Below are 141381 nucleotides of genomic sequence, written 5' to 3'. Positions count from 1 at the left end.
TCAAGAGAGGGACGCTCAACCAACTGAGCCACCAAGGTGCCCCATGAACCTCTACTGCTCTGACGAAGCTCTCTGTGCTGGGACGGCAAAGCTGAATTCTAGCAAACTGTATCCCTTGGCCTGTCCTCCCCCTGTCCTCCAGGATACCCTTGACCCCACATCCCGGTCTGCTCCGCCTTCCCTGGCCAGCCTCCCCTTTTGCCTGAATCGCCCGACTTAGTCCAGCACCCAAAACTTTGCTGAGGAAGTGAGTCAAAGGATCAGGCTGGGTGATCATCCGAGCTGACGCTGTTTTTTTGTGGGGAATTTTCTTGCCCAAGAACACGTGGCAACTTGGTGACACAGCCGGGTCAAGAGCTCAAATCTTCTGACTCTCATTCTGGTGCCTTTCTCTGTGACCACCATTTGTGACCGTCCCCTGCTTGCCCTCTGTGGGTCTGGCTCTGCCCCATCCATCAAACCTTCTGCCTCCTCTAGGGAGCCTCCCTGATTGCTACCCAGGAAGCCTTCTCCCCCTCCCACAGCTTGCTGATAGGAACTAAGAGAGTGAACATTTTCTGTGTGCTAGGTACAATCCTAAAAACCACAGAATAAGCCCATTATCCCATTTTACAGAAAAGGAGCCTGAGACTTTGAGACATGAAGTGAATTCCCCAAGGGAACCAATAGCTGGCAGTGGGAGCCCCAGTCCAGGCCACTGGCTTTAGAGCCCTTGTCCTTGGCCGTCTCTCCTCTGTTCTACCTCTTCCTGGGACAGTAAGTCTTTTTTTTTTTTTTTTTTTTTTTTTGTTTATTTATTTATTTAGAGAGAACGTGTGAGCAGGGGAGGGACAGAGAGAGAGAGGGAGAGAGAGAATCCCGAGCAGCCTCCACACTGTCAGCACAGAGCCTAGCTTGGGGCTCGAACTCACAAACCATGAGATCATGACCTGAGCTGAAATCAAGAGTCAAACGCTTGACTGAGCCACCCAGGCGTGCCCCTAGGATGGTAAGTCTTGACTGCAAAGTCCTTCTAGGCAGGTGGGCACAGCAGAAAGGGCACTGGACTTAGGGTCTAAGTCAACTGACTTCAGGTTCCAGCTCTGGGGCCACTGCCCAGCTGTGGCAGTTTGGGGAGCTCCACCCAGCCCTCTGAAAACCGGCATCGCCCTGTCTGTCCTGCCCCCTCCACAGGCCCGTGTGAATACCAGTGGGTGGGGGAAGGTCAGACTGATGGAAGAGTTTGTTCCCCAAATGTGAGATACCCCTGAACTCCCAATGGCACTCCACACACAGCTCTGCACAGAAAAGGGGCTCAATCCATAGAGGTGGGGGAGGGGGTTCTGTTTGCTGAGGGACCTTTTTAAAGACTGAATAGAAGGGAAAGAGGGCCTGTTCTTCCCCCAGAGTGGGGTGGGGAGAGGGCCTATCCTGCGAGTCAGGAGAACCGGGCCCCCCATCTGGCCCTAAAGAGTACGTGGCCTTGACCTCTCTTTTCTCTGGCTTCCAGTGAGGAAGGGTCTGGGTTGTGGTTCTGCTCCCACATACTGTGTTCCAGGTTCTGAGCCCAGCCCTTTGAATGGGCCCATCCCTCCCACTTGTAGGAGGCTGGTCTTGAACACTGGGGCTTGGGCTCTGCCCTCTGGAGGGATTTTTCTGTGTGGTTTGGGAAGGACAAAGAACGCCTTTTGTCAATAGGGCAGAAATTATACGGTGGGTATTCCTGGCAGGCACATGGGAGCGTGATTCTAGCCCTAGGTCTGGTGTGGGCACCCCCGAGCCATGGAAATGTGCTTCTAATTACAGTGTGCATGTGGCCGGCTGGACCCAAGCATTTTACAGGGTCGTAGTGCAAAGAACACTAACCAGTTTCTCCCGTGGGGGTTGGTCAGGGCCACACTGGGAGATCAGTCCGGGAGAGGACGGTGAGAGACACAAGGTGGTGATGTGAGGTGGGGTGATGTGATGTGGAGGACAGGAGGGGAGGGAGCCACCTCGGGGAGAGCCCTGCTGTGGGAGGCAGGTGACTTCTCAGCTGCATGAACTTGGGCAGGTCCCTTAGCCTTGCAGCTTCTCAGCCTCATCTTCAGAACTAAGACGATGGTCTCTTTCTTGCAGGGATATTGTGAAGGCCATAGATGATGTGTGTAAAAGTGTTTGGCATAGAGCCTTTACATGGGAGGTGTAAAGAAAGAAAACCTTTGTGCCTTGGGGGTAAGAATCAAAGCTTGGACTTCTGTGAAGTTTATAATTTTGAAAATTATTTTTCATGCCATGAAGAAATATATATGATCATTGTCAAATTATTAGTATATAGATGGTCCCCAACTTACCATGGTTGGACTTAGGGTTTTTCGACTTTATAATGGCATGAGAGGGGTACACGGTCAGTAGAAACTGTACTTCGAATTATGAATTTGGATCTTTTCCCGGGCTAGCGATGTGTGGTGCGATCCTTTCTGGTGACACCGGGCAGGGGCAGGGGCCCGCAGCTCCCAGGCAGCCACGCCATCATGAGGGTAAACCACCAGTGCATTTACAACCATCCCATACTCGGACATCCATTCTAGACCTTTCACTTTCAGGACAGGATTCAACAAGTTACATGAGGTACTCAGCACCTTCTTGTAAAATAGGCTTTGTGTTAGAGGATTCCGCCCAAGTATATAGGCTAATGTAAGTGTTCTGAGCAAGTGTAAGGCAGGCTAGGCTGAGCTCTGATGTCCGATAAGTTAGGTATATTGAATGCATTTTCAACTTATTATATATATTATATATATATATATACACATTATATATATATGTTATATATATACATTATATATATATACACATTATATATATATGTTATATATATACATTATATATATATTAACATATATATATAATGTATATATATATATATATATATATATAAGTACGACTCTTTTTAAAACGTTTTTAAAATGTTTATTTATTTATTTTGAGAGACAGCACAAACAGGAGAGGAGCAGAGAGAGGGAGAGAGTGAGAATCCCAAGCATGCTCTGCAATGCCAGCACAGAGCCCCATGTGGGGCTCGAACCCACAAACTGCGAGAACATGACCTGAGCCAAAACCAAGAGTCGGCTGGTTAACCAACTGAGCCACTCAGGTGCTCCTCGACTTGGGATATTTTTTACCTCACGATGAATTTATCAGGCGTTTATTATATATATGTATATTATATTTATATGTAAATATAATATGTATAATATATATAATTATATATTGATTTTTATATATTGATTGATTTATATATATTGATTGATTATTATATATTGATTTATATATATTGATTTATAATTATATTATATATATATATAATAAACTCCATCACAAATGAGGAAGATCTGTTCGAGGTAAGGAAAAAAAAGCCATTGGTAATCTCTTCACCAATTATCATGTATTATTTTATTTATTATTAATTATTAAGTGTCAATGATGGGATTTAGGGCATAGGAGGTGGGCTGATGGCCTAATATTCAGAGTGCCTCAAATTATTCTGCTTAGGCTGAATGCCCAAAGGAGGGCAGCCTTGGGGGGTGACTGACCCTTGGTTTGGTAGGAAAGGAGGCACCTGGGTGGCTCAGTCATTGAGCGTCTGACTTTTTTGCGTGTGTCCGATTCTTGATTTTGGCTCAAGCCATGATCTCACAGTTCATGAGATCGAGCCTCATATTGGGCTCTGTACTGACAGTGCAGAGCCTGCTTGGAATTCTCTCTCCCTCTCTCTCTGCCTCTCCTGGGCTCTCTCTCCAAAATAAATAAATAGATTTTTAAAAAACATTTAAAAAATATAAAGGAAAGTATAAGGATGAAACTACCCAGAGGCGGCTGTGGTTAACTCTAGGGAGCATCCTTCCATCGTGTCTCTGGGTGGACAGATGTGGGCATCCAAATGATGGATGTCACGTGAACAGTGTGTCACCGGCCTAATTCAGCCTCGCAAAGCCACCCATAGAAAGGTCAAGTGGAGACAGCATCGCTGCATCAGGGGACCATTGCGGGGGTCAACAGTGGGGTGCTGCTCTTGTGTTCCTAACGCGTCTCCTCCCCATCCTGCTACCCCGTCTGTTGTGTTCCCGTCAACGTGCGCAGGGAGGGAAGGAGCGGCAGGAAGCCTCACAGCTGAGACAGTGATGGCAGGTGTCACGTATCCTGGACCCTTCTGGGAGGCAGTGCAACCCAGTGGTGGTTAAGGAGAGTCAATGCTGGTGCCAGGCTGCCTGGGGTCAAGTCCCCACTCTGCCACTTGCTAGCTCCCTCGCCTTGGGTGTGTTACTTGATCTCCCTGTGCCTCAGTTTCCCCATCTGCAAGCCAGGGGATAGTAATAGAACCTCCCTCCCAGACTTGCCTGAAGTTTAAATGAGTTAATTCAAATAAAGCACTGACCGATCCCGGCACGAGGTGAGTCCTTCGTAAATGCTGGTTGTTACTGATGCCATCGTTATTATTCAGCGGCCACAATGCTCAGTCTGTGGAGCCAGAGGTCAGCTCCACGGGAGCCAAACCGGCCTGCCCCTCTGTCCTTGAAACTTGCCCTCTTTGGATCCGGTTCACCGGAAGCACCTACCCTTGAGCAAGATCTTGAGAAGCGGTGATCACATTGGGTATTTGGGAATACGGTATCGTCTGTCAAGTCTTGGGCCCATATCAGCCCGCTGTTGTCTTTGGCTACTGCTGGCTTTCCACCCACCCGTCCCCCAGGCCAGAAGTAGAGCCCGAGGAACCGTTGTGCTTGTAGTGGTTGTTTTTATAAAAACAGGCCGTGTGGAGTCCTCTCAGCTGCCCTGCCATCGTACAAGGAGGAAACCCAAGGCCCAGAGAAGTAAATACCATCCCCGCCTGTTAAGTGGCAAGCTGTGCCTCCAAGTGCAGACCACGAGATCTTTTCCGGACACTGGGCAGCGATCAGCCCGAGACCAGCGCCCGTGTCTACAGGACAGCCTCACTGCTGCTGGGACTCTCCTGGGTGTCCCTTAGCATAGTTCTGTGCTCACTTCATGCTTGTTCTTCAAGGACCATAGGGACACATCCTCCACCCTCTTGTTATGCAGAGGAGGAAGCTGAGGCCCGGAGAGCTTCCTGGGGTGCTCTGGGCCACACGGGGCGCCAGGACGTGGGGCCCGGAGCCCAAGCCTCCTGGTGCCTGGGCCCACGCTGTGCCCACTCCTCTTCCACCAGTCCTCCCAGTCGGTGCCCTTGCTGAGGCCTCCACGAAGCAGCCAGGAGCCAGAGGGGAGTGTGTGGGACCAAAAGAGGGCAAAGGAGGATGGCACGCAGGGCCAGGCCTGAGGCATAGGGCACAGAACAGGATGTGGCTCAGGCCCAGACCGCTTTCCAGGAGGGAGTCCCTCCATCGGTCCGTTCACCTTAGGATGGAGGGGTGGAGAGGTAAAGGCCAGCCTTGTTCCTCCTGCATTTGAGGAACTGCTTGTTCTTGTGCAGTTGGGGAAACTGAGGCAGAGAGCTTCAGGGCAAGATAGTGATTCATTTGGGTGCAGAAGAGTCCAAACCAAAGGCTTCTGCTCTCAGCCCTTGACTTCCAAAGCTCTGGTGCAGGTACCCTAAGTCCGTGAGGGCACCCCCAGACCCAAGAGATCTAGAGACAGGGGAGAAGCCCACTCTGCCTCACATTTGCAAGATGACCCAAACAGATCGTAGCCCTTCTCTGGGCCTCATTTCCTCCTGCACAAGGCATTGAAGGCAGTCACTGGCCTCCCTCATCCCCTGAGGACTGCTATAATGGATCTGATGTTTCTTGGAAAATTACAGAGCGAAGGGCATGTGTGAGGTTCATGAAGAGAACTTAGAAACAGTAGAAGGCTAGACTTGGGGGGCATGTTACAGTCGCCCCAGGAGAGAGGCTATTAGGGGAGGTGTCCAAACTCTGTATGTGTTTAACATGACTCCATTTTTCATATTTGCTTATGATTAGTCTTTTTATGGCTCTCAAAACAGACTATACCTCAAGTGTAAGGAAACAGAAGCAGAAAAAAAAGGAAGGAAGGAAGGAAGGAAGGAAGGAAGGAAGGAAGGAAGGAAGGGAGGAAGGGAGGAAAGAAGGAAGGAAAGATGGAAGGAAGGGAGGGAGGGAGGGAGGGAGGGAGGAAGGACGGAAGGAAGGAAGGAAGGAAGGAAGGAAGGAAGGGACTCCACGGTGTCAACTTCCAGGGAAGCCACTGTTAATATTTTGGCTGAGCTCCTTTTTTTTTTTATGCCTGTGTATTAAAATATCTTTATGTATATGTACATTGAAGAGTATAGGATAATAGTCTACATATTGTTACATTTTTTCACTTACCAATATTTCAGTAACATTTCACCTTGTCAACAAATGCCTAGCTACAGCACCGTACAGCTGTGGACATTCGTGGCTGGGTAACTGCGGTTTGGTGAGCCAGCCACTACGGGCCCAAGTGGTTTAAGTGACAGACCCTGTAACATCCCAAGGTTCCTCCCTCCAGGCCTCTGCCCTGGGGTGGGGGTGGGGGGTGAGACTGGGAGTGGAGGAGGTGGAGGTGGCCTTCCAGAGGGGAGGTCTGTCCCCGGGGGGCTCTGGCAGGGAGGGGACTAGGGCAGTGGCTTGGGAGGGAGAAGGGTCACGTTCCCAGGAGCCAGGCACAGATCTGCCCGCACCCACGCCCGCCTCTGCCTGCTTGTGGGGCCTCCTGTAGAGCCGGGATGGCTTCCCCAAAATAGACTTTACTACTTTTGCTTAGCTAGCAAGTGCGGCCCCTCCAGCCAGCGCCGCCCCAGTGTGGGCAGGGCAGCAGCGGGGCACGGAGGCACATGTGGCCCAGGGCTTGCTTCCTTCCCTGCTCCGCCCTCCAGACCCTGGCTCCCCGGGAGGCGACTCTGTTCCATGGCACTGGGGCCAGAGGCTGTTCTTTTGGACCCATGGAGGGCTTTGCAAAGGCGAGGGACAGGGGGAGCTCGGACTGGACTCGAAGGTCATCTGATCTCACCTGTCCTATGGCAGGTGCAGACACTGAGGTCCAAGGCCCCCACAGCAAGTGATGGACGTGCCGGGCTGCCTGGCCAGTCTGGGCTTGGTCCATGGCAGCTCATGTGCAGTAAAGCGTTGCTGACGAGATCACGGTCCTTGGAGCCAGTGTCTCTGGGATTGAATCCTGGCACCTCCACGCACACTCCTGTTGTCAGATGAGTGACAACGGGCAAGTCACTTAACTCCTCTGTGCCCGTTTCCCCTTTCCTAAAGTGGTTCTAAGAATTGTCACAGGGGCACCGGGTGGCTCAGTCGGTTAAGTGTCCGACGCTCGGTTTCGGTTTGGGTCATGATGTCACAACTCACGGGTTCGAGCCCCGCGTCAGGCTCTGTGCCGACAGTGGGGAGCCTGCTTGGGATTCTCTCTCTCCCCCTCTCTCTGCCCCTCCCTTGCTTGCACCGTCTCTGCTTCTCACAGAACAAATAGAGAAAACTTAAAACAAGAATTGTCACATACATCATAGGATTGCTGTGAGGCTTAAGTAGGTTAATACAGGCACAGTGTTTTTGAACAGGGCCCCCACGTGGTAAGTGCTCAGTAACGCTAGCTGTTTTCTGGCTGGCGCTCAGAAAACAGTGTAAGCCGACTTGAGTCCCCCTCGCTGCCCTCACTGGGGTCTTCAATCCCAAAGTTTTCTGAGCTGGCAGAACACAGACATGAGGCCTCAGCTGAGGGGCTGAAGATGGTCCTCTTTGTACCGTCTGCACTCTGGATTCCGGGAGCCTGGAGTCAATGGATCTTTTTCTTTGTTGTGTCATCTGGGATAATCACCCACCCTCCCTTGAAAACCAGGAATTGGACTTCAGGGTGGTTCTAGCTCCTTCCAGTGCCAAAGAGGAGGATTCTGGGTTGGAGCCCCAAACGGGGCTGCTTGGCAGATGGGGACTTGGTGGGTGCTATGGGCTCAATTGTGTCCCTCCAGAATGTATAGGTTGAAGCCCTAACCCTCAGTACCTCAGGATGTGACTGGATTTGGAGATAAGGTCTTTAAAGGGGTTCTTAGGGGGACACCTGGGGGGCTCAGTCGGTTAAGCATCTGACTTTGGCTCAGGTCATGATGTCACGGTTCGTGAGTTCAAGCCCCACATAGGACTCTATGCTGACAGTTCAGAGCCTGGAACCTGCTTTGGATTCTGTCTCTCTCTCTCTCTCTCTCTCTCTCTCAAGAATAAATAGACCTTTTTTAAAAATAAAGAGGTACTTAGGTTAAAATGAGGGCATTAGGGTGGGCCCTAATCCAATATGACTGGTGTCCTTATGAGGAGAGGAGATCAGGACAGACTCACATGGAGGGAAAACTAGGTGAAGACAGAGGAAAGGGCCATCTGCACGCCCAGGAGAGAAGCCTCAGAAGCAACCAACCCTACTGGCCCCTTGGTTCTGGACTCCTAGACTCCAGAATTGTGAGAACATATATTTCTGTTTTTTAAGTCACTTAGTCTGTGGTTCTTTGTTATGGGAGCCTCGTAAACTAACAGGTTAGAGGTTGTCTTGTCCCATAAGGACTGTCTTTGGTTTACCAGGCTGCCAGAACCCGTTGAGGACAAAGAACCGGTGTGGCCTGATGCTTCCAGAAGAGGAAAGAGTCCTTCATCATTGGGCCTGTGGACCCTGGGGTCTCTAGGATGATAAAAATTAGCCCTACAACATACCCGGCCCCGGCCATTCCTGTCCCCCTTAGTCATCGATACAGATTGAGGTAGGGATTCTTCGTCATGTTTTTCAAAGGCAGAAACAAGGCTCAGAAAGTCACCTGGCCAAGGATTCCATCAAGCCTTGGTCTGCCTGGCCCTCACCTGTGCTCTTTCCCTCATACCCTGGTGCCCTCCAAGAAGAAGGCCTCCCAGAGTGCCCCGGTGGGCCTGGGTCCTGTTGCCGTGTAGCAGAGGGAGCCGTGGCACTCCAGCATCCTGGGGCTAAGGGGAATCCGAGGCTCTGGGCAGGAGCGCCCTCCCCCAGCCTTCTTCAGCTCTTTTTCTGTTGTTTCTCTGCTCAGCCGGGCCCTGTTATCTTCCGCTGAGTCTGACGCCTAGTTCTTCCTGTTTAAAATTCAGACTCTAGACTTTTCCTTTGGAGGCAGTTATGTGTTTGTTTTGTGTTTTGGATCCTCCACCCCCAAGGCCCCCACCACAGCCCCTGTCTCTGGCATTTAGGCCCCTCAGGCTCAGCACTAACCCTGTGTTTAGTACCTCAGTGCCCCCGTGAGTGAGGGGCCCGCTGCCCCATGCCCTGCCTGGGGGCACTTTAGTAGCAGGAGAGCAGGGACGAGTCCATCGCTTCGTCCCTGATGTAATGTCCAGGCTCTATTAGCCCTGCCCTGCTGCCTCCTTGTCACCCCCGGCCCCTCCCCTCCCCCAGCCCAAGCTGAGGGTCTCTAGGCTCCCGGGAGCACTCTGCTTTGAGCCCAGAACACTCCAGGAAGGAGATACAGCCATAGAGCAAGAAAAAACGGTTTGGGATGAGTCCTCTGGTGAGCTCTACTCTTGAGAGTGGAGACGGGGCTCTAGAGAACCTAGCTAGGGCTCCCTGCATGGGAGAGCGCTAGACCCGACGCCAGGAGACCTGGGCTCCCAGCTTGGTTTTCCACCCTGTGCTGTGTGAGCTTGGGCACATCACACCCGTCTCTAGGCCTCCGCTCTGTCACCGGAGGGTGGCTGAGGAGTTGAGCCAGCCGCCTCCTGAGCGCCTTCTAGCCTGAGGAGCTGTCGTTTAAAATGACCTAAAGGTCTTTCACGAGATGCTCTTGGGGACTCCAGGTAGGGTGACTGTGGGAAGACACAGGGGGACAGAGCAGGCAGGGGCGAGGTGGGGAGTTGCACGTGGCTTCTGAGAGGCAGACCTAGCCTCCCTTCCCTCTGGCCCTCCATGCTTCCCGCCCCCATAACGAACACCGGGAAGGCCGCAGGCTTGAAGGGAGACTTTGGCAAAGTTCTTAAGCCTTTCTGAGCCTCAGCGTGCCCCGCCATCAGATGGAGGTAACATCCATCTTACAGGGCTGCTGACGGCGCCTCACGACAGGAGGTGCTGAGCGCATGTGGTTCTGGTCGTCATTGTCTCCTGGTGGGAGAACTTCTGTGAGGGCTCCTCACTTGCTAAAGGGCAGGTGTTGGGTCTGGCCCATCTTTGGGCACCGCTGGCCCAGGGAACGTTGATTGAGAAGGGGCGGACGCCTCAGTGGGACACAGTGTCGGGCACCTCTGGACCCCCGCCTCATAGCCTCATGGCTCACCTTTGTACCCCAGCTCTTGTCAAGGCAGCTAGCTCTGCACGGGTGTAGAGTGATGGCCCCTTGCCTCACCACCCGGCTCATGCTTACGTCCTGCCCCAGGCGATCAGAACCAGTGGGTTATGTCCCCTTCCAACCTGCAGGGGACCGACTCTGAGCCCATTCTATGCAGTTCCTCCGAGGGTCCCAGCGGGATGGACTCCCAGTTGCCCACAGCGGTGACCAGCCCACTCACACCCCTCAGACTGGCTCTCCTTCCTCCCCTATTTCACTCATCCCAGCCCCTCACTTCTGACTTTGGGGGGCATCCGAAGTGGAGGGTCCCCAGGGATTGCGGTCAGTGTGTGAGCTGCATCCTTGTGACTGAACCCCTCCAGGCTGAGCCCATGGAGAGGCTGGAGGCTCAAGATGGAGCCCAACCCTGTGGACAGCTTCTGCCTAGATTCTCCCTGCTCCTCTCTCAGGCCCGGTGAGTTGGGGATGCTTTGCCCTGTCTTGTGGATGGAACACCTGGACAGAAGTGGTAGACCTGGGCACTGAACGGTCACCTGCCGATTCCCAGTCCACACAGGTGCCATTTGTCCCACGGGGGCCCCAGGGAAGGGCCAGACCCCAACCAGGCTTCCCCCCCCCCCCCCCCCCCCCCCCGCTCCCGTAGGTTTTAGAATGTCTCTGCTGGTTACTGATACTAGAAAAATAGTCTAACTGTTTTTCCCCATCCCTTGGCCCTTCCCCTTTGAGCCCTCAGGGAAGGCCCCATAGTTCGGGGACAGGGGCCCCAGAGGCCCCCCCACCTCCCCCAACTTCCATCAGGCTCCTCAGGCTTTGCAGACTTGGTGAGGTATGGGGTGGGCGAGAGCTGGAGTTTGGGGCCGGAGAACGAGGTCCTAGCCTGGCTGTGCCAGTGACTTGCTGGGAGCCTTTGGCCCAGAGGGTCCAAGACACCGCTTGTACAATGAGGGTAATCGAGAGGAGGCTCCACTGAGACGGAGGGCTGGTGTGCTGGGGCCTGTCCCGGCTGGCCTGGTCCCAGTCCCCACCCCAGCCAGCTTGGGCATTAGGACAGGCAGGCACCGTGATCACGGGCAGCCGGCTCCCAGCCTCCTGCCGCCAGCTCCCCAGGCCGCCGTCTGCACGTCCTGCCCTGCCCAGCCCGCCAGGGTGGCTGAGGGCTTGGAGCCGATGGAATCAGCGTGCCCTTCCCTCCTTTGTCTGCTGGTGCTTCCTTCCCTTCTCAGCGTGCTTTCTTTTTTCTGGTTTATCAGGCCCTGGGGAAAGCGAGAGGGCCAGCCAGACTCCCAGCCGAGCACCCCTGGGAGGCCGCCAGCCGGGAGCAGACGTCTGCATCTCTGGGGCCAGAGGCTTAGCATCCCCTCCCTCCACCTGACCCCGGCAGCTCCAGCCTGGCGACAGGGTTCTTCTCTCCCAGCATGGGGGAGGCCACCCAGTGTCCCCGGGACCCAAAGCCTCCTTTCAGAGGCTCGAAGCCTAGGGGACGCTTACGATACACCGAGGCCCTTTTCCTCACTTTGGGAGAAGAGAAACTGAGGCCCAGAAGCGGGAATTGCCTGGAAGGGTTGGACTCTCAGCTTAGGGCTCCTGCCCTAACAGCATGCAGCTGCCCGTTGTCTCCCTCAAGGTGACTGGCAAGTCAAGGGATCTGTGTTCTGAAAGTCCCTCTTATGCACCCTAGCCCCGTCACCCACCAGCCGGGCAAGTTAACCCCGTGCCTCAGTTTCCAAGTCTGAACGATGGGGACATTGGTGCCTGCCTCACAAGCTGGGTGGAAGGCTAGAGGAGATGATGTGCATGGCTGTCCACGCTGGAGAAAGCATTCTCGGGGTGGGGGGGGGCAATATTGCCTCCCCTCTCCTCCACAGGAGGCAAAAATTGGTTCTGAGAGGAGGTAGGAGAAAATCTAGAAGGTTTTCAATCATGGATAAACATATGGTGCTTAAACAGGTATACAGTATAGCTGGGGTATTAGAATGTCGTAGTGCGGGGGCGCCTGGGTGGCGCAGTCGGTTAAGCGTCCGACTTCAGCCAGGTCACGATCTCGCGGTCCGTGAGTTCGAGCCCCGCGTCAGGCTCTGGGCTGATGGCTCAGAGCCTGGAGCCTGTTTCCGATTCTGTGTCTCCCTCTCTCCCTGCCCCTCCCCCGTTCATGCTCTGTCTCTCTCTGTCCCAAAAATAAATAAAAACGTTGAAAAGAAGAAAAAAAAAATTAAAAAAAAAAAAAAGAATGTCGTAGTGCGGAGCGATTAAAAAAAAGTGTCTCTAAAGTCTCTTTGGCGGAGGGGATGAGAGACGGGTTGAAAATCACTGCCGTTGAGTTAGAGCTCAGTTCATCTGTCTGCACAGCCTTCTCTCTGCTCTGGCTGGTCCCACCCAGCACAACCTTTACAGTAAGATCAGGAACCAGGTTACGCTCATCTTTTCAAAAACTCATTGGGGCGCCTGGGTGGCTCCGTCGGTTAAGCGTCCAACTTCGGCTCAGGTCATGATCTCACAGTTTGTGAGTTTGAGCCCCGCGTCGGGCTCTGCGTTGACAGCTCAGAGCCTGGAGCCTGCTTCGGATTCTGTGTCTCCCTCTCTCTCTGCTCCTCCCCCACTCATGCTCTGTCTCTCTCTCTCCTTCAAAAATAAATAAAAACATTAAAAAAAATTTTAAAAACTCATGAGAGTGGGCAGGGGGACATTGAAAAACTCACCCATTTGTTCATTCATCCATTTGACATTTGCCCAAGGTCACAAACCTACTGTGCAAGGTGGGCGAAGACAGCCCTGGTCCCAGCTCTCTAATAAATAGCCAGGACAGATGGTGGAGAAAGGTGATAAATCTGTACTGGAGATGAGACCAAAGCCCTGTGGGCAGGCTTGGTGTGCTGGCAAGTTTGTCCAGCTCAGAGAAGAGGGGACATTTGGGATGGGCTTTGATGGATGGGTAGGAGTTTCTCAGGTGGAAAAGAGCAGAAGGAAGTGCCGGGTAGGGGAAAGAGCCTGAGCAAAGATACAAAGGCATGCTTGGGGGTCATGAGTGGGACAGGAGGTGGGGGTGGGCATGGGGAACCACTGCACCTAGTTAGACTTCAGGGGGCAGGCTTGTTCATAAATCCTCTTTGGTCCTCTTTCTCCCATATTATTTAACATCCTTTTTATATACAGCAAATGTGTGTCCTTTGTAGAAAGGTTGGAAAGCCTTGAGGGATGAGCGGAAGCTCCCATCTTTTGGAGGCAAGTTTTGTAGGAGTCTCTGTCTTTTTATTTTATTTTATTTTTTTAGGTTTATTTTTATTTATTTTTGAGAGAGAGATAGAGAGCAAGCGGGGGAGGAACAGAGAAAGTGGGAGACAGAATCCCAAGCAGGCTCTGTGCTGACAGCACGGAGCCCAATGTGGGGCTCGAACTCACAAACCATGACATCGTGACCTGAGTCGAAGTCAAGAGTGGGACACTTAAGCGACTGAGCCACCCAGTTGCCCCAGGAGTTTCTGTCTTTTTTCTATGTGTCTTTTCACTATCTCTGATGAACCTGCTTTTTAGGGGGAGGGAAGGATACACACACATATCCTCTGCCTCTCTCTGCCCAGCACTAGTGCTTTACATGCATTAATCAATTTCCTGCCGCACCCTGTGGGAAGAGTGGCCTTTCCCTCCTTTCCACAGTGGGGAAACTGGGGCCCAGAGCAACTCGAGGTCACACAGCTGGTGAATGGTAGGACCTGCATCAGAACTTAGGCCTGGCAGTCCTCTGAGCCTCTCATCACCACACCAGGGTCCATAGATGGCCTCGGGGGCTCCAGGAACTGCCGAAGCTGTGCATGGAATCTAGACAGGTGGAGAGTTCTTCTGGGGGCAGGTTCAAGTCTTTATGAGACTCCCAGATGGCTCCCTGTCCCAGACCAGAACCGCTGTGGGTTTCGCCCCCAGAGCTTAGGGCCCTTCTCACGAGAATCAAAGACACACGGGTCCTTTGGGGTTACTGGGTGGGCACCACTGTGGGATGGGAGAGGGAACTCAGAGCAGAGAGAGAACTAGGTCCTGTGGGGTCTCTTTTTTGGCCTTAGTTCCTATGCCTGGCTTGGTCCACCCTCAGAAAGTTCTTCCTCACATCTACCCTAGTGCTCTTCTGCAGAAGCTAAAGCAGACTTAATGCTGCCGTTTGTGCTACCTAAAAGTAGGAATACCTCCAGGGAGTAGAAAAAGCCCCAAGTTCCTGCGTGCTTATACTAGCAGAGATAAATAACCAAATAAAGGTGGGCAATAAATACACACCCACATCTGCAACACCCCCCACCCGACTCCTTTAGACGGCTGAGCCTGGTGACTCACGTCGTCTGTAGCAAAGTTTTCAGGTCCGTCTGCCAACTGCACGTGGGTTCTGCCCAGGCCCCCATCTCCCCATCTGTAACACGACGAGGGGGGACAGCTTGATCTACTGGCTTTTCCAGTACTCACTCCGTGATTTCAATGATCGGTCACCAGTCACAGCCTTTGTTCGTGCTGTACTCTCTGCCAGGGATGTCTTACTTCTCTTTTCTGTCTGACCTGCTCCTACCCACTCTTCAAGGCCTGCTTCAAAGGCCACTGCCTCTGGGAAGTCTTCCCTAATTTTGCAAACAGGAAGTGGCTCTTGCTTTATTCTGGGTCTCACCTCACAGGGCTTGTAGCTTGACAGGACCTCTGGGAATTATGTCATTGCCAGCCCGGGAACAACCTGAAAGCTGAGGCTGTTTTGTTCAGTCTGATTCCCCAGCACCAGAGCACAATGCCTGACGTGTAGACAATGCTCTATGAGTTTATTGAATGAATGAACCAGTGAATGGGTTGAGTGAGTGCGTCAACGAGGGGATGAATCTCTATGCACCTCCTGCCCCAGCCCCTAAGGTCAGTGGCCTGGAAAACCTCCTTACGGCCTATGTCTCAGCATTTTGGTGTCATTGGCCTACAGTTGGTATTTCATGTGGCTCAGCTGGGAAAGCTGGGTAAAGTGCATGTACCCGTTTATTTGTCTTGGCTGGCCTGCCATGGTGGACAAGGCCACCTTAGTCTGGAGGGGCTCACAGGGGCCCTGGGGAAGTGGAGGGGAAAGGCTTGCGATGGTCTAGAGATTCTGTCGGCACCCAGCTGCCCAGGTCACCAGGCCCTCGGGCCAGCCTCCTGGCCATCTGGCACACCTCCAGGGGTCAGGGTGCAGAAATGGTTTGGCTGGTTCTGGAGCCCACCAGGCCTGGTCAACAGCCAGAAATGACTCCTGAGAGCAACTGCTGCAAGTCTGGGCCAGGAATAGTCAGGGAAACTGAGGCCTGAAGGCAAGAAGTTTGCTGCCCCAGAACCCATCGTCAATGTGCTATATCACCAATGTGCTAGAATCATAGAAACTGAGTGGGGTGGAAACCAACGGTTACTTGGTCCAATTCTATGAATTCTTCTTCTCTACATTTTTCTTGAAAGATGGGGGATGGTGTCTGAAAGGCCACACCCCATTTGGTAAATGTCACCAGAACTGCCTTTTGTCTTGTGGCTGTTGCATGTCAGACATGAGGCTACGTGCTCCACTTCTAGAATAGTGTCCATTTATAAAGGAGAGAACTGGCTCAGAGAAGTTAAGCAAGCTGCCGAAGGTCACACAGCTGCTAAGTGATATAGGCAAGACTGAGCTCAGGTCTCAGCAGATACTTGGGCTTGCACTCCTGACCCCCTGGTAGTAATGCCCCTTTGTCAGTTGTGGGGGACTGTAGATGGATTAGATTGCTTGGTTTTTGTTTATCTGTATTCTCTCATTTTTCGCCAATGACCATGGAATACTTACTTGTATTATAAAATCAGCTAAATGGAAACAGCCGTTGTATATGAGTCTGTGTGTGTAAGTGTCTGTTTTAGTGATTTTAAACTAGGACGGGGAGGGGGGGGATCTCTGAAGCTCTAAGTGTCTCTAGACATCTCTGTACTCCCACCTCTGAGCTGTGTCATTCTTTTTTTTTTAAATTATTTTTTAATGTTTATTTATTTTTGAGAGAACAAGAGAGACAGACAGACAGGCAGAGCGTGAGCAGGGGAGGGGCAGAGAGAGAGGGAGACACAGAATCCCAAGCAGGCTCCAGGCTCTGAGCTGTCAGCACAGAGCCGGAGGCGGGGCTCGAACTCACAAACAGTGAGATCATGACCTGAGCCAAAGTTGGATGCTTACCCGACTGAGCCACCCAGCTGCCCCAGCCATGTCATTCTTTAAACAGCAGCCCCCCCCACCACCAAATATTAAAGAGAGGCCTCTCAGTCTAACCTCCTCACAACTTAACCAACTGCAAAGTCACTGGTGCCTTTTGAAAACACAGCCCCCACTTAATTTGCAATATTTCCATGCCCAGATGCCAAGGCAACAGGGAGACCACACTGGCCTGGGAATCTGGGAGCCTGAGGTCTGGCCTGGTGCCCTGCTCTCTAGCCCGGTGCACACCCCTGCCCCGAATCTAGGCCTCAGTTTCCCCATCTGCCAATGAAGGTTGCACTGGGTGAGTTCTGAGGAGCTGTCCTGCCCTCATGGCCCTGCTTGTGGAGTATTCTGTCAACTGCAGGGCTGTGGTAGAGTGAAGGTGCCTCGGATTATCTCAGGTCTCTATGATAGTCTGAATTGCAAATAACTTTACCCACCAAGCTATCAGCAGGGCAAAGCAGGCCACCCTCTCTGGGTAACAGCCCTCTGTGTAATCCCTCCAATGTGTGTTTGTGAACACAGAGTTCATGGGTTCCTGCTCTGTGTACGCAGAGTATTGAAATGTAAATAGCCCCCTGCAATACAGCCCTAGACTGCCGGCCGGCTTATCGGGCTTGGGTGCTACATTTGGGGGTTGATGCCTAAGGGGGAGTCTAGCACGAAGTGGCTGTTCAACATCTATATCCTTTCCTGGAGAGTTTGCAACTGATCAGGGAAGATGGGGAGACAGTGCTTATCAGAAAGGAGTAGGCATCTAAGATTTTCAGGATGGGAGATGGGCAGTGCGAGAGGTCTTCCGGAGGCCTCCGGCAGCACCTCCACGTAAGCCGGTCCAGCTGGCATGAATGGTTCTGGGCCAGCGGGGATGTCCCCATTTTTAAACAGGCTCCCGCTGCAGTCATCCTTCTGGTCCAACCTGGAGCCTTGCTACTTACTCTCTGTCCATCCCTGATGGCCCATCTGTCTGTGGCCATGACTCCCTGGAGCCGGGTCCGTTTGGCCAGACCCCATCCCCGTGGTAGTCCTGACTTTCCCATCCATTACCAGCACCTTCAGAGAAATACAGGGAGCAGGCAGGGCCAGGAGTCTGGGGAGGCTTCCTGGAGCAAGCAAAGTATCTCTGGGCAGAGTCTGCAGATCACCAGGCAGAAGAAATAGCTGGTGAGAAATTGTGTCTAGAGAATGGCAGGTGATGAGAGTGGAAATCTTGGACTGTGGGAGGCCACGGACGCTGTGCCAGGGAACCTGGGCTTCGGTTCTGAGGCTGATGTGGAACCAGAGAACCAGCATGGAGAGGGGCACTGGGGACGGATCTATGTTTTAGAAGAGCGGTTTCTGAGGGGAGGAGGGAGAGCAGCTGAGGAGTCTGAGATATGAGGGACAGCGGGGGGAGGGGGTGGTGTGGGGGTGTCAGGGAGAGTCAGATGTGGGTGAGAGAGAGAGTGGGAGGGGTCAAGGAGGACTCAAGGTTTCTGGCTGGGGAAATGCAAAGGAACCTAAATGTCCTTTGGAGCAGGATGCTTTGAGGGATCCCCAGGAAAGCCAGGTGGGGTGTCCGGTTGGACAAAGGCATCTTGAGTCGGGGGCGGAGCAGGTGTTGGAGACTCATCTGTGTCCAGGTGGTAGTTGAATCTGTAAGCATGGGTGCGGCTCTCTTGAGAGAGTAGGGAGCGGGGAGGTGAGCCTGAAGCTGGTGTGTCCCAACATTAGGGGTGGGGTGGAGGGACAGGATCCCCTTCAGGAGCCTGAGCAGAAGCAGTTAGAAGGGGAGGGGGCAGGGGAGTGGAGGGCACCGGCCCTAGAATGCCACAGACAGGGACGGGTCTGGGAGAGAGCAGCCAGCAGGTCCCCAAAGCACAGAGGGGTCACGTGGATGTGGCTCCCCGCAGAAGTCACCAATGCACCTGTCAAAAGCTGTTCAGTGGAGGGGTGAGGCAGAAGCCAGATGGTCCGACTGAGGCTAAGCCCCTGCTATCTCTTTCTTGGGCACCCGCCACAGCCTCCCGCCTGTCTCTCTGCTCTGTCCTCACCCCTGGAGTCCATTCACCACACAGTGGCCAGAGGACTCCTAAAGTTATCCCCAGGTCAAGGTGCTCCCGCGTTCCTAATGCTCTCTGCCTTCCCACCACCAGCCTTACCGCGGACCACCTTGACCAGTCTGGAAGCTTTCTGCCTCTGCCTCTTCCCCATTTGTCTTTTGGAGTTCCTCTCTGAACAAGGGGCCTGCTTCCAGCTTCACCCTGCAGGACTCCCCACCGGCGTCAGCACCTCCACACAGGGGACCCCCAAGGCCCACACCCTTGCTCCCCTTCCCCTGGGTCTACCCAGCAGTCAGATCTCTGCCTTCCTTCTAAAGGAAGCATCGCTGAACCGCCACCCCCCTACCCCCCACCACTCCAAAGTAAGGCCTTCTGTTTTGTACACACTGTACCCCTTGTGAAATACTCCTCAGGCTGTAATTAAGTTTTTAACTGTGCTGCTTATGCGTCTTTCTCTTTAGAATGTGCGATGCTGTGAGGGGCAGGGGCCGGTTCTGCTGTGCCCTCCACACATTGCAACAGCGGGCTGGGTGCCTGGCGGGCAGTTCAGTGCCTGGTAGATTTGAATGAGTGAGTATTAATGAATGAAAACACGGATACAAAAGGATTAAAGGAAAACACAAGTACAAAAGGATAAAAGGAAGTAGATTGAACAACTTCAGTTGGAGAAGTTGTAGGAGGGACTGAGATCCTTGGAGGGGCGGCGGGGGGGGGGGGGGGGGGGGGGGGGGGGGGGGGGGGTTCTGAGCCAAGCCGGGGCAGTCTCTCGGTCTTTCCATTTTTAAATTTTTTTTTTTTCAACGTTTATTTATTTTTGGGACAGAGAGAGACAGAGCATGAACGGGGGAGGGGCAGAGAGAGAGGGAGACACAGAATCGGAAACCAGGCTCCAGGCTCTGAGCCATCAGCCCAGAGCCCGACGCGGGGCTCGAACTCACGGACCGCGAGATCGTGACCTGGCTGAAGTCGGACGCTTAACCGACTGCGCCACCCAGGCGCCCCTGTCTTTCCATTTTTAAAGGGCAGTAATGATCCTAGCTGTTGGGCACACACAGTATGCGGTGGGTAACGAGGCGGGCACTGTCACCGGGGGATGACAATCCCCCAGGACAGGAGGAGCCTCCCCCCGCCCCCCCCCCCCCCCCGTGGGATTGCTCCCTGGGACCCAGCACCCCCAGCTGAGGAGAGCCTGCGGGCAGTGGGACCTTGGAGCTCTGCGCGCCCCAGTTCCCGGGCCCACGGCCCCCAAGCGTGAGACCCGGGCGGGGGTGGGGGGCGCGGGGAACCTCGTCCAGCCCTGCCCGGGCAGGGGGGCAGCAGCGCGGCCCCAGCCCCAGCCCCCGGGCAGGAGGGAGCCCCGTACCCCCGCCCGCCGCCCTCCCCGCGCCGCCGGATGTTTGAGGGCGGCTTGTGTCATCCCGCCGGCCGGGGAGGGGCAGCCCGCGGGCCGCCGCCTTATCGCGCCCTGTCTCCGCGCTGTCTCCCGCCGCCCGGCCTCCAGGCTGGTCGGCCTCTCCCCCCTCCTCCCGGCTCCACGCTGGCGGGCTGCTCCCCGCGGGCTCCCCGGGGGCGACGCCGAGGTGGGGGCGGCCCGCCGCGCAGGGCCCCCGGGGCCTGGGAGAGTGTGCGCCAGGGCAGGGGGGAGGCGGGGCTGCCTGCGGTGGCGCCCCGAAGGCCCTCGCCACCCCCCTTGGCAGCCGCTGTGGGAGGAACTGGCCAACTTGGAGCCCGGAGGGCCTTTTTGGGAGACTGCCCCATCCCCATTTTATAGAAGAGACACCGGGGCCCCCGGAAGCACACGACTGGCCAAAGCCACCCCCGCTCCCACCCCACCCAAGATCGTCCTCATCCTGGGTCTAGAAAAGCTTTCCTTTCCCAGTGCCTGGGTGCCAGGGGCGGAGGGGCAGGGCCAGCGGAGTCCCAGAATGTGCCAACTTCCAGCGGGGCCCCAGAATGTGCCAACTTCCAGCGGGGCCTGTGGGGGCCCAGACCCTGACACAGCAAAAATGGTGGGGTTCCTTCAGCAGTGGGGATGGAGGCAGACGGCCGAGTCCCCTTTCCTCACAGGGTCTCTCTGTTCTCCCACATGGGCCACCTTTGCCCTGTTTGCTCCCTCTGCTTAGAATGTCCTCAGCTTGAAGGAATCTTCCCGTCTAAGGTGCCCCCCAAATACCACCTTCAGCCCCGGAGTGATGGGGGCGGGGCTAGAACCTCAGGCAGGAGCCAAGGACTGCATGGCACCTGTCTGCCCCCCATCCCCCTGCTGCAGGCAGTCAGAAGTAACCCAGGACATCGCAGGTGAACACACTTGGCACGGAGGGAGGTGGCATAACCCGTTCTCTGAGACTCTAAGGGAGGTAGGTCGGCCCTGCAGGGGATACCTGCCCAGACTTCACTCGGCCACTCAACAGCCCCCTTGTCCGCTGTCATTGACACACATCAGCCCCGGGGGGATGCTGAGCTGAGGGGCAGCGAGCAGCTGGGGCAGGGAAGGGGCAGGCATTGTGGAGGCCTGGCGAGAAGCCAGGGAACACTGGGGTAGGGATGTTTGAGCTGGTCTGGGGTAGTTAAAGGGAAGAAGGTTGAGAGGAGGAAGGCAGAGAGCCCAGCTCAGGCAAAGGCCTGGAGGCCCATGTGAGGCATCTGGGGAGAGGGCAGAAAGGTGTAGGGGTGGCCGGAGAGGTGGAGATGAAAAGGTAAACGGGGGCCAGATTAAAAAGGCTCTTACACCCCAAGGCAAGAAGAAAAGAGCAGGTTTCCTATCATATGACCGTTACTTTACCACATTTTTAAATTGATAAATAATTATAATAAGTGTTATACCCATCTTACAGACAGGCCAACCTTGGCTCAGGCAAAGGCAGTGGCCAAGATACTGGCATTCGAACCCAGATCGTGCTGAGCAAAAGCCCAGGCTGCTGCCTCCCTGTCACAGCCTCTAGGGAATGAAATTGTGGAGAGGCCTTTGGTTGCATTTGCTCCACTTTCTTCCCACCCAATTTTGTTTTGTTTTGTTTTGAGAGAGAGAGCATGAGCAGGGGAGGGGCAGAGACAGAGAAGCCTGAGCAGGCTCTATGCCCAGCACAGAGCCTGATGCGGGGCTGGATCTCACGACCCCTGAGATCATAACCTGAGCCAAGATCAAGAGTCAGACGCTTAACAGACTGAGCCTCCCAGGCGCCCTGTCCTCCCACCCTATTTTTCGGGATGAAGATACCCAGGGCCCAAGAGGGCCAGGCAGGCGTGGCCCCATTTTCCTTCTTCCCAACTGGACATCCCTGTTATCCTCCTGGTGTTCGCAGGCCAGGAGCTGGTTAACAACAGAGATTTTCATCCCCTTGTTTAGCCTCCTGCCCTCCCACTTACAAGTTCAGGGCAGGGCCTGGGAATCTGTATTTTTGGCAAGCATTTGGTGATTCTGGGTCTGCCCCTTGTCCTCAGGCATTTGGGACCCATAAACTTTTCCTGCAAACCTCTCACTGAGCCTCCTCTCTGCTGGCTTCCTCCTTCCCCTTCAGCTTGCCCCCCAAGGGCACACATTCTCCCCATTCCCCTCCACTCGTGTGCACCTCAGGCCCTTTCTCTTCAGGCTCCCCTCTCTCAGAAAAGTGAAAACACATGGTTTCCTAGGCAACCGCATCCCTCCTTCCAGCTTGCCCTGAGACCTCCCAGCGTCTCTCAACCGTTCAGAAGAATATTTCAAATACCAGCCTCATCAGGCGGGGCCTGACAAAGGCTGAGTTCTCCTCAAAGCCTTCTCTTTGACGGGCAAGAGCTCTGCTCCCCTCTAACCTGGAGGCCTCAGGGGCAAGTTCCGGGCCATCGCCTTGGTTACCACCTAGGCCCACTCTGCTCACCAGCTCTCAGTCAAGAGCTATTTGGCCTTAGAGATCCCTTGAGTGGGGAGGCCAGAGTCTAGAGAGGGAAGAGACTTTCCGAGGTCACCCATCAAAACTGTGATCTCGGTAAGGGACTGGGGGGAGAAGGAGGTAGCACGGGTGAGTACCTGCTACCTTCCAGGCACACTGCTTGATGCTCCAGAGACATTAACATGTTACCCCCCCCCCAGCCTTGTGAGGTCAAATTCATTCCCATTTTATAGTTGAGAACACTGAGGCTCAGAGGCATGAAGTACCTTGCTGTAGGTCCTGCAGCAAGTGAATGACAGAGACAAGTTTCAGGAAGCCTGATCTGTATTCCCAATAAGGCCATGGTCTTTGCGCTTAGACTGTGCTGTTCTCAAGGCTGGGCGGTGGTTGGGGGAATTATGGGGCTCTGTGAATTCCTTCCTGATTATTATTTTTACATTTCCTCATTAGAAGATTTGGCTGAAGTTCTTTGGGGGCTGGGCTCCAGATGAGTTCCTCTCTCTCCCTTTCTCTCAGCTCTGACCTTCCCCCCCCCACCCCCCGCTGTCAATATTTCTCATCCCAAGATGCCATTAATTGGGTGAGTAAGGATACAGAGGTGCCCATCTGTGCAGTTCACACCTTCTCTCTGGGCCTCAGTTTCCCCAGTGGTATTGCCCGGGGGGTTGGAATGGAAGACTTTGAAGATCTGTCCTAGCTCAGATATCCTTGGATTCTCACATCAAGTGTATGTGTGTGCGATTGTGTGTGCAATTGAAGGCAGTTAGGTGTGTGTATGATTCGGCGTGTGATTGTATGTGTGGGCTGGTGAGTATGTGGGTGTAATTGTGTGGGGGGGAGCACATGCGTGTGGACTATGTGTGGGTGGTAGAATGTGTGTGTGTGATTGTATGTGTGTATGGAGAAGGGGGACTATGCATGTATCTATGTGTGTTCGGGTGAGTGTGAGTATGTGTACAATTGTGTGTGTGTGTGTGTGTATGTGGGTTGTGTTATGTGAGTCTTGTGCAGTATGGGCAGTCTGTGAGTACGTTAGTATGAGAGATTATGTGTGTGTGCGTGTGTAGCGGGTGGCGATTTGGAGTGACTGTGTGTATGTGTGTCATTGCGTGTTGGAGGGCCATGAAGCCCCTTCTCAGCCTGGTTGATCGGGACCTGGCATGGGCAGGCCAGGCAGAGGAGGGGACCCCAGCCGCCCATGATGCCAGCAGGGCAGCGAAGCATATCCCTTTGGTAATCAGCTCCAGACACAGCTGCGTCGCCTCCCTCTGACAGGAGGATGCTGGAAACGCGTTCTGGCCCCAGCCAGGTCTCTTTGGGGGAAAAAATTAAAGGGGGAGGAAAAATTCCCAAAAGGCAGATCGTTATTGAAGCATTTCGTGACACGCACACCAACTAATTGATTTCCTTATTAGTAGCAGATTTTTCTCCCGGCCTTTTCTCCTGCCTGAACTTATAAAAATGAAGGGTGGAGAGCCAGCTCGGTACAGACCCTGGGCCAAGTTTCTCCGGGATCCTCCCATGGCCAGGGAGACAGCAAAGGCACGATGTTTGTTTGCTTTTCCAGGTCTGACTACAGGTAGAGAGGGCCTGGGCACCTGTGGGATCAGATTTCAAAAGCCTGGGGAAGCCCCCTTGCCATCCCTCCATTTTTCCTTCCACCCCTTTGGCCTGAAATCCCATTTACTGGGCTTTCTTTGGGTCAAAATGCAAATGCGCATGGGCAGGAGCTCTGGGGAACCTTAATCATTTCTAGGTAGTTCATGCTGTGGGACTCTTGGAGCCTCTGTTTTCTCATCTGTGCAATGGGAGGTTCCTGTTGCTGATGTAACAGGATGCTTGTGAAAATTAAGATGAGGCTTGTGACTCCCCAAGCCCTTTGTAAATGTAAGTTGTTCCCGTTATGATGACAGTGAATGGCACAGTTCAAGGCCTGGGTGTTCACAAGGGGGGGGGGCGTGGATGCGCCTTCCATTTAACAGAGTAGGGATGTGTTGTGCAGTGGCCAAGTTCAGGTGTGGCCTCTCAGGAGATCCTTCACTCTACAGCCAGAAAGCCAAGGCTACCTCTGTGTCTGGGCCTGTGGCAGGAGTGGCTCAAGCTTTATCCAAGGGTTAGTGAAAAGAGAGGGAAAGACACTTCACCCAGATGCTTCAGGCCACCATCGTTAACCCCACTTGTGGGAGGAGGAAACCGAGGCACGGGGCGATTTACAAACATCCCAAAGAGCATGTAACTATGAGAGGAGAGGCAGGGATTTGAATCCGGGCCTGAGTGGCTCTGAATCTACATGATGCTTTTTATTCATTAAAAAAAATAAAAAATGTGGCCCCTTCCATGGAGGTAGAGATAGAAAAGACACTCTGAGCCTTTCTCCCCAGAAGCTCTCAAGGGACAGACAGATAAGGGAATGGGTATTGGGGATCATGGTGTGACAAGTGCTGTGATGGGAGTAAGCATGGCCACTAGAAAGGGTACCAATACTGAGTGGTAGGATCAGGGAGGGCTTCCGGGAAGGGGTGACACCTGAGTGGGCAGAGGAGCCTGAGCCTGCCTGGCTGGCTGACCTCCAGCTGGCATGCATGAGCCTGTTGGTACAGTGGTTAAAATATTGACGCACTCAGATATGTGCTGTAAATAACCGATGCCGACGTCCCCTCCCAGCTCTAATGCTCAGGCTCCCTGACCCCTCGCCCAGACCCCTGGACCTCTCCATATCCAGGACCCTTAATGACACATCCAGGTCCCTGCAAGAATAGTGAGTGAACATGCTGACTTATGAAGGTGCAGAAGGGGTCCCAAGGCCAGGATGATCTTGTTATCACCCCCTGGCAAGGAGAGCGAGGGACTGTGGCTGGGAGCTGGAATCTGGGCTGGGCAGATAGGCCTGCTGCTTGACGTGTCCCCTTCCATTCCACGTGAACTTCCTAGGAATGACTGGGGGCCTCTGTGCAGTTCCTGTTCCCAGCGGCTCGCCGTCGCCAGGCCCAGGGAGACAAAATGTCCCTGAATGTGGTGGGGCAGGGAACAATATGGGGCGGGTGGAGGAGGGCCACAGGAAGCACAGCGGGGACAGCCTGGGAGCTGGCCGCAGGGCTGGGGGTGACTCAGGAACTTGTGACTTGATAAGGTAAGATGACTCCAAAGGAAAACAGCCAGAGTCCAGGGGGTGGTGAAATGGCTGACAGGACGGGATTTCTGGCACCTGTTCAGACATTAGTTCTGGAGCCCTCACATGTCTCCACGCGGCAAAGGACCTTACACACCGTCCAACCAAATGTTCTAGTCATTGACCGTGTCAGGTAGGTAGGTACTACCACCCCGACTTCACAGAAGAAGAAACTGAGGTCAGGGAGGTGAGAGAGCCTGCCCAAGTTCACGCAGGAATGGCCGGGAGCCGAAGCACGCACAGACAGCTTGACTCCAGGGCTTACGTGCCAAACTAGGCTTCAAGACAGCACTACCCCTGGGAACCAGGCATGCCTGTATTTGACTGGGTCTTCACATCCCTGCCCGCAAAGCCAGGACCTCCCAAAAGAGCCCCAATAGGGCCACTTTGCCATTAGAACTCAGAGCTTAAAATCTTTGAAACTGGGACACTGCAAATGACATGAATAAACGGTAAAAATCATATTCATTATAGGGTCTGTGGGCTTAATATGCCTCATACTGAGTAGGGCAGGATCTCCAAAATAAGAATGCTCAGGGCCGAGAAAAGGCTGACGATGGCCTTGCCAAGCACGGTCGTCCTGCCTGCGTGTGAGCAACACCCCCAGAGGCCCGCTAAGGCTGGGGGTGCCGTCTGCTACGACCCTTGGGGCGGCCATGTCACCTTGCTCCCTCCATCGCCCTGGTAAATGGGACCATGAAAGCCAGCCCGCTCCAGGGCGATGGGAGGGTTAAATGCAGTCCTGTGTGCGGATCGCCTGGCCCCATGGTCGGGCTCTGCTATTGTTCTTGCCTCCTCAGGCCCTGACCAATTTCAGGAAGTCTTTTTTGGCTGGAAACTTCTTAGGATGAAAGAACGTTGGACAGAGAAGGCTGTTAGAGATAAGGCAGAGCCACCTCTCACGTGGGAGGGTGACTTTGGGAATTCTGAAGGCTCAAGCCTCCAGCCCTGTTCCCACCCTCGCTCTGGGCCTAAACTCTGCCCCTCCAGCTTCTCCCGTCCGGCCTCAGGCTCTGAGCACGTCCTCCTCCTCCCCGCAAGGGTTCTAGAAGCAGAGTCCAGGTCAGATTGATCTCTGGGTTTCTTTCTCTCGTGTTTAAAAACAGCTCTGTTGAGATGCGGTTGACATACAATAAATTGCACGTACTTACAGTGTACAATGTGATAAGCTTTGACATGTGTTTACATTCATGAAACCATCACCGTAATCAAGAAAACGAACATGTCCATCACTGCCAAAAGTTTCCTCATGCCACTTTATAATCCTTCCCTCTCTCCTTCTTTCCCCACCTCCCTCTCAGTCCCCAGGCCACCACTGAGCTGCTTAGGTCGCCATGCCTTAGTTTGCATTTTCAAGAACTCGGTATAAATGGAGTCAGACAGGGGCGCCTGGGTGGTGCAGTCGGTTAAGCGTCCGACTTCAGCCAGGTCACGATCTCGCGGTCCGGGAGTTCGAGCCCCACGTCGGGCTCTGGGCTGATGGCTCAGAGCCTGGAGCCTGTTTCCGATTCTGTGTCTCCCTCTCTCTCTGCCCCTCCCCCGTTCATGCTCTGTCTCTCTCTGTCCCAAAAATAAATAAACGTTGAAAAAAAAATTAAAAAAAAATAAATAAATGGAGTCAGACAGCGTATATGTTCTTGGGTGTAAGGCTTCTTTCACTCAGGGCAGTTATTTTGAGACTCATCCATACTGTGTATATATCAACCTTTTTTTTTTTTTTTTTAAGTTTATTTATTTTGAGAGGGAGAGAGAGAGAGAGCGAGAGCAGGGGAAGGGGCAGGGAGACAGGGAAAGAGAGAGAGAATTCCAAGCAGGTTGTCAGTGCAAAGCCAGACACGGTGCTCAAACTCATAAACTGTGAGATCGAGACCTGAGCTGAAATCCGGAGTCGGGGGTGCTCAACTGACTGAGCCACCCAGGCGCCCCTATACATCAACCTTTTGTTCCTTTTTATTGTTGGGTGGCATGCCATTGAATGGCTATCCCATAATTTGTTTATCTCTTCACCTGTTGATGGGCGTTTTGGGATGTTTCCAGTTTCTTCCTATTGTAAATAAAGCTGCTATGAAAATTCACATACAGGGGCACCTGGGTGGCTCAGTCGGTTGAATGTCTGACTCTTGCTTTTGGCTCAGGTCATGATCTGACCAGAGTCGTGGGATCCAGCCCGGCCTTGGGCTCCATGCTGAGTATGGAGGCTGCTTGGGATTCTCTCTCTCTCGTTCAAATAAAAATACTACTACTAAAAAAAGACAATTCACATATAATCTTTGTATGAACATGAGCTTTCATTACTCTTGGGTAAATACCTAGGTAGGCATGGGACGCTGAGTCACACGGTAGATGTATGTTTAACTTTTCAAAGAAACGGCTGAACTGTATTTCAACGTGGTTGGATCATTTCATTTCAACCATCAGTAGAAAAAAAATCCCAGTTGTTCCATATCGACACTTGACATAATTAGTCTTTTTCATTTGATTAGATTTTCTTAATGTTTATTTAATTTAATTTAATTTTTGGGGGGGGTACAAGTGAGTGAGGGACAGAAAGAGAAAGAGAGGGGAGAGAGAGAGAAGTGGGGCTCACCTGAAGCAGGGCTCGAGCTCACCAGTGTGGGACTCAAAGTCACCAAACATGAGATCATGATCTGAACTGAAGTCAGACGCTTAATGACCGAGCCACCCAGGCGCCCCAGTCTTTTTGATTTTAGACATTCTAACAGGTGTGTAGTGATATCTTATTGTGGTTTCATTTACATTTCTCTAATGACTAATGACATGGAGTGTTTTTTTCACGTGCTTAGTTGCCATCCGTGTATCTTCTTTGGTGAAGTGTCTGTTCAAGTCATTTGCCTGTTATCATTATAATTATTATCATTATTTTAATTTGCTCAGTTTTTTTATTAAAATTTTTTTAATGTTTATTTATTTTTGGTGGAGAGGGAGGGAGAGAGAAGACAGAGCGCAAGCAGGGGAGGGACAAAGAGAAAGGGAGACACAGAATCTGAAGCAGGCTCCACATTCTGAGCTGTCAGCACAGAGCCCGACAGGGGGCTCGAACCCACAAAATGGGGGATCCTGACCTGAGCCGAAGTCAGACGCTCAACCAACTGAGCCACCCAGGCACCCCTAATTTGCTCGGTTTTAAATGGGTCATTTATTTTCTCATTATTGAGTTTTGAGAGTTCTCTGTATGTCCTAGATACAAATCCTTTATCAGATATCTGATTCGCAAGTATTTTCTTCCAGTCTGTGGCTTATCTGTTTATTCTCTTACCACTGCCTTTCAAAGAGCAGAAGTTCTTATGTTGCTCAAGTCCAATTTGTCATTTTTTTTCCTTGTATCAATCGTGTTTGATGCCTATCTAAGAAATCTTTGCCTAACCCAAGGTCACAAAGATTTTCTCCTATGTTTTCTTCTAAGGCTTTATCATTTTAGGTTTTACATTTAAGTCTATGATCCATTTTGAGTTAATTTTTATGTTTGGTACAAAGTTTGGATAACAGGTTTTGTTTTGTGTTTTGTTTTGTTTTGTTTGGCACGCAGATATCCAATTGTCCCGGCACCACTTGTTGAAAAGACTCTTGTTCCTCCACTGAATTATCTTGGAACATTTGTCAAAAATCAATCGACTGTTTACATGTGGGCCTATTTCTGGACTCTCTTCTGTTTTGCTATTTGCCCGTCTCGAGGGTGATGCCACACTGCCCTGGTTCCTGTAGCTTTATGGTAAGTCTTGAAAGCAGGAGGTAATGTTAAGTCCTCCAGCTTTTGCTTATTTGTTTGTGTTCAAAACCGTTTTGGCTGTTTTAGGTCCTTTGGACTTCCCTGTAGGTTTGAGAATCGACTTGTCCATTTCAACCAAAAATCGCCTGCTGGGGTTTCGGCTGGGATTACATTGGATCTATATGTCAGTTGGGACAGAACTGACATCTTAGCAACACTGAGTCTTTTGATACACAAAGATGGTGTATCTTTCCATTTATTTACGTATGCTTTAATTTCCTCTTAGCACTATTTTGTAGTTTTCACTGCACAGCTCTTGCATATCTTCTGTCGGATTTATCTGCATTGAATATTTTTTTTTTTTAAATTTTTTTTTTCAACGTTTATTTATTTTTGGGACAGAGAGAGACAGAGCATGAACGGGGGAGGGGCAGAGAGAGAGGGAGACACAGAATCGGAAACAGGCCCCAGGCTCTGAGCCATCAGCCCAGAGCCCGACGCGGGGCTCGAACTCGCGGAGCGCGAGATCGTGACCTGGCTGAAGTCGGACGCTTAACCGACTGCGCCACCCAGGCGCCCCTGCATTGAATATTTTTAAAGACTTACATTTTTTTTCTGATTTATTTATGTACATAATCTCTACACCAGCATTCATGACCTCAGAATCAAGAGTCACATGCTCTTCCAACTGAGCCGGCCAGGCGCCCCTGTATTTATTATTTTTAGATGCTATTTTAACTAGTACTTTTTTTGTTTTTGTTTGTTTGTTTTTTTTATTTTTTACTACTAGTACTTTTTTTTGTTTAAGTTTGTTTATTTATTGAGAGAGAGAGAGAGAATTGAGTGGGGGAGAGGCAGAGAGAGAGAGAGGGAGAGAGAAGATCCCAAGCAGGCTCTGCACGAGCAGCACAGAGCCCGAGGCGGGGCTCGAACTCAAGAAACGTGAGATCATGTCCTGAGCTGAAATCAAGAGTCGGACGCTTAACCAACTGAGCCACCCGGGCACCCCTTTTTTTGTTTTAAATGTCAAATTCTGATTACTGACACTTTCACTTTCAGGAGCAGGGACTGGATTTGCCTGGCCACCTGAAAACAAGGGAACAATGAGGCAAGATACAAGAAACAATGTCAAGATGTTGGATATCAGGCAGTGGAGGACAGTACAGCAAACAAACGAGATGAGCTACGAATGCCCCCGATTGCTGCCTGGAGAGCATTTCCAGGCCACAGCAAAGGGACAGTGACCCAGGCAGAGCCCAGCAGTCACCTTGAGTTGAGAAGTTGGATCTGGAAGTCTAAGGAAGCCAAGGTAGCTAGAATTCACAGGGAAGGGACCAGAGAAGAGGGAGCCACACAAGGCAAGTCGGAGTTCCCTCTCGTGTTTAATTGAATATTGATCAGCACATGTGTGTGAGACGACTGCCCGAGGCTGGGAAAGAGCCCCTAAAGACTAGAAAGAAAAGTACCTAGCTCTACAGGGCTCAAAATAGTGCCTGTGCCAAAAACCAGGGTATAAAACATCCTAACTCATGGGGCATATGAAAGCTCTCGTCTCAGTAGCAGGGAGACTTATCCTACACCAAGTGTGACTCTTGTCCTGCCTAATGAAGCTTAAAATCAAGACCTCAAACAATCAAAGTCTTTCCAAGTAACTTAACCATGTCCCAAAACTAATCTGAAGAATAATTTTAGGAATCCAAAAGGATTTTACCCAACAAGTCACAATGCTTAGCATCCAAGCAAAATGACCACGCGTGCAAAGAAGGAAAATACAACATACAGTGAGGAGAGAGTCCATGAAGACTGAAGAAAGGGTATTAAGGCACCTATTATATTACATTGTATTCCCTAAGTTCAAGTAGCTAAAAGAAACATTGAACATGTTAAGTAGAGATATAAAACATAAAAAAGATCCAAATCAAACTAAAGATGAAAACCCCAGTGTCTGAGGGGGGCGCCTGGGTGGCTCAGTCCGTTGAGCGTCCAACTCTTGTTTTCAGCTCAGGTCATGATTTCATAGTTTGTGAGATCGAGCCCCGAGTCAGGTTCTGCACTGACAGCATGGATCCTGCTTGGGATTCTCTCTCCTAGTCTCTCTCTCTGCTCCTTTCCCCCTTACGTGTGCACATGCAGGTGCTCTGTCTCTTTCTCAAAATAAACCTTAAAAAGTCAATGTAATTCACCTTATTGACACCCTAAAAGTGAAAAACCGTATAATTATTTCGGCAAGTGCAAAAAAAGAACGTTTGACAAAATCTCACATTCATTCCTAATGAAAATGCTCAATAAATTAGGAAGAGAAAGGAACTTCTCAACCTGATTAAGGATATCTGTAAAAATCCACCGCTGGGGCGCCTGGGTGGCCCCAGCGGTTGAATGTTCGACTCTTGTTTTAGGCTTGGGTCATGATGTCATGGTTTGTGGGCTTGAGCCCCACATCGGGCTCGGTGCTGACCACAGAGAGCCTGCTTGGGATTCTCTGTCTCCCTCTCTCTCTGCCCCTCCCCTGCTTTCTCTCTTTCTTTAAAAAAATTTTTTTTTTGGGGCGCCTGGGTGGCGCAGTCGGTTAAGCGTCCGACTTCAGCCAGGTCACGATCTCGCGGTCCGTGAGTTCGAGCCCCGCGTCGGGCTCTGGGCTGATGGCTCAGAGCCTGGAGCCTGCTTCCGATTCTGTGTCTCCCTCTCTCTCTGCCCCTCCCCCGTTCATGCTCTGTCTCTCTCTGTCCCAAAAATAAATAAACGTTGAAAAAAAAAAAAAAAAAAAAAAATTTAAAAAAAAAAAAAAAAAAAAAAAAAATTTTTTTTTAATGCTTATTTATTTTTGAGAGAGAGAGACACAGAGTGAGAGTGGGGGAGGAGCAGACAGAATCTGAAGCAGACTCCAGGCTCTGAGCTGTCAGCCCAGAGCCCGACGCGGGGCTCGAACTCACAAACTGTGAGATCAGACCTGAGCTGAAGTCGAACCACCCAGGCCACCCAGGAGCCCTTCTTTTTCTCTCTTTCAAAATAAAAAAACTTAAAAAAAAAAAAAATTCCACAGCTAACATCTTAATGGTGAAAGACTGAAGGCTTTCCTCCCAAGATCAGAGACAGGACAAGGCTGTCCACTCTCACCATTGCTAGTCAACATCGTGCTAGAGTTTGTAGCTAGCGCAGTCAGGCAAGAAAAGGAAATAAAAACATCCAGACTGGAAAGGAAGAGTCCGGTCGGCCACGCCTGGACCGCAGGCTTTTCTGGGCCTCTAGGGGGAATGTCAGTTTGTGTGCACACACACATGCATATCTGTGCGTGCAGTATTGTATTGGTGCGTGTGGCACCTTGTTCCTTGGAAATGTGCCTCGGAACTGGGGAATGGAGAAACGTACCTCCACGATTTGGCAGACGTGACCCGTGCGACCCCTATGGTTTCTCCTAGGTCTCAGGGTTTCTCTTAAAGTTTCAGATGGTTTTTTGCACTTTATAATATTTGTGCTATTTTATTTTATTTATTTTTTTTTTAAATTTTTTTTTCAACGTTTATTTATTTTTGGGACAGAGAGAGACAGAGCATGAACGGGGGGGGGGGGGCAGAGAGAGAGGGAGACACAGAATCAGAAACAGGCTCCAGGCTCTGAGCCATCAGCCCAGAGCCCGATGCGGGGCTCGAACTCACGGACCGCGAGATCGTGACCTGGCTGAAGTCGGACGCTTAACCGACTGCGCCACCCAGGCGCCCCTATTTGTGCTATTTTAATAAGGAAGCAGTATTTTAGGTGGCTTATGTCCAACCAGACATTACAGTGGGGGCAAGGAGGGTCACGTTTATCTGAATTCCAGGACCCCGGCCACCTGGATGGTGCAAATACCTTCTTGGGAGGCGCGGGCTTGCAGGGAGAATGAGCCCACAATTCACAGCACGTGTGCATAGGCTACGAGCAAGCGAGCAAGCAAGACTGACCTCATTTCTCCAATCCTCATTGGTCACTGACCTCATTTCTCCAATCCTCACTTTGCCGCCCTTTGAAGGAGGGATAAGAATCTCTTCGTGGCCTCCGGCTCAGGATTGGTGAGGTATTGGTAACAGGTGAAAGTGCTCTGAGGGTCCGCTTTCTTCTTGCCCAGAGGTGGACTGCGAGTCCTTGACCGGCCCCCGTGTGTTCTGTTCCTTGCAGGTAGTGAGGGGCTTCTCTGAGGGAGGCCTGTGCCTCCTACCCGCCCCAGCACTGGAGGCCTCAAGGGCACTGAGGCCCAGGCTGTCCCACCATCAGGTCTTTGGAGATGCTCCAGTGATTCCACAGATATTTAGGGATGGCAGTTTTGAGGAACAATCTGAGAAACATCTGTGCGGTAAGCAGAACCAAGCCGCCCCCCCCTCCCTGCACCCCCCCCCCCAAAGTCCGCGTCCTGATCCCCAGAACCTGTGAATTGTTAGCTTACATGGAGGTGGGGAATTCAAGCTGCCGATGGAATTAAGGTTACTATCAGCTGATCTTCAGATGGAAAGATTATTTTCAATTAGCTGGATGGGCCCAATGTGATCACAAGAGTCTTTAAACATGGGAGAGGGAGGCAGGAGCAGAGAGGGAGAGAGGTCTGAGGAAGGAAGCAGAGTCAGGGCGGAGCAGTCTAAGGACTTGATCTGCTGTTGTTGGCTTTGAAGATGCTGGAAGAGACCCCGAGCCAGGGAGTGCAGGCGCTAGCTGCTAGAAAAGGCAGGGAAATGAATTCTCCCCTAGGGTGCCCAGAAGGAACACCGCCTTGTTGACACCTTGAGTTTAGGGACCCAGGTCAGACTTCTGACCTCTGGAACTGCAGGTAAGACATCTGTGTTACTAAGTTTGTGGCCATTTGCTACAGCAGCAGCAGCAGCAGGAAAACGAATATATTCCAGAAGCTACTGCCCTGCCAGCTCTCTGCCTGTACTGGAAACGCCAGCAGATTCACGGGCCCGGACTCCATCTGTTGGGCTTCAAGTGCATCAATGCACTTGAGAGTGGCCCTGAGGCCCTGCGGGCCTGTGGGTAATCAGGAAGAGGTGCTGGCCGGCCTGCGAGGAGGCCAGACCTCCAGCCGGGTCCCAGACTCACCCGGAGCCCCAGGAGGGAGCAGGCCTGCCACCTGCGTGGGGAAAAGGGCACTGACTGGACGGCCTGAATCTAAACCCTGGATCTGCCCTTTGTTGGGTGTATGATTGTGGGCAAGATACTTAGCTTCCCTCTTTCTCTGTTTCCTTACCTGTGAAATGGGGATAACAGTACATACCTCACAATATTGTTAGATGAAGTGAGTTCGTGCAGAAAGTTTGGAACGATGCCTGACGCATAAAGCTCAAAAAAAAAAAATGTATTAATTAGTGTTACTTGTATTAAGATGACATGAAAGGGCTGGTGTCTTTAGGTGATGAACGGTCTAGAGGGGAGACCCACGTGTGTGGGGGGGGCAGGATGGGGAGCACGAAGCAGGAGGGAGGGATTCTTTCTCTGGGGGTTGGGGGCTCAGGAAAAGATGGATAGAGGTACACTGATGCTTGAGCTGAGCTTCCCCCTTGCACAGAAACATTTCTGTTCCTTTAGTCATTCAACAAACCTTGACTGAGCCCCTCCTTTGTGCCAGGCACTGCGCTGGGAGCTAGGAATACGGCTGTGAACCAGACAAAGTCCTGCCTGCATGGAGCTTACAGTGTGATGGACGGCTCTGGCGACAGGGACCAACAAAGAAATGCAAAAGATCAGGGGGCCCAAGTGCTCTGACGGAAACCACAGTGGGTAAGAGGGGCGAGGTGTGTGTGTGGGGGGGGGCATTTTATACTGGGTGGTGGAGGGAGTGGTGAGCCATTCTAATGGGGTAAGAGTGAATCCCGGAGTTTCACATACCAGCACCGCCACCGCTGGGAGGCCTTGAACAAGTCACTTGTCTCTGTGCCTCAGTTTGCTCATCTGCAGCGTCAGGATCATAATAGTATCTACCTGCCACAACCGTAGGGTTGTGGAGCGGAGTCAATAAATTAATACAGGTGAAGTGCTTAGACAGTGCCTGGCACGTGGGTAAGTGCTACAAGCGTCTGCTTCTTCCGCTTCCAGTTTTCTAGCAAATGGAACAGCCAGGGTGAAAGTCAAGGGGTGGGAAAGGGCTTAGAATGTTGGAGGAGGAACAAGAAGGTCAGGAGCGGACAAGGGGAGTGTGGCGAAGGATGACGTTAGGAAGGCAGGGGTCTGGGTAGCTACCCCTCCATGGCCAGTCATTATCCAGGGTCAGCTTGGCCCTCCTACTGCTCAGAAGCCCGCCATGGCTCCCCACTGCCTAGTCATGGAATTTCCACCTCCCGGTGTGGTTTTCAAGGATCTCCATGTTTCAGCCTCTTCTCTCTCCTCCAGCGTGATTTGCCTGCCTCCCAATCCCCCATCTGCCCTGCTCACTTGGAGCCTCGGATCTTCTTCTGGAAGTGCTTGGTGTCTGCTCACCCAGGCTCTTCCTTTCACCGGGAAGCCTGGAGCCCAGAGAGGGGTATGACTAATCTAAGGCCACGCAGCAGAGTAGGGGCCAAGTCTGGAGCCCAGGTTTTCATAACGGAACCACAGTTGATAGTTTCCTGGGTGGGTCATTTTAACAGATGTTGTGTGTATCACAGTGTGATTTGAGTTGAGGAAAGGGCGAGAGGCAGGGAATGAGGAAGGTGGAATCCACTAATGGAAATTCTCCTCAAAAACACTGTGTCTGGGCCCCTTTCATGCTCAGCACACTGTTCCTCAGAAACAGAAGCCATTTGTGAGGCTGGGACACAGGGAGTAGACCACATTGTCTGCCTTTGCTTGTGTCTATCCATTCCTTCCCTGGGAGAGCCGGAGATCCCCATCTGCTAACGCGCTGTTGTCCAGGCTCCAGGGTCACGCTTAGCGAGCAATGGCAGAGCCTGTCACAGTGGCCTGAAGAGGAGTGAGATTTAGAAAGGGGGGCACTTCTGGGCACCTGGGTGGCTCAGTCGGTTAAGCGTCTGACTTCGGCTCGGGTCACGATCTCGCAGTGTGCGAGTTCGAGCCCCACGTCGGGCTCTGTGCTGACAGCTCAGAGCCTGGAGCCTGCTTCAGATTCTGTGTCTCCCTCTCTCTCTGCCCCTCCCCTGCTCATGCTCTGTCTCTCTCTGTCTCAAAAATTAAAAAAAAAAAAATTTAAAAAAGTACACTATAGAAAGGAGGGACTCCTCAAGGAAAATGCCACTAACCACTTGAAAATCTGTATTAGTTTATTGGGGCTGCCATAACAAAATACAACAGACTGGGGGCTTAAACAGTAGAAATTAATCTTCTCACAGTTTGGGAGGCTGGAAGTCCAAGATCAAGGTGCCACAGGGTAGGGTTTCCTCTGTGGCACCTCTCCGTGGTTTGTAGATGGCCTCCCTCTTGCCGCCTCTCACATGGTCCTTTCTCGGTGGGCACATATCCCCTGTATCTCTTGCTATGTCCAAATTTCCTCTTTTGTAAGGATACCAATCAGATTGGATTAGGGACCACAGTGACTGCCTCATTTTAATGGAATCACTTATTAAAAGCCCTATCTTCAGGGCACCTGGCTGGCTCAGTCCGTAGAGCATGAGACTCTTGATCTCAGTGTCGTAAGTTCGAGCCCCATGTGGGGCGTGGAGCCTACTTAAAACAAAAAAAAAAAGCCCTATTTTTAAATAGACTGACATTCTGAGGTACAGGGTGGGGGTTGGGATTCAACATGTAAGTTTTGGGGGGACACAGTTTAGCCCATACCAAAACCAAACGCCAATCAATACTCAACCCTGGGCGGGACTGCAAGGACTGAGGACTCCCAGGAGGGGGGGGCATCAAGAGTTGGGCATTCTGGGAAAGTTGCCTGGAAGAGAGAAACTTGAAGTTTTGGTCAAAGGGAAGAAGGCATTAACAAGGGCCTGGAAACACATGCATGATGTGTCCCTGGGGTCTCGGGGCTGGTGGTTGTTCCAAGGGGTGAAAGCAAGGGGGAGTTAAGCTGTGAAGGGCCAGGGAGGGCAGGAGAAGGGCTTGGGCTTGACTGTATGGGACCACTGATGATATTTGGAGCACAAGAAAGATGGTGGCTGTGCTTGAGGCCAGAATCAGGGAAATGACAGATTCATGGTTCTCAAATTTGAGCACGCATCAGAATCACCCAGAGGGCTGGTGAAACCAGATTGCTGGACTCACCCTTCAGCGTTCCTGATTCAGTGGGTCTGGGATGGGGCTTGAGAATTTGCATTTCTGACAAGTTCTCAGGGGATCCCCTAGTGCTGTCTGTGTATCACCTTGTGAGGACCCCTGGGAGCTTTGCTAGAGGACAAGAGTGGCGGTGGGGAGTGGGCAGACAGGGGTATATTTCATCTCCCAAAGCGTCCGAGGCACAAGCAGTGGGAAGTCTCGCCCCCACCAACTGCCATGCTTCACCGACAGGGAAACTGAAGCCTCGAAGGTGATGGCTTTAGTAGTGGGTATTTCTAGGCCCTGAGCCTGGAACCTCGGGCGCCTCGAACCTGGCATCTGGCACCTCATGCAGGAGGGCTCACTGGGGCACCTGCTTCTGGGTATACTGAGCTAGGGAAAACAGGTCCCAAAGAGCTGGGCTTCTCTGAGTGTGCGACAGACAGCTGGCTAGGGAGCCGGAGCAGAACTAGCAGGAGGCGGAGCTTCCCTGCAGCTACGGGGGCCAGGCGCGCCGTGGTCCCGCCCCGCCCCTCCACAGACTCCGCCCAGTCTGGCCCCGCCCCTTGCACGGCCCCGCCTCCCCGCTGGGTAGTGTCCTCACCCCGGTGCGTTGAATGTGGCCGCCTGCCTGGCTCCGCTGGTCTGGCTGAGTCAGGCTCCGGCTGCCAGCATAGTGACCCCGGGACAGCTGAGAATGGAGACTGGCGACAGACAGGAGAGGGAGGAAGGGGTGTGGCCAGGTTGGGGAAGGAGTGCTGGACCAGGAGCCAACCGACCAGTCCCATGGGGGTCTCATCTTGAAGGACCGTATGACCTAAAAGAACTTGTTGAACCTCTCTGGGCTGCATTCACTCGATGAAAACACAGTAGACTCAGCGTGCGCCAGGTGCTGGGATGTGGTAGTGAACAGGACCCACGTGGTTTACAAGCTCTGGTTAAGGGCGTGACCACTGAATCCCAGCTTTCCACCCTACTGACTGGGCGACCTTGAGCAAGATAATCAACTTCTCTGTACTTCATTATCCCCTCATCTGTAATTTGGGAGTAATACCTACCTCCTAGGGCTGTGGGGGTTAAATAAATGTGCACTTGTAAAATCCTAGGAATCGTGTCTATTAAGCACTATTATTAAGTGCATAAGGATCTTCATTATTAGCTAATGCTATCTTCAAGCTCCCTCCTGGAGCTTGTATTCACTGACTTTAATTTAAAATTTCTGGGGCCCCTGGGTGGCTCAGTTGGTTGAGTGTCTGACTTCAGCTCAGGTCATGATCTCACGGTTCATGAGTTCGAGTCCCACACTGGGCTTGTTGCCGTCAGCCTGTCAGCACAGAGCCCACCTTGGATCCTCTGTCCCCCTCTCTCTCAAAAAAATAAATAAAACATTAACATTTGCTAGGGAGCCTGAGTGGCTCGGTCAGTTAAGCATCTGGCTCTTGATTTTGGCTCAGGTTGTGATCTCACAGTTAGTGAGATTGAGCCCTGCATCAGGCTCTGCACTGACAGTGTGGAGCCTGCTTGGAATTCTCTCTCTCTCTCTCTCTCTCTCTCTCTCTCTCTGTCTGGCCTCCCCCACTCTCACTCTCTCAAAGTGAATAAACTTTAAAAATTATTAAAAATAATAAAATTTCTTTATCACTATGAACCTATAAAGAAAGAACATAAACCCTAAGTCCCCATCACCCTATTTTAGGAATTAAACATTATAAATACATTCCTTCTAGTCTAACTTTAGTCACACCTTCATATCCCTTGCCCCTGAAGCCTCTAGAATCTCCTGCCTCCAACCCATCCTCTACAGGGCTCCTAGTCTGTGAGAGATCCAGATAGGAACCAAATTGGACCCTGCCATGACTCTGCTTGAAAATTTCCACCTATAAGATAGAAAACCCCCCTTGACATCCAGACCCTTCACTTCTCATCCTCACTGACTCTTCCTGTTCGGTCTTCGCCACCCAAGACCAAAGTTCCTCTTTCCCTTCTTTTTTTTTTTTTTTACTGGGGATTTATTTTTGAGAGAAAGACAGTGAGAGAGTGCGAGCAGGGTAGGAGCAGAGAGAGGGAAACACAGAATCCGAAGCAGGCTCCAGGCTCCAGGCTCCGAGCCATCAGCACAGAGCCTGACACGGGACTCGAACTTACAAACTGCGAGATCATGACCTGAGCCGAAGTCAGATGCTTAACCGACTGAGCCACCCAGGCGCCCTTCTCTTACCATTTCTTAAGCATCCCTGTTCATTGTATGTGTTGGCCCCTCTGCCTGGGGGTCCTGCGCATCCCTTCTCTCTCTTTCACTCATTCTAGGAGGAGCATCATCTTTTGATTCCCCACCCCCCTCCCCCCAGGCTCCTGAGCAGGGTCCCCTTGGTGTGGGTGTGTGTCCGTGTGTCCATCCTCCCCTAGACTGTAAGCTCCTGGCAGCAGGCCCTCTGCTGACTCATTTTCATCTGCTCCTAGTAAAGGAAAGGCACGCACCACACTACATCGTTGGAGTTGACTGTATGGGGCACTGTGTGAGGGTATGGTAGGTGTGGTCACGCAGCGACTCCAACGCCATCATTTTCACGGGGAATTACAGTCCACCAGCAGTGAAACCGCTGAGCAAGAACACAGAGGTCATTAAATGGAGTCCCCGTTTTAAAGGCATTCCAGCACAGTGTGATTTCCCACTGTGCCCCGTCCCCGTCCCCAGCCCGTTCCTGCTCCATCCCTGTCTCCTCCCTCTGAGGACACTGGGTTCCTCATGATGAGTGGACATTCCCCAGGGACTAAGATGTAGGACGTGCAGTGACTATGTGGCGGATCCAAGAGGCTTGTGGTTTTGTGGAAACCAAGTGGATGCCAAGCCTGGCCCCAGAAAGCCTAGGTTCTAGAAGCAAAGAAGAGATGCTTCCGGAGCAAGGGCTCCCAGCCTGTGTCCATCCTGTCAGCTATATTTGTGAAGCCGAACCTCTTCACAGAAAGAGGGGAGCCTAAGTCCCCGTTTAAGTACATTGGAAATAAACCAGTAAGTGCCTCAGACTCCAGGGAGGGAGCTGGGTACCTGGGGGAGGAGAAGAGGGACACTTCTGTGCCTCTATGGCCATTTTGAGTTTTGTACTGTAGTCACATCTGATCTATTTAAAAAAAAATGAAATCATATGTTGGCTGGTAATCAGAAGAGTCAGGTTCTAGTACTGCAAATACCAATTACTGGTCTGCTCACCTTGGTCTCTCTGAGCCTCACTTTAATAACCACCCAGTTCTCAGCTCAAAGAGTAGGCACAAGGAAGACCTTTGTAAACTCAGTGGGGCTGGGCGCACTTAATTATTATTTACTCTTCATGCAGTTCGTCCCAGCTGACAATAACCGAGCCCTTCTCCTCTATGGCCACAGTATATGGGTCTCTCCATACAAGTGTGGGTGTGTATGTCTGGGCCTGAGCGGGTAGGTCTGGGTGTGTGCACTTCCGGACATGTCAGGGTAGTGTGGGGGATGACTGTGACGTTGGCCATTAGGGGTCCCTGCCCCAAGGATGGCTCCTGATGCAGCAGGACAGGTGACCAAATGAACCACGTCCTCTAACGCTTTTCACCTCTGTCAAAGGCCAAATAGAGGGATGCAAAATGTGGGTGCACAGAGGAGGGGACATAAATTCAAACAGGGGGCTTTGCACTGGCTGTTCCTCCTGCTTGGAATGCTCTTCCCCCAGGACCCTCAAGGCCCACCCCCTTGCCTCCTTCAACTCTTTGAGGAGATGTGACCTTCTCAAGGAGGCCCACTTGACCACCCCATTTAAGTAGCAACTCGACCCAGCCCTCCCCGAACTCATCTCCGCTTTACGTTTAGCCAAAGCCCTTACTTCCAATAGCAAAGTTACTTACAATAAAACTAACTTAAAATACTGTATGTTTCACTCGTTTTACTGGTCTATTTCCCTCCTTAGAATGAAAGCTCCATGACGGAAGGGACAATATCTGTTTTGCTCACTGCTGTGTACCACCCCTCCCGCCCCGGGCCTAGAATAGTACCTGGCATAGAGTAAGACTGTACATATTTGGGAATATGCTGGTGACAGGGTGGTGCTCAGGGGCGGATGGCAGAGAGGCCAGGGCCAGGCCTGGGGAGGTAGCACGAGGTCTGAGACTGCAGCAGGGGAATAAAGGAGCACCTGTGATGTGGGGATCTGATGGGGAGGTGGATGGTGGAGGTGGGAACATTCCAGTGGACGCGGGGAGGAACACACGGCCTGGAGCGGGGTGCCTGGCCGGTTCAGTCGGTCAAGCATCTGACTCTTGATTTCGGCTCAGGATATGATCTCGCAGTTTGTGGAATCAAGCCCCGTGTTGGGCTCTGAGCTGGTGGCTCAGAACCTGCTTGGAATTCTCTTCCTTTCTCTCTGCCCCTCCCCCAGCTCATGCTCTCTCTCGCACTCTCTCTCTGTCTTTCTCTCTGTCTTTCGATAAAATAAACATAAACAAACAAAAAAGACATGGGCTGGAGAAAACCTGAGACATTTGGGGGGCCGTTCTCCAAATTCTAGCTCAGTGCCCATCCATTCCCTCTGCTACTATGAGAATCTAAAACTGTTAATATGGGGGAGGAGAGATTCAGGGGCCCTTCTGGTTTGGGGAAGGTGATGGTGCACACATTTGCGAAGACCAAAGGCCACCAGCAGGTTCCTTGCCTATGAGAGAATACCTGGGGTGGGGGGGTTGGGGGCGGGAGTTGAGACATGTTTACAGGGGAGGAGGCACCAGGAGTCCCTGTGATGTTGGTGGCTGGATTATAGACTCGGTGAGAGCAGAGATGTTTCTATGAACATGAAGGACAGAGCACAAAGCCCAGGTAGAGGGTGCTCTTGGGACCAGAGGCCAGAGAAGAAATGGACCAGACACTGAGGCCAGGATGGGAAGGGCCTCACAGGGCAGGTCAAGGAGTCAGGAGAGAACCCTGGGGGTCCGGAGAACACAGGAGTCCCTGGAACTGAGAGTAGGAGGTGGCAAACAAAGGAAGGAAGCTATATTTGGGAAGAATCGCTTCTCAGAGGTCTTTACCAGTCTTTCCTGAAGGGGGGGGGCGGGGGGAAGCATGCTCTCTAAGGCTTATAGACAGAGGAGGGGGGCAGAGTAGCCATTTCACTTTCGTGGCCCGTTCATTTACTTTATCACACACTTAATGTTTCTGGACTCTAGGCTGGGGTCTGGGGGATGCCATGAGGAATCAGTACTGAACTTTGACCCCATGCAAGGGAGAGGGTACCCTGGGAGAGATGTGACGGCCCTAGAGAGGCTGTGGTTATGCCCAGCTGGGCAACCAGGGAGGACTGCCTGGATAGGAAGCATCTGAGCTGGGCACTGAATAATGGTCAGGGGTTTGAAAGTCGGCTGATCCGTAAGAGAGGCCATTTGACTCAGGCACTCCAAAGCCGGGGATTTTGATGTGCGCTATTTCATGTAATTCACCTAGCAACTCTCAGAAGGGGTTGATCTTGGGACCAAATCCAGAGAGGGTAAGTGCCCGGCCCTAGGTCACCAGCCTGAAAATAGCTGTTGATTGGAACCCAGGGCTGTTGGACTCCCGGCCAAGTGCTCACCCTGCGAGTCCACAGCCGCCCCTGGTTATTTGGAGTTCTTTTCACTGCTGCTTTCCAAGCTGCTACGGAGGAGTTGCCAGCTAATCTCCAACCCCCAGGATCTTGATCTGCCTCTGCCTGACCCCGGAGAGGATCCAGGACACAGGCCAATGACCCGATCTCGGCTCCTCAGTGGTTGGCCAAGGGCAGGTAGTGGCCAGGACGGAAAAAGTTTGTCAGACTTTGAGTCCGAGGGCTTGTGGCCGGTTCCATCTGTGCCATTAATGTCCTGGCTGTACAGCCTTCAAAGCACTTGACCTATCTGGGCCCTTCAAGTCTCCTTCACTGTCAAATGGGGGCACGGTTCACCCCAGTATCCCCCGCCTTCAGGGAGTCAAGAAACTGAGGACAGAGGGGGCACGGCCGTCCCAGAGAAGAATTCGCTGTTATTATTTGGAGGGACTGGGGGTTGCCTGCACCGCTAGAGTGATTAAGGGAATGTTACCAGACTGCCTCCTGCAAAGCCGACCTTCTCGGAGCCCTTACCAGGCTCGGAGCTAAGTGCTTTCCGCACCGTAATTCATTGAGTGGCGCATGCATGGATTGGAAAACACTGGAAGGAGTGCTATCATCAATATGTATGGTCTGTGAAGATGATGATGATAAAGCCGTCTCGCAAAGCATTGTAATTAATGGACTCAGAAGTCTTTGAGAGCAACTGAGAGCTTTGCAGACTGTGTGTCCTAGCCCGTTGGCACAGCCCTGGTCCTTCCCTTCCTTCATCTGAGTGACCGACGTTCTCAGTGTAAAGGCAGCCAGCTCCCCACCCTCGGCCCCCCATCCCTGGATGAGGTATTTCGGCCCCAAGCCAGGCCAGCTCTGAGATTCCTATTCCCGGGCAGTGCGGCTACGGCCCCAGGAGGACAGCCAACAAGGGGCCCAGCAGCTTATCGCTCTGCGGAGACTCTCCAGCGGGCAGACTGTCTCCACTGCTGCTGAGCCAAGCTGATAATGAGGACAGACCCTTGTGTTTACTGTGGCTGGGAGAGTGGGGCCTCCTGGGGGCGGTCCCGGCTCCTCTGGGAACAGACTGTCTGTTTGCTGAGATACCATCGCATTCCTGCAGCCTTGGCCACCCCAGGATGGATGGGGCGGGGGTGGAGGGTGGGGGGAGTTGGGGTGGGGTGTGGAGATGGGAGAGGAGGAGGAAATATGACAGCTGCCGGCCCTCTGTCCCCCTGGGGCCCACGCTGGGGAGGCTGCCTTTGCACTGGATCCTCCGGGGGTCTATGGTTTTCTGGCCTGATCGTTAAGCCCTTCATACAGGTCATTAATAGCCAACACAGGCCCACTTCACTCTGTAGTTTACAAAGTATTTTCTCAACAATGATCTATTTTGTTCTTCCAGGGAACCTTCCATGCAGGTAGTCTGGGGTGATGGAATGTCACAGAAGAGAGATGCCCAGCAAGGCCGGAGCAGAGGCCCACGGCACGGCCAGACACTGGGGTAGGCGTTGAATGAGCCCCAGCTGACCAGGCAAACCCACGAAAACACTAACACGGAGAGTGCTTTCTGCAGTAGTGACTGTCAAGAGATTTTAGTCCACTTAATCCTCACGACAGATCGTATGAGGTCGGTGCTGTCACTGTATCCATCTTACAGCTCAGGAAACTGAGGCAGACGCAGGCAGAAACCAGGAGGGCTGAGACTGGAACCCTGGCAGTATTTCTCCAGAATCTCCCATTTAACCACTGAGCTACACACCCAGCCAGCGTAAAGCCAGCTAATGATAGACAGGGTCCTACCTGGCTTACGAAGGCAGTTGGCATTTACAAGTGCACAGGTGGCCTAGCGGAGGCAAGAACGGGCTTCGGAATTAGGCCTGGATTCCACTCCCCGCACTGACACCAATGAACCCTGAGGCTGACCCTCCCCGGAGTCTGCATTTCCTTCACTGGGAAGTGGAAGGAACACCTGCCTTAGCAGTGGGTGTGAGAAATGTTGGGTGAGAAGGTTCTGGCGTATGGCAGATTTTCATTAAACGATTACTTTTATTACTTTGACAGATGAGCTGGGGAGGTGGCCTGCTCAAAACTGAGACTTGAGAAGAATCTCTCTTGAAAGAGAGGCCCAATCTTCCTCGGCTGTGGGGGCGCAGAGGAGGGGTGACAGCTAGCTGAAGGGATCTGGTGGCTTCAGAGGACACGGCACGAGCAAGTGGTTGGGACTCTGGCTTCAGAGCTCAGCAGACTCGGGTTCAAGTTCCGGTATCCAGCACGTGCTCACTGGGTCTCCTTGGGGAGTCGCTTAACTTCTTGGAGTCTGTGAAATGAGGACGCTGAGAGTACCTTCCTCGTAGGGGTGAGAAGAATGGGTGGAATCATTCAGGGAAAGGAGTGCTGGGCACACCGGCTGGCACATAGTAAGTATTCAACAAAATGCTGCCATCAGTGGGAGTTGGGGTGGGAGTGGGGTGGTACACAGAGGAATGGCCCCAGCAAAGGGGTCCATGTGCTCGAACCTGGAACCTGAGAATATGTTACATTACATGGAAAGGGGGATTGTGGATGCTGGTAGACTGGAGGTAGACCGCTGACCTTGAGCTGGGGAGATTATCCTGGCTTGTCAATGTGGACCCACTATAGTCACCAGGGTCCTTACGAGTGGAAGCAGGAGGGAGAGAGAGAATTAGTGTCAGAGTGATATGAGGAGAAAGACTTCCCCGGCCATTCTTGGTGCTGAAGACGGGTGAAGGGGACGTGAGCCAAGGAACACGGGCTGCCTCTAGAAGCTGGAAAAGTTCCCTCCAGCCCCTGGAAAGGTGTGTGGCCCTTCCAACGCTCTGATTTTAGCCCAGTGACACCCGTTTTGGACTTCAGACTTCCCAAACCATAAGGCAATAAAATTTGAGTTGTCCTAAGCCACTAAGTTTGAGATCATTTGTTATAGCAGCAAAAGGAAACGAATACAGGCTGTGAGTTGGTCCTTGGAGACTGCCCGGATGGTAACAGGCAGAGGTGGGCCTCAGACACACAAGAAGAAGAAACTCTGCCCTACGGCCGTTAGGCGAGAAAGCACAAAGCATCTTTGAGGCCCGGTGGGAAAAGTCTGTTGGCCTCTTTGCAAAAATGGACACAGTTCTCCATCCTTGCCCATATCCTCTTTGCAGTGTGACTGGGCAGCTCTCCTCATCAAGACATGGAGTCTGCTTCTCCCGCACCTCGAATCTGCACTTGGGTCTATGGCTCGCATAGACAAGTTCTGAACCTGGGCTTCAAGAGGTTTTATGCGCTTCTGCACGCCCTCTTGCGGTTTTTGAAACCCTGCCTCCAGTCTATGACCGAGGTCAGGTGTGCCAGGCAGCTCTAAAATGACTCCCAGTGGGGCGCCTGGGTGGCTCTGTCGGTTAAGCGTCCGACTTCGGCTCAGGTCACGATCTCACACTCCGTGAGTTCGAGCCCCACGTCGGGCTCTGTGCTGACAGCTCGGAGCCTGGAGCCTGTTTCAGATTCTGTGTCTCCCTCTGTCTCTGACCCTCCCCTGTTCGTGCTCTGTCTCTCAAAATAAATAATAAATAAATAAAATAAATAAACATTAAAAAATTTTTTATAAATAAATAAATAAATAAATAAATAAATAAATAAATAAATAAAATGGCTCCCAATAATCCCCACCTCCTGAGATTAATGCTCTGTGTCACCTGCTCCCATTGAGTGTTGGCTGGGCCTGGTGCCTCGCTTCTCACAAATAGAACGCCGCAAAAGAAGTGAGTCGGCCCTTCTGAGATCAGCTTACACAAAGAAAGACTGGGTGGGTCCCATCTTGCTTTCCCTTCCTTGTGCTCTTGCTGACTTGCTTTGAGGGAATCCGGCTTCTGTGCTGCAGGTGTCTATGGAGGACTCCACGTGGCAAGGAAATGATGCCTCTGGCCGAGGGCTAGCAAGGACCCGAGACCTGCCAAAATCCACGTGAGTAAGTTTAAAAGCAGATCCGCCGCTGGAGCCTCGAGGTGACCAAAGCCCTAGTCGATGCCTTGACTCTAGCCCTGTGAGAGTCTTCGAGCCGAAGACACCCCCCGAGGGGCATTAGGCTTCCTGACCCCCAGAGACCGTGTTTGTGGTTTTTAGCTGTGTAACTTGTTACGCAGCTATGGATAACTAATACACCATCAGATGAGTCTGCTGGATGATGAGTGACACGTGGCTCGGTCACTTCCTTTCACCCAGCCAGACAACCGCTGGATGTGAGAGTGAGGCCATCCCAGACCAACTAGCCCTTAGTCAACCTGTCAGCTGCTTGCAGACGTGGGGTTGGGCCAAGCCAGGATCAGCTGTGCCTGGCCCAGAGCAGCAGAAGTCCTGCCTGAACTTGGACTCAGCCGCAATGATATACATTGTTGTCTTAAGCTACTAAGCCTTGGGATGATTTTGTACCCAGCAGTAGCTGACTGATACAGCTTGTGTAGCCGGGGCTGTGTGCACACAGTAGGAAATGGGGCTGGGAAGCTGTGCAGGGGCCTAATGTGGAAGGCTTTGCTGCCAGGTTAAGGCATCTGGAGTCTAATTTGCGGGCAGTCGGGGCAGGTTTCGAGCAGGAGAAGAAGGTCACGATCAGAGCTGTGGTTGAAGACATTTCTTGTGGCAGTGGCATGAATTGGAGGCAGCGGGATCATTTAGGGGGCCGCTGTGTCATGAGGCCGATGGGCAGTGACGGAGGCTTGAAATTAGGAAACGGTGAGGAATGGGAGAGAACAGTGGAGGTGGAATCAGTGAAAACCGTTCTGGACTGGGTTGGGGCCTGGCATTGGGAGAGTGGAAGTCGACACCCAGGTTTTGTTCCTGGGAGCCTGAATGGTCGGTGGTGCTGTTGACAAAGACGGGGAGATCAGCACGGTGGATAGGGAGATGGGAGAGGTGATTTGGGGTGGACTGAGCGTTCAGTGCTAAAGAGGCCTGGGAAGAGGCTTAGGAGACAGTGACTCAAGACTGCAAAGGGAGCTTTATCCCCTGTCTAGCGTACTGTCAGGTCTCAGATTGGGCAACTGAGAGAGCGTGAGCAAAGGCCTATTTTACAAGGGTGTGCGAAGAGTTTGCGCATTGCACAGGGGCGGTGAGTTAGCCTGGGCTACCAATGGTGAATTAGCCTAGGGCTACCCATGGGCTATGAACAGCAGCTGTTATCACCCCCTAGGACCGAGAAGTCCCCAAGGACAGGAGCAGGAGCCAGAACCAGGAGGGGATGTGGTGTGGAGAGGGCTGCCTTCCAGGGGCTGTGGCCTTTGGTAGAAGATGCAGATGACCCATGGCGGCCCAGCAAGGAGGACACTGGGGAGTAAGTAGCCTGACCACTCCTTATTCCTGCCTGGGAGCACTTGGTGTCCCTCGTTGGCTGAGTCCACCCTGAAGGCAAGGGCAAGGTGGCCTATTGATGGAGTCCCTGCACGGCAGCCTCAAAGGATACAGAGGGGCCAGAGTAAAGGAGGGTGAGTAGAAGATACCTGGCCAGATGAAATTTCTGTAGCTTAAGTCAATCGGTGACCCCGGTTCTGGCAAAGGAGACTTGAGGGGATCTCTGCTAGAGAGGGTCTGGGAAAAGGTTCTTGACTGTTAGGAAGGAGACGGCAGGAGAACTGTTCTTTGTTGTGTCTGATGTGATGGCTGGAACTGCGACAGCCCTCTTGCCACTGTGGGGGAAGCCAGCCGAAGTCAGAACCAACCCACTGAGGACAGAGAAGCGACGAGATGGAAAGATGGGTCTCTTTGAGGAACTGCTCTGAGACCGTGTTCTGCCTCTGAGGTTCCTTTTTTTTTTTTTTCCATGAGATAATAAAGGTTCTTATTGTTAGAACCATTTTGAGCTGGGTTTCCCATTACGTGCAGCTCTAAGTTTCCTAATGGCCAGAGTTGCCATCCACCATCTCCAGGCCCATGTGCAAGCCCTCATGCCTCCCACAGCCTGCAGGCCAAGCTGCCCGCGGGGTTGCACTACAGGCTGCAGCAGATTCAGTGCAGAATCGCAAATGCTTTTTCGGTCTATGACAAAAGAAAGAGTCAGAAGTGGGAGATAGGCTCTTATCTGCAAATACTACCCTGTAGCTACAGATGACTTCTGACCACGGAAGACAGATGTCCACAGAGGCCGGTGATACAGGGTGGTTGGGGGACACAGGCCTTGCAGACTGTCATGACCCTGCTGCAAGTCTACGTCTGCTGCCTTCTAACTGTGTGACTTTGGGGAAGTTAGTGAACGTCCCGGAGCCTTGGTTTTCTCCCTGGAGGTGGTGAGGGTTGCATCAGATAGAAGAAGGAAGAAACCAAGAGCTCTCACAGGAATCCCAGACCTGAGAGGCTGCCTTCAAAAGACTTCCTCCCTGCTCTCTCCCTCTTTCTTTCCATTGCTGGGTCGGATGTGAGGGAGGTTGGGAAGGGTCCAAAGGGATATGGGCAAGACAAACCACCCAGACAAAGGGAGGATGTGGGCTCCCAGATAGCAGTGACTTGACTTAGTGACCACAAGGGCCCCCACGTGTCTGATGTACGAATGTACGAACGAGTGAAAGAATAAATGGGAAAAAAAGAATAAGGAGGTTAGAAAGATGGGGAATTTCACCCACAGAAAGAAAGGCGGATGGAGGGCTTTGTAAAATTCTAACGACCAATACCCAGGACGCAGATCGCGGATCAGTCAGGAGAGGCTGGGTAACGCGGTGGTAACAAAAATTCCCGAATCCCGGTGGCTTTATAACAACTATGTTTGTTTCCTGTTGAGGCACTGCATGGTGGGTTATTCGAAGTCACTCAGAGATTTAGCTGAGGGGAGCTCCATGTTGACATGCTTCTATAATGACAGCAGCAGGGTACAAAGAATGTGGCAAAAGCTCCACGCCGGAGCTGAGATCACCTGCCCGGCAGTGTTTCACATCACACCTGCTCATACTTCATTGGCCAAAGCCAATCACATGGCCATACTTGAGTCAAGTCGGTGGAGAAGCTCGAGCCTCTGTTCCCAGAAAAGAGAACTGGCAGTTTGTCAGCATTCCTAACCCCCACCAGAGGGGTGCTTGGGCTGAATGCAGCTCAGACCTGGCTGGTTTGGCCTGTTTGGTACTTTAATTTTTTTTATATAATACTTTTTTTTTTTTTATAATTTAATAAAAAAAATGTTTTCATGTCTACTTTTATTTTTGAGAGAGAGACAGAGTGCGAGCAGGGGAGGGGGAAAAGACAGAGGGAGACACAGAATCCGAAGCAGGCTCCGGGCTCTGAGCTGTCGGCACAGAGCCTGACGTGGGGCTCGAACCCACGAACCGTGAGATCATGACCTGAGCCGAAGTCGGATGTTTAACTGACTGAGCCACCCAGGTGCCCTTATACTTTAATATTTTTTTATGGGGCTTCCAATATATATGACATCAAGATATGTCATATACAAATCTGTATAACCCTGGCTAAATTTGAAAAATTGGACTCTGTGGTAACAGTGAGTCCAGTTGTATTAATTAGGATTAAGTTGGACAGATTATAACACAAAAACTCAAAATAACAGAAGCTTAAGTAGGATGCTGTCTCTTATACAAAAGAAGACTGGAGATACTCTGGGCCAGAGAAGGAAAGGTTGAAGGCAAAAAAGGGGGCCTCCCAGTTGAGTTGGCTCTCTTTCTACTGCCTTCCCAGAATTCCTGCACAAAGCTTCCACTCACATCTTATTGGCCAGAAATAGTCATATGACTATACCCAGTGCAAGGGAGGCTAGAGATAGTCATGGGACTATGCTAGTTTCTTTCTCCAGGATACAGTTTGCCCAGCTGAAACTAAATCCTTATTCTGCTATTTAAGAGGAAGAGGGAGAACTGAGGTTGCCGTAGGTACCTGAGTCTTGCCAGGGGGTTGCAGTCCTGATTGTCTGGAGCGGAATAACAGATGCTTCACTCACACTGGGTCTGAGCTCACCAATTTGCCACAGACTCCACCACTCCCTACTGTCTCCTGACCACTCAGTGTCAGTTACGATTTATCGTCGGGCTTGTGCTGGCTTTGGCTTTCTTTGTGGAATTAATAGGAAAAAGAAATATTTCCCATGTCTCTGTTAAAAATCAGAAGAGTAAAAGACATACCAACAGAGACATGTGTTTCCAGAAAGACAAGCATGGAAGCATATTTCTTTGGGGAAGAGAAAAATATTCCTAGCTGTGTATCATGCAAACAAGGTGTATTGAAAAAAAAATGCAATTGAACACACTATTATTGCTTTTACTCACCGCTCTGGCCTGGCAGGCATTTTACTGGTTGCACAGCTCCCTGGGAAGACAGTGGGCCTCAGATCTTCCTGGTTCTACACGGCTCACCCCTCTCCCGGGAGGAGAACAGCCCCATTTTGTCCAACCCCTCTCGCCCCTCATTTGGAATGATGTCGCCCTTCTTTGTATTCAGGGCTTATTTTGAGCAAGTTCAAAACCGTCTTGCAAAGTTCAAGATCATTATGGCAGGCAAAAATGCAGTGAAATAGCACACCACTGTCAGTTAATTACTAAAAATCCTTTAATAGCTGACATTATTATAAATTATATACCCATTATGACAGGGACAATTGGGCTCTCTGTTTTTCTTGCCCTGCATTGGAACCCCAAACAATGCCGTCTTGTTGGGGAGAATGACCTGGGTGCACTTGGAGGCAAGTTGGGAGTTTACACGGGCTACCTATGCTGACCACAGCAGCCTGTGGGCCTCTGAGGACACCCTGTCCCTGGGTAGGGGTGAGGCAGCTGCCTGACAAGGCCTCAGAACCAACCCCGTCTCCATTCCTACCTGTCTCCCCCACTGCTGTGGTTACAAGAGTCTCTTCCCATGGCCTTCCCAACTCCCTCTGCCCTGTTCCCTGCTCCTCTCCACGTGTAGGCCTAGCTCAAAGAACCCCTCCTCCAGGCAGCTTCCCCTGATTCCCCTTCCAAAGCTCAAGACACGTGGTTGGGTCTCTTTTGTTTTTGTTTTGAGTCAGGTGCACCTTAAGAGTCAACCTCAATGATTTTTCACAGATGTGCACACTATGTGGCCCCCTCCTGAATCAAGATGTAGAACTAACTCAAAAATGTTCATGTGCATGGATATCCCCTCGGAAGCATGTAAAAAATGCAGCTTCCGACCTAGACCCAAGATGCTGATTCGGTGGCCTGGAAGGGCTGGTTAATTGCACCAGATCTTCAGGTGGAAGGGGGCCCACAGGCGACCCTTGGAGAAACCCACTCAGTGCTTGCTGGTGAAGTCCCTGTTTCTTAGTTACTTTGCTGTTAGGCGGGAGGTATGCTCTGGGCCCTTCATGTCTGTGTGTCTGCCCAGCAAGGTTCTGGGCCAGGAGTGGCACCCACGGGGTGAATCCAGGCTGGGTGCAGTCTGAAGCTCCAAGATTTGGGGAGGCTATCCTTTTACTTTGAAGTGTTTATTATTTTTGTGGGAGAGAGAGAGGGAGCATGCGTGCACATGCTTGCAAGTGGGGGAGGGGCAGAGAGAGGGGGAGACAGATCTGCAATGACAGCAGGGAGCCCGACACGGGGCTTGAACTCATGAACTGTGAAATCATGACCTGAGTCGAAGTCGCATGCTTAGCCAACTGAGTCACCCAGGCGCCCCGGGGAGGCTATCTTTAGGATAAGTGCAGGGCCTTGGAAGGGCCCTCTACAAGGGACGTGTGCCCTACTTTGAATCTGCCTCTGGCAGCCACTAAGGGTTCATGGTCTTAGATGTCAGGGTGAGATGTCATCTACTGGGCAAATCAGAGCCTCTCCCCTCACCCCGCTCACTCCTTCCATCTGCAGGAATATCTGTGCGATGCTCAGCCCTGACCCCTGTTAGAATCACCTAGGGGAGCTTGAAACAAAACCCAAGCCCTGACCTCACATCAGAAATTTTGATTTAATTGCCCTGGGGTGGAAAGCAGGTTCTAGTAGTTTTTTAAGCTCCCAGGTGATTCTAATGCGTTGTCAATGCTGAGAACCCCTGAGCAGGAGGCCTGACTTGGAATTTTAAGCTGTTTTCATCTGCTCCAGACTCATACAAAGAGAAGGTCCCCGGCCACCCTCTTCCTTTTGCCTCTCCCTCTGAAGGGGCCAGCCCCCCGGCTGTGGTCAGTGTCCTCGACCCCCACCTCCAGAGGTCTCCCTCTACTGGGGACAATCCACCGATAATACTGGGCGATTATCCGGGGCCAACGTCATCCTTTGGGCTCAGCAGATGCACTGCCCAGGGCCCAAAATAATTTTAGGGAACCTATGAAATTTTTTAAAATTAATTAATTTATTTTGAGAGAGAGAGAGAGAGAGAGAGAACAAGCAGGGGAGAGACCAGGAGAGAGAAAGAGACAGAGAGAGAATCCCAAAGCAGCCTGACTTGGGGCTTGATCTCATAAACCGTAAGATCATGACCCAAAAGAAAAAAAATGACTGACAATAAATAGATAACAACGAATCTAGCCCACAGAGCATGGCTAGTACTAGCGGGACTGAGGCCAGAAATGCTGACCACACACAGCCTGCGTAGCCCTGGGGAGGAAACGAGAGCATAAAGGGTGTCCTGGTCGGGGTAGGAAGAGAAGATACACACACAGGAAACCAAGGGCGAGACGAGACGGGATGCTCTCTCTGACGGTAGTCAGGTCTTACTTGTATCTCTTCTTATTTTTGTCACTTCCTTTGTCACTGGGTCACGTCCTCTTTGCTTTGGTTATTGAATTGTTTCATGTATCAATTCTTCAACCAACTATTCTTTTGTTGATTTATTCCTTTCTTCAGCTAGGGGTTGCTATTTTAATAATTCAGCTGTTTTTCTAAAAAAAGAATATGTATTGGATTTAATTATTTTTGAGTGGTAGTTCTGCCCATGCTGCAAAGATTCAGAAGGTACCAAAGAGGGCAAGCCAAGAGGGCTGGAGGCAGGAGAAAGGGAGGCTTCTTTTGGGCTGAACCTTTGGCCTTGTTTAGATTTTGTGCCGTGTGTGAGCATTACCTATTTAATAGAATGACATAATAGAATTTAATAGAATAACATAAGCAAGCAAGCACACAAAATAACCAGTTATTGGTTGAAAAATAGTCTCCCTCTCAGCTGGCTTCCCCCCCCCAGACAACCTCTCCGACCCCACGGACAACCATCTTGACCAGCTTACCCTGTGTCTTTCCAAAGACGTTTTATGAATATGCGAACATGATAGTTAAAAAAAAAATTGTGCACATTGTAGCATACTGCCGACATTGTTGTTAGTCATTTAATATCTTTTTTCATTAAAATTTATTTATTTATTTTGAGAGAGAGAGAGAGAGAGAGAGTATGTGTGTGTGTGAGCAGGGGAGAGGCAGAGAGAAAGGAGAGAGAGAATCCCAAGCAGGCTCTGCACTGTCAGCACAGAGCCCCATGTGGGGCTTGAACTCATGAACCGTGAGATCACGACCTGAGCCGAAATCAAGACTTGGACACTGGGGTGCCTGGGTGGCTCAGTTGGTTAAGCGTCTGACTCTTGGTTTCAGCTCAGGTCATGATCTCATGGTTTCATGAGCTCCAGCCCTGCATCAGACTCTCGCTGGCACCACGGAGCTTCCTTGGGATTCTCTCTCTCTCTCTCTATCCCTCCCCTACTTGTGCTGTCTCTGTCTCTCTCAAAATATATACATAAACTTAAAAAAAAAAAAAAGAGTTGGGCACTTAACTGACGGAGTCCCCAGGTGCCCCAGTCATTTAACATCTTGATCTTTTTCATAATGAAAGTTGCCTTGCTCTTTTTCTTAAAAAAATTTTTTTTAAGTTTATTTAATATTTTTCAGAGAGAGACAGAGTGTGAGCAGGGGAGGAGCAGAGAGAGAGGGAGACACAGAATCTGAAACAGGCTCCAGGCTCTGAGATGTCAGCACAGAGCCTGACACGGGGCTCGAACTCTGGAACTGTGAGATCATGACCTGAGCTGAAGTCGGACGCTTAACCGACTGAGCCACGCAGGTGTCCCAAGCCTCTCTCTTTTTCAACCACTGGGTGATATTCCATCATTTATTTAATGAGACGCTCTGTTGACAAAGTTAAGATTGTTTACAATCTCTTTATAATGAAGTGACCTTGTAGAGCATAACCCCCCACTCTTTATGCATTATGTAACTACATGTGTACCTCCTTTCACTCGTGTGCAAGCACATCTGAATGATGTTTGTATAAAGTGGAATCATACTGTCAACAGGCGTGGGCACTGCTACAGGGAGGGGAAGAGGGACAGCTTCTATGAGAGAGGCCAATTTGGCTGTATCTATGAAAAATGAAATCTCTAGGGGCGCCTGGGTGGCTCAGTCCGTTGAGCATTCGACTTCGGTTCAGGTCATGATCTCATGGTTCGTGAGCTTGAGCCCTGTGTCGGGCTCTGTGCTGACAGCTGGGAGCCTGGAGACTGCTTTGGGTTCTGTGTCTCCTTCTCTTTCTGCCCCTCCCCTTCTCACGCTCTGTCTCTCTCTCTGTCAAAAATAAAATAAATATTAAAAAAAAATGAAATCCCTACTCTCCAATTTCTAGCACCTCCTGGTTCTAGGCTAAGGGTAGGGAGATGAACTAAGGCTGAGCTCTTGAGGGACTCTCAGATGTGGACAAATTATTTCCAGCCCCGGGAAGGGAGGCACATAAGAATGCCAGGACAACGCAAGGAAAATAGCCTTGGGCCTGTCACTGGGGCGAGAGAGAAAATGTTTGTTCAGAGGAAGAGAAGGAAGGGCATTGCAGGCAGAAAGGTCAGCATGTGTGAAGACTGGATGTCAGAGAGCGGGACACAGGGGAGCTTTGGGGCGTCCTGAGGAGCAGGCCTTCTCCTGTTCAGGGTCCACGTGGCGGGAGGGGACAGGAGGTGAGACCTGCCCCTGGTGGGGTTGGGAAGCTACTTTTGAATGCATGGGCCATGGGGACCCATTGAAGGTTCTCACTGTGGGAACCTCAGGGTCAGAGAGAAATGCTAGAAGGTTCTTTCTGGCCACGGTGGTATAGAGGAATGATTGAATACAGACATTTCTTCGGATAAACTCCCAGTCCCCGAGGGAGGGTTCCTTGCCCAAGTGCCTTTGGCCTCTAGCAAGTGTCCAGCAGAAACCTGTTGTTGAGACATAAAGGGGCCACATCCCTGGGCATTGTCTCTTCACTCGGGGTCCCCGTGAAGGCTGAAGGAGTGAGCCTCCTCCAGGAGGCCCCCCGGGGTCAGCCTAGGGGGGGGTTCTCATGCTGTTCAAGCTGCCATTCTTTGCAAGTCTCCCTTCTCTGCCAGACGCTCACAGGAACCTTGCATACTATTTCTTGATACATCTGGGTTAGCTTTATTTACTTATTGTTTAAATTGATTTATTTTAAGAGAGAGAAGGTGCAAATAGGGGAGGAGCAAAGAGAGAGAGAGAGAGAGAGAAAGAATCCCAAGCAGGCTCCGCATGCTCAGTGCAGAGCCCGGCGTGGGGCTCGAACCCATGAACCATGAGATCATGACCGGAGCCAAAGTCAGACACTTAACCGACTGAGCCACCCAGGTGCCCCTGGGTTAGCTTTAATATTAAACATGGACTGTATTACGATATATAAAAATAAATTTCTCCACCATCCTCGAGTCAAGTGAAGTCTCCGGAAAAATTCTTTGAGCCCTCCCCGCCCTACCGCCCCTGCCCAGCCTGAGAAGGACGTGAGTTACGGAGGGGGTACAGGTAACCCAGCCGCACTGCGGCAAATCCACAGCCCTGACCTCCGTGCAACTGCTTCCAGCCCTCTTAACAATCATGAGATTCATTCATTCAATCATTCATTCACTCATTCCGTATTTCTGAAAGCTGGTAACGTACAGGGCGCTGCCCTCTCCTGGGGCATCCACACAGAGCAGAATAAGAATAACAGCTCTAAATGCTTTGCATAATAATCCCAGTCAATAATCACAGTGACCCCAGGGAGGTAGGTACTATTACTACTAAGCCCATTTTCGGGAGGGGGAGCTGACCTTTAGCGAGGATAGGTGAGGTGACCAAGGCGACTCTGTTAGGGGTGGAACCAGAATGAGAACCCAAGCAGTGACCCCAGGGCCTGCCCTCCTACTTCCTGCACTGCATCCTCAGCGCACTTGGGGTGAGACGACCGAAGCAATGGGAAAAGGGGCAAGGAGCCCTGCGTGTCAGAAAAACGTCCACTTGATTCCTGGCCTCCTGCAATTGGCCCTGTGATCTTGGGCGAGTAACCCTCCTTACCTGGTACTACGTAATCTCCCCAGGCACCCCCATCCTGCCCCCTTCGGCTCTGCACTTGTGAAAGACTGTTTAGAGTGGAAAAACAGGTGCAGCCCAAGGGATGTGACCGGTAGCGCTGGAAAGGGAAGTTTCTTTTGGTCCCTTCCACAGCCAACCTTCCTTCTCCAGGCCACTTCTCACGGTGAGCTGCTGAGTCCTTCCGTGTGGTGGAACCTAGCTCATCCCACTCCCACCTTGGGCAAGGAGGTCCAAGATGAGGAAACTGACGTCAGTTTTGACAACCCTGTTTACCCAGGCTTAACCTGGTAAAGACTGACTCCATGCTCATTTCACTAATAATAGCCACTATTTACTGAGCACTTACTAGGTGCCAGACACGGTGCTAAGCATTTTATTTTTATTTTTTATTTATTAAAAAAATTATTTTTAACGTTTATTTTTGCGAGAGGGAGAGACAACGCGAGCAGGGGAGGGGCAGAGAGAGAGGCAAAATCCGAAGCAGGCTCCAAGCTGTCAGCACAGAGCCTGATGCGGGGCTCAAACTCACCAACTGCGAGATCCATGACCTGGGCCAAAGTCAGACGCTTGACTGACTGAGCCACCCCGGCGCCCATGTGCTAAGCATTTTAATCTTCAAACGATCTCCCAATATTATTATTAGCAGTTAAGTCTCAGGCTCCCCATCTGGAATCTATAACCTACAAGTAAGATAGCACCTGGTTGTAGGAGCTATCATAGGAGGTAAAGGAAGTTGCCCAAGGCCACATAGCTAAGAGGTGGCTGAACAGTATTTGAACCCAGGTCTGCTGGATTTAACAAAGTAATGGTTAAGAACCACTCTCTGTACTGCCCAAGCAGAGGTTGCCTGGAGGGCCAAGAATAAAACCAGCATTCACTTCATAGGGGCTGTGGTAATGGGTCCCATAATTATAGACAGGACCAGGGAAAAAAAAAAAATCATTCTTTCTGGGAGAAAGTAGTAAGAAAACAATCAAATAAACAAACCAAAAAGCCTGACAGTAGGTGAGATTAGCAACTGGTTAAATTAGTGTTCTCAGCGCTGCATGTATCCAGGTGGTCCCGGGGCTAATTTTATTTGGTGATGTGCAAAACTATTTTATGTATTTGCTTTAAACTGATAAATATAACTAGCACATTTGTGACTCTGTGGATATTGTTGCTTATGACAAGGCTAAATAAGAGTGAACAGATTTTTTTTTGTTTTGTTTTAAGTAGGCTCTACACCCAGTGTGGGGCTTGAACTCACAACCTCCAGCTCAAGAGTCACATGCTCCACTGACTGAGCCAGCCCGGTGCCCTAAGTGAATTGATGTTAAAAGTCAAGTAAATAACTGTTAATAACATGTGTACACTGTTCAGATGTTCTCTCACACTCCCAGATATGTGACAGCAAATCATGCTGTTTCTGTCTTCAAATGTGTCCAGGATCCAACCGCCTGTCCCCAAGCTAGGCATGGCCTTGCCTGGGCCTCTGCAACCATCCCCCACCAGGCCTTCGCTCCCAGCTCTGTCCCCTGGAGTCTATTCTCCACATGGCCGCTAGAGGGAGCCAGTTAAAACATGGCAGAACTTATTCCCTCCTCTTCTAGAACCTCCAGGGGTGCTCAGCTCACCCAGAGGACAAGCCAAAGACCCCACAACAGCCTGTGTGACCCTTCAATCTGTCCCCCAGCATTTCTCACAGAGCATCACCTCTTTGATGGTCCCAAAACGTGCCAGGCACGTTCCCACCTCTGGAACCTTGTACCTGCTCTTCTCAGTGCCTGGAACATTCTTTCGCCACTATCAGTCGTTCCCCCACCATCAAGACTTTTTTAAAATTTTTTTTTCAACGTTTGTTTATTTTTGGGACAGAGAGAGACAGAGCATGAATGGGGGAGGGGCAGAGAGAGAGGGAGACACAGAATCGGAAACAGGCTCCAGGCTCCGAGCCATCAGCCCAGAGCCCGACGCGGGGCTCGAACTCACGGACCGCGAGATCGTGACCTGGCTGAAGTCGGACGCTTAACCGACTGCGCCACCCAGGCGCCCCATCCCCACCATCAAGACTTTGTTCCAGGTGGCTGGGTGGCTCAGTCTGTTAAGGGTCTGATTTCTGCTCAGGTCATGATCTCACGGCTCGGCTCGTGAGTTAGAGCCCCGCATTGGGCTCTGTGCTGTCAGTGCAGAGCCTGCTTTGGTTCTTCTGTCTCCTCTCTCTGCCCCTCCCCAGCTCGTTCTCTCACTCTCTCTGTCAAAATTGAAATTATATATATATATATATATATATATATATATATATATATATATATATTTTAAAAAGAACATGTTTGTTTGTTTTTTTTTTAAAGACTTTATTCAAATGACACCTTCCCAGGGAAGCATTTCCTGCCACTTTCTCCGAACCATACCTACCCTCTCCTGGCATTCCTCTCTCCTCTTCGTTGCTCTATTTTTGACCTTGGCACCTTTACCTTCCAATATGCTATATACCTGATTATTTTGTTTCTGGTCTGTCCTCCCACTAGACTCCTTGAACTTAGGAATTTTTGTGTTTTGTTTACTGCAGGATCCCTAGCACTTATAACATGGCTCAGCACCCCATGGGAACTCAGTAGGTATGTGTTGAATGAATGAACACAAGGTTCCATTGATGCACGTGTGCATGTTTTCAAGAGACGGGGTACAAAGCATTCACCAAAACCTCAGAAGTGTTGTCTGCCACCTCTGGGGGCCCTGACTCCCCTATTTAGGGCCAAGTAGATTTACCTTCCAAAAGGCCAGATGATACTACTTAGCCAGTTAGGCCTATAGTTGTTCTCTATGAGAGTTAATACGTGTGGCCTTGGTTTATCCATCAGGCTCCTGTGAACTGGGTTAGGATGAATCATTCACCTTGCCAATCCATCTGACCACAGCAAGATGTTGCCCAGACTTCTGTGGCACTTCTGTTTATAAGCAGGGGTCCCTAGAGATTGCCCCTTCCCACCACCAAGAAGGAGGTGCTCCCTTGTATGATTTCTGTTGTTTCATGCCCGTGTCTTCCCAGCTAATATGGAAACTCCCAAGGGCGAAGGACCATGTTTTCTTATCCAGGACCAGGTGTTGAGAAGTTAAGCCTCAGGGCAAGCAGCCCTGGGTTCAAGTCCCAACTCTGCCATCTATTGGCAATGTGACCAGAGACAAATTACTTATGCTCTCTGTTGCCTTCTCTAGAAAACAGGTCTAGTAAGAATGTTAAATTCTTCATTGTGCCGATTTGGGGGGGGGGTGGATTTGATTAGGTAGTGCGTATAAATGTTTGATGCAGGATGATGATGAGCACGAAGCTTGGCGAAGTGAGAGATTTGAATTCAACCACCTCGAAGATACTGGGTGCCCATGACATGACAGGCGTTGTGCTAGGGACTGCAGAGAGGAATGGGCAACATGGTCTCGTGTGATGGCACAGGGTGGTCTCCAATTGCCTGTTTCTGACTCTACTCCCTCAGCACTGCTGTGGGTGGCGGGGGCGGGGGGCGGCTGATAGCTCACCATTTCTCCCCGTGTGGGGCTTATGTTCCAGAGGCAGAGGAGAATAGACATGGAATCGTACGGTTATGTATTGGGAGAAGCAGTGCAAAGAGAAAGCACCAGGTGCTTTGGGAAAATACTGGAATAATGGGGAGGGAGCAGTTTTGAATTTGAGGGGTTAGGATCACTTCTTTGTGAGTTACTTTGTGAGTAATGTGGCTGCGGGGGTCTGCGGAACATCAGCTGGCATAGCACTTTCCTCTTCTTCTATACCCCCAGGGAACTGGAGCTTGTTTTCTGGAGGGCAGTCCAGGAGGGTACCCTTAGGCTGTGGCTCCTAGGCCCTGCCCTGCTGGGCTCTCACACACCCTCTAGTGGTCGCAGTGCGGGCCAGTGCTGGGCTGGATGGGCCCTGAGAATCCAAGGACAGTGGACCGAACTATCAGTGCCCTTCCCTTCCTGATGCTATCTCCACTCAGAGGCATCTTCCTGTAATGAGGGATGACTCTGGGTCCTCGTGTCATTTAATTTTGGTAACCGCCTGGAGCATGACCCCGATTCCCATTTTGCAGATGAGAACCCAGAGGCTTATAAAGCTGAGGGAAGTTTAGGAAGGTCACTACTGAACTTAGGCCTACCAGACTCTGGCTTCAGTGCTCCTCAGATGGCATCCAGCAGGCACCTAATGGCACCTCGCCCCTAATGTTGCATCTCTGCATGAATGAGAACAGAAGCCAAACTATGAGTTACTGCCCAGGGAAGAAGGTAACCTATCTCCAGCCTGCTACCCCATTCCATACCTTCATCCCTGCACCTATCCCGCTCAGCTGGCTGGGTTCAAATCCCGCCTCTGCAACTAACTGAAAGCTTATGCAGGTTAAAGCCTCTGTGCCTCAGTGTCCTTATCTGTAAAATAGTGGTAACAACCATACCTACCCCCAAGTGTTTGGGGCCTCATCCCATAATACTTTGATTCAGCAGGTCCAGTGGACATTTTGAAAATCACTGCCCTGGAAGGTATGCTCTGGAAACACAGACCCACACACCGTTAGCTTGTGGGGTGAGCACACATACTGGTTTATGCCTATCTGGTTTTAGCATTTTAGCACTCTCAACACTATCTGGTCAGTGGCGAATTGAATGGCAAGTTCCTGTGCCTCAGTTTCCTCATCTGTAAAAGGGAAATAATAACACCACCTATCAGGGTTGTTGGGAGAATTCAGTGACTGAATCCTTATGATGCCTGGAACGTGGCCTTGCCCGCAGTAAGGAGTCAATAAGCTCCGACTTATTTATTATTGCAATCCACAGCCAAACCAGCAAATACCCCGATAAAAGAAAACACTTTGCACTGAGTTATTCTTCGTATTTTTCCCCCAGGGGCGAGAAATGACCGAAAGGACCACGAGATGGGCTTCTGGGTGCTGGTTAGTTACATAAGTGTTGTAATCACTTGCGAAAATTCATCTCGCTGTTCACTTGCGATTTGTGCGCTTAAAATGCACACTCTCCAAAGGATCCTCACGGTCCTGTGAGCAGCGCAGGGTAGGCACCGTCACCCTCGTTTTTCAAACAGGACACTGACAGCTATTTTGATTTGGCCAAAGCAGTAGCGGATGGGGGTGAGGAAGCTTCTCGGCCCCGTCTTCCCTTCGAAAGAAAACCACGTCTCCCGGAGAGCGCGGCGCGAACAGTACCTGGCTCCAGGTACAGCTCAGCAAATGGCTCGAGTCCTTCCTTAATACACCGCCCTTCCCCCAGCGCTCACACAGACTCCGAGCCCCGCGGGGTACTCGCCCCGCCGCACACTCAAAGGGCCAGCCCCACACGTGGGCACCCCCGGGGGAGACCCGCGCGCCGGCGCCCCCGCGGCCCCCGCGGGGGAATGGCGCCCAGCCCCGGGCCAATGAGAGTAGCGGAATTTCTTTCATTCAGTGCGGGGCCAGGCTCCTGCCCGGAAAGGGGCGGGGTGCCGCGCCGGGGGCGGGGCCGCCGCGCGCCGCGGAGAGGGCGGTGCCCGCCCCACGGCCCGGCCAATCGGCGCCGCGCCCGGGGGGGGGAGGGGGGAACCAGGCCTTTTTTCCCTCCGCGCGGGACCAATCCCGACTTTACAAGCTTGAACTTTTGCCACCCTCGGACGAGCGAGCGCGCCCGAGGAGGTACCCCGCCGCGCCGGCTCCAGGGGCAGGAGCGGCCTTAACCCTTCCCGCGCCGGGCGGCCCGCTGCTGCCGCCGCGCCCCCTAGCCAGTTCCGGACCCAGTGGGCCGGGACCCTGCCCCCAACCCATCCCCATTTCCTTGGTGAAACGTCGCAGGGGAGAGCAAGACCCCTACCCACATCCCTCTCGGTGGTGCAGAGAATCACTTGGGGAAAGGGGAGGAGGAAGCACCCGGCCCCGATGGGGGCCCGGGACTGCTGGCCTCCCGCCTAGCTCCGAGGGAGAGCCGTGGCGACCGTGAGGAGCCGGAGAGGAGACACTCCCCGCCCCTACCCCACCCTCTGCACCTCGCTACCTCGGGCAAGCCTGGAGCCCCCTTGCGCCAAGCGTCCCAGGTCCCTCATTTGGCCCCGCAGAGAGACCCCTGACTGCGACAGGGGGTGTGGAGACCTTGTGCCATCAAGATCCCGCTACCGTAACAAATCGGCCGCCCCCTGCTCCCAAGAGACTCAGGCCAGGAAGGCACACACGCACACCCATTTTTATTAGCCTTCCCTGGGATGGGGGTTTGGCCCAACTCTAAAGTGCAATGTGTGTTTGTAAGTTTGTGCACAAGCCAGGGAGAGGCAAAGCGCCCCGTTTGCATCCAAGTCTCAGTGTGTCCACCGAGCCTTCGCGCCGCTCGCCCGTGGTTTGTGTAACTCGCGTGTGTGTGCGCGCGCGCGAGGGGGTGTGCTCCCTCGCATCCGTGCCCGCGGCGCGACGCGGGCTTGAAAGCGGGCCGTGGGCGCTGCCAGGCTCGGGGCGGGGGTGCCGGGGCGAGCGTGGGGCGGGAGCCCGAGCTCGGCCCGCCCCGGGAGCCGGCCCTTTGGAGCCTCGGGCCCTGCAATGGGACGTGTTCTCCTTTAAGAGTTAAGAAACTTGAAACCTTGTTTGCGCAACAATCAGCGCCGCGGAGCCGCCAAAGTGTCTAGACTGGCATATGATGGGAGGCAGCCAATGACTCCGCGGCGCTCCTCCGGGGGCCCTCAGTGTGCGTTTGAGGAGAACAAAAAAGAGAGAGAGCCGAGCGGGGGAGCGAGCGAGGGAGCCGAGCCGAGAGAAAGAGCCGCCGGGCGCTGCCTCGCCAGACCTCGCAGGGACCGCGGGGCCACCGGGAGGCACTTTTTGTGGAGGGGGGAGGGGGACGACCTCTGCAGCCGCGGCGCCCCGGGCGTCCGAGCGCAGCGTGGGGCGGGCTGCGACCTCTGCCTCGGTGGATTGCATTTTTAATTAAGGATTCCCAACAGCTCTTTGGGATTTTTACAGTTTCCACTCATGTGTTGACACCCGCGTTCAGGAGAAACTTGCTCCAAGTGCATCTAGCGCCTGGGACCTGAGACGGAGTTGGCTTTTCGTGCATGCAATTCCAGGATTTTGGTTTTGTTTGGGCTTTCTTTTTCTTTCTTCCCCCCCCCCCCTTCTTTTGCAGGGAGTAAGAAGGAAGCTGAAGGTATCAACAAGCCGGCCTTTCGGATCCTGCAGGAAAAGCCCATGTAGTTAAGCGTTTGGGTTTTAAAGGCAGGGCTGCCCGGACACATCTGGGGGGTTCGGCGGGAGCGCTTTGTGCTCATGGACCAGTCGCGCAACTTTTGAAGGCTCGCCGGCCCATGCGGGGTCTTCCTGGCGGAGGGCAGCCTGCAGTCCCCCTCCAGCGCCGGGGCTGGAGTTGCTGAGTAGCCCGGCCGCCGGGGTCCATGTAGCCGCTGGCCCGGCGCGGACTGCGGCTCGGCGCGCGCGTGTTCCCCGCCGTCCCGGCCCGGCGAGCTCCCTCATGTTGCAGCCCTGCGGCGCCCCTTCGACGACAGGCTGTGCGCGACCTGCACGGCGCCCGGCGGCGGAGCTTCATGTGGGGCTGCGGCCCGCGCAGCCGGCGCCTCGCTGACGGAACGGACCCCCGGTAACCGGAGACTGCCTCCCCCCCACCCCCGGCGCCAAAGGATATCGTATGTTCAGGTCCAAACGCTCGGGGCTGGTGCGGCGACTTTGGCGAAGTCGTGTGGTCCCCGACCGGGAGGAAGGAGGCGGCGGCGGCGGCGGCGGCGGCGACGAGGATGGGAGCTTGGGCAGCCGAGCTGAGCCGGCCCCGCGGGCACGAGAAGGCGGAGGCTGCGGCCGCTCCGAAGTCCGCCCGGTAGCCCCGCGGCGGCCCCGGGACGCGGTGGGACAGCGAGGCGCCCAGGGCGCGGGGAGGCGCCGGCGCGCAGGGGGCCCCCCGAGGCCCATGTCGGAGCTGGGGGCCGGCGCTGGGGGCTCCCCTCTGGACGCGGCGGAGCCGGGAGGCCCGGGCTGGCTGCCCGAAAGTGACTGCGAGACTGTGACTTGCTGTCTCTTCTCGGAGCGGGACGCCGCGGGCGCGCCGCGGGACGCCGGCGACCCCCTGGCCGGGGCGGCCCTGGAGGCGGCGGGCGGCGGGCGGAGTCGCGAAGCCCGCTCGCGACTGCTGCTGCTCGAGCAGGAACTCAAGACGGTCACGTACTCGCTGCTGAAGCGGCTCAAGGAGCGTTCGCTGGACACGCTGCTGGAGGCGGTGGAGTCCCGCGGCGGCGTGCCGGGCGGCTGCGTGCTGGTGCCGCGCGCCGACCTTCGCCTGGGCGGCCAGCCTGCGCCGCCGCAGCTGCTGCTCGGCCGCCTCTTCCGCTGGCCCGACCTGCAGCACGCCGTGGAGCTGAAGCCCCTGTGCGGCTGCCACAGCTTCGCCGCCGCCGCCGACGGCCCCACCGTGTGCTGCAACCCCTACCACTTCAGCCGGCTCTGCGGGCCAGGTGAGCGCGCGCGCCGGCCGGGAGCGTTGGTGGGGGGGGGGGGTTCCCCTCCCCGCCTCCTTCCGCGGCCCTTCGGTCCGCGACGCCGCGGGCGGGGGGAGCTGGGGCTGCAACCCCGGGTGCCCCTGGTGCGTGGGAGCCCGCGGTGGAAGCTCCTCACCCTGGCGGGACGGCCGGGAAGTGGGTATCGGGGCACACGTGTCAAATGGCACCTTCTTTTTACGGCTCCGGCAGACTTAAAAGGCTGTGCATTGGAGTTTTCTCAGTGCAGCCTCACGGACCTAACTTACGCTGTAGCTTCATAGACAGTGAAAGAGAAGGGCAGGCCTGACGGAAGCCCAACACAGAGTCGTTCGCCCCCCTCCCGGTTTATCCCAGTCTATTTATACCTAACGCGATACTTTCCTATATCCAGGTGGATACAAGTTGTGAAACGGGGTGTAGAGATCATTCACGGCCAGAGTCACCGGTGTTCATAAATTGTCACACTTGTTCCTTTGTATACTCTGGAGCAAAGCTCCTCTCTCAAAGTGGAGACCACCTTCTTGCCTGACTGTTCCCAGCATCCCTTGGGTGTCAGCTATCAGGGCCCGCCATGGTCATCATTGTCAATTCTATGTCCAGTTTTTCTAGAGGGTCCTGGAGGTGTCTGGAGGAGGAGGCGAGAAGGCCAGATATTTTATTTACCTCTGAGAACTGCCTCCCTTCTTTGTTCTCTTCCTGGGATTTCCCACACACACCCACCCCCAGCACTGCTTACCTGAGCAGGCCCTGGGTTCTGGAACAGAGGTGAGGACAGGTGGAGGCTTCTGGCAGGCCAGAAGCTTGCAGTTCCCCTGTTCTGACCTCTGCTCTGCAGGGCTTGCACATTTCTGCCTGTAGCATCTTAGGGGTGTATGCATCTTAGGTGGCTTTGGCGGCCCTGTGGGGGTGAGACCTGCTGGAAGAATAAAGGCTCTTGGGCCTGGAAGGGCTCTGAGCTCCTCCAGTCTGTCCCCTCTGGAGAGTCTGCACCCAGCCTGGGGGCACATAGAGGGTCAGATCACAGATCTTCTGATACCTAGTGTGGAAGGGGAGGGTGGGCCCAGGATTTGTCCCAGATGTCTTGTTCTGTGCAGTGTAGTGGCTGGAGGGGAAAGGAATGTGCTTCAGTGGTGGTTCCTGAAGACAGCACTGATGGGGGGTAGGTGGGGAGAGGCAGCATTCATCTGGTCGCCCTGGTCCCCACGTGGTCACTCCAGGCCTGATTCAAGGGCTTTGGGCAGTCCCTGACCTGTGACCTGTGGTAGGCTTTCTGTGTCCCTTGTTCCTCTTCCAGACAGCTTCTCCTGGAAGTGGCTTCCTCCCCTCTGCCACCCTGTCTCCTCCCTAACTCTGGGGCCCAGGTCCCCATTTGTGGTTACCCTGTCCCTCATCATTTTTATTTAGTGGGAGATAATTGGTGGGGCTCACTGTGTGCTTTTTAGCAGGCTCTGGCAGGTATTTTCTCTCTTACCAGGTCAGTTTGCCAGTGACTATTTGTTGAGCACTTGCTCTGTGCCAGGCACCGTACTGGGTGCTAGAGTGGGGAAAGCGGAAATAGGAGTACGACCCATGCCCTTAAGAAACATAATCTGGGCAGGGAGATGGGGCAGAGATGGGGGAAGAAGGGCCAGGTCAGTGGGTCTGAACTATCAGAGCGCTGTGGGGTGTGCAGGTAACAGGATCCCCTCCAGGAGCTCTATAGCTCTGTTTGGAGACCACCTTGGAGGATGGGTTGGGGAGGTGGGCATGGAGGAGGAGGGGAGGGCCAGCTGAGAGTCAAGGTGCCAGGCAAGCTCAGGTGTGTGAGCCGGAAGGGATGGCATGGAAATGTTGGAGCAACAGACAGGCCCCCTCCCCTCACCCTGTTTCTACACCTTGGATTAGAAGTCACCTTAGGGGGTGGTTTGAGCCTCACAGACTGCCAGGTACAGGTTGGGGGGCAGTTTTTCCCCTGCAGTGGAAGTTCTTCACCACAGACCTGGTCCTAGGCTCTCTAGTAAGGATAGTTTGACCTTGGGTGAATAACCTCTCCTCACAGTCTCCTTGTGAGTGGAATGGGGGTGGCTCTAGAACACTCTCCACATCTCATTCTAGACTGAGCATTGTTGGCACTTGACTCCCTTTCTCCCTTTCTCCTCCCAAAAGGAGGCACTGGTGCAGGGGCTGTGTCTCCTGCCTGTTTGCCAGCCCTCCCCCTCCTTCCCCCATTCAAGCCACCCTGGGGGCAGTTGGGGGGGACCCATGGTCTGGGAAGAGTGTTCAGTAGGCACCAGGTTGACCCTGTTGCCTCATCCCCTGCCTGGTGGCTTGGGCCGCTGGGACCGAGAACTGGGGAGCCCTTTGCTGCCCACCCCACCCTTGCTGCCTGGCCGCCAGCCTGGCTCCTGAAGCTGGGCGGGTGCATAGCTGGAGCTCAGCCGTGCGCATCCTGATAAGGAGACTGCTCCTTCCAGGGCTCTGGGGGAAGAGGGCTGGGGCACTGGGGCAGACAAGACAGACACACTCATGGATAGCAGGCACATAGCTGGAGAGTATACTGGAATACCCAGCAGGCCAACTGAGGGGCACCAGTGCCCACCTGATCCCCACAGGGAGCCCAAGTGACAGGAGGCCCCTTTCTGGGCAGTGCTGACCCCTGCTGCTCAGGGCGAACCCTGCACCCATCCATCAACTTGCTTTGGGACATTGGGGCCAGTTCCCCTTCCCATGGGTAAAGTGAGGAGGTGGACAGAACCCCTAGGGTCTGATATGGGCGGATTCCAGGTGACACAGGCCTGCCTCCCCTGCCCTGCCCTCTCCCCCATGCTTGTCTCAGAAAGTGGGGGTCTTTCCTCTGTGCCCGGCCCTGCCCTGCACCTTCGACCCCTTGGGAGTCAGACCCCAGCTCTCCTTCCCTCTTGTGTGTCTTTCTGTCCCGGGAAAAGCCAGTTCGCTGAGCTCGGTGCCTATGTGGACGGAAATGTGGAGAAATACTTTAATCACAGTTTAACCTGTGTTTATACAGCTCCTTTCTCCTGAAAGTATCCATTAACTTTGGAATAAATCTCCTGCTCTTTGCTTCACTACTTTTTTTTTTTTTTCTGTAATTATATTCAGTAAATTACTATTATCCAAATTGCGCCAGGGAAAGAGACAGAGCGAGAGAGAACTTCTAAACGACTGGAGGAGGCCGCCTAGGAAAACACAGGGTTCCCAGGCCAGGACTATAGGAATTAGAATGGGCTAAAAAGTTTTCCTTTTATTTGGCCTGGCATTATCCCTTTGAAATGAGATCAATTTCAAGTTGGGCTTCCAAGCCCCTGCCCCGCCCCTCTGGCGGCCCCTCGGCCCGCCCGCCCTGCTCCTCGGAGCTCCTCCTTGGAGGTGAGGAAGGGGTGATAATGTGCAGTTTGCCTCTTGCTGGCGCCAGCCGGCCGCGCTGTTTATCTGGCTGCCGGGGGAATCTGGGCAATTAGGCTCAGCCGGCCTTAAAGCGCCAGGAGCTCCTTTTCTGAGGCTCCCGTCCCGGGCTTGAGGTTGAGCCTTCAGGTTCTGGGGGTGGAGGGGAGGGCACTCGGGAGGCCCCCTCCCCACCCACAGCCACCCCCTGCGGAAGGTGGCAACCGGGAGGCCTAGGGAGGCAAGTGGATCCTTTCCTAAGGGAGATGATGGGCTCAAAGGGGGGTGGGGGTGGAAGGCATTATCCCAAACTGAAACCTTACCAGGCACTGGGAGAGGCTGGGAGCTCTTCTGGCTTTAGAATTAGGGTCCAGATCCCGAAAGGCTAAGTATCACCCCCCTCCACCCACTAGGGGGCTAACCAGAGGCACGTTTGGGCCGAGCTGAGCTGAGCACTAACCTTCTGGTACACTTGGCCCCTGGCTGACTGCTCTTACTTCTGAAGGAAGTTGGAGGAGATTCCTGAAGTTGATGCCTGAGGCTGGATGTCTGAGGGGGCTGGAGTGTCTGATGTCTGTCTGTCTGTCTGTCTCTCTCATGTCCATTGCTTTCAGAGGAGCCTGCAGGGCTCTGGGGGGGGGCTCTCCCCTTCAAGTTTAGAGCATCTAAGTTTATTACTGAAAAATCAACACAACTTTGGCACTCACTCATCAGGTAGCTTCTCGGAGGGGAGCGGAGAGAGGGCCTGGAGGCAGCCCACACTTCCTCTTCTGTCCTTTTGTCTCGCGTACTGAGTAGTCCACCTGAGTTAATGACCTAGGGCTCCACTCTCCCAGATCCGTGGGGCCTGGAAGTGTGGGAGTGAAGCAGAGGGGCCGGTTAAAGGTTACCCAGTACTGTTCATAGCAGCATTATTCCTAAAAGTCAGAAAACAGAAATAGCCCTAATGTCTATTAGCTGATGAATGGGTAACCAAATGTGGTATATCCATCCAATGGAGTATCATTCGGCCATAAAGAAGAATGCAGCTATTGAACGGATGAGCCTTAAAAGCATTATGCTGGGTGAAAGAAGCCCCCCACAAAGAGCCTCCTACTATGTGAGTCTGTGTGAAATGCCCAGAATAGGCAAACCCACGGGCACTGAGAGTAGATTTGTGGTTGCCCACGGGTTGAGGGCATAGGGACCGACTGCTAACGGGACAGGGCTTCTTTGGGGTGATGAGAATGTCCAGTAATTGTATTGTGGTGGTGGTCTCACAACTCTGAATATACTAAAAAGCACTGAATTCAACACTTTCAAAGAGTGAATCTTAGGGTAGGTGAGCAGAAGAACTCAGGTGTTCAAAAAAGGTAACCGGGTGTTGGTTCCCGCCTGGCCTGGCCCTTTGTTGAGCTGAAGTAAAATAACATCTTGTGCCTTCCTCTGTGGCCTACCTGGCCGGACCTCGGGTGCCCCATCCGTTGAAAGCAGCAGCTGACCTGGGTGACCGCCTGACATTATAAATCCCCGTGTCTCGTGGCGGAGTCTGTGGCCTTCATACTTTTGAACTTGCCCAGGATGGAATGTAGCGTTCAGCTTCCAGCCTCTAAAGTTGTTAAACAGTTCTGTGCAAACTGTTCTGCTGGAGCACGTGGGGGCCTGGTCAGGTCCCTCCCCAAAGCTTTGCAGTGCTTCCCTCGCTGGTGAGATGGACGTTCCAAGTTTGTAGATTCGCTTTGTGCCTCATTCACATCAGGACACACCCAGCCTGCGTGTGGCCATGGGTGGTGGCTGTCTCAGGCAGCTCCTTCAAGAGGGGACTTCAGTAGCCCTTCTCCCCTGTATTTTCAGCTTTGGGCTCCAGGTAAGCAGCCCCTGGGTGAAATCCTGGGGTTGATTACAGTGGCTTGACTCCAGCCTCCACGGCCCATTGCTGGCAGGTTTCACTTTCGGGGGACAGATCTGGGAGGGCAGCTGTCCGGAGCACACCCCCCCACCTCCCCACCATGTGTGGCCTGAGCCTTAGCCGATCAGATTTTTGCAAAAGGAGCCCTGACCCAGGAATTGCAGGCCTTCTGATAAGCTGAGTGGGGTGGTGGGAAGGGCATGAGGCTGGGGATCAGGAGACCTGGCTTCTGGTCCTGACTTTGGCTCTACGACCAGTTCAGCGTGTGGCACTGAGGGAGCCGCTCCCACTGTCCAGGCCTCAGTGGTCACTGTACAGTGGGAGCGTCAGCCTCAACTGTCTTTCTTGGTAAAGCTCTAGCCCCGCTTGCGTACTGCTTCGTGTCCTGAAGCAAGCTGGTCCTCGCTGAGTCTGGTCTCCAGCCCCTCCAAGGCCTGCGCCAGTGGGTGTGACGTGGGTCCTACTGAAGACAGATAGTTCCCTTCCTCGAGTCTGGCTTGGCATCTCCTTGGGGTCACCCCTTTGGCCTTCTAGGTCCTCTTTCTCCACACCTTTGTCTACACGGCCTGAACTTTGCCATTATCCTCGTCACCATCATGAGGATAATGACTTTAGATGTTTACTGAGCCCTCTCTGTGCCCGTGACGTGCTGGACCTCGCTGGGGTGAGGCGGTGTGATACGGGGTGCCTCTTGTTGCTGCCTGTGTCATTGGGATGTAGAGCCAAGTCGGGCCCGGGCCCAAATTCCAGTTCCATCATGATTGGCTGGGGGACACTGGGCAAGTCAGTCTTCACATCTGTAAAATGGGAATAATAATGGCCATCTTATTTACTTTGGAGAAAGGACAAAATAAGAATAGGTACCCATGAGCATGATTAACCACTCTGTACCTAAGACCCAGAAGAATGAAAGACAATAAACGAAATAGAAAATGCCCTGCATGGAGGAAGAAACAGGGTAGGCATTCAGCGCATGTTTGCTTCTGTCCCCAGTGGCTATTCTGTGATTCACTTTTCCTTCTCTCAAACTCCTGTCCACAAAAGATTCCCTGTTTCTAGACCTCAGAGCCCTCACTTTGTTGAAGTAATTTCAGGCTGGAAATGCTGGGGTGGGGAAGAAGTCAAGCTGCATTGGGTGTACAGAGCAAAAAACAAATGCTCCTACAGCTAATTGTGCCTTATTATCATTGCGAAAAACACTTATTACCCCTTGTGTCATTACTGATACCTGCCTAATAATAGTTATTACCACTTTACTACCACCGAGAGTTTGTTTTAGTTTGCGATTTGATGGTGTTTAGTTTCATTTAGGGAAAATGAAGGGTCATTTCATTCATGCAAATTGTTACTTAGTTTAGCAAATTGTTACTTCCCCTAAAGCAAGAGGCTAAGGAATTCTTCTGAAGACAAAATATATGTTTTCAAGGAGGAGTATTTTGGGCAAATGAAAGGAAACCCAAAGAAAAATACCGTAGACGATAAGGAATCACAGAGGGTCTGAGATGGGAGGCCACGGAGAACTTGTGGGCCACCCCTTCTCTTTACAAAGGGGGAGACTGAGGCTGAGAGCTAGCTGGAAGTGACTGGCTTAAGGTCTCTCATCTAGGTAGCTGGGTTGACTTCCTGGGATCTAGCCAATCTTACCTTCCACCCTGCCCCCAAGAATGTCAGTTGTAATGCAACTGATCTGGAAGGAGCTTCTGTGTCTCTCATGCTCGGTGCTGATTAGAGTTGCCAAATTTAGCAAATAAAACTAAAGAATGCCTAGTTGAATTTGAGTTTCTGACAGACAGCACGTAATTTTTTAGTGTAAGTATGTCCCAAATCTTGCAAGGGATATACTTATGCTAAAAATTACACCACATGTGTCCAAACTTCAAATTTAACAGAGCTTCCTGTGTTTTATCAGGGAACCGTAGCTCTGACTTGTTACAGTAACAGTTACTGTTTGTGCATGTATTTTTCCAGAATACCAAGAACTGTTTGACATAGTCTTCCTTTGCCCTCCTGGCACACCTGGAAGGTCTTTGTGATTATTGTCCCTATTTTAGAGCTGAGGAAACAAGCTCAGAGAGGTGAAGCAACTTGCCTGAGGTCACACGGCCAAAGGTGGCAGAGAGGGATTGAGACTGGGTCTGTATGCCACGCCTGTGGCCTCACCTGTTGGGCAGCAGAGGTGGTGGGAAAAGAGGAGAGTTTCCTGGGGGCTGGATTTATTATTTGAGGAAACCGATGATCAAAAGCAGGTCCACCCCCCCAGGTGTGAACTCCCCCCCACCCCAGCAGTGACATGTTGTCTCCTGTCTTTCAGAATCACCACCGCCCCCCTATTCTCGGCTGTCTCCTCACGACGAGTACAAGCCACTGGGTAAGTGTGTCCTCCTTCCCACCGGCTCCCTTTCAGTCCAGGGCCCAGCCTCAGTGCTCAGGGGTGTGGAGGGGAGGGGGGAAAGCAGGCCTGGTTGCCTTTGAGATGGGGCGAAGTTTTACAAACACACCTCCGGTTGGGCCAAAGCAGACCCAGGCTCTGCAGCCGGCTATTTACGTCTTGAAATTCCTCCGCTCATCATTAACCTCTCTGTGACCTTTAAACATGGGCCTGTGGGAGATGAATGGGTTTTGACTTAAGCACCTCATTGGAGATGGGTTTGGTATTTCCCTCTTTTCCTCTCTCCCTCCCCCAGCCCTTGGTTTTTCTCCTTTGACTTGTGTTAATTAGCACTATGACAGATAGGTAGAGCATATGAAGTCCCCTTTGAGAGGGGTGGTGTTTTTCCCCCCATTTTAAGCCAGGAAGTTCACCTGGGCAGAAACAACCGTCGGACTATGCAGAAAATCCGTGTATTGGTGCAGAAAGCCCCTGGCGTGGTCCGACCCCGGGGTGTGCTCCGTGGAGGTGGTAATGTCATTGTAGGCAGGTCCCATTCAGAGTCAGAAGTGTTCTCTGGAAACCCTTGGGGCTAGATGAGCAGCTCGTATTCTGGAGTAGCTGCATGTGGTTTTACAAGTAGCGGTGGCTTGTTTTCTGGCCCTGCTGGGTCCCCCAGAGGAGGATACCAGGGATGGGGTGAGTTCGTTTGGCTTTACTAAGTACCAAGAGAGAAACTTTGCGATCCAGGCAGTTCCCGTGGGAGTCAAGCTTCCAAAGTCCGATAGCACAGTAGTGATGCTCACACATTCCACCAAGTGACCACAAGAAGTGGGTTTTGTTTTGTTTTTGGTAAAGGCCTCTTCCCAGTAGCCTGTGTCAGCATCATCTGGGAGGTCACTTCTAAGTGTCGCAGACTCTCAGGCATCCAGGCCAGTTTTCTTTCCAGGCCACCCCCCCCACCCCCCTGCCTTGTGCAGTCACAAATGCCCACCGGGTCCCTTCAGGAGTTTGACCTCTTCAGCCTAGGAGGACAGAGCCTGTCCCATGACGGTGTGTGAGTCAGTGGTTTAATGATGGCAACTTCCTCATTGTTTTTCCCCACGGATGGTCATCCCGTGCATGGAGGAGCTTTATTTAGTTTTCTGGGGGAACCGAAGAGGTCATATGGTGGGACCCTGTCACTTCATAGATGAGGAATCTGGCTGAGGGCCGGAGCGGGCCCTGCAGCTAATGAGCAGCAGGGCTGAGGCAGAAACCCCATTCAGCTCGGCGGTTCCCCATCCCTCCCTCACAGGCCTGTCTCAGCATTTCCCAAGTCAACATAATTGCACTGGTCGCTTAGAAGATCTGTAGATCCATTAGAGGGGGGGGGGAACCCTCAAAGGTTCTTAGTAAATGTAGCCCTTTAGTTCGAATGTCGAGGATCATTGCCCCGAGGAATTGCAGGTCAGCCTGTGATAAAGCAGCAAAAATCAGGACACCGCCTGGCCCTGCAGAATGACCATTTGGAAATCAACAGGTGTCCCGGTTATTTTACAAATGGGACAACTGAGGCCCGGAAAAGAGGAAATGACACTTGCTGGTGGTCACATAGCTCAGGAATCTGTAGACTATGGCCTGCCATCTGTTTTTTGTATGTTTCGTGAGCTAAGGATGTTTTGTACTTTTTTCGATGGTTAAAAAAAAAAAAAAATCGAAAGAGTAATATTTCCTGACATGTGAAAATTACATGAAATTCAAAGTTTAGCATCCGTGAAAAAAAATCCCGCTGGAATATCACCGTGTTTGCCTGTTTCCATGTTGTCTGTAGCTGCTTCTATGCTATAGTGACACAGTTGAGTAGCTGTAACAGAGATCGTGTGGCTTACAAGGCTTGAAAATACTATTCGCTCTGGGGCCTTTTGCAGAAGAAGTTGGTGAGCCCTGATTTTTATGACTGATGGTGGAGGTTGGACTCAAACCTGGGGCTCCAGCTTCAAAGCAGGGTCCCTCTCTGGGGCTCGAGCAGTGATCAAGGTTGGGAGTGTTCTTTTTCTCCATCAGCCACTGCAGGGTATCAGATGTCAGGGCCTCGCTAGAAGCAATAAATGGGAGGGTTTGGAAGGATGCAGGATAGGGACTTACTAGCTGTGAAAGGTGGGAACCATTCCCATGCCTGGGACCCTCACAGAGCTGCCCATGTTGGCTCTACAGCGGCTCCCGCAAGGAATAGGGTCCAGCCTGCGATGTTGCACTTTGGGAACATTAGATCCGAAAAGCAAAACGCTTTTAAGAAGTTCCCACTTGGGCATTGGGGTTATTATTTTTGTTTCCAAGAGATTTTCCATGTGTCCGTAGTTTCCTCCTAACACATTTTAGCAGCAGATAACTTTTTCGTGTCCTGATAAATAGTCTGGGCTATTTTTTGTATTATTTTCTTTTCCTTGCATTGTTGCTTTTTCATAAACAAAAAGTCAGTTCACTTCTAAGCCTCTGTGATCACATGAGACCAAAAAGCAAAATAAAACCCAGAACACCCAGTCAGCATCTGGCAATTGGGAAACAACAACAAAAAAACCCCAAACCACCCCCCCCTCCCTAGAATTGGTTAATGTTTCATCTTCCTGCTCCCCAAACCATGTGGTAAAAGGGAAAAAAAAATCCTACAGGATCGAATGGAATTCTAGCTAGCCAGGGCCTTGGCTAACGGTTTTGGTCCCAGGAATCCCCAGGTTGGTCAGGTGGGACCCACTGAGCCAGACCTGGGTTGAGCTGGGTAAGAAGGTGATGAGCTGTCAACCTCACAGAACGTACCTTTTGACGCCTTCACATGGACAACGCCCCATAGCTGGTCGCAGAGGAAAAAATTTGCCAGTCTGCCTGCCCCCAAAAGGCATCGGCTTGTCAAGGTGGTAGCTTAGTGTCCAAGAGAAAACGTGCCAAAGATTTTCTTTTCCTCGTCTCACCACACTGCAGACAGGGAAAAACAAATAATGCATGCCATACGAAGTACTTAAAACTACTTTAAAAAAAAAAGAATGCCTTAAAAAAACCAGTCCAGGCATTGAAAGTTGCTCCGTGAGCAGGTTTGGATGTTAAAGAGTGGAGGAGGGAAGAGCGAGAAAAAAAGTTAATCTGGGAGCAAATGCTTGAGCCCTTAATTAGAGGGGTGTAAGCGGGACAGAGTGAGGATGGCTGGTAACTTGTTAAAACAGAGCTTCCCGAGCTCCAGCGGGAGGAAGGAAGGAAGCAAGGAAGGAAGGAAGCAAGAAGGAACAACTTTAAGAATTTTAATGGTTGTAATTAAGCACAGCAACTATGAATTGTTTAGGGGCTTAATTTAACCTTACCCACAGAGGCTCCAAGTTGCTACTTGCTCAGTCCCCTGAACTTGGGTTATTTCTGTGGTCAGGGCAGTTGAAACTTTTTCAGGTGTGAGGGCTGCAGCAGTCAGCATTTTCCAGGGAAGTTCCAGGGCCGGCTGGCCTGGTCTCGCGTGATCGCAGGACCAAGTTACAGAGTGGCATCAGGAAGCTGAGAGGGACACGTCGCCCTTTGCAAGCACTTGCGTGTGCACATGCACACGTACACACACAGATGCGTGAGAAGAAAAGAGAGGAGCGCCCCGCAGCCAACTGAGTTGTCTTTTTGTTTCTTCCGTAGATCTATCTGATTCCACATTGTCTTACACTGAAACGGAGGCCACCAACTCCCTCATCACCGCCCCGGGTGAATTCTCAGGTTGGCATTTCTGTCCTTGCACGTTGCTGTTGTGTTGAACTTCACAGAAGGGGGACAGGTTGGGGGCGGGGGCTTGATGGAGGCCTTTTTGATTTCCTTCCTCCTTTTCTTTTCCCCTTTTCCTCCCACCTCTTGGATAGGAAGACTGTCCCTGTCTTCATCCTTGGCATCCTTGGGGTTAACGACAATCTGTACGAATGAGATCTAAAGATGGTCACTTTGAAAGTGCCTGTTGGTCCACGTGTTCACCAGTGGACTCCTCCTTGTCTCATGGAAACAGGGAAAGCCCAGCACGACCCTCTATCCCTCATTTTAGCAGGGGAACCTCTTTTCCCAGCTGCCAAGAGGCCCCAGAGTGGATGTGTTTGTATATATTTATCTTTGTGGGTTTCTCCTCCTGTCCACACCTCTGGGGAAGGACAGACGTGGAGGGTCAGAAGAGTGGAGGTCGAGTGGGTAGAACGAGCTTGGACAGAGGGTCTGGCAAGCGAGGAGTTTGCCAAAGGTTGGTAGCTTCCATGTCTCTCCCTGAGCAGTGGATGGTGGGCTAGGAAGCAGAGAGAACCCCAGTTTGGAGTCTCCCAATCCCCTGCAATTAAGAGTTGGCCACAGGGAGCCTCACATTCCTGGGCCTACCTAAACCAACCCTTCCTTAGGAGATCAGAGGTTGGTGGTGCCCGGGGGGCATCGAGGGCCAGGAGGGACTCTGGTGCTGAGGTCTGTGGGACCCTTTGGGAACATGATGGATGGGTGTGCCGTGAAGACAGCTGGGGCTTGTGGCCTGGATCTGTGCTGTGTGGTGTGACAGCCACTCAGGCTGGAGCTGCCTCCCAAGTGGGCATGGCTGGGTCTCCACGTGAAGGCCTCTGTCTGTCTGCATCGCAGCTGCCCTTCCCCTGCCCCACGCCCATGTCATGATAGCAATAGCCGCGACCATAGCTGTTTAGTGTTTCCTCTGCACGGGCCCCTTTTTCATGTATCAGCTCAGAACAGCAGTAAAGGACTCGCTCAGGGTCACATAGTAGCAGAACCACTCGCCACTGTGCTTATAACCACTGCTCTGTCCCCCCTTTCCTGCAAGGGCTGACTGTATCCCCAATGCCTCCATTCCTTCACGTGAAGATCTGTCTGTCATTCTTGCCACCCCCTCCCCATGACTCTAAGAGTGACACGATGCTGGCTGTGCATGGCGGCCTGGCCATTTCCCGTGTCTGAGCCCCTCTTCATTCCGTATTCCATCATAACCATGGAGGTCGCAAGAGTATGTCTGTTTCAAAGATAGGAAAACTAGAAGCTGGAGCAAGAAGTGACTTGCCCCGGGGTCACATAGTGGGGCTCAGCCGGTACTGAGGTCCAGGGCTTCGGGGTCCTCCCTGCCTTCTGGTCTCTGGTGGCCCCCTCTCATCGGGGGTTTCCTCTGTGCCTTTTGGCCCCTACTTGGTTGTAGTGTTTTTCCCTGAAAGACCTTACCGGACGAATGTAAGAAGTTAATATTTCACTCCATTCTTTTTTCTCCTTTGCCTATGTAGAAGGAAGCCACGTATAATTTTGAAGCAAGAGGCTTAATGGTATTTCTGAATGCATGATTCTGTGCCCTTGCCAGCCCTCAGGATGTGTTTAATTTAGGTGATTGCATTGGGATAGGTTGGATGGATGGGTAATTTTTCGACATCTCCCCCCAACCCCCATCCCCCCAATTAACGGTGGAAATTCTCATTGGCGGGGGTGCTGTAGAGTTCTGCAGTACATTTGCAGATATAGTCTCTCTTTTTTTAAAAAAAATTTTTAGTGTTTATTTAGTTTTGAGAGAGAGAGAGAGAGAGAGAGAAATGAATGAGTGGGGGAGGGGCAGAGAGAGAGGGAGACATAGAATCCGAAGCAGGCTCCAGGCTCTGAGCTGTCGGCACAGAGCCTGATGCGGGACTTAAACCCATGAGCCGTGAGATCATGACCTGAGCTGAAGTCGGACGCTTAACCGACTGAGCCACCCAGGCGCCCCAATCTCTTTTGATCTCTATCATCCCGGAGCTGGTCTGGTGTGTGGCTCAGGCAGGAGGGAGCAGACCCCAGAACACTTAGGGAAACCAGGAGAGAGCGCCCTCTGGAGGGACGTCTCTGGGAACCCTGGGGTCGATAGGTTTGGCTGCCTCCAGGGCCCAGGGGCCCTGTGTTTGGGATTACTGCCCAGTCATCCCAGAGCGGTGTGTGGTAATGGCCAGTGAGGAGGCCCCTGCTGTTCTTAACTGTGGACGAGGACTACTTGGTTCTCATGAGAAAATCGGTGGGGGGGGGGGGGGGCATGCAGTGACTTGGAATTCTGAAGGGCTAGGGGAGCTGGGGAGGAAGTTTGGGATTGGCACTGAGGGGATCAAATGGGATCTGGCGGGCTTTGGTCTGAGATCTGGGTTGTCTCAGTAGGCAAGTGGAACCTTCCCCACGTGGTCACCCAGGCCCCTTCCAGGGACTTAATGTGTCTCCTCCCACACCGGGGGCTCCCTGTTCAGCTTTTCCAGCTTACTCGTGCTCTGGGAATCTGAGGACCAATGGGCAGTACGTTGGCACTGCCCCTGCCTCCTGGGAGCTCATAGGCTTGGGGCTGGAGTAGCTGTCACACTGGAGGACAGGCTCCGGGAGGGAGGCCCTGCAGGGTGAGGAGAAGGCCCAGAGGGGTGACAGGTCTCAGTGGATGAAGGTAGGAGTTGTCCATCTGGCTAGGATGTAATGCAGGGTTGTGCCTGGCAGGGTGGGAAGTGAGGTCAGAAAGATGATGGGCAGGGTGTTGGGCCAGGCCAGGGTGTTTGATGGTCAAGGACAGATAATCATGCTGCCGCTGTTGTTGTCAACAGTTGACAGCTCTTGACACTCACTACTGAGCACTTTGTGAAGAGCTGGTCATTCTCCATCTCGTTGACTCCTTACCACGAGCCAGTGAGACAGATGTGATTCCCCCTGCTTTATGGGTGAGGAAACTGAGGCTCATTGCTGGGCAGGCTGCCCAAATTCCTGAATTGTGAGTGGCAGGCTTGGACTGGGACTGCCCAGCCCTCCAGCCCCGAGGGTCCTGCCTGGCATTCCGCAGCTAGCGTCCCCATCCCCTTCCCTGAGACACACCCTGGTGGGGGCTGGGGACAGGGTAGAGCCTTGGGACAGTCCATCCCTGTTTAAGGACTGAGGATGGGGTGCGGGGCTGGCAAGAGGTGTAGGGCTTTGTGCTTATCCTTGTCACCACTGGGCAAACCCTGCAGACCACCCAGAGGCCACACCGGCCAGCCACCTCAGCCCCCTCTGCCTCCCGGAGTCCTGAGGGGCAGCTGTTCCTGAGAGCCTGGCCCCTTTCTTGAGCAGGGTCTGCAGCCCTGCTTGTCGGCCTTGTTCAGTGTCAATCCCAGCGCCTGGCTTGGAGCGTTCTATTTTGATCCAGCTCCAAGGTCTCGGCTTCACTTTCCTGTTCTGTGGTTGAGGCCACTTTAGGGGGATGGTGGGCATTTTGAGGCGCAGTCATAGCCGGGGCAGGCAAGGGCATGTGGGTGGCCGGGCGGAGGTGTGGGCAGCAGGACAGAGGGCTGTCTTGTGTCAGCTCTCTGCTGAGTGGTTGACAGGACACCCTCATCTGATCTGTTTATCAGCTCCACATTTAGATGCATGATCCCTGCTACACAGATGAGAAACCTGAAGCTCAGGAGGGACAGTGACTCCACCAAGAGTACTCAGTGAGGGGCAGAATGCACAGCTTCCACTAGATCTAAAGACCCTGACACCCAGAGTCTTGACAACCTAGGATTTCCTTTTGGGGGTGCTTTTTTTTTTTTTTTTTTTTTTTTTTGTTTTTTTTGTTTTTTTTTTTTTTTTTTTTTTCAACGTTTTTATTTTTGGGACAGAGAGAGACAGAGCATGAACGGGGGAGGGGCAGAGAGAGAGGGAGACACAGAATCGGAAACAGGCTCCAGGCTCCGAGCCATCAGCCCAGAGCCTGATGCGGGGCTCGAACTCACGGACCGCGAGATCGTGACCTGGCTGAAGTCGGACGCTTAACCAACTGCGCCACCCAGGCGCCCCTTGGGGGTGCCTTCAAAAGCTTGATGCTCTGGATTCCTTCCCTCACTCAGGGCCTGGGACGCTGTCCCCTGACTATCTAAAGCTCCCTCAGGCCATCCTTTTCCCCTCCATGACACCTCTACCTTTCTCCCATTCCCTTGATTTCAGTTTAGTTTAGGGAGGAAAACAAGATTAGCTAGTTAAATTCACACTAAAGTGTGGGTGGCTGGTAGGCAACCCTTCTTGGCAACTTGAAAGTAGAATATGCTATAATTCAAAGAATTGTAGGATGAAGGGCCACATAGGCATGGTCATTCTGAGGAGGGATGAGTGAGGAGGGCAGGATTCTCTTAGCTCTTGGCTGCCCTAGGCTAGAAGAACAGAAAGAGCATAACACAAGGAGCATTATGCCCTGGGTGGGAAAGAGCGGCCAGACCAGGCTCTGTGCTGGGTGCGGAGTGAGCTTTGGGCCAAACGTTTAATGAGGGCCTGAAGTGCTGTGTTGCTTTAGAAGCCAGGCCTGCCCCATTCCAATGCTGTGGGGCTGGGGAGGTGCAGCCCTGGGCCAGCTTCAGGAACCAGTGACTCCCCTCTGGTAGCCTATTCTAGTGCCTATCAGATAGCTATTCAAGTGCCTTTAGTAAGTACCTATGGTATACAAGGTGTGGTATAAGCTGCCAGTCACAGGGCTGTCCCATTTCCCGACTTTGGATGTGTGTACGGTCAGTCCTCAGAGCATGCTGTTTCTTTAGAGCTGTGTCGGTGAGGGCGGTCCCTCACTTTAAAGAGGGAAAAGCCCAGGGAAGGAAGGGAGCTACACAGGACCACGTGGTGGTGGTGGGGGGGGGGCGGGGTGGGAGCTCAGCTGCATGTATCTTTCCTCCATCAACCAGACTGTAAGCTTCTCGAGGGCACAATTCATTCTCTAGGATTCTTGCATTCTGTAGATTGACAGAGTTTGGGAACAGAGGCCCAGAGAGGTTAGGAGAGTGGCTGAGGGCCACACAGCGAGCATAAGCAAGTAGAGCCAGGTTACAACCTAGGGGGGGTCCGTGCTGCCCAAACACCTGCCTCCTTTCCTCTCAGTGGTCTCTGAAGAGGTACCCTCTAGGGTTGGCGCTGTCTGATGTTCATCATCGGTGGCTCCGGAAGCTGGGAGAGGAGCATGTTGGTGCGGTATTGTTTCCTGCTGCTTCCTGATTCTGGGTTCCAAGATGCTCTCCTCAGACACCCCCATCCACCACAGACCCTAGAGCCCCTTGTTCTCCAGGGTGCTCAGTTCAGTTCACTCCATGTGTGCTGAGCTTCTCTAGCAAAGTGGCTGAAGAGCACGGGCTGTGCACTGTTGGACGCCGGGTTCCAGTCCCAGCTGTGCCCGTTCCTAGTTGTGGGGCTTTGGGACAGCCACTTGGCTACTATGAGATGATGCCCGTGAATCAGCCAAGGCTTGGCACACGGCATATGGTAGGTGTGGCCATTACAGCGTGGCAGGCACTGTGATTAAGGCTGGGAGCTCAGAAGATAAAAATTACATTATCTCTATCGTCATGGTACTCACAGTCAGGGGAAGACGCAGTAATAATGAGGAGGGGTGTAACAGGCCGTCCAGAGGAAGAAGAGATTAGGGATAGACGCTTGGTGTGGTGAGAAGGCAGCCCAGGAAGACTTCCTGGAAGAGGTGATGTCCAAGTTGGGTTTTATGGGATGAATAGGAGCCTACAAAAGAGACAAGTTTGGGGGGTGGGTAGATGCGTTCCAGGTAGAAGACATAGCAGGTGCCAAGGTCTGGAGGTGAGAAAACAGCCTGATGCTGAAAAAGCAAAGGGATTTAGAGGGGCTAGCAAGCAAAGCACCTGGTGTTGGCAGGAGATGAGGCAGGGGGAAGCCAAGTCCTGTTAAAAACTTTTTACTGTAATACACAGAGTGCACAGGTAAGTGTCCGCCCCAGCCAGTTTGTATAAACCGATCGCACCCGGGTGACAGGCAGAGCCCGGAAAACGTTGCAGGCACATGACAGTGTTCGTTGCCTGTAGGTCTAGGTGCTGTGTGCCGAGTGGTTTAGGAGGAAGCGCTGGAGGGCAGAGGGGTAAAGTTTTAGCTGCAAAAGGGCTTTCACTTGGCTTTGGAGAGCAGGAAGGAAGTCTTACCTGGAGTTCAAGGCAGACGGTGCCTTGACACATTTAGACTTGAACCCAGATTGGTGCCCACGAGTTAAGAGCTGGCTTTTGGGGGTGGTCCACCCTTGCTCTGTCCATCCCCCTGGGTCAGGCTCTGGCCTGGTGGTGGTGGACCTGGATGGATGCTGGGTTCCTGGGCCAGGACCAGCTTGTCATCTCCATCCAATTCAAGACAGCCCCAGACTCCTTGACTTCTCTCAGGGCAGCAGTTGAGGAGAAGGACCAGTTGCCTCTGGTTCCAACATTGGCAGCATTTGGAACTTGCATCAAGCATGTTTGACTGTTTTTTTTCAGTTTTGACCAACCAGAGCGGGGGAAAAGCCTTTTTCTCTCCTTAAAAACTCCTGGGATGTCACACAAGAACCCATTCTTCCTAGGCTGGTTGTCTGAGGCTGGAATGGAGATAGTGAGGGGTGAAAGGCAGCAGTGACAGAGGTGTTCTGTTCACCCAGAAGACAACAGGGTATAGACAGCATCCTGGGAGGACCAGGTGTTTGTGGAGGGGTCTGGTCATCCTGGCTTGGCAGGAAGCACTGTAGGATGGAGGGCAGCACACTGGAGTGGCTTCCGGGCTTGGTTTTGGCCTTCACCCTGTAGCATGACTTCAGGCAAGCACTTCACCTCTCTAGTCTCAGTTTGTTCAGCTGTATATTGGGCCATTAGGCCACTGATCTCAGGGGCTCCTCGGTAATGGTGTGTTCCAGGCAGAAGGTACCAGATCCTGGCCCTCAAGGGGTTGTGCAGGGAGCTGGGGCTTCTGGCCTGGTAGGATCTTAGCTTCTCATCATTGTCCCAAAGCAGAACTATGCCTGGGACAAGGCCATGCGGAGGGAGGGGATCGGTGTCCTGTATCCCTCACCCCCTGGAGCACTAAAGCTTGGAGTGGGGGTACACTTGACTGATGAAGAATCCAAGGCCCAGAGAGGGCAACTGAGTCACCGGAAATCACACAGCTTTTATACTCATTGGGGTCCCTGACAAAGGACCCCAGAGCTGGTGTGTTTCCTGATGGTAGGCTTTGGGATGACGTCAGTGTCTTGAACATTTATTAGGAACCTACTGCATGCCAGTGGCAGGTGATATAAAGTGAAGAAAGCCTGGCCCTTCCCCTGTAGGAGCTAATGGTCTAGAAGGAGAGATGGACCGCAAGCAAAGAATGGTGAATGATTGCTGGTGCTAAGTGCTGGGGAAATATGGGCAAGGCTTAGCACCAGCACAGAGTCCAACTCTGTTGGGGTGGGAATGGGGTATGCAGGGAAAGCTTCAAGGAGAGAGTGATTCTGGGTTGGGTTTTGTAGGATGACTAGGAGTTCACCAAGAAGACAACAGGGTATAGACAGCATGTTGGAAACGAGGGACGGCTTGTGCAGGAGCAGGGAGGTGTATAATAGCACCATGTGTTCTGAATTTGTTTGTGGCCAGAAGGTTAATATGTGTGAGATGGGGGAATAGGGAAAGATGAATCCATCGAGATTGTCCTGAATCTGGAGGAACGGATTAGAGCAAAAGGCTTGTGGTCACTGGGGCCAGAGGAACTCTGGAATATACTTGGTCCCGAAGGGGCTCTGGACCTTGTCTGGCATCCAGCACAGGGACTAGCCCATAGCTGGAGGTCGCTGTGGGATGGATGAAGGGATGAATGGACGATTTTTTCTTGCCCAGGACCAAGAGACCCAGAGTGAGAGAGAACACATAAGATCGTAGCACATATTCAAGAATCACAGGTAATCCCGAGGTCTGTGCCAGGCACCTTGTAAGTGCCATGCATGTATTCACTCATGGAATCCTCCCGACAGCTCTGTGAGGTAGCTACTTTTATTAGCCAGAAATAACTGAGGCTCAGAGAGGTTAAGAAACCTACCCAAGGTCACCCAGCTAGAAAACTAGAACTGGGATCAGAACCCAGGCAGTCTGGCCCCTGTCGGGTTCCCCAGTCTCTGGCACAGGGCCCTTCCTGCCCCCTGAAAGATACAGGACTGACATGGTTGTTCCTCTGGCGCTTCTGTGGCCCTGGGTACCCCCCAGATTTGACAGGAACAACTGTCACCAGGCCCCAGAGAGGAGCTCTGCTCATCAGATGGTTGCTGGATGAGTAAATGAACGACCACTGGGATGGCAGGTGGGCAGATTTCCGAGAGGGGGTTGCTGGGCCCAGGCGGCGTCCTGTTCCTGCCCAGGGTGCTTTGGCTCGAGACGGAGGCAGCCACTGCCTACCCCTCACTACACCTCAGGCAGCCCACATCTCCGGGAGAACCAGCAGGTTTTCCGAGGAGACCTGAAATTCCAGAAAATGCAGTTGGTTGCTTCCAGCCTAATCACAACCATCTGTCTGCCGGGCTCGGTGGCTCGCCCTCCTCCTGTCCTCGCTGGCACGCTTTCCCTGGGCGTCTGTAACAATCGGGAGCCGCACTCGAAAGTTTCCTTGTCAGGGTAGAGCGGCTGTTGCCAAGAGCTCCTTCTTTGATGCAGAAAATATATCCTGAAGGTACTTTGTCAGATGTTTTTATATTAAACATTCTCCCTCCGTGCCCCTTGGCCGCCAAGGGAAGCAGAGATACATCACTTTTCCAGTTGCCCTTTGTGGAAAGAATTCCTGGTGTTTATGGGCCCTTTCCCCTCGCCACCCCTGGCAGGGCCGGGCACCCCTCGGCCAGAGAGGGGAAGGCCTTGGGGGGTGGCACCCCTGCAAAGCAGGGGTGCCCTGGCCTGAGGGAGGGACACTACCCTTATCCTGTGGTAGAAGCTTCTGAGTTGGGAAAAATAGAGGTCTCATGTCTGGAGCAGACATCAAAGCCACTGCCCCAGACTGCAAGGTGAATCATTGCCAGGACTTTAATTGATCTTTAAAAAGAGAGGTAGGAGCTCAGAGATAGGAGCCTGGAAACCATTTTAATCACTCCGAGTTGTCCAGGGTTGTGCCAGCACGGGACAGAGCTGGGAGAAACTGGGCTGTTAGGCCTTCTGTGCCAGGTGGGGGAGAAGGTAGGGAGGCGGGCTCCGGCACCCAGCCTAGAATGGGGGGTGTGGGCAGAGAGGGGCAGAGTGCACCTTCTGGCTCTGGCCCCCTCCTCTCGGGCTGAATGGGCTGAAATATGGCACCAGAGGCACCTCTGGAGACAGGCTGGCTGCATCTGCCCATCAAGATGTGTGTGCCCCGGGAAGTCCCAGGCTATGTCTCTCCCCTCCCCTCTGCCTGTCTCTGCTCCCCTCCCTGGGTCCTCTCATCCTCTGCCTTATATCCGACACTGAGGGGATATGCTCCCCAGGTGCCCTGTGGGCTCCCAGCCTTGCACTCGGCAGCTGTGTGGTCTTCTGCAAACCACACATTCTCTCTGGGCCTCGGGTCCTGCCCTGCTGGGCTGAGGGATGGGGGGAACGGGTCATGGGTCACTCCCACCTGCCGCCACAGCTGCAGGAGAAGAGAGGACACTTTACAAAACAGGGACTCCAGGCTGCTCTCAGGGGACAGATGCTGGGAATGGGGTTTGGGGGGCAGGGCCTGGGTCTTCCCCACCTAGTGCCCAGCTCAGGGCCCAGAGTGTGGTAGATACTGGCATGGTGTCTGTGATTCACAGAAGACACCCCCCCCCACCCAGAGGGCTTAGAACAGCTTTCACAGGGATGCCATGCTCTCTCCACACCCCTGGACTCTCTCAGCTCATGTGGTCTGTCTCAGGCTCAAGGAAACCCTGGTATGGACTGGGGGAGCCCTGCCTCTGGAGCCTCCATTGCTGTTTGACCAGAGAGAGGAACCAAGAATGGCAGAGAGGGCCCATCTCCTCCTACCTGGCTGCCCGGCTGTGTCTTAGCTGCCTGCCCTCTTCTTCACAGGACAAAGACCAGAGAGAGCCCCAAGGGCTTCCTTGGAGTCTAACAGTAGTGCTGAACCTGGCCTGGGGGCCAGGAGACCCGGGTCCCAGTTCTGGCTTTGTCCCACCTGTCTTGGTCTCAAACTGCTTCCATTCAGCCTCTCCCTCTGTAAAATGGGCCAGTAGGCCTAACCCATTGGTTCTCAGTTCTCTTTGCACATTAGACTTCCCTCTTCCCTGAAGAGTTTTTAAAAAGCTCAGACCCCATTCCAGAAATGCTTGGGGAGGGACTGGGCATCAGGATTTTTAAAAATTCCCCAGGCGATTCTAATATGCAGCCAGGGCTAAGAACCCAGATCTGGCCATCTCCTCCTCAAGGCGGAGCCTTTTCTATAGCGGGGGGCCCCCAGCCTGTGCTTGATCACTTCTGGGGATTGGGTGCACATGGCATCTCAAAACTGCCTTAAAACAGGTGTCATAACTTCCAGTGTTCAAGGGAGAAAACTGAGTGTGGGAGGTGGTTAAACTTGACTTGCTCAAAGCCACTCAGCTAAAGGTGAGCGTCTGATCAGCAACTCCCTGAGGTTGGTGTAGTTTTCGTTTTCTGCAGCGAGGTGGGTTGTCTGATGGCTCAAGAAAGTCGCTGCCCTCCTTGTTGCCCGGATGCCTCCCTTGATCTAAATAGCCTTACCAAAAAGTGAAATGAGACAGTCAGCTCTGCCCAGGCCTGCTTCTGGACCTTGAGGTATGGTGTGGAGTGAGGCATATAGATGACGGGATGCTCAGGGACCCAGCAGGGCAGGGATGGAAAGCCCAGGCTTGGGGGCCAGACAGACCTCCCTCTTGCAGCCTTACTTCACTTCTGACAAGTGGGTTTGGCAACATCTCATGGATGCCCTGGAGATGCCATACGTATGGTGCCTGGTATGCATTTGATTTTCTGTGAATGTGAGGAAGTGAATTGGTGACCAAGTATTAGCATGCTGGGTGGGATTTTATGAAGGAGAAGGTACCCAAGGCAGGGCCTTCTCAGGAAACTTAGAATCTAATTAGAAAGATTGGGGGGAAAAATCACTTCCTAGAGAAGCAGGGTAAATGCTGTTTCCCAAGGAAAGAGTGTGGGCTGGGAGACAGCAGCTACCCAGGGAGGCTGCAGGGGATGCGGGGAGCAGAGCTGGGGCCAAGGTCAGATGGAGGGTTTCACCAGGCCACAGGGGAAAGGGCACCCCAGGCCCTGGGAGCTGCTGGGCAAAGGCATGGCGATGTGAAGATGCTTCTCTGAGAATGGGCATAATCCTGGCAGGGCAGAAGGAAGTGAGGTCCATGGGAAGGCCTTGAATGCCACTTCAGGGACGGCCGGACTTTGCTCTGTGGCGGGCCATCGCTGGGTGCCCCAGAAATACTTTTGACTGATGGACGGATCAACCGTATCCTTAGAGGATGGGTTTGTATGGCTCAAGAGTGTAGGGTTTTGTTTGTTTAATGTAATCTTTTTATTGCTGTGTACTATGTGTGTAGAAAAAGCACACATATCCCAAGTGAACGGTTTTTCCAAACTGAGTGTATTTGTTATTTGTGTTACTGTTGCCCCGATCAAGAAACATAATGTGACCTCAAAAGCTCTCTCTCGTGTGCGTTTCCCACCGCCTCCCGCCCCCCTCTCTGCATGGGTAGCTGAGCTCTGTTCTGACTTGGAAAACCGGAGGCTAGTTTTCCTGTTTCTGAAGCTGGCACAAATGGAAAACCTATACCGTGGGCTCTTCTCTTTTTCTTTCCTTTTCTTTTTTTTTTAAATGGAGATACAGTTGACATGCAATATTGTATTCGTTTTAGGTGTACAGCATAATGATTTGACGTATGTATAGATTACAAAACTATTGCTGCCTAGGTTCAGTAAACGTCCGTAACCACATAGTGACGTTTTGTTTTTTCTAGTGATGGTTACTTTTAAGGTCTATTCCCTTAGCAACTCTCAAATGTACAAGATAGCCCTGTCAACAGTAGTCACCCCGTTACACATTACACCCCCAGGAATGTTTATCTCGTGACTGGAATTTTGTTCTCTTTGACCACCAGTCACCCATTTCCTCCACCAGTCCTGTGGGCTCTCTAATGCCGCAGAATGTTCAGGAGGCTCACCTGTCCTGTTGTGAACACCTGTGAGCGCTCACTCACTGCTGGAGAGGATTCCATGGGTACCCACCATGGTTCCCCTAGGCTAACGTACCCATCTGACTACTGATGGCCACTTGGGCACAGCTCCCAGTTGGGGGCTCCTACCTGTGAGGTGACAGTAAGTATTCTTGGATAGGCCTTTCTGTGGACGTAAGGACATCTAGCCGGGAGTTGAGTCGCTGGGCCGCGCATTAAATGTGTGGTCAGCTTTATTCCAGGCCCTGCCAGGCTCTTGTCCTGAGACCACGGTGTTCAGTCAGAAATGCTTCTGGGATGAACTCTTGGTTCATCCCACCCATTTTGCAGATGAGACTGGAGGAGGGCAGTGCCCGTCCTTGGCCCCACGGCTCCCAAGTGGTCACCCAGCCCGCCTCCCCGCTTCACCCCCGAGGTAGGATTTTAGCCCCATGTCCTTTCCGAAGGCCCTGGGCAGTGCACGCTGGGAAAAACAAAAAGGAGAAAAGAGCGAAAGGAAACCAAACATTGGAAAAGAAGTGTGTTTCCAATAAACTGGGCCTTTCACCGGTAGCCAAACTATTACATTCCTGTACCCTGGGAGCAGCCGACCGGGTTTGCCGCTCTGGGCTGTAAATCTTGCTGGGCGTTGGGTTGGGACTCTCGCGTCGCTCCCGGGGACACACAGACAGGCAGTGTCCTTCGGGGCCTTGGATCCGAAGACGCCGGGGTGACATGTGGTTGTTTGGGCGGGCTGGCTCTGCCCCAGTGGGGCCCCTGACAACAGGGCAGCCTGGCCCTTCTGAGGGAGCAGTGTGTGAGTTACCGTAAGAGATTTTCTCTGCCCGCCCGCCCCCTCCCTTTCTTGGGTGCTTTGATGGGTTTGAGGTGTTTATAGGCTTGATTCATGACCGAGTTACCAGGGTTTTCCACGGAAATAACTTATTAAAGGGGCCGTGCACACAGCGACATTGAAGTCTGGAGAGGGGCGCGCATCAAAGGCGGCCCTGGAGAGCCAGGCAGTTTCACTGGCCGCTGCTCAGACGCGGCCCAGGAGGGGCGGGAGGGGGCGGGCCTGGGCTGCAGGAAAAACACTTGGGCTTAAGAAAACACTCCCCAGACAAACCCAAATTCAGGTCCACGGAAAAAAAAAAAAAAAAAAAGAGGAGAAAGTGAAAGCCTAGCATTCGGGGCCTCCGCCGGACCCTCCTGCCCAGATGCGGGGACACATGTGGGTACCCGGCTGACGCATGGTGCCCGGACGTTCTGCTGTCATGCCTGCACCTCCCCTTGGCCCAAAGCTGTTGCTTAGAAGGCAGTGCCTAGGCTGCGGGCTGCCTGCTGCTTTTTGCCAGGGATGGGTGGGGGAGACGTTAGGGGTGGAGGGATTTTTTGGTTCGCCCCTTCCTGAGAGCTCCTTTCCTTTGATTGAATTACATCTGGTTTGTCTTTTGAGGCCGACTAGAAGCTTTCCTTTTCCAGGAAGCCTTCAGGGATTGGGCAGCCCATAGCGGCTTCTCTTTTCTCCCCCAACTTTCAGTGGTTTTCCCTTGCAGTGAGTTGACTTTGCTTTGAGTTTAACCCCTGTCCCCAACCAGACTATGAAAGCCTTCTGGGCAGGACCTGGGTCTGCCTCTGTCCCTCAGGGATGTAACCGGGAAACTGGTGGTGCTGCTGCCTGGCATAGCCCACCTCGTGCAGGAAGACATGGTTTGGAGTCATTCCCTGACACTCAGTCCTGGCTCTTGCACAAAAATAACAATTGCAGTAGAAGTAGGACTAATAATGGCCAAAATTTGAGGACAAAACATGTGGCAGACACTGCACATGTTTCTTGCGCCTTAACCCCTTTCAGGTAAGGTGGGTTCTATTACTATGTATCCCAGTTTATTTTCCTTCACTGGGGAGAAGTAATTAGCCCAGGGGCAACACGCGGATTAGTGGCAGAGGTGGGGTTTGAACCCAGAGCTGCCTGACTCCAGAGCTTGTGTCCTTGGACAAGGCACTACACCCCTCTGGGCTGCAACCTCATTCTGTCGGTGAGTTCACAGACTGGTCGGAGAAGCAAGACACGCCCTCATGAGGCTGCATAGGATTTGTTGTTGGCTTTGGTTTATTAAGGTACGCTCTGTATACGGTAAAACTTCATGGAAGTGTATTGTGAATTTTGACAGTTATGTAACTACTGTCACACGGTTAAGATAGAACATTTCCATCACTCCAAAAAGTTCCTTGGTGTCCCCTTGTGGCCAGCCCTTACCCCACCCCCAGCTGCTGGAAACCCCTGATCTGATTTCTCTCTCTGTAGTTTTGCCTTTTCCAGAATATTCTACAAATTTAATAATACGGCGAGTAGCCTTTAATACCTTTTCCTTTAACCCAGAGAAATGCTCTGAGATTCATCCACGTTGCCTCATGGATGGATGGACATTTGGGTTATTTCCAGTGTTTTTGTCTATAAACATGTGTGTTCAGGGTTTTGTGTGAACATAAGCTTTCAGTGAACATGGGTAAATACCCAGGAGTAGGATTACTGGGTGTATATTTAAAGGAGTATTTGCTACACTGTTTTCCTAAGTGGTTGTACCTTTTTGCCATCTCACTAGCAGGGTATGAATGTTTCAGTTCCTCTGTGTCCTCACCGGGGCTTTGTATGCTCAGTTGATTTTTGTGTGAGTTATTCTGATAGAAGTGTAAGTGGTATCCCGCTGCCGTATTAATTCACATTTTTCTAATGACTAATGATGCTGAACATCTTTCCATGTACTTTATTTAAAAAGTTTTTTTTTTTTAATGTGTGTTTGTTTTTGAGAGAGAGAGGGAGACAGAGCGTGAGTGGGGGAGAGGCAGAGAGAGAGGGAGACACAGAATCTGAAGCAGGCTCCAGGCTCTGGACCGTCAGCATAGAGCCTGATGCAGGGCTCGAACTCACGGGCTGTGAGATCATTACCTGAGCCGAAGTTGGATGGCCAACCGACTGAGCCACCCAGGCACCCCTCATGTATTTATTTTCAATCTTTATATCTTTGGTGAAGTGTCTGTTCAGACGTTTGAACATTTTTTTCTATCGGCTTGATTGCTTTCTTATTGAGTTTTCACAGTTCTTTATATATTCTGCTATCAGAATATATAAGATAGGTGTTTTGTAAGTATTTTCTCCTAGTCTGTGGCTTGTCTTTCATTTCATAATGGTGGCTTTTGAAGAACAGAAGTTTTTCATTGTTCTGAAGTCCAGTTTATTAATCGTTTCTTTTCATGCTTTTTGTGTTGTATAAAGAACTCTGCCAAACCTGAGGTCACAAAGATTTTCTCCTCTGTTTTCTTCTAGAAGCTTTACGGTTTTAGGTTTTATATTTACGTTTATAATCTATGTCAAGTTAATTTTTATATAAGGTGTGAGATAAGAATCTGTGTTCTTTTGAGGTGTGAGATAAGAATCTGTGTGTGTGTGTGTGTGTGTGTGTGTGTGTAAATCCGTTTGTTCTCTTTGTATTTGTTGAAAAGACTACACTTTCTCTTTTGAGTTATGTTGGCCCCTTTGTCAAAAATCAGTTGATCTTATGTATGTTCCCTTTCTGGACCCTGTTGTGTTTCATTGTCTACGTGTCTTTCCTTTCACCAAAATCACACTGTCTTGATTACTGTGGCTTCATAGTAAGTTTTGAAATCGGGTAGCATGAGTCCTCTTGACTTCATTCTTTTTCCGGGTCGTTTTGTCTAGTCTAAGCATTCACATTTTTATATTAATTGTACAATCAGCTGTTGATTTCTACAAAAAGGCCTGCTGGGATTTTGATTGGGATTGCATTGAATCTGTAAATCAGTTTGGGCAGAATCGACATCTTGACAATGTTGAGCCTTCCTATCAATGTATATGGTATACTTCTCCGTATATTTAGGTCTTTGATTTCTCTTCATCAGAGAATACAGATCTTGTACGTTACTGTTAAATTTTTACCCATGTAGTTCACGTTTCTTGGTACTGTTGTAAATTGTAAAACATTTTCCAGTTACTCCTAATACATAGAAAGACAGTTATTTTTTTATTTTTTATTTTAATGCTTGTTTGTTTCTGAGAGGGAGTGAGAGCCAGCACACGAGGGAAGGGCAGAGAGAGAGGGAGACAGACGATCTGAGGCAGGCTTTGTGCCGACAGCAGAGCGTCCGATATGGGGCTCGAACTCACGAACAAACAAGATCAAGTTGTGAGCCGAAGTCAGATGCTTAACCAACTGCGCCACCCAGGCACCCTGACAATTAGTTTTTAAATAGTGATTATGTAAGCATAGGATTTTAATGGCTTGGGTGCTTGGTATTGGGTGTTATGTTTCAGAGGAAGAGTTGCAGAATGGAGATTTTTGTTTTTCTTGTTGGACTCTCAAGAATATCACCTCTGCCCCATGACATTCCCTAAGATGGTCAAGTGTGAATGTCTTCTACTGAGACAGATGTGGCATCTTGGGTGAGTTGCCTCAGCCTTTGGGTGTCAGTTTCCTGCCTGTGAAGCGGAAAGCAGTGGACAGAACTGGATCAGATGACCCGGTGAGGGCTCTTCTAGCCCGGAGTTTGATGTTCACACAGGCCGCAGGGTGGGAGCTTCAGAAGGGCCCTGCGTCCTGGTCTTAAGGAACCCTCTCCTTATTTCACAGAACAGAGAGGGGAGGGCATTTGCCCCGGGTCGCACAGTGGCTGACAGTGAAGAGAAGACAGGTCTCTTGTTCCCCAGTCCAGCCCCTCACCCCTGATTCGATGGGGAAAGACAGCCCAGCGGGAGGTGACTCCACAGCTGGGAGGGAGAGACTGGGGAGGCGGCCATCGGTGCTGGCAGCCACGAGGCTGGCTGCCGGGAGCTGTGACCCTCAGAAGTGGCCAGTTCACGTTTGGGCTGTTTTCAAAGTATAAAAGCACCGTGCTTGGAAATGCGGGTTTTGGCTGACCTCACCCCGAGTGTGGAGTTTAAAGGCCTTTGTAACTCTTTGGTTTGGAACCGGGTCTGGGCATGGCTGGGGAAAACACTGGAACCCATTAGTGCGCGTTCCAATTGCTCTGCCTCTGGGAGAGGGAAGCAGCCTCCTCTCCCCTTAGTCACCGCAGACAGCCCAGGAACCTGAAGGGTATGAGCAGGGAGGAGAGGGCAGGGGAGAGGAGGTGAGTCCTCGGCCACAGAGGCCCCAGCCTGGCCTTTGGTTGATGGTGCCAGGAGCAGCCCAGCATTTCATGCCTATTTGCTTTGATTTTCATGGCACCTCTCTGAGTTACCCCATTTCACAGATAAGAAACTGAGGCTCAGAGAGGTTTCACATCCTTGCCAGAGCCATACAGGGAGCAAGTGAAGGAGATTTGACTGGAACCCGAGTTTTCTCTGAAGTCAGAAGCTGGTGGGACGGGGACAAGCTGCCGATGGGCACAGGGTTTCCGTTGGGGTGAGAAAAATGTCCTGGAATTAGATAGTGATGGTGGCCGCACATCGTTGTGTGTGTACTCAGTGTCACTGAACTGTATGTTTAAAAATGGCTAAATGGTTAATGTCATATCACGTGTGTTTTACCACAATTAAAAAAAAAAAAAGCTGGTGTGCCCTTTTGCCCGTCAGTGCTGCCTCCCTCCACAGCAGGCTCCTTGGCATGGGGGAGTATGGGCCGTGGCACCTGGCCCTCCTGGTCGGTGGAGCTGCCCAGGGTCCAGGCAGAAGGGCGGGCAGGGGCTTTGGCCAACAGATAGCCACAGCCAGGTTGGCTTTTGCACGCCATTCCCCTCTTTAAGGATAGAGAGAAACTTAGACCCTGGCAGCATCCCCAAGAGGATGCTGGGACACTGTCCCAGAGCTCTTGATCCACACAAAAGAGGTGGGACCTCGGGTGACCATGGCCTGCTGGCCACCAAAGCCATGCCATAGTCCAGGGCTGGGCTGGAGCCAGAGTGGCTGCCCTGGTGCCCGCCCGGTTGGCCTCTGGTCTCTGTCCCTTGGTACTGCTGGACGTGAAGACTCTTCCCCCACCAGAGCCTTCCCCTTTGGGAGGGAAATCAGGGAAGGAAGTCAAAACCTAATTGCCCGTATTTTTTAGAGATGCATAATGAAGGATGCGGGGGAAATGAAATGAGGGACTTCAGCCAAAACAAACAAGCAAATAACTAAATAAAAGGGACGTAAATGAAGCAATCTTGATAATTGTTGAATCTGAGTGAGCGTTAGCTCAGGTTGGGTTCTTAGAAGCAGAACCCAAGGTGGGGATGTGGACAGATGCGGCTTACCCCGGGGGGCACGTTCTCAGGAGAAGGGGGGTGAGGGAGGCAGGATGGGGCAGCGAGGATGTGGTCTCAGCTGGAGTCCAGCCTCAGCCTGACCCTTCGGGGAGCTCTCCCTGGAGCAGGAATTGCAACTCAGAGCTGGTCACACCTCACACCGGGAGGCAAGGGATTAGCCTTTGTTCCCTGTCAGTTAGTCACTGGCTGTCAGCGTATGCATGTGTGTAAACACACACACACACACACACACACACACACACACACACACGTTGGGGGGGGGGGCTATAAACGCCTGACCAGGACGATTCTCCCAATAAGGGGCATCTGTGAGCCATTAGCAGCCCCGACGTCCCAGTAGCCGGGCATAGAGGGGGCTTGGGTGGGGTATGTAACAGCACCCCCTACATGGATATATGGGAGTCTCTTGTTACTATTCCTTCTACTTTTGGTGTCTGGTTGAACACTTCCTTAATGAGAAACAAGACATCTCTGCTGAAACAGGGTTCTGAGAAGGAAGGAAGAAAAAGGGAACTCCCGCCCCTTGAGTGCTGGCTTTGTGCCAAAGCACCTCACCGTCCTCTTTCACCTGGGTTCTTTCCCTGACACGAATGGGGTATTTGAGACTCAGAGAAGTTAAGAAACCAGTCCTAGGTCTACAGTTGCCAGATTCAGCCAATACAGGATATCCAGTTATATTTGAATTTCAGATGAACGGCAGCAACGGATTTTATTTTTATTATTTTTTTAATGTTTATTATTTTTGAGAGAGAGAGAGAGAGACAGAGAGCAAGCAGGGAAGGGGCAGAGAGAGAGAGGGAGGCACAGAATCTGAAGTAGCCTCCAGGCTCTGAGCCGTCAGCACAGAACCCAGTGTGGGGCTCGAACTCACAGACTGTGAGATCATGACCTGAGCCGTAGTCGGCCACCCATACCAACTGAGCCACCCAGGTGCCCCAGCAACAACAGATCTTAGGATAAGTATGTCCCCCATAGTTTTTGGGGCAAACGTATACTGAAAAGTTATTTGGTGTGTACTTGAAATTCACATTCTCACTGGGCGTCTTGCCTTTGACCTGAGAGCCCTGTCTAGGCCATGTATCTTGTAAGGGGCGGAGCTAAGAGTTAACACTCCAGTGGGCTGATGCTAAAGCTTATGTTTTTCAACCCTGTCGGGTTTAGCACTAACAAAAGGCTTTTGGAGGCAGTATCTTGCCAGGGCCTCATACGGCCTGATAGCAGAGCCCATTGGAATCACGTGGTCAGCTTTGAAAAATTCTGATGCCTGGGCCCCGCTCCAGACCAATGCAGTCAGTCTCTTTTGGACACCTCCACCTCCAGAACTTTTTTAAAGCACCACCGGTGAATGAATCTAGCATGCAGTCAGGGCCAAGAATCACTGGCCAGGGCCCCCAGCTCTCCATGTTCATGAACGTGGAAAGGAATATACCAGAGACCAAGAGGGGGCCCGCTGGTGCCCGGAAAATACCCCAGAGTCCCTGCGCCGTTTCTTGGGCCCAGGAATGTGTTTGGGAGAGGCGGGGAGCCCGGCCCTGTTTGTTCATCATCTTCCCTAATTCAGCATCCTCCCACGGCCCGCTGCCACCAGCAGGCGGAAGTGCAGCCTGGCACACAGGCCCTGCCCCAAACTGCCGGCACGCTGGGCTCTCTCATGGCCCCCTAGCTTTGCTGTTCCCTCTACTTGGAATGTCCTGCCGGTCTGTTTTTGTCCACCTGGCCCGCTCCTCCTGTTCCTTCCAAAGGGCCAGCTCACAGGTCACCTCCTGTCTGGAGCCTGCCTCGGCCCCCACAGCAGAGCCGGTCACCCCCATCCTCCAGCAACTCATGGCAAAGACTCCGCGATGGCAGTTCGCTCCTTTGCGGGGATGAGCAAGGCGTCTGCTTGCTCCTCTCACTGCCGGCTTGGTATTGGTCCGTGTCTGATGGTGGCTCTTGGCACCGCAAGGCCTTTGGTATGGAATTAGAGGGAGAAGGAAGGATTTGGTTGAGGGAGTGGGGTCCCGTCTTCCCACGCCATCGTCCCCAGAAAGGTCCCCTCTTTCCTGCTGCTCCTCTTTTTGGCTAACACTTAAGATCATTTGCCTGGAGCCTAGGCCCCGTGCAGCCCAAAGGTAAATAGGTTTATAATGACTTGAGGGAAAAAAAGAAGCAAGTGAGCCAGGAAGTCGGGCATTGCCAGCTGTGGGCCTGGGGAGGTGGAAAAAGGCCCCTGTGGCAAGCCCTGAGCCTTGGAGCTGGGCCTCAGTGGCCTGGGCTGAGCCTCTGCTTCCCAGAAATCCTCTGGATAAACACGGAAGGAAGTGAGGGGTGCAGTCTCCCTCCCCCCCCTTTGAAACGGGCTGTGGCCCAGAAGGAGGCTGAGTGGCTGGGGAAGGGGGGGCGGCCAGGACCCCACTTCAGAGAGGCCTAGGACGCCTGCTCTTCTGGTGTTAAAAGAATGACTTAAAAAAAACTGTGGTAAAATACACATAACACAAAACTTACCGTTTTAACCATTTTTAGGTAAATAGTTCAGCGCCATCAAGTGCATTCACATTGTTGTGCAACCATCACCACCTTCCCTCCGCAGAACTCTCTTCTTCTTGCAAAGGGAGGATGGATGCCTTTTTCAAGCCTCGTTTAGATTCTGTTGAAAATACAACTGAGGGGCTATTTGTACATCACTGGCTGGGGGCATGGATAAATAAAGCAGCCCCCTGCCCTTAGGGAGTTCTCATTTTTGTCCATCAGCTAGGTCCAAGAAGCCGGGGAGGGTTAGATAAGAGAGATTGGCGAGGACACAGCTGAACTTGGGCAGCAGGGGGACCTGGCCGGTCTCAGACTCCAAGCAGGGCACCGGGTGATGGGACACAGGCCACTCTTATAAATATATCTGTTTGTGTAATCCCCATGAAAATTGGCGGGTGGTGGTGCACGGAACGAGTATCACGATAAGCCAGGCAGTTCAGAAATAGAAACACACCTGCCCATTACACGGCCACGTTGCTCAGCTTCCTCTCTGGCCTTGAGCGTCTTGTCTTGTGTGGGTGTTTTCACACCATTGTGATGCGGTGGCAGAGAAGGTAACATTTTCTTTGCTGTCTGCCTCAAGTAACGTCATATTAGAATCGCTTTTTCATGTTGCACCCCCACGCTTCCAGATGTTTCCCAACAGCCCTGCCTTGCCCGGGGAGCGGTTCTGCCGTTAACCCTGCTAGGGGGTGAGGTGGGTGTGGGGCTTTGGCTGCATGTGGGGCCGGAGGACAGGTAATGTCCCCTGATAAGGGGCTGAAACGTGGAAGGAGCAGGCCCTTCCTTTTGAGCAGGGTCATGGATGGTGGCTGCCGGGCACGTTTATGTGGCATCTTTGAGGCCATGCAGGTGCGTCCCCGGGCACCCCTCTTGTGGTCCTGTGTCACCTGTGGGGAGCTAAGACTCTCACTTGGCTACAGATGGAACCCAAATGTGGGTCACTCAACCTGGCGGCCTTGAGGACCCTAGAGGTGGCCCGTGAACGTCTGGCATTGGGTGTCCATCTTCCTAGGGCCTCAGATTGCCCCTTGCAGGGCCTCCTGCAGAGCGAGCCTCACCCAGACTGTCTGGTGGACCTCACGGAGGCAGGTGGGGCTGTGCAGGGACACCAGTGTGCGGCGCCTCGAGGGCCCTTGGTGAGGGAGGGGGCCGGGGAAGGCTGCCAGCGGCGGCATTTTGGTTAGCTTAAAACACACCTCGTGGCTTTTGTTTTCCAGAGAAACATATGGCCCATTATGGAAAATTTGGAAAGTGTAGAAAAGTGCAAAGAGATGCAGGGAAGGGACCACAGTCCTACCCTCCAGAGATAACCACTGTTAACATTTGGCTTGTTCTGTTTAAATTGTTTTTTTCTGTTAGAAAATACAATTTTGTATCCTGCCTCTCCCCCTTAGCATTATATAAATATTTTCCCGTGTCATTAACTCTTCGTAAACATTGTTTTTCACGGCTGCGTTTTATTCCAGCCTAGGGATCCACCAGCGCTGACTTAGCAGCTGGTAAGTCGGACACCTGGCCCCCCCCAGGTGGGAAGATGAGCCCCAGCTGTGAGGAGGGCCCTGCCCGTGGGGGTGGGTGCTGTGGCTCTTGTTCCTTGCGTTCTCTCTGGCCACTCCTCCGGGCTGCGTTGCTCCCTGCCCGGGCCTGGCCCCAGGGAGGTGGACGTCCTGCGTGGGTGGCATTAATCACCGTCTCCTTTGAGCTCCAGAAGCCCTGGGCAGGGATGGTGTGGCTCTTCCAGGAAGCCTTCTCTGGTCTCCCCAGCCTGGGGTGGCAAGTTTGCGCTTCTCCCTGAACTCCCAGTAAGCAGGAGCCTTTGCACACACTGCCCCGATTGTGTGGGTTTACAGGGTGAGCGTCGCCCCTGCCATACTCGGCCTCTTCTTGCCTCACAGAGCACTGGCTTTAGGGCATGCCTTGCCAATCCCTGACTGTGTGACTTTGGGCCAGTTCCATAACCTCTCTGAGTTCTTGCTTGGAATCTTTGTCTGCAAAGCGGGCGTGATATTGCCCTGTTTGCTTGGTTGTTGTGTAAATGAAAAGAGATCATGTATCCCAGGTGCCTGGCACTGTCCGAGGGAACACGGCGGGTGCCTGGTAAGGGGTGAGGGTTATTCTGAGTGTGAACGGCAAGATTGTACTGTCGTGTCGTCTCCCCTATTCACCCCCAGGAATGAGCGGCCCTGTGGGGAATGGCTGACCTGAACTGCATTTGACTTAGCTAGAGTTGAATGAACTATCTTTGCTCCCTTTTCTTCTGCCCACACTTTGGTTGGGGAAACTGAGGCCACCCTGAAGTTCCGCCTACACTCCGTGACTCTTGGCAGATCCCTTGAGGGTGGCTTAGGAAAGGTCTGTGGGGATTCAGGAACACACTGGATACATCAGTTGGTGAGCCAGGGAAATTAGCAGTAACGAGCTCATTTCGATAGCAATGAGCTGAGTCTCCCTCCAGCTGCCAGACATTTATGAGGCTGGCTGGGTGCCGGCGGCCGGAGGCCTCCAGTGGCCCTCATCCCTCTGCCTTCCGGCTGGAAATAATTCGTATTTAAAAAATAACAATAATAAAAAAAAATCTCCATCTCCTCTGGCTTTCTGAGTCCTTCAGGCCCAGGTGGGGAGGTGGTGGATGTCTTTGCTCTGTGAACTCTGTGTGGAGCAGTCGGACAGGAAAGGTCCCCCAGCTTCCCCTCCCTCATCCGCCAAAAGGTCCGGCCGCTGCACCCTTTTGAGCAGACTTGCCAGGGGGCTTTGCCTCGCAGGGCCCCTCTGCAGCAGACCCCGCTCTTGGCGAGGGGAGGGTGGTTAGGATTTCAGTAGGATCCTGCAAGAGCTTTGGGTCTTTTTTCCTGCTCAGGGCCTCAGTTTCCCCATTTGTAAAGCGAAGGAAGAGATAGGCAGCACGCTGTTTAAGTTTCAGACCCAGAATTCTATGGAAAATGGGGGTCCTGGGGTTGAGAGTTTCCAGTCCTGTCCGGGAACCAGAATTACCTGCGGCATGTGTTAGATGCAGCTTCCCAGGCCTGCTGAGTCAGAATCTCCAGGGTAGGGCCCAGCAGTGTACATTTCTGGGGCAATTTTTAAAACTGATACTAAATTCAAGTAACCTAACACACAATTCACCATGTTGAAGCGTGCCATTCATTGGTTCTTGGTATATTTTCAGTGTTAGGCAACATCGCCACTGTGGAAGGGAACGTACATTTTGCATAAGTGCCCCAAGAGATGCTGATGCCACCCATCTCTCTGGGGACCTCTGCCAGCGAGTGTCCCTGAGGTGTTGATTCGGACCCTTGGGTACCAGGCAGTGAGGCCGCTCCTTGCTCTAGTTCCCTGCGGAAGGAATCCGGTGTCCGGGATCTCTGTGAAGTGAGACGAGGGGTATCCTGGAAGAGAAGGCCAGGTTGCGGGAGAGGGAGTCCTGTTTCCCCACAACTTTGGAGGGGAGCAGAGGCTCCTCCCCCATCACTGTCCAGGGCACCCCATACCTGACAAGCCAGTGAGCACTCACTCACTCAGATCTGATGACCCTTTAAACTCCCAGCTTGGGATTCTGAGGGTGGCCTGGGCTGCTTTGGGCTCACAGCCAGGATGTTTGCACAGTGGTGGCCCACGAGGCTCCTTCCACCCCCAGGGACACCCTTCTCCTCTTTCTCAGCCCACCTCTGCGGGTGTCGGCATCCCTTTACCGCCCTGACCACGCACCCCAGCTCCAGGCACTAGGGGCTGAGGCATTGGTCCTTGTGAACCACGCATGCCACATCCTCTGTGAATTCTCCTCCAAGCAGTTTGGGGCATTTGGGAACTTCACCCCCGAGCAGACAGGCCTTTGAGAGGGTCCCAGAGTCTGGGGCGGGGAGGGGCAAGTGACCGTAATACCCACCTTGTCAGTGAAGGGGACAAGTTCTCTCCCTGTGTGCCCTCGGCTTCCTGTCCATAGCCGGAAGCGTCTGCCCTGAGGGTGTGTCTGGCAGACTTGGGCAGGCCACGCCCCCTCAGGCAGTGAGACCCTGCACAAGGTCCCCTGCGGCCCTGTTATTTGTGGCCTTGAGGCTCCCTGGGGTGTCCAGCCGAGACAGTAATTGGTATTCCCAAGAATGGGACTCAGCCCATAGCACTCTTGCTCGTTGACCCTTCCTCTGGGAAAGGGGTGGCTGGACGGCTCTGTGTCCCCTGCCTGATGCAGCTCCTGGCTCTCAGGGTCGCCATTGGTATTTCTGACCCTGTCCACAGTCAGCACCTCCTCCTGAGCCCCCAGCCTTACTTAAGGAAGCCCCGTGGATCAGTAGACACGGCTTTTGCCTCTGACTGACCGCTGGGCTCTTTGGCCCGAGACCTGGCTTTGCTTCTGGGCTTGGGTGCTTTTACTGAGTTCTTGCCTAAATCGTCTGCTCTGAAATTCTTTTCTTGGGAGCTCTGTTGGGTCTGGCAGTCCCGAGTGGCTGCCCCTCCGTGGTTAGCATGTGGTGGGCCACGCTCCTGTGTGACCTTTCCCTCAGTGCGCCTCAGTTTCTACATAGGACGTAACTGTTCCTTTCTAGCTCTGCCCTGCCATGAGTCACCCCTGCCCTGGATGTGGCAGCTACCCAGGGAAGGCTGAGTGAATGGATGGATGCACTCGCCAGCCAGAGACCCTGCCGTGCCTTATTCCTGTGGGATTCTGAGAGTCCCCTGCAGTTTGCAGTGAGAACGTAGCAGCTGAGAGTTCACTTTCTTAGAAGGGTTGGTGGCTCTGTAGTGGGGCAGTTTTTTCCAAGGTCCCACCGGACGCCCCACTCCCAGCCAAGCCCACAAGGTTGACTTGGGTGGCATTCTCTTGGGGTGGCTGATGGTAGGGCTTGGATGGTGAGCAGAGGCTTCTGGGCTGGCACAGAGTCAGTTTCTGCATCTGACAGTGGGTATCTACCTGCAAGGGCTTTTGTGAGTGTGAAACGAGATGATGTTGCTACCACCTGAGCAGATATTGTCTTCCTAGCCATCCATGTCACCGGTGTCCTTGTTAAGCAGATGAGCAAAGAGGAGGCTCCCAAAGATGTCCAGTGGCTTGGTCATACAGCTGGTTAGTGAAGGGACCAGGCACAAGTTCTGCCTGATGCAAAGCACATCCTCTTTCTTGCCTTTTTTTTTTTTTAAAGTAACACGTAATTAACGCAGAACGTTTAGAAAACAAGAAAAGCACAAAGGAAAAACAAATTACCCTTAACTCTACCACCCTGAAAGGAAATTATTACTATTTTTTAATTAGCTTGGAATATTATTTTTCTTGTGGTTCTCTTTCTTAACAAAAATAAGGGGCAGCGGAAATCTGCCAGGTACGTATTTATTGCCAAATGAGAGGAAGATAGCTACACAGACTATATCTAGCTGTACATCTAGCAACATTGAGAACATTTCCTTAGTTCAGCAAATATTCTGTGTGATTAAAAAACATTTTTTTTAATGTTTATTTGTTTTTGATAGACAGAGAGCTAGCAAGCATAAGCCAGGGAAGGGCAGAGAGAGAGGGAGACACAATCCGAAGCAGGCTGCAGGCTCTCAGCTGTCAGCACAGAGCCCGATGCGGGGCTCGAACTCATGAACCGTGAGATCATGACCTGAGCCGAAGTTGGATGCTTAACTAATTAAGCCACCCAGATGCCCCTCCCCCTTAAATAAATTTTTTTAATGTTTATTTACTTATTCTGTGTGATTTTTAATGGGTGCTTAATATTCCAGCTCGTGGATGTGCCGTATTTTCTCACCAGTACCCCGGGCCTAGACATGTAGGTTGTTGCTGCATTGTTTCTTTTTTTTGTTTTCTCTTCTAACTATCATAAATACTGCAGCTTGGCGAGCATCCTTTTGCATATATCTTTATGTGCATCGCTGGTTACTTCCTTAGGATAATTCCTAGAAGTGGGACTGCTAGGTCAAAGGCCACGCACATTTAAGGTCAGAGTGCCCTCCGGAAAGGCCGTATCCGTTTTCTCCCCCAGCAGCCGTGGAAGAGAGGGCCCGGATCTTGTAACTCACAACCTTTTGCTATTTCCAAACTGTGAGCCCAGAAAGAGTTGGAAAAAAAAAAAAAAACAAAAAAAAAACCCCACTGTGCTGGGAGCGACTTCCTGCCAGAGGAAGGGAGGCATTTGGTAAATAGTCCACTCCCAGTTTTTGAGTGGATGCTCTGCGGCCTGCCTTCAGGCCAGGCCACTTGGGAACATACAGAAAAGCGGAGACCTGGTCCGGGTCCCATCCACCGGGATGGGAAAGATGATGACCACCTGAAAGGCCACAGGAGCGAACCCCAGGACGGAGGACAAGTTCCTGCTAAGGGCAGGGCCATGGCCGCCTGGGCCACCTCCATCCCCAGCATCTGGTTCAGTGCTCGGAAGGACTAGGCGTGTGGTGAATATTTGTCAAATAACAAAAAGCAGCTTGTTACCAACAGAAGCTGCTGTGAGCTCTTTGAAGTAGCATTTGAGTCTTGTTCACAGCTGGCTGCACCCCGAGCCTAGAACAGTGTCCGTTCCCCATAAATACTGTCTGGGCGAACGAAGGCTTCATGGGACAAACAACTGCAAGAAAAGGATGAAGGGGCGGTCCACATTCCGGAAGAAAATGGAATGAGCCGCTCACACCCCCCTGCCTCCCTTTGTCGGTGCTGGAGAGCACTGGCTGGGAGTCTGGGTGCTGATTTTGTGTCCCTGCTCCTGTGTGACTAGGGGAGTTGCCCCACTGTCTGAGACTGAGTTTTCTTAAGGGACTGGACTTTGTTCTCAGGGCCCCCTCTGGCTCTCAGGCCAAGAATCTGAGTGTCTGTGGACAGGATGGAAGGCCAGACTTTAGCCCCATACATTCAGTAAGATGGGGGCCCCACAGGTGACCCCTGGCCCAAGAGCAGCTGCTGTCCAAGCCTGGTCCTTGCCACTGCCCCCCATCGCCAGCCCTCAGCAGGGCTCTCTCAGGTGGCTGGTGGCTGTCCCCGAAGGAGGGGATATGGAAATGAGGTGATCCAGCCGTTCCCCAGCCTCGTCCTTCTGTTTTGAATAAGGTTGTAGATTGTTTGTTTGAGAGAGGAGAGGCCCCAGCTAAACATCCTGCTTTTAAAGTCCTGAGCGCCAGCCGCTCCACCCCCCACCCAGGAGGCTCCTCTGGCAGCCCCAGGGCTGGCATCCCTCTGCCTCTCAGCTTGGCTCCCCCACTGCTACCCTACCCAACTCCCATCCTGGACCCCACGATAAAACTGCTCTTGATGGCCCCTTCTGCCCTCTGTTCCCCTCCACTTCATTCCCTACACTTCCCCTCTGCTTAGGCTAAGAGAAGCTCTTCCTACTGGAGGAAGGCTCTTTTACTTGGGCAAAGTGCTTTGCCATCTTGGACTTGAAGCCTCAAGATCTGAGTGCTGAGTCCATTTCGTTGGTGAGGACACTAAGTGCCAGAAAAGCGAAATTTCTTGCTCAGAGTCCATGGTGCAGCAGTGGCCAAGCACAGGACAGAGAATCAGCCTGGGGAAAGCTGGGGCTCCAGCCCAGCCTCTGCCTCCAGCTGGCTGGGTGACCTTGGACAAGTCCCATTCCCTCTCTGGGCCTCAGCTTGCTCATCCACAGAGTGAGCGGGTGCGTGGTACATGGTCTCTTGAGCTCCTTTCCACCTCTGCTGCTCTGTCTCGAGGTGAGGATCATGTGGCATCAGGTGGGAGGCCCCTTGCAGCGTCCCTGGGCCCGGTGGCACCCCACCCCTCCCTTGCGCCCCACTTCCTGCAGCCAGTTTGGAGCCAGAGACAAAGGCCTGCCCTGGGTGGAAGGTGCGGCCAGTGGGGATGTGTGCTGGTGCCTGGCTGGCGGGTCCTGATAAGAGGCCGGGGCTCCCCGTGAATCAGCGGGAGGTGCTGCGAGCGAGCGAGGGGAAGATGGGGTGCCCTGGCGCCTGTCTCACTAGCCTCTGCCCACCTGCTCAGGGACCTCCCTCAGCCCCCTCGCCCAGTGAGAGGTTTCATGGCAAATGCTGGACCCGCAGAGAGAAAGGGACACAGCAGCTGTGCAGCTTTGGTGACGCCTGTGCTATTACGTGTTGGCAAGGCTGGGAAGGCTGGGGGCCTTCTGGCCCCAGCAAACCTGACATTCAAAAGGCCACGTGATCCTGGGGTTCTCTCCTGGCTCGTGGGACAATGTGTAGGATGGGACGTGTGTGCTTTCTGGAAGTTAAAGTTCACCCTTCCCGGCGACCTGTTTGTTCCACATCCTCAAGGACCCTGACTTCACCCTATTGTTCGTGCTGCTGACACAGAGGTTCCGAGCTCCTCTCTGAGTCTGCGCTGGGATGGGGGGTTCCCGCTGGTGGCAGTGGGGGGCTGGGGGTTGGGATCCGCGCGTGCCTGCTTGTGAAAAGGGATCTGCTCATTCAGGGAAGATGTCGTGTCGGGACACCCACGGGCTGCCCAGGGAGGCTGAGATAGCTACCGCCCGGGCTTTTGTATCTTGAGTTTTGTCAAACTGAGGCCCAGCCATTTCTGGCTGTGGCTGACTTCCTGCCCTTGGTGGTTATGGTGATGAAACTGCTCAGGTGGCCCGTCAAGGATGGGCTTCAGTCTCACAGTAGCCGATGGAGGACGTGCAGGGGGACCTTGCCTCCAGACGTGAACCATTATGATGACCCCACTGGTGAATCCAGTGTCTCCTCACTGAGGATTCATGAGACAGTTGAGTCAGAGTTAAGTGTAAAGAATTGGATTCCTTGGAGTCGGCGGGGCGATCCCAGAATTTGAAGGCCCTGGCTCTGAAGGGGTTAATCTTGTTTCATAAATAAGGGAAGAGTGTAGTCAAGCTACTTTCTGGGAGATGCAAATGCATTTGGACGTTTGGTACGTCAGTTACTGTTTCGACAGTAATAATACGCAAAATTCCTCTGGCCTGATTTTCAGTTTACAGAGAACAATTCAATGACCCAATTGATCTTCTACAAGAGGATCCGGCCAGGAAGACAAAATTCTTAGCTCCACTCAGCAAGTGGGGCGACTGAGGCTTGGCAGAGGGTACATGGTTTGCTGAGGTCGTACAGCCAGCCAGTGGGGTGTGGGTGGGCCTTGGGCCTCTGGTTTCCAAGGCCTGGCCCCTTGCTGCCACACCTGTCCTTCACCAGAGAGCCTCATCAGCCCCCTTGGTTAGCAGGAAGCTCTGACCAGACTCCTTAGCAACCCCGTGGAGAGCCCAGCCTGCCCATCCCAGCTGGTCTTTGAGGGTCCCTGGGGTATTGCCCAGCGGGGTGGAGGGACTTCAGGGCCAGGGGGCTGGAGATGCGGTTTACAGAGCCCACTGGGCCACTGGCAACCTCCCCATCTGTCTACTAGCATTGCTTTTTCACCTGAAGATTATTCACAGAAGGTTCTTAATTCCACGTGCCCCTGGTTTCCCCCTTAGTCATATATACTTGTTAAAAAGTTGAAAAGTGAGTGGCGTAAATGTGATAGAGGTTGAACAAAACACCCCACCTTGCAATGGCAGGGCAAGTGCAGGTGACCTGAGGATCATCAGACGGGGGTGGGGTGGGGGTGGTTATCCCTGGTGGTCACTTCTGCTCCAGCCACCATTTCCTCAGAGGGTTGACTGCAGCCATCTGTCACCATTTTCACCCCAGCAGACACGGCCTGAAGTTTTCCCCAAGAGCCTTTTGGATTCCCCCCTCACGTTTGCCCCAGCATTAGGCTGCGTTTGGAGGGCACACACAGCCACCCCCATATCCTAACTTGCTCCACTGCATCCAGACCCCTCCCCAAATCATGAATCCTGCCTGGGCTCCATAAATCACCCTAAGAGCACATTCCTTGGGGGATTTGTAAAATAATCAAAATATTTGGGGAAAAGACCTTAAGATTACTTATGGCTATTAGTGGGATCCATATATGTTGGCACCAAGCATAGCTTAATTGAAAAAATATGTGTGCTCGGTGATTTCTTTCTTTCCTTTGTTTTTTTATTTTTTTATTTTTTTATAAGGAGTAAGCCCAGAGAGAAGGGTGGTTAGGAAAAAAAAAAACCAGGGAGGAATTGAATATCAAAAGGGTTTGTGTCGAGGAGCTGTTTACAGAATTGTGGAAAATATAATGCTAAATGGAAAGTAAGCCCTGCCTATATAGTCCGGGATTATTAATAGAACTGAATTACCACGCACATAATGAACCTTTTAAGAGACCTGGGACAGCTTTCCCCATTGCAAAACTAGTTTCCTTCGAATAGCACCATTCACGCCGCTAAGGGCATTGGGTTACAACAATAAATAAAAATGAACAGTGCCCTGAGAAATTGAAGGAATGCACAAACGCTTCAGTGATTTAGGATGAGAAAACACTACTTAAAACATTTAATTGAAACGCGTACTTTCATCTTTAAAACATGAGCGTTTGAACTGCCACCTGAATCTTTCTCTTCGCTTCATTAGATTGCCAGGCTCCTGGGGGGGGAGGGGAGTGGTCGAGCTCCTGTCCCTCCCCAGGTTTTTCCCCTTCTGCTCTGCGTCCAAACTCATTTTTTTGCCCGAGATCATCAGGAAAAGGAGGCTGGACAGGGAGTTTCCTTGCAAAGTTGTAGAGAGAGGCCTGTTAGGAGACAGGCTTTTCCAAATGCCATGACTCGGTGTTAGCTTTGGAAGCCTGGGTCAGTCACCGCCCCTCCCTGAGACTCAGTTTCTCCTCTATTAAAGGAGGGGCTTGGATTGGAGCTTCTGGATCTTTGTCACAGGACACAAGCCTGGTGCCAAGGTTCCCCATGTGCCAGTGTACCTTCCTGGTTAAAAATGATTGGAGTAGGAGGACCTGGAGGCCCTCTTGGGTCTAGGTAACCGGAGGGCAGGGACACAGCGACCACTGGGCGTCTCCTGTGGCTGGGCCGTGTGCTTAGTGCTTGCTACAAGTTGCCTCCTTGAATCCCCTTGGGTCTAGGGACTTCATGATTCTAATCCCAGGAGGTGCCCTGGGCTGATACCTGCCGAAGGAGGTACGCCATGATCCCGGGACGAGTCTGTGTGTATACACAGTGGTTCCAAGTTGCCTGGACAGTGGAGTGGGCAAGCTCCACTGAGATTGGGCTCAGCATCTAAGAGAGAAAGGGAAGATCATGAGTCTGCAGCACATGTTTCAAACTTGGCTAGGTGCTGTCCTTTGAGGTTAATGTGTACAAATGAGAAGCATGCATAAGCTCTCCCTTGAATGCTCACTGCACCCGGGGCTGCGGGTATTTCCTCAAAGATTAACCAGAGGCCCTTACTGAGTGCCTGCCACATCTGGGGCATGCTATGAGCTGCGGTGGGGGACACAGAGAGGCTCTGCTCAACCCTGTCCCTGAGAAGCTTCTTGTAGTCTGTGTTCACAATAAGACAGGAGAGCCGTGTGACCTTGGGCAAATCATCTCTCAGTAAGACTCCTAACATTTATCTAGACACCTGGCAAACCACTTGGTATGAAATACCTATTTTATTGTGAGTATCTTCATGAACTGTTTATGTCTTATCTCCCAGCTAGAGTGGGGGTTCCTCAGGACAAGGATGCATGTTCCATGTGGCCATTGACTGGTCAGTTGAATGAGCCATTTCACGTTCATTTCGTTCTATTTACGGGCACCACTCAGGAGCCCGGCCTGTGCCTGGTCCAGGGGTGCAGAGCAGAGAAGACACAGCCCCTGTTCTCGTGGTCCTTTCTGTCTGTGTAGGAGCTTCGGCTTGGAAATGGCTAGTGCAAGCTACGATTTGGTGCCGAGGCAAGGTTTTCTTAACTTGGCTCTTCCCAGAAGCAGACCCTGAGACAAAAATTCGATTGCACAGTTCATTGGAGCAAGGGGTTGACCCAGGAAACAGCAGTGGGAGAGTGGGCAGGGGCAGGGGAGAAGGCCAGTGCATGGAGCATTAGGAAGCCAGGTATGTCTGTGGGCACTCGGAGCTGAATCCCGTTGGGAACTCGGCAGGCAGTATCCAGCTCACCTCAGCGTGTGATCCCCCCCCCCCGGCCCCCGAGGGGCGAGAGAGCTGGGGCATGAATCCTCCAGTCCCGAGGCAGTCATTTCTAGCACTTCCCAGCAGTCAGGCAGAGCAGGCCCCCAGGGTCTAGGGAGTGTCTTTGGACAGAAGCAAAGCCATGCACTGACTCGGTGAGGGCTGAGGGGATATGGGCCGAGCCCCAACAGAAGTTCAGCTCATTCAACCAGTGTTTATTGAGCACAGGCCATGTGGTGGCATATGAGATGGGGTCTGTCACTGCCTTTCACGAGAGGACACTGAAGTTCTTAGAAACTAAGGTTGAAACCAGGTCTCCCAAGGCCCTGGGCCACACTGCCTTCCTGACCTGACAGCTGTGTGTCAAGGTCAAAGAAGATTGCAAAGCCAGCCTGGGGGTGGGGGAGAAGGGGAAGGTCTACCAGGTGGAGATGGGCCAGCCGTGTCTCTGGCTGTGACATTCACCTGTCTAGGCAGGTGGCTGCACCAAGATACTTAGCATGCTCAGGGTCTCCTGCCCTAAACTCGAGCTCCTGATTTGTGCACTCTGTATCTTCAGTGCCTAGTCCACGCTGGTCATGGAGCGGGAGAGCAGTGCTGGAGGGGCTTTGGCCGCCAGCCAGCCCAAACCTTTGTTTTGGTGAGAAGAGGAAACGGTCCCAGAGACACCAGTGACTTCCCCCAAGTCACACAGTGACTTATTGACAACAAGAAGTGCAGCCAGGCCCTGGATGGCCAGCTTGCTTTTCTTCCTACTCCTTCCGTAGGAAGCTGCTATGTAAAGTATGTTTTTATTATAGTTGATCATAAACAATAAAAATTTCTTACATTTAATGGTGCCTTTTTTTTTTTTTTTTTGGTGCCTTTTTTAAAAAGCAGTTTACAACCCAGCTTTTCACTTGCTCCTTAGGAAAACTTGAGGGGCAAACCAGCTGTGCCCATTTTCAAGCTGGAGTCATTGAGGCCCAGGAAGCTTGCCTGGGTCTTGGGACCTCCACGGCAGTGATCTGTCTGCCACACACAGGACTGGAGTGGGTTAGGTTGGCCGGGGTCGTTGCCAGAAGCCTTTTCTGGGAGGTGCCCTCCCTGCTTTGGGACAGACCACAGACATTGTTACATAGAGGGTTCTGGGGGGAAAGCCCTGGGCCGGTGCTCAGAACACGGGGGATCAAGGCTGCTGCTGGCCCCAGCTTGTGGTGTCACTATCGGGAGTCACATCACCTCTGTGCTTTGAGTTCTTTCCCTAGGATAGATGGCCTCCCATCACTCCCTTTTCTCTGCCGTGGTTCTAGCTTCTTCTCACAAAATGCTCACAGTTAATGGAAACGGATACCTAGTTAAAAATTGTGTACAGAAGTCTGTAATAAAGACCTGAACAGATTGCTGTGGGATCCCAGCCGGGATTGTCTAGGCGAGTGTGGGAGGGCTTCATGGAAGAGGTGACGTTTAGCCCTGGGCAGGGGGCAAGTGAGGAGCAGTCCAGGGAAAAGGTACAGGGAGAGGACAGTCGCATTTGCCAAACATGTAGCACATGTGTTGTGCATGACATATGTTGTTTTACAGAATTCCCTACAACAGAAACCCTGGGAAGTGTGTTCAATTATTCCCGTCTTGCAGATGAGGTCAGTGGGCCCCAGAGAGGGGAGATAGCTGGTGTCCACAGTCTCACGGACCAGGTTCTAAAGCCCCCTTGTCTCCTTCGTACCTCTCCTCAGCCTACCAGGCCACTGCCACAAAGGCCCCGGGGCCTGATCAGACTTCCTGGCACTTTTAGGATCTGAGATCTACAAGAGGTGCTGGGGCTGCTTGCGGTCCTCTAAGAGGGCATGCCCATGGTGGGAAGGGATGGTCGTAGTGCCCACCTCGGTACCAGCCACCTCGTCCCCCAGCCTGACCTGTGTCATCCCAGCCGTGGGATCTGGACAGAGTTGGGCCTTCTGTGAGTCGGGCATCTCCAAGGAGCCCCAGGGGCTCCTTCTCGCTCCCAGAACCCTCAGCACCGCCACTTGGGTACCATCCTTCTGCCTTCCCTACTCCTCCTTCCTTGGCTCCCTTGAGAACCGCTGACGTAAGCCAGGGGCAAGCAGGTGTGGCCAGGGTGGCCTGGGCATGCCCATTCCTCTCCCAAATCCCTGGGCAGCCTTTTCTAAGGGTCTTGCTTCATGGGTCTGATAGCTCAGACATCACTCCACTCAAGATTTCATTCCACAGATGGGGTACCTGAGGCCCAAAAGGGGACGTGACTTGTCCAGAGTCCCACTGTATTAGGGACTGGGCTGGAACTCCCGGTGCTCCCTGGCTCGGAGCGACCGTGGTGGACCTCCAGCCCCCTGCCGTGGTAGGATAGTTAGTGGGATTCGGTACTTGCCCCCCGCTTTGCACAGCTCAGACACCCCCACCCCAGAGGTCCTCACAGACTCGGGGAGGAAACTTTCAAAAATGCTTTTCTCCTCTTCCTGCAAGGGCTTCATCACTCTTTTGGAGATCTGTGGGGACGGGGTTTTGCTGAGGGAAAGAGCCCCCTCTGGGTGATGCAAGGCTTCATCTCCTTGCCCAGCTTCCTAGCACTGCCTGCCTTCATCAACAGGGGTCCCAAAAGGCAGTATGTGGGGTTCCTGGGAGCTCATGCTCTGGGGTCAGATGTCAGCCTCACCACTCCCCATGGGGGGGTGGTCACAGGCTCATTTGTTCTCCTATAAAGTAGGGATAATGGTAGTCTGACCTCAGGGGAACGAGTTAATACACACATGTACAGTAAATGCTCCATAAAATGGGTGGTATTGTTGTCTGGTCCCCGGAGACACCCTCGTCTCTCTCCATCTGGCTCTGTTGTGTCCTCCGGACTCCCTCAGCCACTGCCACTCTTATAGAGGGGGCTGGTCTCTTGCTTGTGCAATCCTAAAATGAAAGGCAGGGGTGGAGCTTAAACTCATACTTGCAAGAAGGTCAGAGTTTGCTAGGCTCCCGGTGACACTACCTGGGGAATGGGCAGGCGCTCGCTGCTCTGCACAAAGACTTAGCTGCAGCTTGCAATAGATGGGGGTTCACGCTTACTTCTTCCCTGACCACCTTGCGCACACACACACACACGCACACACACACACACACGGACACACACATACAGTGCACCCGGATTCCTCATGTGAAGTATATCCAGTGGAACTTGGTAGGAGCTCAGCAAATGCATGTGCCCACTTTATTTTCTGTCCCTCAGCCATGATGTTACCAGGTGGGTGCCTTCTGTGCCAGGCATTGTAGGGTTATGCAGAGTAAGGGTCTACTAGCTGTTTAGCACAGAGTTGGACATTTTATGTAGGGTGTCTCCCTTAATCCTTACAACCATGGGTTGGGGGAAAGGAGTGGAGTTTATTATAATCCCCATTTTATAGGTGAGTTCACTGAGGTTCAGAGAAAAGGCACACGTCCACTTGAGGTAACAGTGCAAGGGTTAAATAAAGGTCTGTATAAGACAACAGTGCAGAGGACAGGATGGGGCCCTGTAGAGGCAGCAGTGAAGAGCTGGGGTGGTTTGGGGGTACAGAGGTAAGACTTGGGGCTAGGGATGGGCTGCTTTGTTCTTATCCCTAATCCCCCCTCCCCTTTACCACTCAACATGCTGTGTGACCTCAGGCAAGCCCCTTTCCCTTTCTGGGCCTACAAGGATTACATACTCATTAAGTCCGTCTTTGGATTTTCTGAAAATTCCAGCAGCTGATGGATTGTGCACAGGAAAGAACTCTTTATTGGCTCCAGGGCTGTCCTTACTCTTCAAAAGCTCCTTAGGGGTGTGGGGGTCATGGCCCAGCTCTGAGGGTCACTTTCATGTTGAGCAGTCACCACCATCAGGCTGGGGATCCGGCAGAAATTCCTGTTTGCTCACAGGGAGGGGCCAGGCAGGCCCTCATGGATTCCCAGGCTCTGTCAGCATGAGTGCAGGGCCACGCCTGCCCTGAAACCAACAAACCACGGTCATTCTCCATTGCTAGGCCTCGGTTTCCCCTTTCACACCAGGAGAGGAGAGGTGACAACCTGGATCTGTGGTTTTCAAGCGTGTGAGTGCTGCTACAAAGCGTGAAGGGTGGGGTAGCTGTACCTTTTTTTTTTTTTTTTTAACATACCTTAGGTCCTGGCCTTAGCAGGGAGGTTCTGTACGGGGGAGAAGGGGTGGGCAGTATTCCGCTGCTAAGTAAGAAAACACATTTGAAGAACTGAGTAGATCATCCATCCCTTCCCGATCCAGCCTCTTTCATGATAAGGATAGTATTTTGCTAAGGTCATCCTTGGATGACGCCCCGGGAAGCCCTAGAGCAGGAGGATGGGGTGCTGGGTGGAGGACGTAGGGCAGGAGTCCGAGTGTCACAGGCTGTATCCCCGATTGCGTGCCAGTCTGTGAGATGGCCACGGCAGCCATCTGCCAACCTGCAGAAGTGGCCCTCGGGGCTCCAGGTGGGGGAGCCCACGGCGCATCCCTGGGCTTTACGGCTGCTCCGTGTTTCACCAGCTGCTCACCACTGACCTTCCAGCACCGGCCTGGGCCAGGAGCCACCGTTTCCCCCACCCGCCCTTTTAGGGATGAGGAACTGGGGCCCAGGGGCAGGAGGAGCCCTGCCCCAGGTGAGGGGCTGGGTGGGTGGCAGGGTAATGGCAGCGCAGGAGGGGAAACCCCTCCTCCCTGGGTACGCCGGGCTCGGCCCCCGCCTCCGTATGGGGCTTCAAGCCAAGGGAACCCACAGTGGGGTTAAACAGAAAGGCCTCCTGGAGGAAGGAAAAGATTCCCAGAGTTCTGTGCTTCAAGCCATTTTGGTAAAAAAAAACCTAATTAGAGGTGACAATGGTGACTTTGTCTGTGTGCTCACTTTTTCCTCCCTCTTCCCTACACCTCCCCCTCCTCTCTGTCCCTCATTTGTTACATCCATGGGAAAACTAGGTAACGTTATAATTACTGAAAATATTGTGGGTCCGTGGAAGCTAGGGGGAGGGGTGTGCCTGGGAGTGCAGGAGGCCCTTTTTTTCAAAAAAAAAAAAAAAATTTTTTTTTTTAGGTTTTATTTTATTTTTTTCCTTTTGTTTGGAAACGGAGCCCTTTGCAGTCATGCTGTCACAGTTAAAATAAGGTTTAAATTACAGGCCAGCCCGTGGCTTTTCCCCTTTCTTTCAGAATTTTTGCCAACTTGCAATTTACTTAATGAAATCCTGCTATTCCGTTTAACGGGGATATTTTTTGCAGATGTTGATTTAACTTAGCTTTGCAAAATATGTGAACTGTACCGTTTCTTTTCCTATTTTTAACGGTTTCGGGATTCTAGTTCAGCAACTCCATGGGCCCTGCCATGCCAACAGCGGTGTTTACTCCCATCCCTTGAAAATATTTGTTTTCCATTGCTCTGTCTGCCCTCCCCTCCGGCCCACATATCCACAAAGGGGAGGGGTCCCATACCATGGCAGAATCTTCCAGTGGAGACTCAATCACGTTTAGGAATGGGTGGAATTGGAGTGATAGAGCTGGAATGAACATCAGAGTATCTCATAGTCCAAACCTCTTGTTGTGAGGAAATGGACACTCAGAGTGGGGAAGTGACTTGCCTAAAGCCACACAGCAAATTAGGAGGAGAGCGGCTTGAGGCATAAACTGGCTCCTCTGGACAGAGGTGAGAGTGGGGGGCTGGGAGTTCTTGCCTTGTGGTTATTTTGGCTGTCTCTTCTCCCTGGGGAGTGACTTTTCTCCTTCTCCAGGGGGGCGCTTTGAGCCTGACCCTCTTGTGTTGGGAGGGAAGTTCTACTTCATGTCTATCGAGGCAGCTATGTGTAGTGGAAAAATCCCCCACCAAGAGTCCTGAGACTCTTGGGGTTTGGGGCCGGGCTTCTGCTGTCAACTAGCTTCTGTGACCTGGAAAAATTGTTTAATCTCTCAGAGCTTCGTTTTCCCCATCTGTGCAGTGTGGGTGATGTAGTCCTCGTCTCCCAGACTCTTGAGATAATCTAATGGAGGAGGAGCCTATGAGAAGTTCCCCCATAAAGCACAGCAGGTGTCTAGGGAATGCTTCTAAAAAATCCTCACCAACTGCCAACTTCGATGCTCAGAGAAGGACACGGGAGGAGAGGTGTCTTTGGGTGCCCAGCATCTGTGTCAGACATGGCAGGAAACGCCCCTTCCCCTTCCATTGGGGACCTCCTCCAGCCACCCTTTCCTTAATGAGGAGTCCCCCAGAGGGACAGGGGCCCACGTGGAGTCAGGAGAGACTGGACACATTGTTTCGCATCATGGGGCAGAGGTCCAGAGAAGACCCAGTGTGAACCCAGGGCATCCCTCCTGATGGCTCCTACCGGTGGGTCTTAGGAGGGGGCTGCCCCTGACGCCGGGCTGGGGGCCTGTCCATCTTGAGTCTGACCCCTCTCGGGGCCTCGCCCACAGTCTCCTGGAGGCCTTGTGTGGCCCCTGCTTCTGGAGGTGGGGCTGGCAGCAGAGCAGGGGCCGCAGTTCAGAGCTGGGGGCGCTGGGCTGGGCCTGCCCTGAGCACGCATTCCGCACACACGCCCTGGATGCCGGAATGTCCGCTGAGCTGAAGGAAGTGCTGGCAAGACAACAGAGCCGCAGGGAGCGCAGTGGGCCGGGCACCGGGGACCGGGCCCTCTGGAAACGTGGAGATGGCCTGGCTGGGGCCAGCGGGGGAGGGAGGGACGGCCGCCTCGGCCGCGTGTGACCTCAGGGAGCAGTTTCCCAGTTTCTGGTCAGTCTGACGGAGAGGGCCGGGACCCTCCCTGAAGCAAACTGCGCATTATATAAACTCCATTTATATAAAGTTGTTGTTGTCTTTGTGTCTGCGGGTGGAGGCGGTGGGAAGGAAAGTGTGACTGGAACTCTTGTTGACTGAAGAATTCATCATCCGGATCCTTGTGTGTTCATGACTCTTGGTTCCCTCAAACCCCTTTTTGTTATTAAATATAATGGGGGCGCCCGGGTGGCTCAGTCGGGCGAGCGTCCGACTCTTGCTTTCGGCTCAGGTCGCGATCCCAGGGTCGTAGGATCGAGCCCTGCATTGGGCTCCATGCTGAGCATGGAGCCTGCTTGAGGTTCTCTCTCTCTCCCTCTCTGCCCCTCTCCCTGCTCATGTACTCTCTCTCCTCTCTCTCTCTCAAATAAAATAAGATAAAAAATAAAATGATGTGTTATTGCACAAGTAATAAAGTTATATTCTCTTTCTATAAAATTCAAAATACACTGATAGCAGAAGTCTTCCTTTCTTCCCTGTGCACCCCCCCCCCCGTTTTCCACCTGGGAATTAACTACTCTAAACAACAAAACATGATAGATTAAAAAAAACAACAACAACAAAAAAACCCCCAATCACTCCAGATAATAATATGGCAAGTCCAAACACTAGTGACAACAAATGTGACAAAAGCTCCCAGCTATATGCTGGGTTTCCAGAAGGGACACACCTCAACAAAACTATAGGGGAAGGTTGCAACTACCAGGATGGAAAAGAAAAGATACACACAAAGAGACACGAAGAAAGCAAGTGTAACAATATTAGTATGAGATGATAGGATTCTAGGCAAGGAGCATTGAAAGGAACAAAAGGCAACATTTTGTAAGGATCCAGGGTTGGCAGACTTTCTGTAAAGGACCAGATAATAAACATTTTCAGCTTTGCCGGCTACGCAGTGCCCCGCTGCTCCACTCTGCCATCAACGAGCATGGCTGTGTTCCAGTAGAACTTTTTTTTAATCAGAATGAGTGGTAGGCCAAATTTAGTTTTTTGCTGGTCCCTGACTTAGATCAAAGCTAAAATGGTCAGTACCCTATATAATAATCAAGAACCTTTATACACCTAACAGCATAGTTTTGAAATATCTAAATCGAAGATAGAAATTAAAAGAGAATATGACAAACCCTCAGAAGAAGAGGACCCTATGAAACAAGTGCTTTCGGAAGTTGACAGATCCAGTGGATAGAGACCCAGAGAATTATGAACAACACTGTACACTTGTTGATATGTACACACACACACATACACACACGTGTATAGACATACATACGTATACATACATACACACGTGTATATACACATATACACACATATGCATACATACATATGTATACGTGTAAGTAAACATATACACACATATACACACATATATACACACATACATATATACACACATGTACATACACACGTACGCATACATACATATGTACGTGCATAAATATATATACACACACGTATATATACATACATACGTATATATATACACATGTGCGTACATATATACACACATATATATGCATACATAAATGTATATAGACACACACACACACAGATGCTTGTCCCATTGTGCTATATTAGGTCTTCACTCACCCCTTAGATTTTTAAAACCAGAGTAGTCTCTAAACAGGCTTGACAAAGACCAGGGAACAAAGCTCTATATTTTCAGCACTGGGGGCTTTGTACAGTCCTAGAATTCCCACTTATGAAGTCTACCTGTCTCCTCTTATTAATCGCACCCAATTGTAGCCAAGGTTCCTGCTCTTGATGAGCCAGTGGTCTTTTGAGGTGCGGGGTGTGCACCCATGAAACAGTGTGGAACTGTCAGGGCCCTGACCCTCCTTGCCCACCACCTTTCCGTGGCTCCCTCCGTCCACACCACAAGTGCTCTGTTGGATTTTCAAGGTCTTGTGTGGTCTGGCCCTAGCCAACCTCTGTATGCTGGGGTGTTTTTGTTTGTGTGTTTTGTTTTTTCCTCCACACGCCCTTCCGTGTTGTGTGATCTGGCCGCAGGAGACTGTTTGTTGCCTTGTCTTCTTCTGCCTGAGTGCCGTGGCCCCAGCCGTACCTCGCTCCTGGAGCAGCGCTTTCTTTCCCCATCCCTTACACCCCCTCCCACTCGGCCGTCATTCCCCTAGATGGATTTCGGAGTCCGCCCTTCTTTGCCTCATGCCCCTCATTTATGAATGAGCATTTACAGTGCCCTTTGGTAGCCGTGTTCTCTCTTCCCTGGACGCGGAGCTCTGAGAGCAGAGGTGCGTCTGGTCTCCTGACACCCCAGGAGTCAGCGTAGGTTCCAGGCAGTGCCTGTGGGAGGTGTCTGTCGAGAGCTTCTCCGCCTGCCGCACACCCACTGGGAGCAGAGCGGTGGGAATGAATATTTATGAATCCCGGCATCCCCTTGGATTGGCTAGGAGACCTCAGTTTCTTCCTTGTCTGTAAAATGGGGCACTTCCTCACATCACCTCCTAGGGTTGTTACGGGAACTGGGTGTGCCTGGCACATGGGGAGCTTGCAGGACATGTCAGCTGTTAGTGCGGGAGTCTCCATCCAACGACTGTCTGTTGTGGGTGCTCTTGATCCCATTTCACAGATGGGGAACCCGAGGCCTAGAGAGGCTAAGGCCATTCGTTGCACACAGCTAGGCAGTGACAGAACTGGGATTTTGAACCGACGTCCTTGATTCCAAGTCTCACGTGGAGGTGCACACTGACCCGAGGCTATGTCCTCAAACACACCCAGACGCACTGAGTCAGGGCCATCCGCGGTGGCTCCAGAGTGTCGCCTTCCCTGCCGGTCCCCCGGCCTGGCGCTGGGACTGCCACGTCCGTCTAATGCTAGGAAGTCCATTTGGTTTGGTCTCCTTCCTGTCCCTGTCATTCCTCCCTCAAAGAAGCCAGCTCTCTCCCTACCATGCCAGGCTGTTGAGCCCTCCACTCGTGGGATCATAACCTATCAGCCAGAAAGGGGGCCTCTTAAATCTTGTTGAAAACATAGATTCCCTGGGGCTCCACCCAGGACCCATGAATCAGAATCTCCAGGGGCGGGGCCCGGGAATCTGGACACAAGGGCCCAAAGTAGGAGAAACGCTTTTAACCCTTTTAGTTTTCAGGTTAGGAAGCTGGGCCTCAGAGTGGGGTCTGCGCTGCAGGGAGGTCCAGGGAGCCTGGGCGACTGGGAAGCCGCTTCTCTCTGGACCCTTACCTGGCAGTGACTCCTACCCCTTCCCAGCCCTGTCCCCACGCCTCCTCCCCCATCTCCCAGACTCGAATCTCTAGAAACCATGTACAATGGAAGTGGTTGCGAATGGGTGTGCAGAGACCTTTCTGGAAACGCAGGCTCTGCTCACAGACTTCCTGTGTCTTACAATGTTATCTTCAGAATAGGAAACTTTGCCCCATTTTTGCAACGCACATCCTTTGCCTGAGAGTCTGTGGTGGTGCCGGCCAGCCGGGGCGGGTCGCTTCTCAGGCAGAGGCGGGGGTTGCTCTGACAGCAGAGCGAGGAAGGACTCTCTCCCTGTTACCCACAAGAACAAACAAACAGACCCCTTTGCAAAAATAATTCGTGTTGGCCAGACGCGTCAGGATTATTTGTTCCTTGAGCCCCGGTCGTATTGAGGACCAAGTCTTTCCTCAGAGACAGGGAGCCCTCACTGTGAGGCCCGGCCCTGCTGCCTCACTTCTGGCAAGTGATTTCTGTTCTCTGAGCCCCAGTTTCCCCTTCTGTAGAGGGAGGGTGTTGGGCTGAATGGGCTGTAGCAGTGACATTTAGCAGTGCCCCAAGAAGTCTTTGATTTCCCCTAACTTCCTCCAAGTTGCTCTTTGAAATAGCATGATGTTGCTGTTAGCATGTTCCATGGCACTCTAATTTTCAGAGTTTCTACCGATCCAAGAGTGGCATACCCACCCACCCCCCCCCCATCAACTTCCAGACGTTCACAGGACCCGTTCGGGTGGTGGGTGGCTTCCCCAGGTGAGAGGATCCATTTGAATGGGGGAGCAGGGACTTGATCCTCAGAACTCACAGTGGGTGGGGCTTTGCACGGGCTTGCAGTTAGTTACAGGCCCAGGCTGGTGCTCTCCTCCTATAGGCCAGCTGCAAAGAATGTTTATGCTGTTTCTTTTACTCCCCTCAGACTGGAAGTCTTAGGGAGGGCTATTTTGGTTTGAGGGAAAAAAATATGTGTGTAGAGCCCACTAAATAACTTGGAACTGACCAGAAGGAATGATGTTTACAAAAACAAGAGTCTCTCTGATTTCCTTTGACATCTCCGTCATTTGCTCCCCACTTGGACCTCCAGCACTTGCCTCGCCCCAGAAGGACCGGTTCCTCCAGGGAGCCCGTGTTGTTGCGCCCTCGCACACAGTAGGCGTTCAGTGAGCGCCAGGGAGAAACCCAGCCTCCTCAGCAAGGGCGCTTCTCGCATCTCCGTGGTACTTCTGTTGGCTGGACCCCAAAGCCACAATGAGTGGTTCCTGAAAACATCCGACCCACTCTTTCCCCTCAGGGAATTTGCTTTCAGGGTTGCAGGGTGGAGCTCCACATGTTGGGGGGGGCCTGGGCAGGGCAGCTCTGGTGGCTGGGTGGGAGCAGTCGGGGGGGGGGGGGGCGCGTTGGGAAGGTAAGAGATGCTCAGGCTGGCAGGAATGACCTGCTGGGATGTGGTTCTTCGTGACTCTTTGGAAGTAAGTGGGTCCACCTGCTGGTTTGACGGTAAAAGGCCAAGAGGAAGGCAAGGATTGAACCAAGTCATGCTGAGATTCCAAATGTATGCATGGAGATCCTTCTGAACAAACTGTGGGTCAGTTACAGAGCCCATGGCGTCCGTGGCAGAATGTCCTTCTGGTGGCAGGATGCATGCACGTGTAAGCCTCTTGCCTCAGTGTTTTCGTTGGTCTTAACTGATAGTAACTGCTGAAGCCCAGGAGGGAGTTGTGGAGGAGTTGGAACATCAGAGAAAAAGCATCCACCAGTATGCCTGGCTTCCCTGCCCCACGGGACACAGCAGAGAGGCCCCCGCTAGCCTTGGGAGCCCCTCCGAGGCTGGTTCCATCACCCGGTGGATGCTGTCAGGGTCTTGGTGATCCAGGAGGTGTCTGAAATGCTTACAAGGCCAGTAGCAGCAGGCCCCACATGGGCAGTGGTCTCAGGGGCTCGGCTGGGCCCCCCCTCCAGAGCTAGGAGACAGAAGGTGGGGAGAGAAGAAAAATCTTCTGGCCTGGAGGCTGGGCCTGACTCCCTGCCCAAGGTCAGTGCCACTCGGAGGGGCTCCACATTCCTCAGGGGTCCTTAGGCTGGCGGGCCGCAGGGTAGCGTCAGGACAGAGGCACCCCAGGGAGACTGGCGGCTCTGGGTCTCCCTGGCACGGCTCTAGCCCCCACGTGCCCGGAGACACAGGCGGTTGCTCCTGACTCGGTGGCCTTGGGGACCCGCCCGGCCGGAACCTGCCATTCCCCCGTCAGTGCCGCCTCCCCGACTTGGCAGGGCCGTCTGCTTGAGCTGGAGCAGCCCTCGGTATTTCCAGCTTGGCCCACTGCCCGCCTCTCTGGGGCCTTGCAGTCTGGCCCTTGCGGGCCAGGACCAACACACCCTCTCAGCTTGACGGCTCCCCAACCTCGCCCGGGGCCTCTTCCTGCCACCCCATGCTCCCTGTGCTTATCTGCGGGCCCCTCACCTTGCCTGCTCCCCAGAAAACAGTATTGATGCCCTGGAGTTGAAAATGCAGCTGCCTCCCAGGGAGAGAAAACATGGAGCCTGGCTTATTCGTAAATCACCCAGGAGGCCGTGACCGGCCTCGGTTCACCTACTGCAGTTGACGCCTGAGGGGTTTCTACTTGGGGCGGGGCCCCTCCTCACCTGCTCTCACGTGCAAATGCCCCAGTTGGCTGGGTCCCCTGGCCCAATGCCCTAGGAAGCGCTGCTGCTTTAAGATGGGTACGGAGATAACTGGGTGGCAACTTGGCGTGCCAGAGCCGAGGACTACATTGCCTCCTGGGTGGCTGCTGGAGGACCCTGGGGTCCTGTGGGGGTTCAGCCGTCCAAGTGGCTTCTTTCCAGATACACGGAAAGGGAACAGTGACAACTCAGGGACTCCTCACCAGTGCAGGCAGATTGGGTGGTGGGTGATTGGAAAGGCTGCTGTCTAAGAAACCAAGTTTTGTGATTTTCAAATACCACAGACTGTGATGCTAACCGGGTAATGTTTCCTATTGGAGGTCATTTGGAGATGTGCTTGAGTGAACAGATAAGAGCGATTTGTAATTGGTATGCTAGTTGTTTATATAGTCCTAGTAGGATAAACAGTTCTCCTGAACCTTATTTATATTTTGCATTTGTTTATCAAAACTCTTTTTTTTTTTTTAACTTCAACCCAGCTGCTTTCGGAATTATTACAAACTCTGGATTTATGAGTCCTAATTAATGGTACTTTATTGTATGTGCACAATAATTTATCTTGGCAGCATGCATGCTTTATCCAAAAGCCTCAGTGCTTAGTGTAAGGGAAGCCAAAAGTGTCCCTTCCTCCCCAGAGTGTCAACGCTACGTGAAGACTCCGGGGGAAAAAAAATCATTTGTCTTATCAGATCAAAAGCAGACAAGTTATGGAGTAGATAAAGCATGAGATTCCAGAGGTCTTTCCTAGGCTGTACCCGCTGGTGTTGTCCCCAGAGCTTGACTGGCCTGTGGACACTCTGGGTAAAGTTGACAGATTGTGGGGTGTGGATGGGGCCAGTGGAGGAAGGAGAAGAGGAGGAAAATGACCAAGGGATGCTTGATGACAGTTTCCGGCAACAACAAATATGTGTTTATCCTTTTTTATCATCTGAAGTGTGTTCCCTCTACCATTTTTGTCCTTCACTGGTCTCACCGCCAGCCAGCACTGGCATGAGTCTTTCAGCATTACTTCTAATTAGGAATTAAAGATCCTACTTGGGGGCACCTGGGTGGCTCAGCCGGTTAAGTGTCTGACTCTTGATTTTGGCTCAGGTCATGATCTCACAGTTCGTGAGTTTGAGCCCTGCATCGGGCTCTGTGCTATCCGTTAAGTAAGGAGCCTGCTTGGGATTCTCTCTCTCCTTTTCTCTCTCTCTCTCTCCTCTCAAAAACAAATAAGTAAACATTAAAAAAAAAAAAAAAAAAAAAGATCCTACTTGGTCCAAGGATGCAGCATTGGTCTTAGGAGACCTGTACTCTGATTTCCCGGCTGGATCCCACTATCACAGGGGGCTATACCTTCACACCAAGGGTGGTCACCTTGTTCTGCTGACCCTCAGATTTCTGGGGGTGTTTGCTCATGCAAAGACCTCCCAAAGGCTTGACCCAAAGAGGGCCCCACCCTCTTCGTCCCCATCTCTGCAGGCGCCTGAATGACTAATAAACCTGAGCTCTATGTCTCCTGCCTGTCACTTGCCTTAATCCAGTCAGGATAAAGCAAGATGGAATTAGAGGCAGCACCCTGCCCAGCCCAGCCTCAGATGGCCTCTCAGCTCTAAGTCTTGGTGTCTCCCTTTCTGGCTCGTGAGAATTTTCAGGGGAGGGCTCACCAGGTACCCCTTTCTGCACATGCGCACACAGACAGTAAGTAGCCTTGCATGTCGGGGGAACGTCTCCCCATTGCACAGACGAGAAACCGAGGCATGGCATGGTATTATGGTGATGGTGGCACCCAGCTGGGGTTGGAGCTGGAAAAGGAGACTTCTGTGTGTTTGGGTTTTCTGCTGTTATTTTTAACTCTGGTTTTAAGCGTCTGTTCTTGCAGCTACGGCCACAAGATAGGGCTGGGATGTTGTGCGACGCGTGATACAACTAAAGGGGCCTGGCCTGCGAGCTCCCCTACCGACGGAGGAGGAAGTGGTTAGGTGGCCAGGAATGCAACCTGCGCCTCCCAGATTAATTAATAATTGAGGGCTGGCCCCCAGCCAGGCGGAGGCCCCCAGCCACTGCAGAGATACAGTGAACAAAGAGTGGTTAACTGCAGTGGGGGAAGGAAAAGTTTGACTTTGCCTGTGGCTAAAAGGGAAATTCACAATGGCCATGATTTATGGGCCGAATTACTTGGGATCCTCCTTAGTGGGCCCAACTTGGGCATGTGCTCCAGGAATGCAGACGCTGGCGGCCTGCAGGGCCATTTGTGCCCCCTGGAAGGGGGGAGGTTGAGGGGGGGTGCAGCGTGGCCGGCGCCAGCCCCGGTGGAGGAGGTACGAGTCACAACCCGTGGGAGATGGCAGGGAGGGGGACCGCCCCGACCGCCCGGTGGAGCTGGGTCTAGGCTAGAAGCCGAGTGCCCACTAGGACACACTCTTTGAGGAGGAATGGAAGGAACAGTGGGTGTGGAGTCTGGCTGCCCTGGGTTCAGATTCACACCAATTGGCTCTGTGACTCCGGGCAGGGGGCTTAAACTTCCCTGAGCCTCCATTTGCTCCTCTGTAAGACTACACCTGGGATTGTTCTCGGGGTTAAATGAGATGCTGCATGTTAGACAGTAGGTGCTTAGTAGCAGCTGGACCCCCCCTGGGGTGACTGGAGACGAGGCCTCAGGAACAACCTAGCAATGGCAAAGGGTGCAGGCAGCAACTGTAAGCAGGGTCGTTGCTTAGCAAAGCTCTGCCAGTGTGTGCTAGGCCCACATGTGCCAGGCGTGAGTAGACTGCTGCTAGAGTAGACACAATTATTCAGGCTCCTTCCCCAAGAGCCCCCTTCGTGCCTGCCCATGATTCAGGAAAGGCACTCCTTTCTCCCACTATGACTCAGGTCCCTATGGCTGCAAACAGCCCTCTGTAGGGGGAGGCAATTCTAGAAGGCACTTGGGCACTGCCATCAGTTGGGTCCAGCCCAGATGTCTCCCTGGGCTTCTCGTCTTTTCTAGAAGAAATCAAGGGTTATGCACTGGATCCTGGAAAACAAACCATGTGCCCCTCTTAGCTGAAAAGTTAGCCATGGGAGACCAGGTGGAATCACAGCTGACCGTTGTGACCATCACTCTCATGTTATTGATGCATTACCGACTGGAGTCCTGCAGCATGTGCCCATGTGTATTCAGACACAGGCTGAGGAATTATGTTAAGAAATACAAAACTGTTACTGAGGTGATGTCTCATCTTCCCAAGGTGCCTGGTGGGAGGCAGTGACAGAAGACAGGGACAAGCCCTGATCCTGCGTCCTTGTTAACCCTTGAGGACCACAGGACAGTCACCCCACCTCTCTGAGCTTCAGAATCTGTAACCTAAAACGGGGTCACTTACGAATGAATGGGCTTGGAGAATTGGAAAACCCTCCATGGTTAAAAACAGCATCCCACCATCACCACTGATGGGGGGCCAGAACCACCTTCTTGGCTTGGGCTGTAGGGGCTGCGGGAACCAAGCCTGGCCTCCTGCTGCTGCAGGAACCAGTGTTGGACTTAGGGTTGAAGCATGGGGCCAGGTCTTGCGGGACTGTGTCCACCTGCTAGCCTGACGGGATGCACAGACTGACTGGCTCCCTCCCCTGCACCTCCTGCCCCAGATCAAACAAGCCAGCCCTTTACAGACAGCTTGGAGTTTGGGCAGGGACACACTGAGAAGCTTCAACTGCTTTAAGCTGCGCACAGTAGCCCAGCCACAAACAGGAGACCTGGTCACAAGGGTGAGCTTTTGCCAAGCCGGTGGGTCATTTTGCAACGTTTTTACAGGGAACATTTAAATCTCATGTTACTGCATTCTTTACAGCAAATATTCGTATTTAATTGTGGCTTAATGATCTCTCCAGTCAATATTAGTCTTTTGCCTATTACAAAGCACTCCTGTTTGTTCTAGAAATATACAAGAATGATTCGGGCAACCCTCACTTTAAGAAAACCCAGTAGTTGGATTCTGCATTCACTCAAGAGGCATGGATTATGCACTTTGTGTTACAAAAAGATATTTTAAAGAAAAGGATTTAATGGGAGGATTATTTTTGAGCCGAATGCCTCTGCCCCTGGTGCTTTAATTTTGGGGTGTTTATCCTAAACAAATGAGGCAGGTGTGTTTGACCTGCAAAGGCCAAACTGTCTTGTTGGTAAACATTAACAGGCTGGTGTTAGACGAGGCTTATTTTTGAGAGCTCTGCAAATAAGAAAACCAGCCTCCCACCCTGTTCTTTGGCTCTTCCGTTCAGAGCCATGCCCTCTGTTCCCTTCACCCTGGTAGACTCAGCAAGCCAGAGAAGCTAAATCCACCCCCGCTGCCAGACAGATGACTAGGCTGTAGGCGATTTTTTTTTTTTTTTAGCTGCTAAAACAGCTTGCACCTAGTGAGCTCATCTGGGATTCCATTGGCCAGGCTGCATCATGAGGATCAGCAGGTGGGAGCGACGCCCCTTCCTCCCTGCCTGGGGTCCTGGCTCCCGAGCATCGGTGTTATCACCTGTTAGATGGGAAGGATGCTGCTGCTCACCTTTTTCAAACCCAGGGAGAACCCGTAGATTTCCCAACTGCCCTCTCAGCTCTAGGATGTTAAATCCATTAGGCATCCCATTGTTGAGAGCACCCTGTCAGGTTCACAGTGCCAAGTCCCAGGGGAGGAGGGGTCTCAGGGAAGCCTGCATGCAGGTGCACAGGGCGGAGACACATGCCCTCTTGACAGCATCAGATAGAATGTGGTCACACCCCGGGACTGAGGAAGGCTTTCCGTAGGAGGTGACATCGGGGTCTTGACGGTTGAGCAGGAGGCTGACCAGCGGCAGGGATGGGAGGAGGACACTGTTGTTAGGCCCTTCACTAACTCCCTTCGAGCGAGATACTCTGCAAGGAGAAACCAGCACTCCAGCAGGGCCACCTTGTTGGTGTGTGACTTGTGCCTCACTCGGGACCCGCGCTCAGAAGGGGCCTCTGCTCACTTTAATGCTCTGCCTTCACCACTGAAACTCTGAATACTTTTTGAACAGGGAATCCTGCATTTTCGTTTGGTGTTGAGTCCCCAGGTCGTGTAGCTGGTCCTGGCACTCAGAGATGGAGACATCCGGATGGAGCTGCCTGGATTTGCAGTAGTTCACCTTGCCACGGCCTGTGGTGTCGGGAGCCTGCCAGATCAGGCGAGAGTAGGGTGCACAAAGTACACATGGAGTGGGGTGTTCGGGGGACAGGGAGCTAAGAGACCTCCATGGCAGGAGATGGTGAGTCCAGGGATTCAAGGGGGTGAGGCTGTGGGGGCCTCTCCTGATGATCCCTTGGGATGTTTCTGCACCAGGATGGGTTCCTGCCCCTGAGAGCGGAGACAGGCTGATTGAAGGCAGTTTTGAGGTACTTTGCTTTCATGGCTTTACACTGGGTCCAAGTAGAAGTCTGGGGCAGGAGGCTTGCCAGCAAAACTCCAGTTGTATTTGGGAAGTAAAAGAAAAGTAGAGGTGCCCCCAGTTGTCCCAGCTCTGGGAGGCTGCAGGGCAGGAATGTGCCTAGAGATGGGCTTCCCCAAAGCACACTGCCATCCGCCACGAGCCAGCATCCCTGCCCCTCTGCCGCATGCCCCGGCTGTCCCCATCCACACCTCCAACTGGCCGATTTTGTTCTCTGTCAAGGGAAGTCAGGGTTGGAGTGAGTCAGCGAATGTTGGCACCTTAAGATGAAAACCCAGGCTCAGCCGACCAAGAACCCCGAAGGCCAGTGAGGGGCCTGGTTTGGGTGTGAATTTGGGGATTTGGCCATCAGCAGTGGCCAACTGCAGGCAGGGAGGATTTGAGGGCTCCTTCCCTTCTCAAAACTGCCACCTCTTTCCTGGGGACCGAGGTACCCAGCTTTATTATCTTGCATAAATAGTGTTCTTTTAGAATCTTTCCAGGGGCAACATGAAAAGCAAGGCTTTCCCACCCTGGCAGGTCTCTGGGTAAGAAAACAAACAAACGTATTCCGAGTCTGACTTTGTGATAAGACAAAAGGGGACTTGGAATGGGAGCAAAGTTCAGAGGCTTTTGTTGCAGAAACTGGTTCCCTCTCGAAAATGTGGGCTGGTTTTATAAGCCGCTTATCGCTGTCTCTGCCCCGGCGGGACACTTGTCCACAGAATTCTCCCACCCGGACTCGGGCCCTCCCCTGCTCCCTTGGGGTCTTCATCTCTGGCTTAAGCGGTCGGGTTTCCTGTAGGAGGGCCAGGCTGGTCCAGGCGGGTACACCAGTGTTACTGGTGCAGAGCCTGGTCCCCCAGTCTGATGGCAGCCTTGGGGTGCCTCTCAGAGCCTAGAGCTGCCCGCAGAGTGTTTGTAAGAAGAGCACCGAGGCCCAGGGAGAAAAGCCACTGTTCCCTGAGTGCAGGGAGCCCGGAACAGTCTTGTTGGGGTGGCAGGGCCAGATGGATCTGCTGGCAGCGGGGCCCCGGCTGTCCTCCTCTGTCTCCCCTGAGGCCATAGGTCCTGGGGAGACCGGAGGGGACGCCGAGCAGGCGTGGGTATCGGGGCCCGGGTGGGAGCTCGCTTTCTGTCGGGGGGGGGGGGCACTCGGAGTTCGCTTTGCAGGACTTGTTTGGAAACCGCACAAGATGAAAGGAGTGGAAACCTTACCCACCTCAGCCCAGGCCGCCACTTTGTTCCACTGGAGATGTGGGGCCGAGCAGACCAGGGTCAGGTCGCCTTCTGCAGGACCCTGCAGGCCTCTCCCTAGAGAAGGCCGGTTACAGCCCATGGCCGCTGACTGTCCTTACACCCCCCATCCCTCCTCAACCCATCCAGGGCGGGCGCTCCGAGAACCACCCCAAAGAGCAGAGGGAGCAGACGAGGCAGCATGAAGGGCCAGCAGAGAGTGTTGTCAGGCCAGCCAGACAGGATTCCCACGCTGCAGTGCTGTGTGGCTCCTCCACCTTGGGGTCTGTTCACCCCCAAGAGGGGATGATTCTACCTCCTGGACTTGGGGGTTTCTAAAGACAGAATGGATGCAGGGCCCAGAGCGCCCGGCTCCTCCCCACACCTCCAGGGTCCCAGCCAGGGTTAGCAGCCCTTTCCCAAGATCACCCACCATTTATTACTGCAGCATGTAAAAAATGCTCACAGAGGGGTGGGGGCACGCCTGGGTGGCTCAGTAGGTTAGGTGTCCGACTTCAGCCTAGGTCATGATCTCATCGTTCCGGAGTTCGAGCCCCGCGTCGGGCTCTGTGCTGACAGCTCAGAGCCTGGAGCCTGCTTCAGATTTTGTGTCTCCCTCTCTCTCTGCCCCTCCTCCACTCACACTCTGTCTTTCTCTTTCAAAAATAAATAAACATTAAAAAGAGTTAAAAAAAAAAAAAAAGAAAGAAAGAAGAAATGCTCACTGGCTTTTGGAGGGGTGGTATGGGAGAAACTATCCTTGGAAACCAAGAAAGTGTATGAGTTTGCGGGACTTCATGGGGGGCCATCAGTAGCTGTGATAAGGCACGCTCTCTGAAAACGCCACTGCCCTCCTGGTAATGGTAAGGTGGGCAGCAGGTGGTGGGGAGGTGGCCCCCACATTGCCACATCCAAGGACCCCTTTTACCGTCCAGTCTTTATAAAGCCTTCCTGCGCCAGCTTGGAGTGGACCTGGCTGGGCTGTTGTAGCACAGGGCCTGTGCCATCACCCTGCAGACCTCCTCTCCGTCTCTAAGCCTAGATAGTCGTGAAGCTCAAGTCCCAGCTCTGTCACTTCCTAGCTCAGGGCGGTGGACACGTTAACCTGACCTTTGGACCTCGGTTCCTTCATCTTAAAATGGGAATGACTGAGGATCGACAGTATGTGGAAATAGTGCATTTAAAGTGCTTCATATTCTGCCTGACTTTTGGTCATTAAATGTTGGCTGGTATATTATTGATTATTACTATTATTGGCTGGCTTATTTTATTACCGCTATTACTACTACAACTACCGCTGTTTCCCCTTGATTCTTAACTCCCTTGGCGTATCTTATCTTTGTAGATATTATTACCTAATGTGAACACCTTTATGAATTATATAGCCGACTCAATCCATTACACAATTTCTATAAATGATATAGAGGGGATAAGACTGTACGGTGGTAATATTAGTAGAAATAATAATAGCTATTATTTATGGAGTGTTTATTTTGATTTTCTTTTTTTTCTTTATTTTATTTTTTTAATGTTTATTTTGAGAGAGAGAGAAACAGAGGGGCGAGTGGGGGAGGGGCAGAGATCGAGGGAGACACAGAATCTGAAGCAGGCTCCAGGCTCCCAGCTGACAGCACAGGGCCCGACGTGGGGTTGGAACTCACGGACCGTGAGATCGTGACCTGGGCTGCAGTCAGACGCTTAACCGACTGAGCCACCCAGGCTCCCCTGGAGTGCTTATTTTGAACCGGGCATTATTTGATGCTCTTGAAACGAATCCCAACAGCCCGATGAAGTAAGCAATGATCACATCCCCATTTTACAGCTTAGGAAGCTGAGGTCCAGGGAAGTAAAGTCACTTGCCCAGGATTTCACAGCTGGTGAGTGGCAAAAGCTGATAGTCACATGCAGGAAGCTGTGCTCCTGAGCCTGTATTCTTTATTTATTTATTTATTTTAATTTTTTTTTTTCAACGTTTATTTATTTTTTGGGACAGAGGGAGACAGAGCATGAACGGGGGAGGGGCAGAGAGAGAGGGAGACACAGAATCGGAAACAGGCTCCAGGCTCTGAGCCATCAGCCCAGAGCCTGACGCGGGGCTCGAACTCACGGACCGCGAGATCGTGACCTGGCTGAAGTCGGACGCTTAACCGACTGCGCCACCCAGGCGCCCCTGAGCCTGTATTCTTAACGCAGCCCCATGCAGGAGACCTGATGGGACCTTGCTGTATGGCTAATTTCCACGGTGACCTAGGGCAGTCACTTTACTTGTTTGGGACTCAGTTTTTCCACCTGCAAAATCATGAATTTTGGACTGTGTGTTTCGTGGCCTCCCTCTTTCCCTGCTGTCATTCCCCCCTGGCTCTCCCATCTCATCCCTGTCTTGGGGGTAAAAATCCACAACCCAGCAGAGCAGCTGGCTGGCCTGTCTGAAGGTGGCGGTAAGCGCGGTCCTCAGCCCCAGAGACCAGCAGCTGAAAGGCCCCTGAGGTGGACCCTGTGCAGGCGGCAGCGGTGGCCAGACCGCCCGTGATGTAATGACCGATTAGGAACTTCCTCTTGGAAGCCTGGCTTCCTCTAGGAGCCAAAGGTGCTGGAGCTGAGGTGGGGGGTGGGGAGGGGCGAGTGGGAGCGAATAAGAGGAAACTCCTGTCAGCTGGGCCCTGCTTTTGGAAAGAGTTCAGCAGAGAGGCTCGTTCTAAGCTGTTGACCATTAACATGGCCCCGTGCACATTCCTTCTCTGCTTTTACTGCCAGAGCCCAGTGGATAAAGGACGGGTCTCCCCCCTCCCTTAACAAAGGGGAAAAAAAAAAAAAAAGAGCCTCTAATTAATGCCGCATCTCTGGATTCGCTGCAAAACCTGAAGCCATTTCTGCAGCTTAAAATGACAAAGGAAGGTTAAGTGGAAACTCCTTTTCCCCCCTTAAGTTTGATAACAAAAACTACTTATCTAATGGGCAAACAAGGCTTTTAAAGGGGTGTTAGGTTAACCAGATGCAGGGCCACGTAATTACTCCCAGGCCTGGGAGCCATGGATGAAAAAGCTGCCGGTTGGACGGGAACTTGAAGCCACAGGCATGACATGGGACAGAAGAAAGGAGCTTTCCAGGAGGGCAGGAGGCCCCAAAGTGGCCCGTGACAAGGGGATTGGAAAAACCAGCCTCTGGGCTCTTCTCCGGCTCTGCCACCAACTTACTGGGTGACCCTGGGCGAGTCACTTCACCTCTCTGGGACTCTGAGTCTCCCTTCCCGGCTCTCAGTGGGGTCTGGGTCTGTCTGCCCTTGCTTTGCGCTCATTTGAGGTGTGGCTGGGTCTGTCCTTTCCGTCCAGCCCCGGGAGACGCAGCGAGGCTGCTGTGGCCCCACGCGGGTATGAAGCAGTAGCAGTGGCTTTGAACATGGAGGAGAATGGGCGGCCCAGCCAGGCCTCTGGAGACCACGAGGACTCGGGGCCCAGCCTGCACATGCTCTGAGCCTTCCCCGTCTAGCTCTCTTCGAGTCTAAGGGACCAGAGGCTTGAATCGGGGCACATCTCTGGTTCCCTTCACAGGATGGCTAGGTCCAAGGCAGTTTGGCCAAAGGGAAGGGGGGCGATCACGAGGAAAACAAGCTGCACTGCGTGTGCTCAGGCTCTTGGACCGCGTAGCCCACGGGGGAGCACACAGGAACGCTCCTGCCCTGTGTTTTGACAGAATACTGCTGATTCGAAGAAGCTAAAGGCTTTTCTTGGGATTGCAGCTCTCCCTGCCTCCCCCAGGCTGCAGTCGGCGCTCCTGGTGCCCCAGCACCCCCACAAAATTACACGTTGGGCTTGCAGCACACTCACGGGGCAGAGAGGCCAAGGAGAAGGAATGCCAACCATTGGAGGGACTGGCTCCTGCGCAGGGGAGAGGGCCTGTGGCTGGCCGGCTCCTCCTGCCCACCACAGGCGGCCACCACCCTCTGGTGGCAGGAATGTAGGCACCGCTGAGGCCGGGCCGCCCCTGCCAGGTCTGGAAACACAGGGGCTGTCCCCTGGGCCACCACAGAGCCCTGCTGAGGCCGCTCCAGGACAGCCACAGAGAGCTGGCTGAGCAGCGCATTGCCACTCCCTGCCTTTTCTTTCAAGGCGTCATACCTACCACGAAATGCACAACTCTTCAGTGTACAGGCGATGACTTTTGACAGTGAGTACAGCCGAGTTCCCGTTGGACCGATCGAGATATGAAACATTTCCGTCATCCCAGAATGTTCCCCCATGCCCCTTCCCTGTCCTGGAGGTAAATCCCTGTTCTGATTTCTATCACCGGAGGTTAGTTGTCTACTCAAGAATGTTATATAAATAGAAACAAACAGCAGATCTTCTGTGTCTGGCTTCTCTCACTTAGCACAATACGCTTGAGATCCATCCACGGTGTTGTATGTTTCAGTAGTTTGTTCCTTTTGATTGGTGAGTCGTGTTCCATTGTATGGGTGTACCTTATTATTGTGTATCCCTTATCCTAGTCTGTTTGGGCTGCTGTAACAGAAATCCCACAGCCTGAGTGGCTTGAACCACACATGTGTATTTTTTACGGGTCCTGAGGCCGGGGAGTCCAAGATCAAGGCACTGGTAGTTTTGGAGTCTACTGAGGGCCCAAGTCCTGGTTCACAGATGGACGTATTCTCGCTGTGTCCTCAGAAGGGCAAAGGGGGTGAGGGAGCTCTCCTGGGTCTCTCTTGTAAGGGCACTAATCCCATTTATTCATGAGGGCTCTACCCTCATGACCTAATCACCCCCCAAAGGCCCCGCCTTCAAACACCATCACACTGGGGGTTAGGATTTCAATACATGAATTTGGGGGTTCACAAATATTCAGCCCATGACATCCATTCTCCTGTTGATGGACAACTGAGCTATTTGCCAAGTTTGGATGACTGCAAGTAGAACTGCTGTGAACATTCACTAAATTGCAGCAATTTTCATCGAGCTCATCGTTCAGATGGGAGGCCTGAGGCCAGGAGAAGGAAGATGAGCTGCCTGATACAGGCCTGAAGCCTGGACCCTGACACGCTCCCCCCACAGCCTGGGGCCACTCTGCCAGGTCTGCCCCAGACATAGCGCCAGACCCAGACCGTGTCCCTCCTCTCCTCCTCCCCTGAGAGCCCTCCCAGCTGGGACCCAGAGTCTGGCTGGGAACTAGGCCAGGCCCCGAGCAGGGGGTAGCGAGCAGGAGTTTCGGTCAGAGCGCGGTCATCTTTGATGTTGTTCACTTGGGTCTGACTCCCTGGTATTTATTTGCAATTAAGGAGCTGGTTCCTAATTAGGTTGATGGCGGGACCACAGCCTTGGAGCCACGAGGAGAAAAAGATCTTCTGCAAAAGACTGTCCCCTTGCGCCCTGAGTGGCAGCCCTACGGAGGATGAGAAGCGTGGCGATGGGGTGGGGCCCCATCACTGTGGGAAGGGCAGAGGTTTGGGGGGCCTGGCGTCTTGCTGGCAGAGAACACGTCAGCTCGTGTCGGTCCCGCTGCATGAGACCCGAATCCGTGTGTGTGTGTGTGTGTGTGTGTGTGTGTGTGTGTGTGTACAGAGCCGTAGCGGCACTCGCCTTTGTTCTAGACATTCAGTCATTCCTTGCTCCATTTGTCATTCCTCTGCATATGAGGCACCTCTCTTTACCCTTCAGTTCTAGGCTGGGAGCTAAACCTTCACACCATTACAGTGCTCTACACTCTGTGAGGGGCATTGCCATCTGCTCTCCTATCGTAACCTCCCATGGTGGTGACCCGGGGTCATGACCCCTGGCACCCCTAAGGAGCCCTGGCCTTTGAAGGGTTAGCACCAGTGCTGGGGCCAATAAACAGACAGCTACTTCTTTCTGCACCCACTCAATTGATCTGCTGCTGGAGTTTCCAGAAAAGTCCAAAGATGGACTTATGGGTTACGAAGAAGCCCATTTTACAAGTGGGGAGACTGAGGCTTGGGGACACAGCACCTTATCCATGGCCACAGTCAGTGGTAAGAGCCTTGGGTCTGTCTCACTTTGAAACCCTTTGGCTCATGGAACAAGCATTAGATTAGAATTCTGGAGTCTCAGGTTTGGGTCCCAGTTTTGCTACCTGCTGCTGCTGCTGTGTGTGTGTGTGTGTGTGTGTGTGTGTGTGTGTGTGTGTGTGTGGATGAGTCACCCTGTACCCCCCGGGGTGCCATCTTTGGGGCACAAGGACATTCAGTTCAATTAGTGGTTCCCAGAAGCCAGTCTTAGGACTACATTTTCATTGGTCCATGATGAAAGAAATAAGAAAATTTCTTATACTCTAATCATATTAACTTTTACATTTCTGATTTAGGTCCTATCTATTTTATCAGTATCAAATTATACTTTCTTTTGTGCTAGTGATAGTAGATGGTCTTGGGGTAAGTTTATTTATTTATTTTGAGAGAGACATAGATAGCACGAGTAGGGGAGGGGCAAAAAAGAGAGGGAGAGAGAGAATCCCAAGTGGGCACCGCAGTGTCAGCACAGAGCCTGATGTGGGGCTCGAACTCACAAAATCGTGAGGTCATGACCTGAGCCGAAACCAAGAGTCGGACACTTAGCTGACTGAGCCACCCAGCCACCCTAGTCTTGGGGTTTTTAATAAGTCTGCACATGACAAAATAAAACAGTAGGAACCCCGTACATTCACAATCCCTCTGTTAAGCAATGTATCGACTTGTGAAAGTCTAGACCAGCCAGGGGCCCTGACCAACAGCACAGACACCTGCTCAGGCATAGGGAGTGGCTGCATTGAAGACTGTAGGTACATGGGAGGGAGAGATCAGAGAGGGCTTCTTGGAGGCAGCAGTCCATCTCCTGGAACTTGGAAAACTTGGCCAGGAGGCCAGGTGTGATAAGTGTTACCCAGCCTGCCCAACAAGAGAGACTGCCGGAGGTGAGGCCCGACCCAGGCACTGTCCCTGAGCCAGACGGTTGGGGCAGGCCAGGGCCTAGGGCAGCTCTGTGGGGTTCATCCCCCAAGCACAGGATCCTATCCTCCTGAGGAGTGCTGGAGCAAGGCTGGGTATTGATGAGGTGGGGGTAACTATGAGGGGCATTTGGCTTGGCTGGGGTGGGAGGAGCTGAGAAAGGGGGCAGGAAATGCTCCCCCCACCCAGTTCCATTACTCTCAATCTCCCCCCCTCAACACACACACACACACACACACACACACACACACACACACACACATGTACACACGTACGTACACACACACACACACACACACACACACACACACACACATTCTGACTGCTCCCTTGCCTGTTACAATGGAGTGGCTACACCCTGGGGCAGAGCCGCCACTTTATGACTGGGTGGCCTCTGAGCCTTATCTGTAAAGGTGGGGGGGGAAGCAGTAACCCTCACTCAGTGAGGTGTTTCATTTGTGGGCCGGGGAGTGACTCACCAGCTAAACACCTCCAAGACTCAGACCATGAGAGCAGCCTGGTTACAAACAGGGAAACTAAGCCTTAGAAAAGGGAAGGGACTTGTTTAGTGCATGGGTTTCAGTGGGGAGTCTGCTCGGAGCATGGCCTGGCACGGATGCTGGCTCTGGCACTCACTCGTGTGTATTCTTGACCAGTTAACGGCACCTCTCTGGGCCTCAGTTTCCTCGCCTGTGAAATGGGGTGGGACCAGGAGTGAACCGAGGCTGTTGTGAAGAGGGCGCCTAGCTCATGAAAGGCCTTTGGTGATGTGTGTTGCTTATCCTGTCACCCAATACTCCCCAGGCACAGAGCCTTTGCTCCCCACCTCTGTGTCCAGTGCACCCCAGGCGCTGTCGTTGGTCGTGAGAAGCCCGGTGCTGGGGTTTCGTGGCCAGGCTGGGACAGCACTGCTTTCCTGGCTCTTGGGAACTCCCCAGACCTGTGCCAGATGGATGGGCGGAGAGATGGTCCGTGGCTTGGAGTGTTCCTGACTGTCCACCTGCTGGGACTGGCCTAGTGCCTGCCCTGTGGCACCACAGGCTAGAGCTGTTTCTCTACCTGCTGGCCAAGGGGTAAATCACTTGAGGGCAAGGATCAGGGTCTCTTCTCCCCCCACCCCACCTCCCATCAGCCTGCAAAAACCAGGAAGGGCCTGGATGGAGACTATGAGGCAAATCAATACATTCTCAGGGAGTGGCCTGGGGACCCATGTCTGGGACCTTAACACCAGGCAGGGGGTAAGGGGCACGTCCTTTGGGGCTCTGCCCAGCTCACGGCCTCAGCAGAGTTGGCAGCCTGCAGGAGGCCTCTCGGGTAGACAGCTTCCTGCTAGGTGGCTAGGCGGGCCTCCCAGCGCATAAGAGGTTGTGAGGGGCCCTGTCACCCTGCTGCTCTGGGGCTTCTAGGCGGGGCTGAGCCGAAGGCAGACAGAGCTGACCTCACCCCGGCTCCTGAATGAAGTTGTTAGCAATGTTTTCTTCCTCGGCTTTGGTTGGACTTTGATCAGTTTCTCGTGGAGGAGCCATGCCATAAAGCACCTTGCTGCGTTCCCGTCACATTCTCAGGAGAACTTTCTCCCCTCTGTGCATAAGCCCCATCCAAGGGGTATGTGGGAACATGTCACATCACGGGGCAGTCATGGATGCCCACCTGCTACTCAGAGCTCTGAGCTCAAAGGAAAGACCCGATGTCAAAAGACTTCGGAATCTGAGAAGCTGGCCACACACGGCAGCAAAGACGGGGCTGCCCTTCAAGACGGGCCCTGGCCTCTGGGTGGTCTTAGGTCTGGTATCAGGAAATTGCTCATCCAGACATGCAGAAATGCTTCAAGCTGCAGGGGAAAGGGATCCCAGTCACCCAGGCCACCCCTTTGCTGTCCATGGGGAAACTGAGGCCCAGAGAGGAGCAGCACACATCTTCAAGAGCTGGCGAACTCTGGAGCCCTTGTGGGGCAATTTTCTTTAATACTTAGAGACCTCAGCTTCTCTTTCTCACAGAAGGGGCTGCAGTTCTGGTGAAAATCTGCACTTCCTGCCAAGAGAGCCACCTCGAGGGGTGGGGGATAGGAGTGACTGGGAGACTAGGCATCATGCTCAAGACCAAGGCTGGGAACATTCTGGGGGTTGGAAGGGATTCTGGGGGCCCACTCCCCTACCCCATCGTGCCTTGCTATGCCTGAGTCCCCTTCAAGCGGGGAAATGTCCCCTGATGACTTAACCCCACTCTTTTCAGGTTGAGGCTTAGACTGGCCGGGTTCAGATCCTGGCTGGGCCACTCACTAGCTCTGTGGCCTTTGGGCAGGCAGCTGGTGTCTTGGATCCTCATCCATAAAATGAGGAGAAGGTGGTTTCCTCACAGAGTGATTAGGACCCAGTGAGGTCAGACAGGGTCAGAAATGCAGCACCTGGAACATTGTGGGTGCTCCGTGTTCAGCCCTTCCTTTGGGTGTGGGAGGACTGTCCGTCTCCTGCTAGCTGGAGCTTGGAAAAGTCTACAGGGCAGGGGCCGAGTGTGGTTCATGTTTGCGTAGCCTTAGCACCGAGCACACAGTAGGCGCCTTGCCTTCTGCGTAGGCTCGTAACCTTTGTTTTCCCCCTTTGCGCCTGTAGGGGGCCTTTCTGCTGTGAGTTACGTTTCTTGAGGACAAGCTGGCAGGCAGTCGGTGCCCGCATGTCTGTTGAATGCTGCAACCCCCCTCCCCCGACCCCCACGGTCCAGGCAGCAGTGCTGCGTCCCCCTCCCCCCTCCTTAACGCTCCCCCTGCCCTGTGCTTGCCCCGCAGACGCCAGCATGTCTCCGGATGCCACCAAGCCCAGCCACTGGTGTAGCGTGGCCTACTGGGAGCACCGGACGCGTGTGGGCCGCCTCTACGCGGTGTACGACCAGGCCGTGAGCATCTTCTACGACCTACCTCAGGGCAGCGGCTTCTGCCTGGGCCAGCTCAACCTGGAGCAGCGCAGCGAGTCGGTGCGGCGCACGCGCAGCAAGATCGGCTTCGGCATCCTGCTCAGCAAGGAGCCCGACGGCGTGTGGGCCTACAACCGCGGCGAGCACCCCATCTTCGTCAACTCCCCCACGCTCGACGCGCCCGGCGGCCGCGCCCTCGTGGTGCGCAAGGTGCCGCCCGGCTACTCCATCAAGGTGTTCGACTTCGAGCGCTCGGGCCTGCTCCAGCAGGGGCCCGAGCCCGACGCCGCCGACGGCCCCTACGACCCCAACAGCGTCCGCATCAGCTTCGCCAAGGGCTGGGGGCCCTGCTACTCGCGGCAGTTCATCACCTCCTGCCCCTGCTGGCTGGAGGTCCTCCTCAACAACCACAGATAGCGGCGGCCGCCTGCCCCGCCGCCCAGAGACACAACGCGCCCCCCTAACAGCCGACCACGGACGAGACCCCCCCCCCAATATCATCTACCTAGATTTAATATAAAGTTTTATATATTATATGGAAATATATATTATACTTGTAATTATGGAGTCATTTTTACAATGTAATTATTTATGTATGGTGCAATGTGTGTATATGGACAAAACAAGAAAGACGCACTTTGGCTTATAATTCTTTCAATACAAATATATTTTCTTTCTTTCCTCCTTCTTCCTCTTCTTTATTATTTTATTTTATTTTATTTTTTAAGAAAATGATACAGCAGAGCTAGGTGGAGAAGCCTGGGTTTGGCGTATGGTTTTTGAAATATTAATGCCCAGACCAAAAGCTAATACCAGTCACTCGTTGATAATAAAGTATTCACATTATAGTTTTTTTTTTTTTTTTTTTTTTTTTTAATGTCTTCTTTCTAACAGCGAGGGACATGCAGGGCTTCGGTGGGTTTCTGGCCCATCCAGTGCACTGAAACTTGATTTCAGTCTTTTACCAGATAAAGAGTAGAGGGGCTAAATTGACAAGGGAGGAGGGGCATATGTTTACTGTTAAGGCCAGAGAAGGTTCTGGTGTTCCCTCCTGCCCGTGGCTTCGGTGTGCCCACAGGATGGGGGGAAGGGAGGGTACATGGCCGTCCATCCTGGATAAACTCTCCCAGTCTGATGGAGGAGGCTCAGGTCCATGCCTCCCATCTCTGAACTGTGCACAAGCTAGAAGACACTGATTCTCAGCACTGTGGGGAAGTGGCCTCAGGAAGAAAGACAGACAGTGGGCCTCAGGCCCACCTACCACCTTGGGAAACCCACCTGAGCCCCAGGGTGAAGCTCCTTTTTGGACCTCCCACCCCTCACCAAAGAGCTCAGAGCTAGGCCATCTGGGGTTGTATTTATGATTTATGCAAAGGCAGGTTGTTTCTCTCTGCTCTATAAAAGGGAAAAGTTGAGGTTCGGGAAGGGCAAATGACTAGCTCATGACAGATCAGGGTTAAAAGTCACATTTAATTGTAGGACCAGAGCCATATTAAATCCGTTTTCTCTCTTGAGAAAACTCAAGAAAAGAAGGCTTCCTTGGCCAGATAACTAAGGGGAATGTTACATTGTATATCTTCTTTCTTGGAGATTTACATTAGCATATTAAATGCTCTGAGAAGTGTGTATTATCCATTGCTGCGTAATAAATTATCCTAAAACGTAGCAGCTTGAAACTAACGTTTCTTATCTCTCGCAGTTTCTGTGTTTCAAGAATGCAGGAGCGACTCAGCTGGGTGGTTCTGGTTCAGGGTCTCGTGAGGTTGTAGTCAAGCTGTCGGCCAGGGCTGCAGTCATCTGAGGCTTGTCTGGAGCGGGCCGACCCACTTCCAAGCTCACTCACGTGGCTGTTGGCTGCAGGCCTCGGTTCCTCACCACACAGGCCTCTCCACCGGGCTACTTGTGACGTGGCTTCCCCCATAGCAAAGGATCCAGATGAGGGAGAGAACATGTGCGAAGCTCTCATCCTTGCTCACCTTATCTCAGAAGTGATCTGCAATCACTTCGCCACGTTGTACGGATCACACGAACCATTCTTGCTAACGACGTGGGAGGGACGGCATGAGAATCTGGATGTCAGGAGGTGGGGATCATGGCCACCATATCCTCTAAGAAATAGACCATTGTGCTTTGTTTCCCAAAGTTATTTACCAATGGACTCTCCCCACCCCTGCTAATCCTGTCCCTGTAGCAGGGCATACTGGCACCATTGTCAGGTGCTGGACACACCAGGGCACCCCACCCTGAAGCCCTGCCCTGAAGATGCCCATCGGGATGCTGGTCTTACTGGGTATTGGTGTGGGGTCAGT

At 52.5% G+C, this 141381-nt stretch overlaps 1 protein-coding gene and 1 long non-coding RNA gene across 2 annotated transcripts; both read left to right on the top strand.

The window, feature by feature from the left end:
* The first annotated feature begins 44384 nt into the window (after window positions 1-44384).
* Window positions 44385-48381, top strand: LOC115517130. The gene is made up of 4 exons (XR_003969729.1): window positions 44385-44477; window positions 45038-45393; window positions 46857-46939; window positions 48162-48381. It is a non-coding gene; the product is annotated as an uncharacterized LOC115517130 (long non-coding RNA).
* A 16330-nt stretch (window positions 48382-64711) lies between these two features.
* Window positions 64712-139920, top strand: SMAD6 (SMAD family member 6). Its single transcript, XM_030317867.1, has 4 exons — window positions 64712-65674; window positions 73276-73332; window positions 76978-77055; window positions 138948-139920. The coding sequence occupies exons 1-4, from the start codon at window positions 64858-64860 to the stop codon at window positions 139487-139489; spliced, it is 1494 nt and encodes a 497-aa protein (XP_030173727.1). The 5' UTR covers window positions 64712-64857; the 3' UTR covers window positions 139490-139920.
* Window positions 139921-141381: the final 1461 nt, after the last annotated feature.

Source organism: Lynx canadensis, chromosome B3, assembly GCF_007474595.2.
Source record: "Lynx canadensis isolate LIC74 chromosome B3, mLynCan4.pri.v2, whole genome shotgun sequence".
Taxonomy (NCBI): Eukaryota; Metazoa; Chordata; class Mammalia; order Carnivora; family Felidae; genus Lynx; species Lynx canadensis.
Note: the sequence above shows the minus strand (reverse complement) of the source record. Positions and strands in the feature narration are given on the sequence as shown.

Coding starts and splice junctions, on each gene's coding strand:
- SMAD6 (XM_030317867.1), top strand. CDS start 64,858: ATGTTCAGGTCCAAACGCTCGGGGCTGGTGCGGCGACTTTGGCGAAGT. Junction 73,333..76,977: donor CGACGAGTACAAGCCACTGG/GTAAGTGTGTCC, acceptor TTTCTTCCGTAG/ATCTATCTGATTCCACATTG. Junction 77,056..138,947: donor CGCCCCGGGTGAATTCTCAG/GTTGGCATTTCT, acceptor CTTGCCCCGCAG/ACGCCAGCATGTCTCCGGAT.